We start from the raw sequence: 121,896 nt of genomic DNA, 5'->3' as shown, positions 1-121,896 counted from the left end.
AGCACGGGAAAAAAACCTTTCCCCGCTCAGAAGTTCAAAGAAGGAAATCATACAGGCTTTACTGAGACGTTAATAGCTGAGACACTGCTGCTTTCTCCGAAGACATTCATGCACGGTTTAAAAGCCGTGCCAACAAGTGAGGACTCATCTTAAAGTGTCAGACAGACAATCATACGGTCTGCGGCTCTTCATTAGTTAAAGAGAATACCCTCGCGTCTCAGTCGGCACTGTTATGGCCACGGGCTACAGCCTAATCTCAGCCCTCCGCCAACAAAAAGAGACACATTTTTCACGGTATGCAATGGAGTGATCCCTGGTGATGACTCTTTCGCTCACGCTCTCCCTCCGTCTATCACTTGGTTCTCATCTTCGCCTCCCTCCCTTTGTGTCTGTCAGGCTGCTGTGGGTGAAGGAGTGTTTGTGATGGGTGATGTCTGTGTTCACTGTGCCGTCTCTCTCTTTCTCTTTCTCTGCTTTCAGCATACCTCTTTATTCTGATATCATCTCGTTCTCACTCTGCGGTTGCGGAGGTTGGGGAATATGTGTGTTTGAATAAAACACAAACACACGCACAGCGATCCTTCAAGAGTTCTCTCTCTCTTTCATCACACACACGTTAGTGTTAGAGAGGACGCAGTCGTTTTTATATGAAGATAATGATGTTTACTGTACCTTACCCCTAAACACAACCCTTCTGTAAACTTGTTGACAATATTAGATTTAATGCAAAACCATGATTGGATTTAGGCAAGACATGATTTATGAGTCTTTCGAATAGCAAAAACCACTTCAAAAGTCAGTTTTCAACATCTTTCAGTAGGCCATTTGCACAAATTTGGCACTCACAGATACAGCCAAACCTGTACAAACATAAGCAACACCTCCTCACATCTGCACGGGCTGCTTCTTTCTTTCATTTTGTCTTTCGTCCAGTCTCTCTCTAAATATATCAATCAGGTGTTTTAGCGGTGGACGGAGTTGTTGATTGAGCGGCCTTCTCGCCAACCCGCAGGCCGAGACACAAACACACACTACAGGTACTGACACTAACTCTTTAACCGATCATAAACCAGCCTGCCCTCCCCAACCCAACCATTCACACCTAAACAAACACTGTGACACTTGTTTGTGCTTGTTTATCATCATGGATCAACTTGCATTATCTATCTACTTTTTTAGATAGATAATGCGTGTGTCACTAACGCTTGCATTTTATTTAAATACAGCAAAAACTGTAAATTTGTCAAATATTACAATTTCAAATAACTATATTGTGGAACACGATTTTCCACAAAGTACACGCAAAAACAACAACGCTGATTTAAAATAGAAATCTCGCTGAATAGAAGTACAAATAAGTCACGCTGACACAATTTTCAACAGTAATGTACAGTAAATGTATCAGTCTCTAACATGAATGTGGGTTCTGTGCTTTAGATTATTTGATCTGTGTTTATGATGAGACATATGTGATATTAATAGGATCTCTTTTTCCCACAAGAAAAATCAGAGAGGCAAGAGACTTTCATCTTCATTTGATCTCCGTTTAATCTCATTGCTGTCTAAAAGAAACAACAAGTTATCTCATTTGTGATTTTTCTCTCCTACGGGTATCAATCCCATCACTCCTTCGCTCGCTTTTCTCACCCACACGTATGCGGACTCTCAACACAAATTAACTTGCTTGCCTACTTCTTAAACACACTTTCACACCTATCTCCATCTGCCATCTTACCACCCACTGGCACATACGTATCCACGCTCCATCAAACACACGAACATACACACAACAACACGACTGATCGCTCTGATGGCAGTTTGATTGACCGTAGGGTGCTGTGGCATCCAGTCGGTCATGTGATCCGCATTGGGTACCAGCCCACACGCTAATTCAGCACATGCCTATTTTTCCCACCCTAAACCATGTCCTATTAATTTCAGTGGTCTGTCGACTAAAATAGTGAATGTGATTTTGGTCAGAGCACAAGGGTAAAGACGTTTTCAAAGAAAGCACAAGCTGCGTGAGACAGTGAGAACAGTGTGTATGTGTCTATGTGTGGGCTCCCAGCAGGATGTGGGCACCCCTCCCAATCCTCCTGGCAGTCAGTGTGGGTAAGTGTGTGTCTGCGTGTGTGTGTGTGTAATGTCAAGTGACATGTGTAAGCGGGTGCTGTCAGACCCAGGAACGTCAGTCTGAGTGGCAGTCTCTCTGAGGAACAAGGACAGCCGCACGGCCACGGAAAGAAACACTCCCACACAATCGCTTACTTCCAGGAGACATTATTAGACGATTACAAACTTGTGTTAAATGTAAAGGGGGGGGTTGTACACTCAGTAAAGTTACACTGTGGAAGAAACATCGACAGACGTAGGCCATGTTGGAAAAATGAAAAATGATGTCTGGTATAAAAAGACATTACTTCAAGTTTGCTGCCTATGATATTGTACAGTCCTGGATTTGTGGTGGAAAACCTTACAATTAAAATGTAATAATGCCATTTTTCTTCTGCATCAGAAGCTAGTGAAAAAAAAAAAAAAAAATTATATATTGTAATTGTATAATACATAATTGTTTAGGGATCTGTGTCTTTGCGCATACAGAGATCTGACTGCTAAATACTGTTTATTTGAAAATGTGTATTTCCTATTTATTCATGTTTTTTAAGGTATGTCATATTTTGATACTTAGTTTCTATTATCTTGTTGTTAGCAGTTAAATGTTTGTTGTCAATTGAAAGTGTGTTGGCCTTCTTGCATTATTATGCTGTTATATAATGATCATACATTCAGTGGCATAAAATAGTCTCAAAATGACAATAATATTGCTTATCGCAGTTATTTATGGTGCAATATATCGCACAACAAAAAGTAGTAAAATCATCTATCTTATATTTAGTTGTTTTTATTATTGCCTTTTTTCTATTTTAATAATCTACATATTAATGAGAAGATGAAAAATGAAAAAAAACTTTCATATATTAACCAGAGCACAGGTTATGCTAATATTTGGTAAGGTTTTGGAGGCATTAAAGGCAGTTTTTTTCCCCCAACTGCCAAAAAAAATAAGCATCTTATTTGAAGAATAGTTATCCCAAAAATAAAAATTCTGACATAATTTACTCACCCTTATTATTTACATTCAGCACTATTATCTCTTGCTAAACAAAAATGTTGCCAGTAGTCATTGACAAAAGTATTTTTTTCCATAGCATGGAAGACATTGGCTTATCAGCAACGGTCTGATTGCCATCGTTCTTCTTCAGAAGAAAGAAACTTGTGCAGGTTTGAAACAGTTTAAGGATGAGTAAATGATGACAGAATTTTGGTTTTTGGAGGTTTTTGGAGAACTGCCTTTGGTGCAAGACAGCTGTCTTTGGGTTCGGACATAGTCATAAGCTTCATCCATGATTTTGGCACGACTCCTGTTTCCACTCCTCCTCTGTCATTCTCTTTCTGCTTCTATACAGCCATAAAACTGTCAGCAGTCCCTCTCTTGTGGTGTTGGAGGGGAGAGCTCAAGCACAAAGGCCTGTCAAAGAAGATGCGTTTATTTGGCTCCGTTTGCACATCTCATTTTCCACCGCAAAAAAAAAAAAAAAGTACATAAACAGAGCCTGGCAAAACATCTAGACTCTCAAATTTTGTCTTCGTCTTTCTGACAAGGTGAGGATGACAGAATGCAAATTTTGATCAGCGTGTTGAGGGGGATAAAAGAGAAACAGAACAAGAGAGATTTAGCAGGACACACTCTTCTCTGTCCTCATCTGTGGGAATTCTGGGATAGCCCCAGGCAGCCTTTGACCTACATAGGTGGACTCCGGCGGAGAGTGCTGTATGAGGACAGGTGTGTGTGAGTTATATGGGTCAGGCTCAAAGGCAAACAGCCTCTGTCCCTTCTCTCTCTTCATTTCTCTGTAGTGCTGACAGGTGACTGACTGTTTGACACACCTGTCAGAGCTTAGTCTCCCTCGCGCTGACAGATACAGACATCTCTCTCTCTCTCTCCCTCTCTTCTGCTGTCTGATCCCTGTCTCCTGCTCTTGAGCAATGGGACTAAGTGAACTTCCACGTATTAAAAGGTAAAGAAAACCAGAAGCTAAACTAGATCCGTCTCTGAGGTACTTAAGCGGAAACTCGATCTCTCTTATCGTGATCGTTTTGTGGAAAATCTTCACTCCTGTTTTAGGGACGTGGACATAAATGAAGAAAAGAGGCTCTCGGTTGCCCTATTTTATAGTTCTGTTTTATAGTTCAAAATACATTGATCAATAGGCTCCAAGTGCATTCTGGGAGAACTTGGTGAATATGTAGCTTCACTGATGTGAACATACTTGTTTACTATTTACTAATTTACTATATATACTCATTCTTTACTTCTGTTAATATTTTGTAAATTAATAATTACTAAATATATACATTATAACAAATTCTATTATTTAAAAAATTAATAAATATATATACACCAATACACACTGTGTAAAATAAATCTGTAAAATTTATGGTAAAAAAAACAGCAGCTTTGGTTGCCGGAATTCAGCCGTAAAAAAATATGTTAACAACATTTCAGGTTTTACCGTTTTAAGTTAATGCTAAATAACATATTTTGATGAACTGATATAATGTTAATATACCAACCTATTAATGTACTGAAATCTGTTTTGTACCTTTGAAATACACTGATAACCACCAAATGCAGGTGAAAAACTCACATGATAAACCAAAGTTCATCACAAGTAGCTTTTAAATATGAACAGATATAGAAAGTGCTCAGTGTCATGAACACAAACACTAAACACCATCATGGCGAGGCTCATTAAACTGAAATATGCAATAAACATTAATTTAACAACATTGTATGCAACATACAACCCTAATAAACTAAGAAGAAACAGTTATTTAAAAAATTTATTCAAACTAAGTGTTAAATGCAATGCAGGGAATTCTGGGAATGTTAAAAAATGACTAGGAATGTCAATGTTTTTCCCTGTAAATTTTACAGGAATTTACCATCGACCATTTAGTAGGGTTTTACCGTAGCATTTTCACGTTTTTTTTACTGTTAAATTCATGTCATTTTTTTTTACAGTATATATTATTGCCGTCATTAACCGTTAATCTTGATTAATAGCATTCCAAAATAAAAGGTCTTGCTTACATAATATCAATGAATCAATCACTTTTATTTATATAACGCTTTTAACGATACAGATTGTTTTAAAGCACTAAGCAGTATCGAATAGGAGAATAAATTGATAGTAATGTATAATGACAATATTAAACACTTAATTTTTATTACATGCAGAGACGGTCTGTGTAATCAAATCAATGATAGCTGATAAGCATTCCCAACTAAGCAAGCCACAGGCGACAGCGGCAAGGAACTAAAACCCCATCCATGACAAAAAAAAGTACACACACATTTATTATGTAAAGAAAAACTTTTATTTTAATTGCGATTAATCACAGACCTTAAACCCAGACCTTGGATGGGATGTGGAAGAAATAATCCTACTCATAATAAAGATTTAAGTACAAAAACCGGAGAAATACCTTGAAATATGTCATCCGGTTGATGTCTTGAGGTGTGACAGCCGTAGTATAGACCCTTTTCATCGCTTCTCCATGCAGGGCGCCATAGAGGCGAGTGACTTCCTGTAATGCTTTGAGTTTTCATCTGCTGCCACACTAACAGTAATAAGATAAGGAATAAGGAAGTACTTGTACCAGAAAACCATGCATGGATATGCATGGATTTCAGCACTTTGGTTAAATACTCAGTGTTAAAGAATATAATATAACATAATTATACATATAAGTATACATTATAAATTATATAATAATGATAATAATAATAATATAATAATCTGTTAAAATGTGAATCTAAATGAGAATCTTATCATTCTATGCAGAAAATCTTGTGAACTTTGCCCTGATCGGGGTCTGTTTAACTTTTGTGGGCTTACACTTAATATGGTGTGCTCCACGATTGAAATAAAGTACTTTCTGATGTTCATTTATTTTCATTTCGTGCTTTAAATAAATATGAATAGCTGCTCAGTTCACGTGTTTAAACTGAGGCAATACAGTGATCTGTCACGGCACATTAAAAAGCCGCAAAACGGTATTTATAGTTTTAATTTATTTAAAAATGACACAGTATGAAAGCTGAGTATCATGAGACCTTGTTTAATATCAGAAATAACCTGCTCTTCTCTGTCGGTGTGTTGTCAGTTTTCTCTGTGCACTACGATGTATTTTTTTATTGTGTGAGCACACGTCTAATCATAGATACATATGGATACATCGAACGTTCAGAGCATCCTCCCTACGTGTACGCGCAAAGCATAATGGGTAAAAAAAAGGTCTATAAGTGGAATAATTGACGAAGAGCCATTTAATTATTAAGAAAATTATGCAAAGCTATCATCAGTTATTCCTCAATGGTAATATATATATATATATATTGTGACGGGAGGAGCCAACGACAGACACAGTGGGCGTAGCGTCAGGCCTCGGAGAGGCTTTTATTGACAAAATAATAAAGTGTCCAGGGAAAAGTGTCCAAATAAAGGGGATCTGGTGTCCTCGTCGTGCCGCGGGAAAGTGAAGGTTGAGGCCGTGTTCCAGGGGGGAAGGGTCCAGGTAAGGGGCGGAGTCCGGCGGTCGCACGCGCTCCCCTTTTTTCTGGTCCGGGGCGCGAGGGGCGGCGGCTTCTTCCGCGGCGTCTCCGTCGCTTCGTTGCTCCGGGCGGCAGATGGGATGAGCTCTGTGTTCACGGACGGCGGGGTGAGGTCCATCGCGCACCCTTCCTGGACCCACGAGGGACACCAGCGTGCATGCAGACCTTCAGGTATTTAACGGCGACGGTGACAAGGCTAATCCCTTCAGGTGCGCCTTTCACACGCCGCCAGATTTGATACCACGCCCCTCCTCTCGAACACACCCACTCCGCCGGGAGCCTTGCTATAATAATGATGGTGACAATAAAGAGGAGGGGCAGCCGACTCGTATTTTATATATATATATATATATATATATATATAGCTTTTTAGATTTTCAGGGTGAGATTTATTTTAACATTTATTTTATATATATGCACACACACAAAAACATTTTCATGCTAGACCTTATAGATTTTAAATTTGTATCATATAGTTGCTATAATAATACAAACGTCATATTTTTTAACATAAAGCAAAATGCTGGGCTGAGATAGTAAAGGTTTGTGCTAACCCGACGATGACCGTGTGTCTGCTAGACAGACTGTGTGTGTGTGTGTGTGTGTGTGTGCGTGTGTGTGTGTTCACAGGCATCCTACAGATGGAATGTGTGTGTTCTACAGACAGGGCCATATGGTCTGATAAAACTGTCTTCTCTGAAGACTACTAATGAATCCTTATGCCGCACAATAAATATTACATGTATAAAACAGATATGATGAACAATGTGCCTGGCCTATACAGAGTCACCTGTGAGCTTACTGTGAAAGGTGGAAATTATGGGTTGGAGGTCTATGAAGGGTTAGAGAGAAAGCTTTTGGGCTTCTTTGAATCGCAGGCTCCTAAAAATGGCCATAATAGCACAATAGCATTTGACAGTAAATGTGTCACATGCCACAAACGGCCCTCAAAAGGCAGTAGTTTCTACGGTCCGGTGTAATTCATTGTTTCACCAGCAGAGGGACCCCCAAACTGCAGCAATTAAGAAAAAACAAAAGTTAGAGCGTCAACGTTTTCCTTACAGTCAATGTGACATCCATTAATTTTGTCAGAATGGTAATCAATGGAGAAAAATACATTTGGGAAACAGATGGTGCAGTTATGTCATCTACCAGCAGTCAATCATGCAGTCTAGTTATAAAAGAGCCTAAGTCACTCACAGTCACAGCTGAATTTTCGAGTTTGGTTGATGTGTGCTATAAGAGCGCGAACACAACTGCTGTCTGTCGAGGCGCTAACAAAGGTGTATTTGAACATCTTGTGTACTAGTAAATACGTTTGTCCAAAGCTGACTGTGTGATTGCAGTCTGTGAATGAGAGAGGCCATTTTCAAGTATCAAAGAGCACGCTCTTTCTCTCTCTATGTTTCTGGTTGGAAGTGTGCTTTAATTATAAATTAATTGTATCATTAGGAGTAAGTTGCTGCTGGCGGCCGCATTGAGCCTGTCAAGGTTAATTACTGTAACGTGTTTATTTTGTGTCAGCCTCTGCTGTGAGCTGTCACACACGTGCGGATACAGTCTTTAAACACACGGCTACATGGAGAGGAACCTCCCGGACAGTGGTAACATACATCTCTCTCTATTTAATCTGCTCACTCATATTCTTATCCAATCTCATATCTGTGTTGGGTGTTGGAGGGCTGACTCTTACAGACGACCAAGGCAGGGTAAAACAGTTGACACTGGCAGATTACAACAGGAGAAGACTAAACATCTACAGATACGTGAACCACACTGTGTTTGCTGTTACAGTTAAGCTGTGTTACCAAGGTAAAGTGACAATGTTAACAGTACATAACTGAAATGATGTGTTTGTTTCTCCGTGTATGACTGGCAGTTGTTAGATACTACTAAAATTGTAGCTCTGCCTTGTTTTCTTGGTAAGAAAACAGCTGTACAAGACACTTCTTACAGAAAATACTGTATTTTTACGGCCTGTAACATCCATGATCCACGGCAATGAGTAACTAATTACTAAAATAAAAAATGTAACTATTTGAAAAAAGGGTAGAAAAGAAATAATGACTTCGGATATGAAATTTACCTGCAATTACAGAATCACCATTTTGTAAAAAAAAATGATACCTTTTATTTACAATATTATACATTTAATAACAATATATTGCAATTGTTTCATCGTTATTATTATTATAATTATTATCATTATTATTAATAGTAAAAATACTAATACATGTCTAAGGTACGCCCTCATTCAGATCATTTACATGTGTTTTAGAAGAGGGGTTTGTGTGTGTGTATAACACATAGTGCACACACTTTAAATCCTGCAATCGAGATCCGCTGTAAACAGTATTCAGCTCATTTACCTGGATAGGACAAGAGATCAGTCAAGATCTCTCATACAAATTTTCTCGCTTTTGACTGGTATGATGTATTGCAAGTTTTAGAGCTGACGTTAGAGCGAGCGAGAGAGAAGATGGAGCAAGTCATGGACAGATTTGATTTATGTCAGTTCTGATCTGCTCAGTAACTCATCTGCTGACATTTCTCTCTCTCTCTCTCTCTCTCTCTCTCTCTCTCTCTCTCTCTCTCTCTCTCTCTCTTTCTTTCTCTCTTGCTGTCTGTTTTTAGCAGTGCTGTTGAGAGGAGCTGCCCTCATTTATCAGACTGTCAATCCAGCCCTCTATTCCACACCACTGCTCTGACACACTGACTAATGATGGCTTGCACTAAAGACACCTTGTTCTTAGCAACACACACACCCACACCCACACACACACACACACACACACTCACACTCACACACACACACACACACTACCTTTCTACTGAATCACACTGATAGACTGACAAATGATGTTTCAAAGCAAAGACACCTTGCTGTCTCGCTTTCTCTCTCAGTCATTTATTAGCCCCATCCTGCTAACTACCTTATCAAACATATACGTGATATTCAAATGTTATTGCATTCTTTCTGGCCTTAAACTATTAGAACATGATTAGAGGAAGACAGAGCCTTCCGCAAAACCAATTGACTTGCGACAGAGGCTGTGAACAAATATTTATTGCACAGTATATTCTGCTCACAGTATAATTGAGGAAATATTGATTGTGTTTGTTGTTGTTTTTCCCCCCATGATGATTTTGTCCATTCTTTGAATGTGTTTTCATGCTGAGTACAAGAATATTTTGAACGACGCCATCAAATTGTTGGGTGAGATCCCCATCTAGTGGCCAATTTTGGTGTAACAGCTTGTGTATGAAAAATGGAGGCACATGCTAAGAGCAGAATTTACTTCAAATTAAAAAAAGGAGGGCGTGTAAAAAAAGATACTGTCTTCTTACATTAGCAACTCCTTTTTCCAGCAGAGATACCCTTTGAGAAATCAATGGTACATAGATGTCACAGAGCTTCTCTGTAAAGACAAATAATCAACAGTATAACCACAAGTAAATCATAACACTGCATCTTTTCTTTTTTTTTTTTTTTTTTTTTTTTTACATATCTGCATTATTTAAAAACACCTATTGAAAATTTTAGGCTACAGCATTCCTATTTTGGAAATATATTATGGAAATCATATTGTATAAACTGCAAATATTGTTCTGCTAAATAAATTTCAGTACATCTTCTTCAGTACATTCTATAGTTGGGTCAAGTTTGTATTCAATGCACTCCGTTTCATGCATGGATTTTTTAAGGGTAGTTTCCAGCATTAGAGTCTTGATACTCCTTCCTCTTCTGCTATTTAATGAAAGCTGCGGTAGGGGAGTGCATGAAGTATCTGAAATCCACGCTTTCCTTTTTTTGTGCATCTTCTGGGTACTTGAAATGCTCTGCTTCTTGTATTTTTTCAGTGTCAACACTAGCCACACTATTTATACTATGAAATGGTGTTGAATATCGCCTGTCCTTTTATATGATTCTGTGTAGACTTATTTCACTTGATTTTTTGATCCTGTGTGAGACATTTTTCAAAGTAAAGCATCTTAGCATGAACTAGCATCATTGCTAAAAACAAATTCTTCTGTAGAGTACAGTTAGATAAACCTGTATTTGCATCCTTTATTTCAGGAGACTGAGAAGAAATGACATTGGATATATAGCAACAGACTACTGAAGTCCATGACGCACAATGAAGAAACGAGGCCTACAGCAACAGATCTCCTCCTTCCTAAGCTTAACAGGAAACAGTGTAAGTTTGTTTATTGCTACAAAAAAAAGACATTTTGTGGTCTCTATTGAACGATAGATTAAGTATTCCAGACTGACAGAACCCTTCAGTTGAAAAGCTTTGATTTAAACAAGGTGTTAAGGACCTTATTCATTAATAAATTGGGTTACACTTTAATTTGATAGTACACTTTAGACGTTTTACTAACTATAACTGTGAAATGTTAGGGTTAGTGGAACAAGTTGACATATCCTTGCAAAGTATATTCTTATAATTGTATGTTGGGGCCCCATCAAAATAAAATGCTAAAAGATTAAGCAGACAGTTTACCAATACTCTACTAACTGCTAACTAACATGTAGTTGCAAACTTACTGTTAGTAGAACGTCTAAAGTGTTCTCCTGAAATAAAGTGTTACCATAAACTATATACTATTTTATGGTAAATTGATTCAGAAAGCTATTTACAAATAAAAGCAATAAATTGAATTGTGTGTGTTTAGCATCTTATAAAAGAGAAAGAAGCATCGTTACTGTTTTTTTTTTTTTATTATTATTGTTTGTGTCTGCTAGCAAGCCGAAGAATTATTTGATTGTTATTCTATATTCTGGTATATTGACTACATGACCATAGCAGAAAGGTCATCTTTTACCACAAAGCATCAATTACCACAATTGTAAAGAAATACACGAAAATTGTCTGTCATTGAACACAAGACAACGAAGTAGTTCTGAATGGTTATTATTAAGTGTTTTTACACATGGAATATAGTAAATGGAACAACATTAGATGGAAGCATATAATCGGGGTGTTTCAAAATAACAGTAAACTTCTCTAGCTTTTTACAAATCAAAAAAAAAAAAAAAAAAAAAAAAAAAACTTTGTTAGATAGAAAAAAAAGAAAAGAAAAAGATACATTAAATAACTATGTTGATAAATTTACATGACACAGAAGAAGGAAAAAAGGACAGTTGCTCATTGCTTTAAATTTGATCTACTGAATCATTACTCCGTGTTGGGGCCCAGTAAGAAGAGAAAATGATGGCAAGAAAAAAAAAAAAAAAACACCAGTGCCTGGTAAAGATTTTGGCCGTGTGAGCAACTTGAGAGCGTGTGGCTGAAACCCAGAAGTATCTTGCATTTCTTCACCTTTCCATAATACAGCAAACACTGACATTACAATCACCATCTCAATACAGCAAGGTGGAAGCATGCAAGATCTCGCTTCATTTTTGTCATTGTCTTTGGCTTGTAAATTCAACAGTGACTCTTGGGGAAGAATTATGGGAGGAACATAGAAAAATTGCATCTCAGTAACTCTAATGAACACGTTTTTATGGATTTTACAAGAGATTGTAACAAGAACAGAGCTCAGAATGTCCATGCAACATTACATTACAGATGTTCAACAAACCCTGAATTTACAAGATTTAAAGAAATAATTCACAACCTCATTTTACACAGAATTACAAAAATCTTTACAAAGATGCTACAGCACTGCCATTACTGCTGATTAGCCGCTGTGCTGTCACACCCTCAACTGATCCGAGCAAACATGATTTTGTAAAAACATGAAAGAAAAAAAAAGCTTTAAAAATTGAGCCAACAATTCCATGTTACAAAATGAATAGACTAAGTTTAAATTGAACAAAAAAAGGAAGCATGTTTTCTGCACCTCTGTGTTAATACAACTTGTTAAAAGCTTTAGTAATCGTCCAAAACTTTATCATGAAGTTCCTGAAACCTCAAGTACTCAAGGCCACAGAATAATCTCCCCTATATATGCAAAACACCTTTATCACTAGGCGTCACGAGATAAAATATTTTGTATTCGAATAACGCGATCACACGTCTCAAATTTTGAATTCTTTCTCGTCAAAATAAAATGTAAAGCGTAGTCGTACTGACAAAACAAATATGAAAAGATATTCGTGAACAAATCAGATTTCGAGTCAAGAACTCCATACAAAGAGTGCAGTATATTAGACCTCAAACTTTCTACACCGTTCGAGGTGTGAGCTAAATTGAGCCTGCAGATTCAACACATTGAAGAGACATTCCATCTGTTGCAAAACTAGACAATTAAAGTCCCCGAAATGCAGTACTTTTTAAAAGAAAATCTGACAACAAAAAAAATCCTGGGGCCTAAAAACAAAAACAAAACAAAAAAAAGACAAAAAGACAGGATTCCTTCCAAGTTAATGGTCTGAGTATAATGTACAGTGGGCTGAATGCAGCCCTTTCAACAACCCCTGAACTGGTGTAATGGTGAGTCCCATTGGGCAGATGCCACACTGGAGTGGGGTTTAATGATTGGACTAAGGAATTAGTCAGCCACATCTGTACTTATTTATATCCCTGCTGATTCCAGGCCTGCCCGTAGACACCATAAGTGGGCATCTGCCAGCCGTTGGGCATATACTGACCCATCTGCTGACCATTGCCATACGACTGACCCCACTGTCCGTAAGGCTGGGCCGCGTAGGTGGGTTTATTCTGCTGTGGAAAAGAAGAAACGGTAAGACTTGAGTTTGCAAAGCAGAGTAAATGTTTCTGAGAGGTCAAGAACAAGGTGAAGGGATACCTGGGGCATTTGCATCTGTTGCATGGATCTCATGTCAGCCGTTTCTTTGCCCCAGTAACACTTCACAGTGTGGCCCTCAATGCAAGTCCCATTTACAGACACTATGGCATGGGCGGCACCCTCGTGAGAATCAAACCTAAAAAGAGAGAGAGAAAAAAAAAACCCAAACAAACCACACACTAAATTAGTATATGCATAGGTGAAAAATTTAAAGTCACAGAAGCAGGATGATATACCTCACAAATGAGTAGCCTTTCTCCGGGAAAACCCTGATCTCCATTATCTGCCCGAACGGAGAGAAAGTCTGTCTCATCAGTTGATCTACAGCAAAAGAGGAAAAACAGGAAAAAAGAGGATTTAAACAGGATATTCATATTTTAGATTTTAGGTCATTAAACCCCAGACTACTTTTTCAGAGATTTTGACAGATGTTTGAGTTGCACATAATAGAGGCCAATGATAGGGTCCAATAATTTTAACTGCTGGGAAAAAAAAAAAAAAAAAAAAAGATTGTTTTGCACTATTTTTATATTGTTTTGCACTTATTTTAAAACACTTACCTTTTGAAAATACTTTTTGATTGAAAACTGTTGCATTTCAGTGTAAACTAACCAAAATGGAGACACTTAAATTATGGAGTGGCTGCCCACATTCTCCCTATGTGTCCTTGACGACCGTGTAAACAATATCATGCATATTATTCTACCCATAGGTATGTATCGACAGATGCCCCATTCGACAGCCGTCTAAATAATAGGGAGCCTACCTATACTTATATGTAGATGTACCTGCACGAATGATCATGTGACAACGTATATAGTTGTGTGGATGGAGTTTCTAAAATGCAATAAGTGACAGCGTAGACAAGCTAATTTTCATTTTAAAACCAAAACGTGCTATTGTAAACGGGGCCCAAGACAAACCTGAAAGGCCAGAAGCAATGCCACCACAATACACAGTGCAGTTACTCGGACTCGACTGGTTCAGGACCTCCTCATACGACAAGTGTTTGCTGCTGGCTGTTTTAGATCAAAAACAGAGCATTTTAGAGTAGTATAACACTCATAAATAGCACATGTTAAAAAAGGAACTATCCAGTTCCATAGTAAGTGGTTCATTATGGCTACATGAAAGAAAAAAAATGAGAAACCGAACTGTCAAATTCTATGCCGTCAACTGACTTACCTTCATTGTTTGATTTAGGAGCCGATGGCTTCCTTGTGGCCCAGTTTGTTCTGATCTGTCTGCCTCCCAGCCACTGGCCATTCATTTGCTGAATAGCACTTTCTGCATCCTATCAGTGGCAACAAAACCAATCAAACTGATCAATAACAAAAAAGCCATAAAGACACAATGAGTTATATTCATATTATCCTGCTGCAACAAAGCATAACCAACACTAGCAATAAACAACAAAATCTTACCCATTTATTAATAAAAGAGATGAAACCATATCCTTTAGATTTGCCTGTGGCCAGATCCTTCACCACACGGGCGTCACTGCACCGAACACATGGAATCAGGAAGAATTCAAATGTTTAGACAATCCAGCTCAGATGATGTTTAAATAACACTCGAATTACACAATATTCCACTTACGATATCTTTCCAAACGGAGCAAAGGCTGCTCTGACATCATCTGTGGAGATTTCTGGGCTCAGGTCACCGACAAAGACATGGAAATGATCTAGAATAAAGGTTTGAGGGGAAACAGTTAGACGTTTTATAAACTATAAAGAAAAAGAGAGAAAAAATATATTAATGCTTGACCACACAGGTTCTTACGCGCGCCAATAACACAACGTGCATTTACTAGAAAAACTGAGGTGCACACTTACTGCTTGTGTCTTTCTTTTGACTGCCTGGCATTGAGGCCCAGTTAACCTTCATGTCCTAAGAAAGAAAACAGAGCAGAGACCAGCAGATTAAGACAAGCGGCAGCATTAATCATCTTCATCTTACTAAGACGCATAATATGGCGAGGCTCCAAACGCAGAAGAAATAAGCTGACAACAAAATAAAAACCCTGGTGATCACTCAGGTTCAAAGAAAAAGGGACTATTAAAAAGAAAGAAAGAAAAAAAACTCTGGAATTATTTTCTACATAGGAAGAGAGTCTAAGCAGACTTACAAAGAAGTGACATTATCAACTTGTATTACTCCTCAAATGGTCCTTCATTACCTGTTGAGGATAAAATATTTGCACTGAATATATTTTTCCAACGCGTTGCTAAATTTGAAGGCCTGGTACAGGTGTAGAAGATGATAAAGCAAGGCTAGATGTTGACACAAATGGAAGGGGTGGGGGTAAAAATAAAAATGGTCAACCTGTACCCAAAAGAAGACCAAAAAAAAAAAGATAATAATACACATGCTTTGTGGAGTTTGAAGTAATAAAATAGGCACTTCAATGGCCCAGTAGTTCTGTTGTGTTGCAAGGACTTTCTGGATTAATATTTTGCTTATTTGATTACCTTTTTAAGATACCAATTTAACAGTAGTATTCTCAGACATATTTAAGCCATGTGCAATTAACATCTATTTTTGACTTGTTTACTGTGCATTGTCATATTGCGACTTTTTTTTTTTATTTGTAAAAGCAGCAATATAATTTTTACTTTTAAAAAATGCTTTAAACACCATACATTAAGTAAATCCTTTGTCGATATACTTTAAATTGTATGTTGTTAAACGTTGATGTGATGAAGGTACTTGAAAGAGTTGATGCACAGGTTAAAAGCAACTTACCTGTAAACACACTATAAACATGCTAACTAAAGATATTCAGTGCGTCATCTTAACATATAGCTCTGACAAGACGCTTAAGGGGTGTAACTTCATTTCAAACCATATCCAGTAATACTTTTGAGGGTGTATTTGCAATAATTTACCTTTCCTAAGATCTTCCTGCCATTCATGGCAGCCAAAGCTGCAGCAGCATGTCTGTTCTCATAGAACTCCACAAAGCAGTATGGGTCATTTCCAGCCGTCTGAAAAACAAAATCTAGGTCAAACACTTTGTAAATTACAGGTATCCAGAGTTCCCAGACATTTTTTGATCAATGGATTTTTCCATGACCTTTTTTAAGAATTATTTTAGACCATAGATCATTTTGTTAACCGTTTAAAAATAATCAACTCAATGACAAATGTTCAAAAAGCCCTTTCCTACTTGCAAAGAAATTGATTCTGCACAAAGGCAATAACCAGAAATGCGTTTTGACTACAGAAATTTCCATGCCATTTGATGTTCTACGAACTTCCATGACTTTCCCAGGCCTGAAAAAAATATTTCCAGGTTTTCCTGTCAGTGGAATCCCTGGATTTCAGATGGTTTTTCAACTCACATCAAATATCATTTTACAGCTTTTGCAGGGGCCGATCTGGGAGAACACTTGCAGGATGAGGGCCTCCGTAACGTCCCTGGAGAGGTTCCCGACATACCTAAAAACACAGAAGAGCACAGCAAACTGAGAAACACGGTCAATGCGTCGCGTTTTTCCTCCTTCTCTCACGCTAGCAGCACATTCCGCGAGGTTTCATTTCTGCCACGTTTTCAGCGCACGAGAGCCAATAGCTAACATGATCCAAAAGCTCTATTTATGAAAAAATCACGCATAGTACACAGACTGTCCGTCTGATTCACGATTTTACACCAGATGAAAGTGTAAGAAGGGCCATGTGGGGGAATATAATAACATTTAAGCGCTTTTTGGTAGTTAGCTAATTCGGTAACGGAAACATAGCGCCACAAACGGAACTCATGTGCTGGCGAAAGCCTCTTCTGCACAGTAATTAGCCGTAATGTGGGCAGATTAGTTCATCCATTTGAACATAACCGGATAAATTAAACTACGGTTAAGGGAAACAATTGATTCTTCAACGCTAACTCTGCTAGGTTCGGTTCCGCTGCCCCAGTTTGGCGTTTGTCTATTAGCCGGCTTGTGCTGTCGGGATTGAAAGCATGGACGCCCATAACACATTTCATATGTAACATAAAGAGTAATTAACGGAGTTGTACCCTTGAGTTGATTATCTTCGCTCTGTGTGCTGCGCTTGCGACCTGGGCGCCGCTTTACTAAACGTGTTTAAACACGAGTTTGGCTTCGTAAAGTGGCCGACTAAACTACAGCAGCACTTACAATGTCCTGGGCTGGTCCTCGTCCATCATCATCATGCTGGTGGGAAAGGGTTGACGCTTTGATTAAAAAAACTGCTCTGTTTTTAACGTTCGAGTGGGTAAAGCTTCTATGATTTTAACTTGTTAGTTAACGCGAATTTACTGGAATAACTTCCTCTGACGTTACTCGTGAAACGTCACCAAATGACGTCGCGCGCGCTCTTCTTTAGCTGCTGCTGTTCCTGGAGAAAGAGACCGATTACTGCCCCCTATCTGACCATTCGCTTAGCCTAGACTCATTTCGCCGGATATTCAGTGATTCTTTTACGTTACGACTTGTTGTCATACATGTTAACTCCTCAGTAAAGACAAATGTACATCGATCGAGCTTTATTTTTAAGGACAATTTTTAATTATTATTTCACACGCCCCGGCTAAGTTTGATGAAGACATGGTTCTTCTTACAAAATGAAGGCAATTAGACCAACTAAACCAGTTAAATGTTCATTATTGAATTGGAAACTAAAACTACTCAAACTGATAGCTGATGCTAAACCTCATATTCTTGATGTTTACTCTGGTTTGGAAACACACTGTTCAGTAGAAAGGGAATGACCTTTTGGTTTGGTTGAGTAAAAGCTAAATTATTTCTAGGATATAAAGTAAGAGGAGGCTATCGTGAATTGTGTACGTTAACATGAATGGGGGCGCACAGAGAGGTAACAGATTTCGGTATTGCTATATTGTCTTATCTGATTCAGTGTAATTCTGTGACTGTTCACATAAAAAGCAAAGTGTTTCATATGAAAGAGGAAGGTAGACATCACCAGAATGAATCTTGGCAACGTGAAAGTGGGCAGCGCTTTTTTTTGTTTGAAATACACAGGTAGTTATATAGTACACATAAAAACAAATTGCTGTGTAGAATATAAAATAGAGGAGGCTAAACATAACCAGAGTTCATTAAGTGACATTAAAGCCAATCCGTGTAAAACAGATTAGGGTAACAGATTTCTGTAACATGTTTACACAAACATGTGGGATTTAGTTGTCTCTCTAAAGCCGTTCACATTCAACGGCCATGCAGTTGCATAAATTTAGCTACTACGTTAGGACAAACTAGTGTGTGCAGTGAGAAAAGTGGTAAAGTGTCTCATTATTAAGTTAAGAGTTAACGTTAACCTAGTGTAATTTTTTTTAAGAATAAAATTATTTCATACAGCTCTGTCGCTGTAAAACCATGTACTTGTTTGATCACACGCAGAATGCATGTCAGTAACATCAGAATCTAGATTATCACGATATCTGATCACGTCTGCTAATAATGCTAGCGTATATTTCGCCAAGCCCAGCAACAGAAGTATCTCTTCGAACCTTTCGCGGCTGAAGCAAATTTAAGCAAAAACTGAGTCATGTTGGCCCAATCACACGGACGCAGACACCGGTTGAGAGGCGTGTTCATTCGGATCCTCTGATGCTGCTCTGCAGTGAAGATGGCGGAGAGAGGAGACGGCCATCTGAAACCCATAAACGGAAAAACCCTTTGATTGCATGTGGTCTTGAGTAGAAGATTTGTGTAATAGGTGAGTAAGAGAGAATGGTGTGCAGAAACCGCGCTGAATTTTACTTCTTTCGACGTTTAGCTGGTTCGCGCGTGGTTTGGTTGAAAAGGTTTGTTTGGCGCACACGGCTAAAGCGGGCGAATAAATCGAGGCATGGATCAATTTTTGCTAAGCAAACGCGAACGTGAGAACGAAGTAAAAAAAACAACAACAACCGTGAGACAGTTTTTAATATGTGCGTGATGAAATGTAACGTTAAACACATTGCCTTCCGGTTTTCTTAGCCGACCAATTAGCAGGCCTTTAAGGCTTATGGTTCGTTGTAATACACTATAAATACAGTGTTTATTCGCTGACCTGTATATTTAGCAACAGCACCCAATTTAATCTCGACATGAAACGAACAATTGTGAATCATTTAATCAATTGTGTTACTGCTTTCTGGGGCATAGGCCTGCGTTGTGAGGCAAACATTTTGGGGGAAAAAAAAAGCATCTGCCAACTTTTACTATTTAGATCCACTTCTGTAGTGCGCTTTGAATGCCTCCTGATTTCCACTTTTTTCTTTCTTTCAGCACTTACGGAAGATCTGGCCTCCCAGGATGGACAGTGCTTAGATGTGGGCAACATTTAAGCTGAATGCATTGTGATTTCCAATAATTGAGACAGTGATTTCTAAAAAGCTGTCTACATTAATGAAAAGAACAATGTAGTCAGCTTAGCATATTCAACCATGTACATGAATATTGTTAAATAGGTTTCTAGAGCTGTTTAATCTACTCATGCATGTATCAGGGGCTGCATTTTTTTAGCTAAATTAGGCAGATCCCTTTCCACTTGCATTCTCGTATAGATTTTAAAGTTTTTTTTTGTTGTTGTTATAAAAGAAACTAAACATGGATATGAATGAGATTTTACCTCCCCTCCCATTGGAGCCACCAGATGCAGTATTGGCGGGGAATGATTACAGTAAAGCACCTCCACCACCTCCCCTGCAAACGTCCAGTGACGCAGAGGAAATGGACGTTAGCTCTGGTGGTGATGGACACCAACACACCCCAGCAGTGGACAGGGACGAACAGCTCCTCTTCAACAAACGCACATTGTCCGTTAGCGGTCACTCATCAGGTAGCCCTGACCCCATGGCCACGTGCCCCAGAACCGCTCGCCATGCTCCCCCAGTTACCAAGTTCTTGCCTGATCTCAAACTCCTCAAAGATGTAAAGATTAGCGTCAGTTTCTCAGACAGCAGTAAGAGCAAAGACAGGAAGGTGTTGTACACTGGTTTGGGGCAGGTTAGCCACGAAGAGCAGAGCCTAGAGGGACTGAATGGTGAATTGCATGATTCTTTAGAGCAGAGAAATGTGCCGGGCAGTTCAACCATGAGCACTGCTTCTTTAGGGCTAGTTAGAAACACTGAAGAGCTGGAGACAGAGCAGGAGAACAAGGTTGAGTTTGCCGTGTTGGATGACCTGGAAGATTTCAGTGAGAACTTTCTGAAAGTGGAAGATGGGGAGCCGAGTGGTTTCAGGTCTAAGATGATAGTTCAGCAGGAGCAAGCGCACGAGGAGGACCTGAATTACTCCTATGAGGTAAAATGCATGGTCTTACAATACTTGCTTTGATTTTCGTCATTTTTTTATTTGTTCATTTACACATTACATTGATTTTAAGGAGTATTACTGCTTTCTAAAACTTTAAATGCCATCAAAACTTGAAATGCGCATCTACCACAATGGAGCGTGTGTGTGTTTTACTCATCAGGGAGGATCCTGGACTGTAACAAGGTGGCCCATTTGAAGATTTGAATTACAGCTCACAAAATGGGCTTGATTCAAATCTTGATGTATGTTTAGTTGATGACTTGTCAGTGGCAGCCAGTTACTAACCTGGTTATTCTTCCAGGAGGACTTTGACAATGATGTAGATGCCCTGCTCGAGGAAGGCATGCCCATGCCTAAGAAGAGGCGCCTGGCTGAAGACAAATATGCTGGAGACAGTGATCATCATTCAGATGGGGAGGCCGGAGTTCAGCCTATGATGACCAAAATTAAGACTGTTCTTAAGAGTGAGCCTCATAAACTCTAAAACTTTTAAAGATTAAGATAAGTTATTATTAGAATGCAATATTATTGCATAACTAAACAAAGATGTTTTCAAATCACAAGATGATTAGTTTTATTGTAATTTTTTTTTTAATCTGTTAGTACTCCACAAAACTAGAAAAGTAAATCTACAAACTGTATTCAACTCTGGAATTTAATTTTTAAGTTGTATATTAAACTTATTTTATCATTATGAAGAAAAAAAAAAAGTTATTTACAAAGTATAATTCTAAGTATATAAAGATTTAATCATTCTAATCCACTAATTTGGTGCTCCAGGAAAAAAAACGATTCAGTGTTGAACACTTGCTTCACACTTTTGTGGAAAATTATACATTTCCCAGGATGCTTTATTAAATGGTTTTAAAAGTCCAGCATTTATTTGAAAACAATTTGGTTCCGTTAATGTTTTCATTTAAATTTATCAGTAACGTGTTCATACCAGACAAAACCTACATGGTATTCTAGGTGAATGTAGGTTTTTTTTGTTTGTTTTTTTGAGGGGGGGTTGCTGTTATTGATCTGACTCTTATTTTCAAGGTCGTGGGCGTCCACCAACTGAGCCGTTACCTGATGGGTGGATCATGACATTCCATAACTCTGGCATTCCAGTCTACCTCCACCGGGAAACCAGAGTTGTCACCTGGTCTAGACCTTACTTCCTTGGAACAGGAAGCATTAGGGTAAATGGTTTGGCTCGCATAAAATAAATGAAGTTATTTTGTATTCTCATGTACTCCATATTTGTACTCTGTTTCCTCCTTCAGAAACATGACCCACCAACCAGTAGCATTCCCTGCTTGCACTACAAGAAAATGAAGGAACAAGAAGAAAGGCAACAGAACGGAGAGGTGACTCCGACTGCAGAGGTGTCTCCAGTGAAATCTGGAGAGGAGGGTGTCTCATTGGAGAGAGTTGATGAACCTGACTCTACTGCCACTGAAGAGCTCACTGGCAGACCAACATCAGAAGATCCAGATCTTGACCTCATGGAGCCAGGAGGATCTTCAGAGGGGAAAGAGATCCAAGCCAGTGATACTGCACAGGGAGCCCTGGGCCAGGTTAAAGCCAAGGTGGAGGTGTGCAAAGATGAGTCTGTTGGTAAGAAGATTAGGATTCACTTTCTCCTATTCATCACAAATTAAAATCAAATTAAAATAAAGTTTGTGAACTCCTCTTCTTGTAAAATGCATCCCAGACATCGAGGAGTTTAGAAGCTATCTAGAGAAGTGCTTTGATTTTGAGCAAGTGACGGTTAAGAAGTTTCGCACATGGGCTGAGCGCAGACAGTTCAACAGGGACATGAAGAGGAAGCAGGCAGAGTCTGAGAGGCCCATCCTACCTGCCAATCAGAAGCTCATCACACTGTCTGTACAAGACGCCCCCACAAAGAAAGGTACTTGTCTGCGAGTCATTGCGTTAGTGTAATTTTGCAGTACACAACACGTAGCATTTTAAAAAAACATGTCGTGTTTATATTTCAGAGTTTGTTATCAACCCCAATGGGAAGTCAGAAGTGTGCATTTTGCACGAGTATATGCAAAGAGTGCTCAAAGTGCGACCAGTTTACAACTTTTTTGAATGTGGTAAGTAACATAATACATAAGAATAAAACTGTAATTGAGAAACTGTTTGAAGCTGTGGACAAAAAAACAGTGATAAGCATACATTAATTGTGCACCAAGTCTGCAGAGTCATTTACAGTTGTGCCAATGAGCTTGCTTGGCAGAAAAATGGGTTTTTAATCAATGTACTTTAAAATGTGTTATGCTGTTGTGAAAGCAAGAAATCACTTAAATGGTTTGGTTAACTCATGTCACCATGCACAATCCTGGCCAGTGTCCTGAAGAGCGTAGCTTTATCCCTGCTAAAGCAGCTAATCAAGGTATTACTAGGTATAGTTAAAACTTCCAGGCAGGTGTGTTGAGGCAAGTTGGAGCTAAACTCTGCAGGACACTGCCCCTCCAAGATCAGGTTTGACCCCTGAGTTAGACCTTTTGGGCTTGACGTAACTAACTGCACTCTCTAACCTTGATTAAATCACTTTAAAAATACATGCCTGTTGTGGCATAAAGATTTTACTTTGTGTGTTTGGTTTCTTTTTAAATGTATTAATGATTTGTTTTACCCAGAAAACCCAAGTGAACCCTTCGGAGCGTCAGTCATTATAGATGGTGTTACTTATGGCACAGGAACAGCAAGTAGTAAAAAACTCGCCAAGAATAAAGCTGGTACGTTTTTCTCTCCATTTTCATCAGTCAAATTTTTCACGAATAGATTGCTTCAAACCATATTATTGGGGAACATAAGCATTTATACTGTCATTTATTTTCTGACAGCTCGAGCAACACTGGAGATCCTTATTCCTGACTTTGTAAAGCAGACGTCTGAGGAGAAGCCCGTAGAGGGAGATGAACTGGAGGTACTGCTCTGCTGAAATAACTGATTTTTATCTTTTGATCAGAGTTTTGTTCTTTGTTGTACTTGGAAGATGTCTAATTCATTCTCAAATCCCACAGTATTTTAATCATATCAGTATTGAAGATTCAAGGGTGTATGAGCTGACCAACAAAGCAGGTTTACTCTCACCATATCAGATCCTTCATGAGTGCCTTAAGAGGTATGTTGTGGGAAATTCTGTCACTTTGTATTTCAGAAAATACATGTTTATAACCATGGGCCCTTAAAGTCATGACTGATTGAAAAGCAACTAAAGATCTGCTGTCATCTGTTCTGTAGAAACCATGGCATGGGTGACACCAGCATCAAGTTTGAGGTGATTCCAGGAAAGAACCAAAAGAGTGAATATGTCATGACATGTGGGAAGCACACCGTACGCGGGTGGTGTGAGTGTTCATGCTCCATTAAGAAATACGTTGGTTCCCTCTGCAGGTTGATCTCAAGCCAGAAACCTAATAATGCTACTCTTGTTGACTGCAGGTAAAAATAAGCGGGTTGGAAAGCAGCTGGCATCACAGAAGATTCTTCAGATGCTTCATCCTCATGTAAAGAACTGGGGCTCACTGCTGCGCATGTATGGCAGAGAGAGCAACAAGATGGTTAAAAAGGTTGGTGCTGTCTTTTTCAAAAGCTAATCTGCATTGTAATCTGGAATGTTGTTGGATTGTGCTTTTGGGTTTGTTTTGTGTAACGTTGGATTCCTGTCGTCTTCAGGAGAACTCTGATAAGAGTGTCATTGAGCTTCAGCAGTATGCCAAAAAGAACAAGCCAAATCTTCACATCCTCAACAAACTACGAGAAGAGATGATGAAGCTGGCTCGAGAAAGGGTATACAACTGCAAATATGACCACTTTGAGACAAATCTTACACTTCAGATAAATGGAGTTAGCATACGATTAAAAAAAACAAATGAACAAACAATTGATGCACATAAAGCTTAAACCTTTCTAGCGTTCACTCTTGTCTATTTTTATTTATTATTTTTTTCTCAGGAGGAGGCAAGAAAGAAGCCGAAGATGACTATAATGGAGTCCGCTCAACCTGGCAGTGAACCTCTGTGTACTGTTGACGTTTAACAAACCCTCGTCCAGCATGTTGTGATAGCAGATAGCACTGTCCAGTGGTAATAGTTGTTTAACAAGAGGTCATTGTACCATTACTGACTTATGCATTACTTTGCAGTGCGAAATGGCAATACTAGTTACATTTTTATCAGATTTTTGAGCTCTATTCCCAATTCAATTATTGCCCATGGTGTGTGGGTTTGATAACAGTCATATACATGCACTAAGGGAAGGTAGAATGAGCATTAAATACCTCCTGATGCACTTCTGCACCTGGAAGTGCACAAATATAATGACGGCTGATGACAATATGCCTATATTAAGGAGAATCGTACAAATTATGTATGAAGTATTACAGATGCTTTTAAGTTTGTGGCTTTTAGATGTTAATAAAAAATTGTTTTTCTTTAAATGGCAAATTCATTTCATATTCACTGTAGAACCACAGATTTTTGAGACAGACTGTATCTCGGTACTCCTAACTGATGTTTGAACATACGCCTGTCATTTTACAGGGATTTGTTCCTTTTTATGTCTGCTTTTGTGGCATGCAGAGTTGTTCATTCAGTGCACGTGATCTTTTATCTGGAAAATAGGGTTTATAACGGCTTAAAGTGTGTTGGTTTACTTCAGTGGCCATGTCTAGTTCTTATTGGCATGTGAAGCATTTAATGTTGTATTTCTAAAGCATTTCATGTGCACACTTCCAACTGCTGTAATGAAATGCACTTACGTTGGAACCATTTGCTTGTGTGAAATGATCAAGCTTTTTTTAAGGACTGATGCGTACCAATGGTTGTCTTGACCAGTTGCTCTATTTCAGAAAGCACTGCAGAGAAAATGCAAGCACAAGTGTTTGAGGTACTGTAGTTAATGAAAAAGACATCAGGGAGATGGGATGCTAGTGTGCGCTAGATAAGCTACCTTTTTTTGGTAATTGTTACATTTCATTATGCATTGATTATAATCTAACTCTTGCATTAGAGGCTGGTTGGCAATCTTCAGTAGGAAAAAAAAGTTAGATGTTGCCTTAGTTTTTCCCTTCTTTTCTTGATGGTACCTTGTTTAAAAAGGGAAATGCCTCACTTGAGTCTGCATTTGTGATGCTATACATTATGTATTTGCTGTGGATTGATGCTTGCTTTCTTGCATTGATATTTTAGGATAAAAATGCCTTTTACGCATGTGCTTTTTTGTGTGTGTGTGTGTGTGTGTGTTTGTCTTAAACTTTTTGCTATGGTTTTGTGGTCATTTGCTACAGTGGGTGATTGTGTGCACATTTTGTTCAGATGTTATCACGGTGGTGTATTAAATAGTTTGAAACTCTATTCATTTCATAAGGCAGTCTACCTAAAAACAAAGGTGGTAACTCCATACCTCGAAGAAAATCAGACCATGTCGTTATATTCAATAGCTTGAAGAACAGTGTGAACCAAAGCTTTAAGTCTTATGCATTTTTATAGAATATTGCTGCATAGCTATTCATTAAATATTTATAAACGTATGGAACAAAATATTAAAAAAGGCAATAACTGCTGGATTAAAATATGGTCCCTGTTGGAAGAAAACCACCACTTCCCCTCAAACTATAATGGGAGGAGAGATAAAATTCTGGCCTTAAGATATGACAGGAAGGTCTGACAGGAAGTCTGTTTAACACACTGAGTGAGGGGGAGGAATCAGGTTTTCTTGAGACAGCGACTAAAAAAAAATGCAATGCACTGTCGTTGAGGTTAGTATTTTAGTTTGTGTGCTTCTGAATGTTCCAACGCGTTTGTAAAGGCACTTTCCTGTTTTCCATGAGCACAAGGATGCTGCCATACTGAGGCAGTGCTTAGAGAATATGCTTTCCCAATAAATGTCTGGAGTGTACGCCTTGTCCTGTCAGTCTTGCTACGTGTGTATTAAGTGTGTGAAGAAATGCGTGCTTTTTAGTCACTCATTGAAGGGATAATGTTGGATGATTTAGCTGCAAGTAAAGCATTAAAATTCATTTCATGTGACACATGATCACTGATACGCAGTGATTTGTTTATGCAAATAAATTAATGACCAGAAAACTGATGTCTTGTTTTTTTTTTTATTGGGTGGTTTTTAATGCAAAGAAAAGAGAAAAGCCTATACAAAAAAAAACAGTCATGGTTTGAGCACTTTGATCAAGTCAGTTGAACTATTAAGAAAGTAAGAAAATTGGTGTTTGAAGGGAAGAGAAACAGCCATGATGGGTGGTAAAGCTTCAGCTTTCTGCCGTCTGAGTGTCAGAGCTGTAGTCCACTCTTTCAAACAGCAGGATGGTTTCACAGTGCATGGTCTGGGGGAAGAGGTCAACAGCCATAGCTCTCACTGGACGGAAAGGCTCCTCTTTTGACACGGTTAGAAACAGCTCTGCAGAGACTTCAGGACATAAATATACAACTTTAGAATAGTCAACAGAAAAGGGAACCTGAAATAGTCTAGTATAGTATTTATTTTGCTTTTGAGCTTGGAAAAAAGTTCGTCTTCAGTTTTTTAGCAAAATATAATAAGCCTCTGAGGTCCCTTTTGGCTGACAGCACGCATTTCTTATTTCAACTTTTCATTTAAACCACCACCGTTCAGATGCGTAAAGCCCATCAAAATGCAATCAATTCACAGTAGTTTGGATGGTGTGGGCGAATTTGATGTAATTTATTGTTCACCTTAAATATTGAACTTACTCAATAAAATTATTCATAGCTGCTTTGGCATTGCAGGCGACGTAGATGAGTCTCTTGAGATGCTCTGCTCTTCTAATTGCTAGAATAACTTTGGAATCTGTTAAGAGTGAGAATATTTGGGCAGATCATTTAAAAACACAACTCTACGCATGCAGGTCAAAGTTACATTTGAGAGTGCTGTACATACGTAGCCCTGCTCTCGGAGGGTCAACGATTGCGTGACGTTGGGGACACAACAGCATTAAGAACTGTGGGGAACACATCTTCAGCCTTTCCACAGTGGAATTCCACATTGGTCAAGCCTAAAAATGTACATTTGAAGGGTGAGTACGTCATGGGCGATGGAAAGAGAAAAACAAGGCAATGATATTGCCACAATGGCCTACCGTTAGCTTCAGCGTTAGCCTTGGCATCGTCCACTGCCTCCTGGCACAACTCTATGCCAATCACCTTTTTCACTCTCTGTTAACACACGCAATTGTGTTTGTTGTTGCCTTGTCCATACTCAAATTTTAGAAGCAACTGCTGTACCTTTGCCAGCGAGATGCCGATGGTTCCTGTTCCACAGCACACATCCAGCACAGTGCTGTCCTGGTCCAGCTGTGCCCATTCACCCACAGCAGAGTACAGAACCTCAGCAGCAGGGGTGTTCGTCTGGCAGTATCAAAAAAAAAAAAAAAAAACAATTTCAATAGCACTAATGTAGCATATTAAAACCAAAGGTCAGCATTATTATCTTAGTAATTTTATCACATCATGGCATAAAGGAATCAGCTGCCTGATGACTTATCAGGTATCATATTAATTCTCAAGAAATTAAATAACAATTAAATCACCTGAAAGAATGAGTGTGGAGAGATGCGGAATTTTAGTCCGAGAAGCTCTTCGTGAATCCATTCTTCACCAGTCACATGTTCACACGGCAGGTCCTCTGTACCCGCAGATGTCCTGAGTTGATGCGGATTAATTAAAAAAAAAAGTGTAAAATCATCCAAAATCTCAATTCATCCCAATTAAGGTTTTGGGTTCTAACCTTTGTCCCATTCTCACAAAGTACAATGAAGTGATGGCGCTTTCTTTTCCTTCTCCTTCAGTAAAATACTGACGCAGGTTTCGTTTAAGTTCCTCAATTTCTTTTTCTTGGAGTTTCTAGGTTGTTTAAACAAGTGATATTTAATACAGCAGTAACAACAGTTCCACTGTTTGTACAATACATAACCAGCATCTGAAGGGGACACACAAAAATAACCACTGAATAAATATTTCTTGCCTGGGGGTTGAAGAACACCATGGCCATGGTTTGCTTTATCCTGCTTGTTCGGACTGTAAGCTGCCGCCAATGACCCTCGTAAGTCTCTGGACTGTATACTGCATACGGAGTTGTCCTATTCAGAATATCAATACAAAAAGATTTAATAAACAGAAATAAAAAACACATCTGATTTCAAGTCATAAATGGGTATAATCAACAGTTAACACCATAATTATTTAATTTACCTGATGAACTTCTGGAAACCCTGCACAACCCTCTTGGCCTCAGAAGACACATGGGTGGTTTCTGATGGACTCACTACAGCACAGGATCCTCCTTTATACTTGCCTAAACGAAAGCCCACCGTCTTATCCTCTCCATCTGCTCCCACTCCAATCACAAACTCACACTTATTCCTGTACTCCGTCTGCAAGTACAAATTTGTTATTATACAAAAATCATACTGTTTGCACAAACTGTTTATTTCTTGTTTGCAGCCATTTAATCCCCAAAATGTTCATTCAACCCTACACATACTTTATGAAATTTATATTGTGGGTCAATTTAAGCGTGACTGTGATTAGAATAATTTATGTAAGCGGTTTCAGATAGATGACGTACCTGCACAGGTGATGGTCGTATGGCCTCGAGTGGACAGCACAGTTTGTTGTACTTCTCTTTTTGAACAAACAACCAGGGCAGCATGGCTTTGTTGTTGTTACCGATTTCTCTGAGAACAAGTATTAAGGAGGCTAGTTATAGTGAAGGAAAACCTTACTGACCAGCTTTCGCTATACTACTAGAAGCTTATGTAAGAAATATATGTGACAATGACATGAAATGTATCTATTTTTACCATTTATACAAACAGACTCATTAGAAAATACCTGGTCAGTTTGTGCAAAATGCCTTCAACTTCTCTCTCTTTCCTTTTCAGCTGTTCTTCATAAGGCACATTCCACAACGGTGTCACAGCATTGGCAATCTGGATATCGAGAGGCTCTTCCTCATCCTCCTCTGCCTCCTGGCTTCCGGCTGCACGTTTTGCACCAGGTTGTCCACCTTCTGCTTCCTCCTCTTGTTTCCTCTTCTTGAGGATGGGATCAGCTTTGGGCTTGGCCAGACGAACACTCAGCACTTTACTCTTCCACTGCATGCCGTGCACTGCCTTCATGGCTTTGTCCCTTTCCTCCTGATTCTTAAAAGTCACAAAAGCAAACATCTGTTTGCTAAACAGCTTGATTTTGTGAGGATTGATGCCATGCTTGTTGAGGAACTTCTTCAGGTCGTTAAAGCCAATGTACTTGGGCAAGTTCTGAATCTCAACTTTGAAGATCTCAGAGGTGAAGAGATCTCCTTTAATGTAGCGATACACACCACCTGCTGCACCCTCTCCTTCTGCTGCTGTTGCTGCCGGATTCTCTTCGTTTTTCTCTTCTATTACATCGTCTGGTTCTTTCTCTGTGCTGGGTAATGAACCAGCTGGATCAGTCTTGTCAAGAGCAATATCTGTCATTTTGTCCTGCATCACAGGCCAAAGAAACATATTATTAGATTAAAAAATATATATTTTCTCTTATTTCATTTTCAGAAAATATGTTTCAGCAGTGTTCTGCAATATTTAATAGTGTAATTGTGTACATTTCTACTTCTAATAATTAATTTTCCACAGACCAGGACTATTAAAAAACAACAACAACAACTAGTAGATTAGTGACCAGCACGACAGCATCTAATATCCCTAAAACATACGCATTTACAACTAAGCAACGGCAAAAAAGTGAAATGACATGTTTATATGTTAACTAATGGACACTACAAGGCTCAAATGAAAAACAGACTACATTTTTAAGACAGTGAAACGCCAAACAAATAGCAAGCGAAGTTATTTCTAATTTATCTTTAGACCGTCTGAACAAACCTGCAATGTGAAATAATCCTCTTGTTATTCAGTATTCTTCCCTATGAAACAATAAGGAGCTCTAAAAGCACTGTGAAGTTATGCATGCATGCAAGCTGCCATCTTTAGAAACACGTGTCAAAAGCAGCGTATTGTGGGAAAGCCGGTTAAGGTCTATACCTTTTATTAAAATCTAGTTGTAACACTAATTATTTTAAATATACTGTTTACATTCATAGAGTAAATGGTACTTAAGATGCTTTGCGTCTAATTCTAATTTGATTCCCAAGCAGCGTTTAAATTTCTCTAGCGCAAAAGAGTTGGGACTTTTATTTTGAAACGCACATCCACTGGCGAAAGTAAGTGCCGAGTCTTTACTCTGACGGACCAAGAAGTTTTGGTTGCTGGAAAGGTTCGTGTTCGGAAGAGACAGGACGAGAAAAGCGCAAATGACTAACAAGCGCTGTTAAACATTACGCGAATGTCTCTAAATTTCTGACAGGGGTATGAACTCGCAGATTATTAAAAGAGAGGCCAAGCACCTTCGACAGTAGCTGTCTAGCTCGCTGCTATTTGATACGAGGACAGCGTAAATTGCTGAGGGCACTCGCGCTTCCTCAGGCTCGGTTCTGTGGGACTTCAACCGAACTTTAACCCGGGATGGGCGACCCAGCGGTACTGGAGATTTGGACTGGATCAGAATAACATCTAACATCGGAGTTTTCGGTGCTCAGATGTGGCTGCTGGGACTGGAGACGGGAGACGTGTCACTGATAAAGCGGCTGGAGTTAAGAGCCACGGCGCAGACGTCCGTCCATTCAGCCCGGTCCGCCCCACAGGGCAGTCCATCCAGCCCCAAACCAGGACCTGTAGGATTTTATTCACCCTAAACTTCACCGCCCGGTGAATGTAAGACTATTTAACCGGAAAGACGCGTTTCGTCAGAATGGGTACGTTGTTTCGTAGTGAGGAGATGTGTCTGGCCCAGCTCTTTCTGCAGTCCGGATCCGCTTATGACTGCATCAGTGAACTCGGCGAACTCGGGCTGGCGGAGTTCAGAGACGTAAGTCGGTGTATTGTGTCTTTCTTGCTAGAGATGTTAACTTGGCTTGTGCTGAGCTGACAGCTGCACACATGTTTGCTATGCGACGTGAATGCTGTCGAGTTTTTGTAGACCATTTATCTTCAATTGACGTCGTTCGTTTGTTGGAATAACAAACAAGTGTTTGCTTCTGTCACACACGCACAGAAACTGTTGGTATGCTTCAAAAAGGCATTAATTGTTGGCCCACTTTGCACCAGAGGTCTTTACTCTCATTATGCCATTAACAGACATAGTTTAATGTAATGTTAAACTGTAGATGTTAGAAATGCATATTTAAATTAATACTTATTTCTTAATACTTATTAACGTTATTATTGTTCATAGGTATATTAACTAGTATTAAAGCTATTGTTTTTAATTTATTAGTACAGAATGTTTTGAATGTGTTTATAATATTCCGTCCTATATCTGTTCTGATTATATATTTTCTTTCAATTTTTTTCCAGCTTAACCCTAGTGTGAACTCTTTTCAGCGGAAGTTTGTCAATGAAATCAAGAGATGTGAAGAGATGGAGAGGATTCTGGGTAAAAAAAAATAGTAGTATTAGAATAACTTAAATTATTTATTTAATAAGGGCATACTTCAAATTGATAGTCTGAAGAAAAAGCATGTTCACGATGGTTAAGTTATTATCAAAATATATAGTATATATATATATAAAATTTATTATTATTATTATTTTTTATTATTATTTTTTTTATAATCCTTGTGAATGAGTGATGGGCAGGACTATTAGCTTATTTAATTTTATAGAGCTTATAAACTGTGCCTTCAGGTTATTTCAGTAGATTAAGATTGGCTTGTGATGGCACTTGAGAAGCGGCCAATTACATCATAAAAACAGCTATTTAAAATTTAAAAAAGTAAATCAACAGAATATACTCAAAGTGGACTTGTATAACAGGATATCTTCTGAGGGAAATTAAAAAAGAAGACATCACACTGCCAGAAGGGGAGGTGAACCCAGCTGCACCATTACCCAAACATGTGATGGTCATAATGGTGAGATCAGTTCAACGCTGTTCAACTCTTTAACTCTTTTGATTAGTTGCTCTTCAGCCACATTCAAATGTCTTTTCTGTTCTGTTTTCTCACTAGTTTCTGCTTATGTTGATTTTCTTTTACGGTTGCTTAGCTCAATTTAAGACATATTGCTAAATAATTTAAATCATAGCCAACTGTAAAGATAACCTTTTACAAAATGTTAAGATTTCAGATGTCCGCTGATTGTAAATATAAAATGTTTGCTTATTTAAATGTAGTAGTTTTTTTTTTTTAAGGATCTCAAATAGTAGGTCATGCCTTTTAGTCACATGCCTTTTTTGCACATATTGGATGTCATTTAATCAGTTGAAATCCCTTAAAGGGTTACTCCATCCGAAAATGACATTTTTGTCGTTAATCACAATTTGTTGTCTCTGCATCACCATAGCGCCATTTTGGAGAGTATTCACTCAAAGCAAGCGGCTTGCGCTGTTCTGTGACAGCTGCATTACACAGATACGCTGTTTTCGTTAAAATCAAAATGTAAATATACATAGAAAACATATCCGTGTGGTGCAGCTGACACAGAATAGCATTTTGATACAAAATGGTGCTACGGTGATGCAGAAGAGATTAATTGTTGAATAAAGTTGCTGTTTTTGTTTTCTACGCATACAAAAATCATTCTAGTCCCTTCATAACATTTAGATTGAACCACTGATGGCAGATAGACTATTTTGACAATATATTTCATAGTTTTTTGGGCCTTGACAGTGTTAAGTGCTTGGGGACAGTCACAAGCCTCCCGATTGTTTATCTAAAATATTGGGTTATTACAGGTTTAGAACAACATGGGGGTCATTAATGACAACATTTTTGTAATTTTGGGGTAGATTAACCCTTTAATGTCAGTTACAACATTGCTATATAGCTGCTGATATTTAGTTTTTACCGATTCCTGCGTGTTTTGTTTAGGAGCAGCTTCAGAGACTGGAACTGGAGCTGAGTGAGGTCACCAGAAACAAGGAGAAACTCCAGAAGAATCTTCTGGAACTGACTGAGTACACACACATGCTGCGCATCACACGCAACTTCGTGCACCGCAGTGCCGAGGTAGGTCATGTGATTCTCTGTGAAACGTTTGAAGAATTTGTTTGAGCAAAAGAAACTAGGAACGCTTGATTGGCGGAAAGATTTAACCTGCCTTTCCCCTTTATTATATATTAGTAAGCAAAAAGCTCTTTAAAACTCAGTATGCTGTCTGCAGTCTCCAAAGAAATGGACTGTGAGAATCACGCAGGTGATTTGGAGTCACCTGATTCATACCGACTGCCAGAACTTTGAGAGCAGCCAGCAGAGGCTTTACAAATAGGCTTAACTCTCGACGTCTTCTTGATTACCGAGGCGTTGTGTGAATCTAATCTCTTGCTGTGTTTTTGCTTGTGTGTGCGAGCAGAGGGAGCCATCACAGGTCCAGTATGAAGAGTTTCCTTTCCTAGAGAAAGAACCCATGATGGACTACACCAGCATGCAGAGGCTTGGAGCCAAACTTGGGTGAGCAGTGTTTAAAAAGCAGTCCACCATGTCCTTCTTTGTCTCACCAACAGTTAATGTGACCGAAATGTGCAACATCAGCACAGTTTCCTGTTGCATACCTCCCATGTGCAGACTGATTTTTCTTTTGCAATAATTTATTTATCTAACATCATGTTTTGTGTAAGTTTAGAGTGCAAGACCTGTTTTGGGTTTTTTTTTTATTCACGTTGAGTGTTCTTGTCCCTACTGCACAGGTTCATTTCTGGGCTTATTCAGAGCGTAAAAATCGAGGCGTTTGAGCGCATGCTCTGGAGAGTGTGTAAGGGCTACACCATCCTCAGCTACTCGGAGGTAGACGGCCTTCTCGAGGATCCAGATACGGTGAGACTAGTTGCCATCTTCAACCTGTGTTGTTTTTGGTAACAAAAAATGTATGGAGATTGTTTTTCTGTCCTCAGATTTAAGCTTTTACTGCAATGCTGGATGCTTCATTTAATTTAAAACGTAGGAATATACTGGTTTATTTTGTCTGTTCTCTGTCTTGTTTAACAGGGGGAGCCAACCAGGAGTGTGGTGTTCCTCATCTCTTACTGGGAGATCAGATTGGACAGAAAGTTAAAAAGATTTGTGACTGGTAACTTGGTTCTTAAATCAACTTCTCCTTGAATTTACTCTGTTAATCAGTCTGGTTTAAATAACGTTGTGCCAAGCTACCATATATCTGTGGCAGTTAACCTCAGATTTGAGCCGATTGCGTCACAAAAAGGGTTATACATGAACATTTTAAATAGCTTGTTCCTGTTACATTTAAGGGAAGCTTCATGCTTTCATTTCTTAATCCATTTTAATTCTTTCAGAGCTTTTTTGTTTTTGCATTGTAGTGTTGAAAATATTGTTTTGTTTCCATAGCTACCACTGTCATCTGTACCCATACCCCAACAGTAATGAGGAGAGGACAGATGTGGTGGAGGGCTCTCCACACACGCATTCAGGACTTGCACACGGTGAGTCCAGCTCCTTGTTACAGTTTATGATGCACACACTTTTTTTTTTTTTTTTTTTTGTGTGTAACATGATGGGGTGTAAATATGATCTCACTAGTGTGATTAGTCATTTACTGGCTTTTTAACCTTTATCTTAGTTACTAATAAGCTCAGCTTAATCTTAAAGATTGTATAATTGTACTTTAAACGTTTTTTGAAACTGACTGAAGCGTGCTGTATAACCACAGTTTTTTCAAGGTTGTGAGACACACCAGACACTCTGTCCTAGAAAATGTAACCTGACCTTGTTAAATTCAGCAGATAATTGCAATAAAGTTTTTGCTGCTTGTGTTCAGTAAGTTTAATAAAATTCACACAAACATAATCTCACTTGTTAGTTCAGAGAAACAAAGTATCTCTTTGAATAAAAAGTGCAAATGTATTATTTCAATAGTTCTTGAGTAAAGTGCAAATGCCTCAAAATAACACAGGAGTTATTGTAATGAAATGCATGAAGATTTTGTAGTAAAGTAATGCACTAAGAGTTTGGTGTCATGCAGTCAATGAAAAGTTTGATTGCGTTCTGGCTGTCTTTAGCAGTGGGTACTTTAGATACTACAAACCTAAAGAGCATAAAGTAGTGTACCTAATAGAATCTACATTAGAATTACTTGAGTTTAGTGTTGTCACTAATCTTTCCTAACTAGTTCAAGACAGCCATGCAGCGGAGGAATGTAAGGGGGCAGGTTAGGTTTTGAGGGCATTTAGGTTTGCTTGTGACTGCTCCGTAAAAGAGAGAAAGAAAATTTTGTTAGAGGCCCAACTGAGCACATGATGTTCACGAGGCCTAGGCTGTGGACAAGGTTCTCACAGACTACACAGGCACCAGTTTTTCAATACTTTGTTCTCACTCACTGTTCCTTTCAAAACCTGTGAAATGAGAAAGGCTAACTCATTCATTCGTGGAAAATAAATTGGGTCGTTTCTCTTTCTATAAAATTTTTGATTTTGCTGAAGAGCTCAGCCGAATGCTTTTACTGCATGCTCGGGTTCAGAAAACAGGGCACCAAATGACATATATGATTGACCTTGGGGGGAAAATGCACATTTACCATACGAGTTCCTCATACAGGCAAACATATAAATTTTCTGCTGTAATTATGACAAAAAGCTTGTTTTCAAAATCTTTCCAGACAAACTGAGAAATGTATTAATTTTGTGATTGCAGATATTTCACAAACCGTATGTTCTCCAATAAAGCATTTAATTAATATTATTGCAGAGCCTTATATTAATCGTGTTTAACACTTTATGTGTGAAATGGTTTAGTTTGACGTAGTTTTGAACCTGCTGTTTCTTCGTAGGTTCTTCACCGGACTGAGGATTACCTGAGGCAGGTGTTGATCAAGGCCTCAGAGTCTGTCTACGTTTGGGTGATCCAGGTTAAGAAAATGAAGGCCATATATCACATCCTTAACCTCTGCAGTTTTGATGTCACAAACAAGTGCCTCATTGCGGAGGTGTGGTGTCCCGTAAATGATCTGCCCGCGCTCCGGAGAGCGCTAGAGGATGGATCGGTGAGTACTTGACACTACTTCATTCAGATACACCTGATTAATAAATGTGCACATACTTATTAAAGCGATAGTTCACCCAAAAATATGAATTCTGTCATTAATTACTCGCCCGCCTCATGTTGTTTCATAACTGTAAGACCTTTGTTCATCATCAGAACAGAACACAGAATTCCGAAACAGTTTATTTATTTTTTGGGTGAGCTATGCTTTTAACTTTTTTTTTTTTTTTCCCCAGAGGAAGAGTGGAGCCACAGTTCCCTCATTTGTCAATCGTATCCCAAGCAATGACACTCCACCTACACTCATACGCACCAACAAGTTTACCTCAGGCTTTCAGAATATAGTTGATTCTCACGGCGTAAGCAGCTACAGAGAGGTCAACCCAGGTGAGAGGATATCTTAAGGATAGATAAAAAATATATTAGCTATAAAAGTATCAAAATTGACTTGTTAGCATGTCAGAAGCTTTAACATGGCCTCAAAGCTTCTTTCTTTATCACACCTCCTCGTAGCTCCATATACAATCATTACCTTTCCCTTCCTGTTTGCTGTGATGTTTGGGGACCTCGGGCACGGCATCATCATGGCGCTGTTTGCTCTGTGGATGGTTCTCTATGAGAATGACCGCAAACTGAAGAAAACCAGAAACGAGGTACATGCAGCTTGCTTCGTTAACTTTCTTATAAATTTCAATTAGACTTGGTTCTTTTCTTATAGTTTGATTAACATTGTGGGCTTTTTTTTTTTTAGATCTGGAACATTTTTTTCGAGGGTCGTTACATCATCCTGTTGATGGGTATATTTTCAGTCTACACTGGATTAATATACAATGACTGCTTCTCTAAATCACTCAACCTGTTTGGCTCGGGTGGAACGTCAGCGCTATGTTTGTGCCTGGAGTCTGAGGTGAGTGTCCACAGCACAAAATATTGTGTATGGCATCCTTTTATCTATATAAACTAAAAAAAAATAAACAATGTACTATACAATAGGAAGTGTGTTAAAAATATGTATGCTACATGCTTTAATGGACCTACAGCTATAGAAAAAATTATGACAGATGGTTCAGACAAATGGTTTTACTCGAACGCATGCCTTTAAATCACACATTCAGATAAACTATGCATTTTCATTGGTCTCTTTGTTTTGTCTGTAGCTGTATTTAATAAATATTTTGAGATGTTGGTGCAAGCTTCCCCGTTTCCATAGAGATGAAATCGGGGCTTTAGTAAAGCATGTCATCTCTCAGCCCTTTGTACAGCCAGTTTTTATCCTGGCAGTTCAATCAGAGTTCACACACTAAGGAAAGACGGTTCTAACAATGTGTGTCTCATGATGCTATGTTTGAAGAGGTTTATTATATATACACACCAACTTTTTTCAACTTTCTGAATAACTTTGGGTCATTCATTAGGGACACATTAAAGTCACGCTGAAGACATAAATTGTAGTAATATTTGACAATATTCCTGCAATCAGACAGCTCTTGATTCTGTCAGTTATTTATTAGCATGAAGTTCAAATCCACTTAAAAATAAAATCAAAATAAAAAGCCAGTCCAAAATGCTGATGGAATAATTTAGGAGTTGGAAGATCGTAAACTGGTGGAGATTATGCAGAAGAAGGAACGGCAGCAGGTACAGAGGTTTGTCGTTACACCGCTTGTGGCTCTAATGAGATCTTCATTTTCTCTTTCTCTCAAGTCCAAAGACTCTCCGCTCAAATAGCTTCCTTGCACTGGATCCAAACGTCACAGGAGTCTTTAAAGGGGCCTATCCTCTGGGCATTGACCCGGTAGGTCTCGGACTTCATTTTATTACTGTTATAAACCGCAACCAATTACCTTAGTATCACGTGACCATGAAAACAAGTAACACTGGGTGAAAGTCTAGGGGCGAAAGGTTTCATGGGTGAATGAAAAGCTATGTTTTTTTTTTTTTTTTTTTTTTTAAACCATTACAAAAGAATTATTTCATAATTATAATAATATATTAATATACAAATATTTAATTTGCACTCTGTAGATCTGGAACCTGGCGTCCAACCGTCTCACCTTCCTGAACTCCTATAAGATGAAGATGTCCGTGATCATAGGAATAATCCACATGACGTTTGGAGTCGTGCTTGGAGTTTTTAATCACCTGTGAGACATTTGAAACGGCTCTGTAGAAAATATCTTTTAAAATGTTATGACTTTGATCCTCGTAATACTTCGCATGTTCATCTGTTCAGGCACTTCAGACGGACATTTAATCTGTACCTGATATTTATTCCTGAGCTGCTCTTCCTGCTCTGCCTCTTCGGCTACCTGGTCTTCATGATCATTTATAAGTGGCTGTTTTTCACAGTCAGAGACTCTCAGACAGCTCCCAGCATCCTCATTCACTTTATCAACATGTTCCTGATGCAGGGGGACTCCGGTCAGCCCCTCTACCCAGGACAGGTGGGACTAAAAGAACCACACTCGCACTCATTCCACTTTACATGCACCTCAGTTTTTCTTTACCTGTATTTTCCCTCTTTCCCACAGGCCGGGTTTCAGGTGTTCCTGGTGATTGTGGCTGTGCTCTCAGTGCCTGTGTTACTCTTGGGCAAACCTCTCTACCTCTACTGGCAGCACAAGGGCAGAGACCGCCTGAGCATGTACCGGGTGAGGGTCCTTGTTTTGTTTGTGTGTGTTCTGCAGTTGGCTGAATGCCGTTGGCTGATTTTCTCTGTTTCTCTGTGCAGGGTTATCAGCGTGTACGGCGGAGCAGTGAGGAAGAGCTCTCTCTCATGCATGCTCATGATATGGAGGAGGGCACCAGTCTGGACAGCCACTCCTCCAGCTCTGACAGCCAATCAGAGGAGGTAAGACATCCAGACTAAGGGTGGGTGATATACCAGTGGACCTGATTAACTGGTAGAAACTTGTAGATTTTGGACTATTCTCTTTATTGTGGTTATGCACTCATGTCAAGTTACAGTGCACCGTGATCGGATAAACATTTTTTTTCATTTTCAAGTTTAAAATTGAGTGCTTTTTAAGACATGCAAATGCAAACAACAGCATTACATGAATCCGATGCGCATGAAGCATGCTAGTATTTTTTGCTTTATTGGCCATGGATGGTTAATTGGTATGAATAAACTTTTCCTTGTGAGCCTAACAAAGGTTCCTCTCTTGTACAGTTTGATTTTGCTGATGTCCTCCTCCATCAGTCCATACACACTATAGAGTACTGCCTGGGCTGCATCTCTAACACTGCGTCTTACCTCCGCCTGTGGGCTCTCAGCCTGGCACATGCCCGTGAGTAACATACCCTTTAAGTGTAGTGCAGGGCAAAATAAATGAATGCTAACGCAAAGAATTCAAACGTTTTTATTAAGACCTGCCAAAATAAAAGTTTATCTAATAATATTACTATTGAACAAAAGAACATTTATTAAGGAATAAAAATTCTTAAAAGTACCACAATAATTATGTTTTATACTGCCCAGCACTACTTGTATAAGTGTAATCTATTTTTTGAATGTATTGAAATAAACTAACCAAAATAAACTGAAATATTTCCTAAAAAAACTGTTTTAATATAGTTAAGCGTTACTAAATCTGGTGCATTTTATTAATGTGGTTTAAAAAGTTATAATCTGGTGTATTATTCATGTGCACTGTCCATGATTAAATAAATAAACAAACATATAATTTAATATATTCAGTACATTCAATGTGTGTTAATAAAAGTTCATATATATAATACTGAGTGAAATTTGTATTGTCTGTAAACTATTGTTTTGGTCAATTAGAGGCCTTGAATTGCTTTTAAAATGGCTTTATTTAAATGCTGAGCATGTTTTGTTGTGGTGCAGAGCTCTCTGAAGTGTTGTGGGCCATGGTGATGCGGGTCGGCCTGCGAGTGGACACCAGTGTGGGCATTGTGTTCCTGGTGCCTGTTTTTGGTCTGTTTGCTGTCCTCACCGTGTCCATCCTGCTGGTGATGGAGGGACTTTCAGCCTTCCTTCACGCTCTCAGACTCCACTGGTCAGTACAACACCACCATCACAAAACAGTGTACTTTAGTTTTAATGCAATTCTAACCTCCATATTTAGTGATTGGACGAAAGGGTGCAGCTGAAATCACAGTATGAATTTATACTGAATGATTCAAACTGAGTGATCTCTCTCTCTCTCCTCAGGGTGGAGTTCCAGAATAAGTTCTATAGCGGCGCTGGCGTCAAGTTTATACCGTTTGCCTTCTCTCTCTTGCACACCAGCTTTGAAAACGAGGGGTTATTGTGATCTGTCGCGCTAAACACCAGGCCAGAGCGGATCTGTGAGATTCATTTTAACAGATTTACACATTGCACTACATGCCAAAGTGCTCCAACCAAATACTCTTTATGTGGAGATACCAGATCAGCATTGAAAATACGTAAAACACTCTGAGATAAAGCAACAGCTCTGGACTGTAAATAGGACTAAAAGAGTGCTTTTTTGTGTGTGTCGAATGTATTAGATCTTCACAAGAGCTGTTTGTGAATATCATTTTTCCTGTTGGCTGTGCAGAGATGGTCGACTCTCCATAGCCGAGCACATTCCACGAGTGACTTTGAGGTTGAACTTTTTTTGTGTATTTGCAGTAGAACAAGTGATTTTACTGCTTGTTTAAATTCCAGCATTTTCCTTCTCCGCAGTGTTGCAACACGGTTGTGGCTCGTGTAGTGAACACTACTGTGCTTGGATAACAGATATAATCCAATCAGGAGTACATTCGGGCACAGTATTTGTCAGATGTTGGCAAATAATGATGAACAGTTGCCTAATTGTTGCTCCAAATTAGCCCAGATGTGTTCATTCTTTATGGATCTCTTTTTAGGTGGGTCGTCTTTCTGTTTGAAAGACCTCGTAAAGAACCTTTACTAGCCCACAGGAGGCTTAGATATTTCTAAGTGCCTAACATGCTGAATGTATTCTGGTGGGTGGGTGGTGGACTGAATTTTTCAGATGAAGTCATTTAGAATTTAATTCAGTGAGGAAATGCATCGTATCATTGTGACGACGTCATTTATTTTTAATTGTATCATAAATGAAGATGCTTTTAGTGATTTTTAACTTGCAGATCAAAAAATATGTTCGTTATTCTGTTCTGCTTCTCCAGAATGGAGTGGATTTTTTTTTTTTTTTTTTTTTTTTAACTCTTCAATGTAATGTGAGATTTTGGTGTGTGGATTGTGAGCCACTGAATTCATTCCAGTTTGTTTTTTAATTTATTAACAGTACTTACTTTGATTTCTATCTATTGTTGGTGAGTTGCAGCGTTTAGGTAATTGACATTCCACTTTCTGCATATGCTCTATATTAACATTACACAAAATCAAACCTGTGAAGCTGGGGTAATAAAACTTTGAATAAATGACTCTCAATATCATTGCCATTTTTAAGCAAAGGCTCCAATAGAGTGTCATTAAAAGAGGTTCCAGATGTAAGAGTTTATTGTTTCTTTTCTGAAATTGTAACAACTTTTATTTAATCTTAATTGATTTCACCAAAAAACTGACTTGGCTTTTTTTAACCAAATATTTTAAATTATTTTAGTCCTTCGGTTGCAAAGATTATTTTCTCTATAGTTCTGAACAACTCTGATGCTGAACTTGTGACTCAAAAAAAAAAAAAGATTTTATGTTTTTCTTAAATAATGTTAAGGAAAATGACATGTACATGTATTAGAAATTTAACTCTAAATTGTTTAAGCTTCATTCAGTGTGCCAGGGCTGACATGGAAAATAAGGATATGCCAATATTAACAAATGCTTTGAAAATAAGTAACACATCTGTTTTCTGAGCTCATAAAATCCTAAAAAAAAGCCTTTTAATTCTACACAAATCATCACGCCCCCTTCAGCCATTCTGTATGAGACCAAAACATTCCTAACGAATGCATATGGACACGAAAAGTGCCTGGCGGTATCCAAGTGAGTGAGTTTTAAAATAAAATATTTACATTTATATTCCTACATAGACAGCTTGTCAAATATGAAACGTTGACCAAGTAAACCTCTTGGTTCAAATTCAGGTTTTTACCAAAAACTGCATTTATTAGGATGGCATGGCATCATTACTTTTTCTTCATAATAGTAATAGTAATAATTATGGTTATCACAAAATTCATACGTTAGCGAGAGCAAAATAAGCCCTCCAGCCTAATTCTATATTTTTGACAGCAATCAGAAATAAAGTGAGAACTGATCTGCAGTGATGTCAAGTCTATCCACTGCTTTAGAGCTTGCTAAACATAAAATAAATATTTCAGATTTGAAATATTAAATATTTACAATGTTTGTCTCTATCACCATAACGTAACATGGACTACAGCAATCCCCTTTTAATCCACTTTCTCTACTGCTAATAAATACAAGCATGCTGTGAACACAATGCAAGCCGTTTGCTTGTGTTTTGAGTATCAAACTTTGCATTGCTTTGATTGTTTGCTATGTCCTTTGAGTGAGTAAAGCAGGTGACTTGTTTACTTTTATTAGTTGATCGTTCATTCATTCATTCATTAAGTATCGTGATTGTACAAAAAGGTATTTTTTTAATTGCATTGATATGCATTGTACTGTGGCAGTCACAGTAATATGATAATGACCACTGGGGGCTCCACTGAGCCGATGCAGGAAGCAGCTAATTAATGTGCATGACAATTCATAGGTGTAAAACACGTCTGTGTCCGAATACCTGCACTGTCAAATACAACAGACACAATGCCTGAAGCTCATTTGTTAACTAAAGACATGAGATGAATCTTAACTGTCATTTGCTATGCAAAGTGGGCGGGGCCAGAAAGAAAGTCTTCAGCTGTGTGTCCAATAAAAGAGCCTGATTGTGCTCCTGGGATATACAAATAATTGCCCAAATATGGTAATGCTGATATGAAACTAAAAGAAGTGCAAGCTGAACAATCGGACAATTCACAGAAATGTTGCAGTCGAGTAAGTCTCTCCTTCATGTGTGAGTTTCTTCATGTGCTGTCAAGGCCAGAATGGGACGGGGGTGTAGCATCTTTGATATCATCTCTTTATAAACAAGACTAAGTCTGGTGTACATTGCTGGGCAGAGAGGAAAGTGCATTTGTGATGGGGTTGTACTGAATAAAAAGAACCTGATTTGCTTTGGAAGATAAACTGGGGCGGCACTTGGCTAGAAGAGTTCAACTGCGCATCTCTCCTACACGCTGTCTCTTTGAGGTGACCTTTTTCTGTTCTCCCATTTTAGCAGTCGGGCAAAGATATATGTCACTGGGCTGCAAACACACACTTACACACACACACACACACACACTCTAAGAGATCAAACAGCGCAGGTGTTCGTGACCTGTCTCCACTACCTCTGCAGTCCCAGGGCCCTGATGAGTTATTCGTCTTTTGTCTTTGTCTGCTTGTTTAAAAGATATCGGGACACATATTCCAGTCTTGTCTTTCTTTTGCCTCCCAATAACCCCCTTATAAAACGTAAATGGTCTCTCCTGTCAATTCATCCGTCCTCTGGTGGAACCACAGTGGCATGTAGCCTTCAAAGTCTTGTCCTGTAACGCAAAACAATAAAATCACCAGGGTACACTTCCACCAGCCTTTCGTAAGTTCTTATATTAGAAAGTTTAACCCTTGAGTAGTTTCAGACCTGTATGAAATTGATAGTGTCATAAACAGGCTGTTTTGGGTCACCATTGACTTACTACAGTATTTTTTCTTCCTACTATGAAAGTCAATGCTGACACAAAACTGCCTGGTTATCAAACTTCAAAATATCTTCCTTTGTGTTCAGCAGAACAAAAAAAGTAGTACAGGTTTGGAATTACTCGAGGATGAGCAAATGATGACTGAATTTGCATTTATATGGGTGAACGTTTCTTTTAAAATGCTATGAATTTAAATGTATCCTTAATTGCAATTTCTTTTGCCAGTAAAACTATACATTAATAAATTTAGTCTACAGTAGTCAATATCTGAAGTGTATCAAAAGTTGTCATAAAACCAAAACAAAACTTGTGTTCTTGTATTAGGAAACTTTGAAGATTTTTTTCGACCAAAATTCAGGATATGAGAATATATGCTACCATATGACTTTTGTATTTATATCATATGTATTTATTGACAATGCATTTAGTCATCATAGACTAGTTTTTTTTCTCCAAATGAATGATTACAAATGTGATATTGATTTTATAAAACAGTCCAATAAAGTGAATATCACATGAATTAAATTTTAAGACTCGGTTAGGCTCACCTTCATCGATGGCCTTTGAGGCCTCAGCCTCTCTCCTCCTCCTCGTGGCTCTCTGTTTTTCCTCCAGCCTCTGTTTCTCTACATTGGCCTCATCCCAGCGTCCCGCTTCCATCAGCCGCTGGTCCGGCCTGAGCCTGCTGTCCGTCCAACACACAGCCTCCTCTTCCTCATTCAGGGTCAAAGCCAGAGAGGAGAAACAGTACATGTTCTCAGCATTCTCTCTGAGAGATAGAGAGAAGAAGAGAACGAGAAACAAATGAAAAATGATCAGAGAATCTAAATTAATCATTTGTTCTGCAAGGCCACCTTTAGTTAATTAGGCAACTAGGAAATGAAGAAGGTGGTGTGGTTTAGACTATACAATAATGATATTTCATATCTGCTTTGATAATAGGTTTCCAAACAACCCTAATATGCCTTCTAAGTAAAGAGTAATTGCAGAACTGATCAAGCTTTAAAGGGAATATACTTATTCATGCTGACTACGGTATTTCTGCAGATAGTCTGGCAGGTAAGTAGGTAAGCAGTTACCTACATAATGAGCTACTTACCCAGCACACTAACTACTAGTCTAACTACCTTTAGATTTAGGGTAGGTAATGTCATAGTGCATCTTTTGTTGAGCATTTATTTTAGTAGGTAGTCGAGAGATAGTTGGCTCTGCATGTAGTTAGTTTGGTCTGTTGGTAATGAGTCTATTAGGTTTAGTCTTCAAGTTGTTTGGCAGTTAAGTAGCTACCAATGTAACTACCACATAACTGTAAACTTACTAACTGTAGACTTAGTTTGGAAGGTATTTAGTCTGGTTTTAATGGAGGCAGGCTGCTTATAGCGAGTTAGTCCCATAGGAAGATTAATTTGTTCTGGTAATGGTTTGGTTGACAGATTAGGGTGTCATTCTGCAGGTCATGTGGTTTGGTCGATCAGTAGGAAGGTGGTAAGTTCATTTTGAAATATCAGTAGTTAGTTCACTTAGTATATGGAGGCAGGCCAGTGCTTTATTGTTTGACAATAATGCCGTGTCTTACGGTAGAGGGTATTTCTTCCACAGCAGTTTGGGTGTGAGCGTCTGATAGACAGTCTTCTGTTTGCCCTCAGAGCTGCTACTTCCTCTGCTGCTCTGCACAATCTTGGCGCTCTCCATCTTGTCGTCCCATGTGCCTGACAGGATGTAGTGAGCCTGGCAGTCACTGTCCTTCACCACTCCTGTGACCTTACAGTGGAAGAACAAGGAGAACAAGGGTAACAAGCTCTGGGGTTGAACTACAGAAGCATGAAGAGACAGAGAGAAGGCAGAGCAGGACAGAAAGAGGATTTAGCCATGACAAACATCTGCTGTCAGCGTAACTCGCACATGAATCACAGCGAGAGGGTCAGGAAAAAGGACGGGGACAATTTGTTCAGAACATACCTTTCGTGGGACTTCCTCGAAAAGTAACTGTCTGGAGAGAACTTGAGCTGACAGGTCTCTTTGGTCCTGTGGTTGACTATGTCAATATCTCCTGACTGCAACAAATATGAAAATGTGAATCAGTGGAGGTATGTGTTTTTGATATTGAACAGAAAAAGTGTTTTTTTCATTTACTCACTATCATGTCATTTCAGACCTGTATTCTTCTATATGTTGAACACATTAGAAGAAAATATTATGAAAATATGAAAGAATACAGGTTTGCAGTGACATGAGGGGATGACATTTTTTAATTTTGGGGTGATTTATCCCATTAGCAGTCTTATTGGCTGCATAGTTTAACTGTTTTTTCCCCTCATTTTTAGTGTTTATGTCTGAAGTTCAACCTGATCAATCCACAGTTTGCCCACAATGATGTTGTGCACGGTTGAGGTGACTTTACGCCACACATAGTGGTTTCCACTCGCATGAAACTGTAGGTGGATCGCACCTGATTAGACAGACAGAAAATCAGCGTGTTACTGTGTCATTAGCACATTATGACATACGAATCATGTGGGGCCTCATTTAACTAAACTTGCATTTTTGGAGTATTGCAGGTTTGTGAACAAGTAAACTGCTCTTGCAGTTCGCTGTTCTAAATTATGATGATTGGTGATACTTTGTATGTTAATGATATTAATTAGGAGTCGTTTACAAAGCAGAGGGTCAAAACGATTCATTTGCGCACAAGTTCAAGATCATGTGTGATTCATAGATCTCACATCTGAAAGAGATGCACGCGTATGCACGTTTTCCAGTCGTTCATTCTATGCAACGCGTATCTGAGAAATGATTGTAAGATCGAATTGAACATTTTATAAACGAGGCCCTTGAAGTCAAGAGTGAAATACGGAATGAATCCTCTTTGTGACACTAAATTAAACGAGCATAAATAATGTTTATAGATTGTGTAATGCTTAAAAACGTAGTAAATATGTGCACATTTGTTTATATGAAAAATAGTGAGTTAGTAAGACGGTCAAAAGAAGAGAGGAGACTCACCCAGAGGCATGATGGAGAGGTATTTGCCACGGAACTTGCTAGCGATGGTGATTTCCTGCCACAGGGTCCAGCCTCGCTGTGACATCACATGATGGGCGGCTGCCGGCGGATGATGACTGACCTGAAAGATACAGGCAAATATCAGTCGAGTGCAGAATATAAAACTCGCCACTAAGAGGTGCTGTATCTTTATTCATCCAGACGTGTGCACTTTCTATGTGTGATTTTGACATTCTCACAGTCACCTTCAACCATCATTACCCTCCGATCACCGAACCTTTTATGAGAAGCATTTCAGTGATGGTTGAAGGTGCCTAAAATAAATGTTGTGATGCCGCGTTGCAATAAATGACATTGCTTAATTTCTTCACTCTTGCTAAATTCCTAATTTATATGCTGCTATTTATTTGCTAGCAATTAATTTGGCAGCAAAACTGTTTCTTCATCACCAAATCAGTATACTAGAATAAATGCTGAAGGATCGTGTGGAGTATTGGATGCTGCAAATTCAACTCTATAATCGCATGCGAGAAAACATTGTGGAAAATTGTGCCCTGTGCTAGCTAAACAACCACTACTGAGGTGAATATAAATGCTCTCATATGTTACCGTAGACCTTTTGACTCTGACCTGTTCACAGAGGGAACGGTAGCCGAATTCTTCCAGACGGTCCAGTTCGTAGGTCTCTCCCAGGAGAGGGTTGAAGGGCTTGGCCGTCCGGTGCACTGTGGTGGAGTACGAGGAGACGGAGAAGGCTGCGACCAGGCACATCTGCTCCAGAGAGTTCTCACAGCGTGCCGCCTTATCCAGCAGCTCGTGGTACTCCAAAGTCCTCCGTCAAGCGCTGCAGCATGGACAGGGGCTGGTTGAGTTCACCTGGACACACGGAGAGAGGAAGAGACCTTGCTTGTGTCCCGATTCACATTATTACTGCATATTGTTGAGTATGTGGAGATACTGCAATAGTCTTGTTGACCACAGATCCATTCCGCAAATTAGTTTTGGAATTAAAAGGACAGCATCCAGCTAATTGTGTTACTTTAAAATAGGGCTGGGCAAAAAATCGTATAATATATTAATGTGCATTTCACAGTAAAGCGGGATCCCTGATTAGCGGTAAATCAAAGTTTGGGGTCGATAACATTTTTTTGTGTTTTTAAAAGAAGTCTATTATGCTCACCATTTACATGATCAGTAAAATTGTAGTATTGTAAAATATTATATTAAAATTAAAATAACTAACTGTTTTCATATATTTTAGGTTTAAGTGATTTATTCCTTTGATGGCACATCTTCAAAAGATTTTTAGCAACCATTACTTCAGTTTCAGTGTCACATGATCTAATACGCTGATTTGGTGCTCATGATACATTTATTATCAATGTTGAATGTTTTGTGAGAATGATGATATACTTGTTCAAATTAGGTAAAACAGAAATCTTTTACACATGTATGTCTTTTCTGTAATTTTTATTTACATTTATTGCATGAATAATAAAATATTCATTTCTTTTTAAAACGTACTGACCCCACACTTTTAAAAAGTAATGTACATGCAAATAATATATAATTTGAGCACATTCCGCTTAATGTCCTCAAAGAACATCAATGCACTGATTCTAAGTTTTTTAATCTCCAATGTCACTTACAGGCATTGGAATCTTAGAGAGTTCTTTGCCGATGCAGTTCTTCATTATGCTCCACAGATTGAGCGAATAGTTGGGCTTCTCTGGGATCTGGGTCCGCCTCTTCCTGTGAGGCTGCAGCTCTTTCCCTGAAAAATCATTACTGCTCACGGAACACTAAAAAAGACACAGACAAGAGTGTTTGTATTAAACAAAACATCTGAAAATTTATGAAATGTGTTTATGTTGAAAGACATTATTTGAAGGGCCAGTGCCCTTGAGGAACGCAACGCATAAACATTGACAGACGACTGATGCTCCATCTGTCTCAGAAAGTGAGTCACAGAGAAAAAGATGAAACGAGGGGAGCAGATATCAGTTAATTAAGATTCAGTTAATTGAGATGAACAACAGCTGTGAGAGTCAGTAATGAACACAGACTGCCTGAGGAAACATTCACAGTCACGCTGAGTCTACTGGATCTTCACGCCACAAGAAATACAGCGGGGTCCAAAAAGTCTGAGGCCATTAATGAAAATGCTTCCACTTCACATTAGTTTAATAAAAAAAAGCTTTAAATTTCAGGCCCTTGCATAAAATGATTTTTTTGTATTTTAGAATGCCTTAGCATTGTGTTTGTCGTGCCTTTGTTGCGTAACTTTTGTTTTCAGCTCTTGTTTCATGTCTTACTCACATTGTCTTCCTGGTTCCAGTCACTGGGCTGTCCTCCGCTAGCACCACTGAGATTACTCTGAGAACGTCTGCACAAACAGGAAGAGAGAGACAGTAAGACGATGAGATGCAGACAAATAAAGCGGAATAAAGGTGTGACATTGTGTTTGACATGAAATAAAGGTGAACCAGTGAACAAGAGCCTCTTACTGGCACCAGATAAAAAAACTGAAACTTATTCACAACCGTAATGAATGAATGCATGAATATATCCACACAATACATTTTAAATTAAAAGCATAGTATTTTTAGGGCTATTCAATATAAATGCTTTTTAATAAAATTATATAATGAATATTCTATAAATTCAATTAATTAAAAAAATAGTTATTTCAGACATATAACCACTTATTTTACTAAAAACTATTTTAAAAACTTGCGTTTTAGTGCAAAACTTTCAGTATTTTCACCTCATGCTCATAATTTTTATTGAAATACAAATCATTTGATCAGGTGGTCACGTACGGATGAGTTCTAATATGTAAATGCAATCAAAGCATAAATCAGACCTCAAAATGATGCATATTCACGTGGTCGAAACCCCATGCAGCTCCCTTACTACTCTCTATTGGAAATGAATGATTTTGGCGTACTGTTTGTCAGCAGGTAGTAGAAATTAAATTAAAGACATGTGTTTTGAATTCATTATTAATAGAACGCCTGCATGTTTCTTTACCTGTCCTCAAAAAAAAAACATTCTGTCATAAATGATTTACCGTAATGTTGCTGAAAAATATATGACTTTCATATTTGGGTTAAGTGGAGATGAAGCTGACCTGTGGTGAGAGGGGTCCGTGGCAGTCACTGTTATAAAAGCAGGTGAGTCTTCCATGGCATCAAAGTACTCTGTATCCTCATCTTCATCACTCGCTTCCTCTTTCCTGGGCCTTTCACTCACTCCTGTGTACAAATAAGTAGTCAAAATCATACAATTACAACTGTCATGCTGGTTTACCATCATGCCACGTCTCATAACTGAGCTCATTCACTTCTATGATGTTCATTTATGAATGATCACGCGGCACGTCTCACCCGTGTCGGTGGTGGGTGTATCGGGCGTGTTGACAGGGTGCGTGGGGGCCTCTCTCCAGGCTCGTTCCAGGCTGTTGTGCTGCTTGGCTAGCTGCTCGATGGTCTCCTCCAGGTGTGTGCGCTGCTCTCGCTCATGCTGAAGTACTCGCTGCCATCTGCGGCTGTGGCTCTCTGCCAGGTCCAAGAAATCTCGACACGCCTGCGCAGGGAAGACACAAAACATCAACACATACGCAGAAGCTTCAGGAACAAAATAAAAATGCTATTCGGACCAGGGATGCTTGCTTCTGCTCCTAAAGATCAACCTCAGTCGCAGATGAAACAGAAGAGCATGGTGTTAGGGCATGGGTTCAATTCCCTGGGAGAAATGCATGAAATGATTTAATATACCTTCAATGCAAGTCGCACTGGATAAAGGTGCCAAATGCACAAAGGTTTACTTTATTTACTGATAATATATATCTCAGGGAATAAATAGAAAGATTACTGAAGCGAAAGTGACATTTTTTCACAGAAATATTTTTCTAATCTTATCATAAACAGTGTAGCAATTAGTGAAAACAACTATGAATTCTGCGTAAAGGATTTTTACAAACTGTACACACAATAACAAAAAATATACTGAGTGCAAACGAATAGTGTAAATGATCTTCACAAACTATAAAATAATTATTTACATGGTATAACACCCAAGCCTTCAGCAGTACTCCTCTTCACTGGAACGGGTCTCTCCGTTAGAACTGACTCTACGAGGAAGTTGCCTAAATTCCAGTGACTTATGCCATACTGTTTCGTTCTTGCTTTTGGTTTGTGTTATGACAAAGTTTTGTGTCCTGAGTTCAAAGTGCATCTTGTGAAAACCTGCTGTTTTGGGTTTGTTTTTGTGCACACAAATACTTTCACTTTGTGTTTAAAGAGAAAAAAAAGGGTGAATAAAACTTTCACTTTGCGTTTTGTCAAAGGAGCTTTTTATTGACTGGATAGTGGACAGGTTAAACATCAACAATCATTCCTGTTTGGCTCAGAGGAACAAACCAAGTTCCTTTGATAAATTAAAACTTGATGATGTAACCACATTCACTACAGAGCTTCTAATTGTGAATACTCTTCATGAGACTTTTTTTAACACATTCAGATTGCATCAGTAGTTCAAAAACTGCTTTGGTTTTAAGGATTTAAAATATTTTAATGATTCATTTTCAAAAAACAACAGAAACAGATTTTTTTTTAAACTAAAACTTATTAAATATATATGTTTATAATTTTGTTGTTGACATTATTTGTGACCCTGAACTATAAAACCAGTCTTAACTCTATAAAGGGCTGTATTTATAGGAATAGCCAAACATACATTGTATGGGTCAAAAATTTTGGATTTTTCTTTTATGTCAAAAATCATTAGGACATTAAGTAAAGATCATGCTCCATGAAGATATGTTGTAAATTTCCTTCTGTAAATATATCAAAACTGTCTATATCAAAACTATATCCAAATATTATCCAATGTCAATTTTGAAAATGTATCCTTATAACTGGTTCTGTGGTCTGGAGTCACATTTACTGTATGTAAAATCTTTAAGATTATGTGATTCATGATGTGTGAGATTTACACCTAGATACAGTGTATTGGTAATTTTAAAATATTTTACAGTAATATACTGTATATGGAGTTTAAAGGAATAAAGGAATAACTTAACTAAAAATTAAACTTATACTCCAGCCCAAGCCCAAGCTACTTGAAAGTCATATACACCTAGGATGGTTCAGGGGTGAGTAAAATATGCTGTAAATATTATTTTTGGGTGAACTATTCCTTTAAAACGTTATGTAAATACCATTTGTTTCTGTTGCAAATATATTACCATAAGCTGTAAATAAAAATTTTATTCAAAATGTATTCAGCAAATGCTGCCTCCACGTTCTCATTCTCTCTCAGTTTTCCCTCGCTATCTCCATCACGATAATCCCGGCTCCCAGTTCCCTAGGGATCTTATCTGTCCTCCTGCTGTAGGTACCACAAATGAATTCACCTGTTTCCTCATTACTGCTCTGGTCCAGGAAGAGATAGTGAAAATACCATCCTCTTTCTGTATTCCTCTTTTTTCTGGTTTTCTCTCCTGGCAGACTTTTAGTTTATTGTTAATTAATGTAAATTATATTCGACAAGTGTGCGACAAATGTTGAAAAGATCTGATCATGGGTTGTAGTTCTAGTGGTTCAACTCAAAGCGGAAGTGAAAGAGTAAATCTGATGGCCAGTGCACGTTCAGAAACACGCAAACATACAGACTGTCTATGAGCTGAGTCATGCTTTTTTGTTGAGTCTCAGATTAGCAGCATTGAGTAATACAAGCATCTAAAAGAGGTTACTCTTGGTCAGTAACATGGACACAAAACAGTCACATGCTTGTACCAATAGGAAAATGTTTTTGCTCCTTTTAACCTCATTAGACATATTTGAGTTCACAGCCGTTGTACAGTATAAGATTTGGCTCAGATGATCAATTTTATTTTATTCTCCATTTGCTCTCTATTTCATTTGTTATTGAAGAGAAACAGGTGATATTTTTCCTTTTTATAGTCAAGTAACACTTATTTATGTAGAGCTTTATACAATAAAGATCGCTTTAAAGCAGCTTTTCTGTAATGAACAGAAGAAACAGCTTCAATGCTGCAAAATTATTTAATTAGGTAAGAATACATTTAGTTATAATTGCATTAGACAATACAGTGTCATTATTCATCTCAAATCACGCATACCGTGTTTTAATTCCATAGCACTGAAACCTGAAAATCTAGCAATTTCATTACTACATATGAGTGTAATGTATGACAAATATCACGTTTCTCGCTCATTATTAAGAATAATAAACCACGCCACACATAGGCTTTACTAAAAATAACCACCGCAATCTAACTCAGTTTCTGTGAGGGCATCTTTCTCATCAGAGCTCATCAATCACGTTAATAACTGAGACTCACAGTGCAGCCACAAAATTGCTAAGGCAGCTCGCAGTCACAACCAATCACGCCTTTACACTGTCACTGCCTCTGGGCGCCTGTATTCTCTTTCTTCTTCTCTCTCTTGATCAATGTTTCTTTGTCCATCTCGCTAGTCTCATATGGAGGCACAATGACACGACTCATCTGACTGACCCCCAGTCTGCTAGATTTATCAGGAACCACACTGACAAAGTTAACAGAAGCTAACCCACCTTTACCAAATCCGCCAATGGAAGATAAAATAAAAAAATCCTGTACAATGTCAAAGTCATGGGTTCAATTAAATTTATTTGCCACTTTGCAGGTGCTAATTTCAGACCTTGTACAGAACATAGTTCAAAAGCAACAGTATAGGTCTCTCCATTCTGTGCCCTTAAAGTCCACAAACAAAGCAACAAATCAGCCCTTACCTGACTCGGTCAGCACTAAGTGTCCAGAGCTCTGCTGTGAGAGAGGATCCTCTGTGCTACGCTTAGCATGTGACTGCGGCTTCCTCACACGTTCACGAAACTACAGCTCCCTCACCTTCAACATATGCAAACTTCCACTTTTTTTGCTGAGTGAGGCCCTGGGCCCCAGACTGCTCACGTGACTTCAGGAAGAGCTTAGAGGAAAGAGACGATGTGTGTCGCACATCCACATATCCCAGAAATGCCATTTAAAGTAGCTGAGGGGGAGGGAGAACCATGTGATTCATTTAGTGTGTAAAACTCATTCACTGAATTTAGTGAAATTTAGAGCTAGAGAGATTTTTCACTCTTGGACACTTAAGTAAGTGTCACTGCAAAACAAATTAGGTTTGTTATTTTTTTAATAATGCAAATAGATTCAAAAATTTAAAATGTGGTTTAAGTGTCTTTTACTTTCCTGAATTACTTTTTTCCAGCTATTATACACCTTGATTTAAACAGATGCTTTCTTTTTAAGGTTTAAGGAATACAAGTGAATTGTTTTGTATTAGAAATGCTTGATTTAAAATGTCACAAATTTAATAACAAGCAGTAGGAAAGTGTTCTATTTTCCCAGTATTCACTCTAATCACTAGAGCACGACTGCATTCACATAACATCTCTTCTATCTCCTTGTTTCAAATATGGAAGCATATTATTAAACATATCATCTGTTTTGTCCATCAGACCACACACAAAACATCAGAATGGTTTCCTCTTTGTCTCATTACTAAAAAGTGCTGCGGCTGAGTCTGTTCAAAGTGTTTTAATGAGTTAGACTATCACAGTGCTGTTCAGCACTTTTCATTATGCATGTGTGTTTCTGTTCAGCTAGCTATTAATCATTTTAGAGACAAAAGAAAGAAGACTATAGAAGAGTCCACACAACTAACCCGGGCTTAATGAAAGTGTTATAGCATGTAGATCTAGTGGAGGCATTACATCACTCAAAGGACCTGACTGCTGTCTGCAGGGCTAATGATTCAAGCTAATCTCAAGAAGTTTAGGAAACAGATGGAAAGGTTATTAGGCTATAACACATTGGTGAACTCTTGGATTCTTATAGTGAATATAAATCTAAACACAGATAATTAGGTGTACATGTTGAGATAGTTTGCTCTATATCAGTTGTTTCTAAACTTTTCTTCAGTGCAACCACTTTTATCTACGTGCATTTGTGAAGTAACTTATCAATATTGCACCTAAAAAAATGAACATAATCACATTTTACAGCAAATAAATGTGCATGGACATTTGCAATCTTACTCTGTTTATTAATAAATATTATTTTATTTAAAAATAATGACTACTTTTAAAAGGGTTTCTTGAAAATTTGGTTGCTCATTTTACTTTCTGTCAAAGTGGTCACTGTTTTGCCTGAATAAATTACCTGTAATGTTACCTGGCTGTGAAAGACTAACAAATGTATATTTGTTCAAAATCCTTTCATTGAAATCCACATAAATCCAAATAAACAGCATGAAATTACATCACCTAAGATAGATGAATTCAGTCTGTCAAAGTTGAAATGGAACACACAAGACAAAAATCACCTCTTCAATATTGACTTCCCTTGACTGTGAGTAGTGATACCTATCCAGAATGTGATTTAATTTGATCAAAGACACAGAGGACATCCGTAAAACCGAGAGCTATTCCTAGACCTCTATTGATCATGCTCAGTGGAGGATGTACCTACACTGATTACAGACAAAAAAAAAAAAGAAAAATCATCTTTGATCCAGATATCTGCAAATAACATTTGCCTCTAGAGCGACACTGAACAATCTTTTCAGCCATTATTTCTAAACATTGTTCATTCATATTGACTGTAGCACTAAGAACAGAGGAAAAACACTCAAAAGATGATTAAAGACAATAATACAACCAGATGTTAATTTGAACAAATTCATACAGTGCTGAGACTCATTATTTCATAAAAAGGGATTAAACCCTCCAGCTCCAAGAATGAAATGTTTTTAAAATCAAAGTGATCTTATCAATTGTTACATTGTTATTACACACATTTCAATAACATATACTACTGTTCAACCATTCTATTGTTTTTTTTTAAGTTGTTGTTTTTTTAAATAAGATAATGCATCAGACTTATGCTTGAAGATCAAAATGATTATTCTTTAATTATAATTGAAACCTGATCCAACTCAAATACTGTAAAAACAGAAAATCTGTTCTACTTTACATTGATCATAGCATTGAGTGTGATGCTGAAAGAGGAGTGGCTCTCTCGTTGACAGCTTTGATTTTCTCTCCCTCCTCCAGAGGTACCACGTGGGTCATCGAGTTCACTCCAGAGACTGGCTGCAGCGCTGCTCCGTGCTTGGCTATCAAGTCATTGCATGTGCTCAAGTCATCCAACTTACTGGCCAGAGTCTTGAGAGTGCCCTGGATCTCGCTGTGGTCTGACTGAGAGGTGGGCTCCTCGTCCACGCAGAGTCATCTATACAGAGAGACACAGAACACAAGATTGGGAGTACATGATGCTTTAAAAACTGCTCTTATGTCCCCATTATGTGTTTTCCAGCTGTTTTTGAACCACAGCTCCTCCTAATCTCCCTCATTAATTAATGCTGATTTTACAGACCCTAACAGCAGGCACCTGAGCACATATTAATACCACTTATGCAAACAGAGCACACATGCACAGATGGTGGAGCGCTAATACATAGTGACTACACACAAAATGTTACCTGTTAAGAAAACCTAGAAGTCTCAGATAAAAATGGGCTCCCTAATTAAGCTTTCATGCTACTGGGAGAACACACACTGGCAAGACTCATCTGTTGATATGTAGATTCTGGACTCAAAGAAGCACAAACAAATAGGTCTATCACTTCCACGTTTTACACCAAAGAAATTAGTATTTTGACCAAAAACGTTTTGTCAATTGTTAGTCAACATTTGGGAACCTCTGGTTCCATTGTCCACAATCAATGTTTTTTTACTAAATGTCTAAAAAAAAGGTCTGTGTTTAGCACAAGCTCAGTTTTCTACTACATAAAGGTTGGTGACACTGAAGTGATGGTAGTTTGGTTTATTGCCTAACATCAGACCGTTTTGTCTGCTGATTGCACTCATGCTTCAATTTCACAATAATCGAGCAAAGCCAACTGATAAATCCTAAACGTGAAAAACCAATGTAATACTAACACTGATGGCCTACAAAATGATGCCATCCTCACTACTGGAGAATGCACACAATATTTATTTTACATGCAAAGCTTTCCCCCAAAAATTAAAATGTATTGAGGTCTGAATAGACATACTATCGCAAAACACCTCCATATCTTTTATTCTAAGTTATCTTGAGGAGTGTACACTTTTATCTGATGCTGCATTCATTTCAATAGTTGCCAGTTTAAAAAAAGAGCCAAAAATCAAATAAAGTAATTTTACTTTACTGGTCACTAAAGGCATCACTAGGCTACAATAATTTGATAAATAATTTGAATGCTGAATTGTGTTCCCCTATGCACTGTTCCACAGCTGCACTCTTTAAAGCTCATTACATGTGTGGACACCTCACACACACAATGGCTCCCTTCCAATGACACAAGAGGCATACATTTTTAGGCAAAATGGAGAAAACAGGATCAGAGCCATCGTAGATCTCAATGACACACAGACACACAGACACGCGAGTATTATGATCACAATGTACTAGAAGACAATTTCTCAAAGAAAGAACGGTGTCGCCATCTGTCGCTCAACAAAAGAAAAACTGGGAAAAAAGATGTGGGCATAGAGCGCGTGGTGGGAGAAAAGAGTGGACATGGCATCCTCATTCAGAGCGGCAGAGCAGGGTATGGGTGAGATTGATTGACTGTGTTTGTTCCTCCCTCAGCACAGAGCAGAGCAGCTGTCATGGGAAACTCAGGCCTAGATTGAATATATAATTTTTTCCTGCAAGGACTCGACAACAATAAATATAAAGTAGACATGAAAACATTGGAGGAGGAGTGAAGAGTAAGAGTCCTTTGTGGGCACTTCTTGTAGAAAGTTGAATAGATGCCATTCTAAAATGAATATCTTCTATGACTTAATACTCAGACAATTATTTTGTATTAAAAAGGCCTCTTCTACTTCTTGGTTCATTGTTGTTCATGGATTAGATCAGCACTGGCCTTGAGACAGTTATTGACTATTTTAATTCCAACAGCAACAGAATTGAGTGTGGTCTAAACGAAGACATGGGAAACGCCACCGAATAGTCCATTTCTAGAGCTTCTTTTCTCTAGTTCCATTAGCTACTAACATACAGACACGCTCACACTGGCTGACTCTTCACATACATCACATATTTGTCAGCTGGGTGAATGCTGACAGAAGAATATGCATATTACCATACTAAGTGATTTGCACGCAGTGTATAGGTTTCACTTGCACAGTATGCATGCAAATTCGATTGTGTAGGTGTAATATCTGGATCAGCATACATATATATAGTATATATATATATATATATATATATATATATATATATATATATATATATATATATATACACATATATATATATATATGTGTGTGTGTGTGTGTGTGTGTGTGTATGTGTACTGTAAATAAAATATCCATTACTGTATGTCATTATTTGTATATTATTTTAGATACTAATTTAGCACACTAGTGTTCAGCTTTACATTAAGAGTAGTTTTCACCCTGTCACCTTTCAGCTTTAGAAGAGCTGCTGATGAAGAAGTCTGGGGGTAATGTGCAGCTGGTATAGGGTAAAACTGCTGTGTACTGGAGATTACAGCTAATTTCCACAGCAGCTACTCAGTATGGGAACATTTGACAGAAGGACCACGATTGGCTTGCTGTTTTATAACATACAGGCTTACAACCTGCTGCAAGGCACCAGTCAGTTGAATCTGTTTCTAAATATATATCACAGTCATCATTACTTTTTACACAAAAATCTATTTACAAATAACAATACAGAAAGTAGTAGTAAATATTAAATGAAACACATGCATATTTTCTGCCCTGTCTGACCTGTTTACAATCTAAAATCAGCTTAACATGGATGATAGAATAACTATTACATCAAATCAGACTTGTAAGAACCCATGTATGTTTGCACATCATATTTTTCTACAACCTTTTGACCATACATTTTTCTATGAGCTCAGCTGTAAACCTGAAATAGGAACATTAAACTAAGTATGATGTATAGTGAATATGTCCAGAAGCATAACCTACCAGTGCAATAGTGTGGTCATAAATCTGACAAAGGGAATAACTCACGAATTAATAAATGTATAAGCTGGTTTCATACATCCAAGATTTACTGTAGTAATGCCACACGCCAGCAATGATTCACACATTCATGTAGGATTTAAAACAGTTTTGAGTTTTACTCAAAAGATTAAATAGAATTTATAAGAAGAATTAGGAAATAAACCATGTCCCAGCTCTGTCACTGTAGGGTTACCAAACAAGTTATGGCTAAAATAGTGATAGAGTGTCTCACTATGGTAGCAAAGCTGCATGGCAAGTACATTTTTGTTTGTTTCCCTGCTTATTTTGTCATTATTACACAGTAAGTGATGTGGGAAAGACTATACCTCTATAAATTATAGATTATAATTTACTATAAAAACTGAATGCCACTAGACTCTCGCTCCAATGCATAAAAAAAAAATCATACAGAAGTGCATGTCAAGCAGAATTTCTAACTGCCAAATCTCTTTAGAAAGCACATCAAGTGTATCCAACTTGTATGATTATTTACAGTTATTTATATATGATCTATGGATGCAATCTCACCAGCTTTCATGTCTCTTGAGGATACAAGCTGCAAGGCGAGGAACATCAGCACCTGAGCAGCCAGATCAATTGGACAGATACAGATGAAACATGATGATGCAGATATAGATTATGTAACACTACCAATGAGCAGATGGCACTGTTTAATGCGTCTCTGGCTAAGTCTATCAAGCATATAAAACTAATGCATATCACCTCACAGCATCTTCATTAACTCAGAAATCTAGAGGCTATTTTCCAGTCTGCTTGAAATGAGCAGTTATTAGAAGGTAACAGACAACGACTAAGGCAGTATAATGGCATACAATGAGTGCTAAGTTTCAAAATAGATATATGAATAATAAATGTATAACACTATAAGCCAATAAGGCGTTGGCAAAATAACCTGTCAAGCCATAATACTGTTGAACAGAATGAAAACAACATCTAACATGCACATCTGTTTCTCAGATTGTAGAATAATGACTAGGATGCCCTCTGGTCTTTTAAGAGCGACCAGTCATCTTAAGTCATCTATCTAAATATATGTCATAGATGCTGTGTGCTGTGATGGATCGTCATCATATCACCTTCTGCAGTTCCGTGGCATTAAAATACAGAAGGATTTCTGTAGCAGGCAAGTGATGCAGTTGTTAAGAATACTCTCAATCATGCATCTGGAGAGTTTGTCAGAATCAGTGGTGACAAGCCAATCTTTTCCTCCTCTATGTATCTCTCAGGGAGGCATGCATAGTTTTAATCGTTTGTTTGATAGGCTCTGGAAGTTGGAACAAACGGAACAGCATTCTGCTCATTGCAGTGCTCACGTAATCTACATAATTTTATTGTTTTGGATAAAAGAATCTGCTAAACGCATAAATGCTGCGTTTAAATGTACTAGAAAAACAGGTGCTGGCATGTTTTTTTTTTCTACTTCTGTTCTTCTTAAGACTCAACATCTCTCAAGTGGTATCAGATCATTAAGGATAACCAAAAACTGACACTAGACAGTCTCAGCCATATCTTGATGCGACAAATCAGTAAAGCCTGATTAAGGGCTCTGAATAATCACTGTCATTTCTACTTTCAGTCACCACACAGAATTTACAAATTGAGTCATGTTAGGACACAAATGAAACTAGCAAATCTTGTAATGCGTCTGAAATAAAAAAAAAAAAAAATTAAAAAACAGGGTTTTACCAAGCTAGGTTAGGTAAAGAAAATCCTTGAATGATATGAATGAATGAAAGGTAACTTGATTTAAAAGTGTGGTGATTGATGTGACACTTTATATCAAGGACTGGCACCACTGCTGGAGATCAGCAGTACTTGTTGTCGTATAATGACAAGTCAACAGTTAACTAAATCACAGGCATTCTCATTTGTAAATTACTACTTTTTCACTATAAGATGTCTAAACTGAGTATTAAAGGTGTTAATGGTCACTAACACAGCTATAATTAGAGTTACAATGACTTTTGAGGTTTAATGACACAACAACAATGACATTACATCATGCTTCTAACAGAGAATTTTGATGTTCTAAATAATTTGCGGAGTAAAATGATTTGGTTTTGGTTCGGTTAAACTTACTAAACTCATGAATCACATGCTGAAATGAGTATCATCCCAGCTTGCATGTAAATTCATAAACAACCAAAGTCCTGCGCATTAACTGAAAATAGCTAAATATGGTAAGATATTTTTTGTTACAGTGTAACTGAAATGACTCTTTTTAAAAGCAACTTTTGAAAATACTTAGAATTTTTCAAGTAAGTGCACAAGATGTTTTGATTAGAGTATCGATGCATTTTTTAATCCAATCTAAACACAAACTTGCATAGCTGATTTGTCGCACTGTAAAACTGTCTCCAACATACTGATCTCATTCAACTTACAACAGAGAGAAAAATGAGAATGTATTCATAGCTTAAAAACTGACATGTGGTGTTTTCTAAAACATATGAGGTTATTGACTAAATAAACAGACTGCTGTATAACTGGATTATTGATTTTTGTGTGGAGGAGGACATAGAGGAGACAAGTGCTTCATTTTCAGTTTCAAAATCAAGAGCAAGATCCTTCGCTCTGATAACTGTCAATGAGAAACAAATCACACATTCTCCAGAGCTGTATTTACACTCACAGATAAAAACTTAATTATGCAATAATGTCTTAAGTGGATTTTTAGTTGTGATATCATGATAAACTTTTTCTTTTGTCCGCCAGCGGCCCGTGAACAAAAGTTATGAGTGATCTGAAGTTGGCTAATAGCTGATTTTCATGAAGGGAATTTTGAAAAAATGGGTTTAAATTGAGACAGTTTCACTTTCACAAGTTTTACTTTCACGAAGACGCTATACTGCATCATTACTGGGCTATAACGTTGCCCTAAAAGGACCTTGATTTTCTGCATAGTCTCTGAACTTTTGAACCCATGTTTGTTTATATACCACAAATAGTGTACCTCAAGAAACAACACCTGTGCATATAACAGCCTGTCATCAGACTCCTCCTCTTTAGCAATGTCATCATCTTCTCCTTCATCTCTGTATGTGAAATAGTCCATTATTACATGACATTGCAAGATTGAAGACTAGACTGAGACTCAGTTGTTTTTCTCACACTGACCATTTCACAATATTGAAATAAATAAACAAATAAATAAACTTTGCGATGCCATAGTTTACACACAGGACTAGAAACTTGCATCGGTGCACCTTTTTTATATGTTACATGTTTATTTTGATAGGATAAGTTAACTGTTTTTGTGGTGTTAGAAAGCAGCTCCTCAGCTCGTTCATTCTGCTTGCTGCAATAAATGACCAGAGAGAAAGGTAAAATACTATTTTAAAAGCTACCACTAAAATTTTGACCACTAAAATCAGGAAAAATGGCTTTGAATACTCCCTTTTGTCAAAAGTGTGTCAAAAGTGACAAAATCCCTCCATGAAAAATCTGCTGAATTGTCCATTCGTGAAGAAGGATCGATAAAGGTTATAACAATTCTCTAAATCTCTGATCATATATATATGATGACAAAAGAAGAAAACTTTGAAAGACATTGGTAACCAAACAATACTTACTTTAATTTCTGAAAACACCAGAACCATCCCTTTAAAAGGCTGAGTATCCATTTTCCATTTGAAAACATTTTCTCATACTTTAAAGTTATTTGTAAGTAGATTTTCCTGTTTCCTCAATAGCAGATTGACCTACAGCATATATAGAGACCACTTAACATTGTTATTACTATAGTTTCATCTACATCTCATATCACATTCTGTTGAAGGTCACACCGCTGCTGTATGAGGAGCTCAGGAATTCTTTCATTGATCTCTCTCCTGCAACTAAAGAGTCGTGACACTCCATGCCTGTAACATAAGACCACATCATACCAATCATAATCTATCACATACTAGTACAACCTCACAGTATACCATTTATGAATGCAACAATAAAAACAAAAAAAACCAGATCAGACTCACATTGGTAAAAAACACAGGGACAATGGATATCTGAGAGAGCCAGACAAAAATAAAACAATTGCAGTTGTGGTTCTTTGTAAATCACTTAATAAACTGCTGAATGAAGCATGTAACATCGTGCATACAATGAAGAAGCACAAACTTGCAGCAGGTAGTTGTGAGCCGTACTACTGTTTAAAGAAGGCTTCTACCTAGCAAGGGTTCATTCAAATAATCATAATTTACAGTAAAACCATTTATAATGCTACATTTATAATGAATTACTTTTTAAACTTTCTGTTTGTCGATGTATTCTGCAATGACATTTCATAATATAATTACAATGAAAAAGAAACAAATGTTTTAAATGTTTTAATATAGTTTGGTATTTGTATCAACTTATGTATCTAAGTTTCAAAATTCATGCCTGATATATATTGTAGTCTTTTTGGTACAACACTAACGTGTAATTCCTAGCAATGTTAACCACAAACCGTATTTTTTTGTACATCCTATGCTGGAAACTCCCAAGACAACTAGCTGGGTTATTTTCTAATTTAGCGCCATGACAGAATACCTGTCTGTATGCAGAGAAGAAAGAGCTTATTCACAAGTCCCTGTACTGACAGCAGCATTTAGCAGCACAACTACAATTCGAAGAGCGATTCAGAGAGTCAGCTCCACAGCTATGGCGTTACAGTGTGCAGACTACGTCAATCAACCTCTGGACACCAAAATGGGGCTGGGGAGGGATCTGCTGACCTTACACTTCCTTGCAAGAAGCCAGGGAAGTCTAAAATCCACAGACATTGATCAAAGCAGAACAGCCAGAGTTTTAGCATCAGTCTTATCCTACCTCTGGGGCAGGTGAGGTTCAGGAGATGACAGAGCGAAGAGGCGGTCGGGCCCACGTGCGAGGCGAGAGGAGCAGGAGGCGTGCGATAAAAGATGAAGTGTCATCTCTTCCTCCTCTTCCTCAGAGGCGCACTGACCCTGGCTAGGCGGCTCAGGCAGCCCGAGCTGCAGAAGGCGCTACAGTTCTAGCCCCCAGCATGCTCCACTCTTCATTCCACCATCCCCTCTTTCCCTCCTCTCCAGCTCCTCACGCTCGCATACATACATGACCAACCGCTACACAGGAAGTATGCCGGGCTACTATATCCAGCTGGCTGGTGCAGAGAGCGGCCACACTGCTAGTCTTCTCATCGGCATCACACCTGCGGCGTCGCGCTGTACTGGCGGCATCATGCTGCAAAGGGCAAACACTTCTCTCTAGAGCCAAGCGCGATTATAGACCTTACCGGCCTTGATTTCACATCCTCGCTATCCGCTAACCTTCAGAGCATTAATACGCACACACTCCGATAGCGCAGCATATTGGCATTCTTCTCCTCGTGCAAAGCAATGCAGGGTAAGTAGGACAGAGCGAGGGGAGGGAGAGAGAGGGAGGGATACAGTAGTCTGCCCAGTACACTGCTGTCTTCGACTGGTATAGACCAGCTGAACACACCTTCTTGTCCTTTGCTTTTAACATACACACACACGCACAGCAGCTCTTGCAAAGCTTTATCCTGATTTTAATAATGAAATATGATTCTTCAATTGTAACTTTAAGGCCCCAGGGTTGATTTTTAGTAAACTGAACTAAATTTCAGACTTTCTTTTCTTCTTTTTGTAGCATAAAGGTCATATTAGACTAGCTTTAAACCTGGTTTCATTTTTGCCTACGCTAAATTTCAGTAACACACTGTAACAGTCAATTTTTGAGACGTTGTAAGTATGTGAATCATTCTTTTTAAACTAAAATAATCTAAATAAAAGAATAAAATAATAATTTCTATACAATACTATTGTAAATGTTAATAGTGTAAATATGTTTTGCATATAATTTTCCATGAAATTATGGCTAAATTTGGTGTTATTTTAGTCAAGCCCCCATTTAATAGCGCATTTCGTTTTAAAATGGTGTTTTAGAATTAAAAACAATTCCTGTTTTTCACAGTAGCATTTTTAGTCTCTGTTTTATAGGTTTACACTGAAACACAATCCCGGGTTGCAGCATTTTCAAAATTCTCAATTCTCCACCTCAAGCGCCTAGCAAGTGGTTGGAGAAATGGATGAAGATGCTGTCAGTGTTCCATCAACTTAGTGACTTTTCGATATTTAGCGATATTTAGTAAAATATATATGTGCGACAAGTCAGTGAAATCATCTATCAAACAGTGTTTTGTCTTATCCCAAATCACTACCATACACTTATGCGATGTAATACATTGAGTATATGCCATTGAGATAAACTTAGAGAAGTAGAAGAACTTCTGTTAATTAACTGCTGTGGGCAGTTCTGCACAAAAGTTACATAGTGCTGCTTTACAAAAATGATATTATATTTGCTTCTCTAATTTTGAAGTACAACCGAAAATCCTAGCACTGTACTATTGTCTTTATCTTATGTGTGAGCTATTTGAGATTGAAATTTTCTGCAGATTAACATTTTAAAGTGAGCTTGTGCATTATTCCTAATGGGTCATTGACTATCATGACTATATTTGCTGTTTGACAGAAACAATATCAATGAAAAAATAGCAAATCCAAAGCTGTTTTATTAGGGATTTAGCTGCATCAAAATAGTATGAAATTTTAGAGGAAACAAATGTAACAATAAATAATAAATGTACATTTGAATGGTAAGAGAAGAAATGGCTGCACTGTAGTATGGCAGTAAACAGGCTTGTCTAAGTGCAAATAAAGTGAAGTAATGAGGAACCTGGTATTTCTAAGTTCTTTTTTTATGTGTAGTAGACATGAACAAGTTCTCTGAAAGACATCTATGACATTTGAAACATGTCGAATCTTCATGCTCATGTTAGCTATGGTTTCACTAATAATAAACAGATATCTGTCCATGCCCATGTCAGTTAGGTATTAAATACTTGAAAGAAGTATTTAGAAAGATAATAATTTGTATTAAATTTGCTTGATTAATCACGAGTTAAGTCTTAGTAGATTAAATATTTTAATCGATTGAAAGCCTTATTATTTATATCTGCCATCTGTATATGACTATGATACACCGGTTTGCGACAAGTATTTTTGAATCTGAATTTATTCATTAGCATTAATAGACCATTTTCTGTAAACAATGTTATAATTTTTAATTTATATAATTTGATGATGTTAGGCAGGTGTCAAAAGTAGGTGAAACTAAACATTAATCGAGCTAGAACCAGCATAAATATGTGAAGGCCTAATTTATTATGATTCTTTTTTCTGGTACTGGCTCTCTGTGTCTCAAGTAATCAACAAGACTATTTGGACTTGAGCAACAGATTTAGATTTTCTCCTTAAAAATATTGTAAATTATACTATAATATTCAGAATGAAAGAAACTTACACACACTCTCTCTCTCTCTGCAGTCCCAATGTGCTCTGTGTGTCTGCGCTCTGAATGTTTAAAGCAGGGCAAGGTCACTGGTGTGTTTCTTTCTTAGCACCAGAAAAATTACCTGCCCTCGCAACCTACGATTATATTATTGCTGCACTCCAAGGTCACCTTGAGTAGTGTGTGTGAACATCACGTGGAATCTATCAAGATCCGTTCAGTTTATCTACACTGACAAGTACAAATTAACATGGATGCCAGAGCACACACTAGATACATACTAAAAGCACACACACAATAGTCCAATCCAGGCAATTATAATTGAAAACTTCTGACATGTTTGCGCCTGCTCTTTTTTCTAACCATATTAGCCCCAAATCAAATGATATTTTTTTAATTCCATGCTGAAAAATAGAAGACTTTTCACCTTCCCCTCATGGCGTTTCAAGCAAGCACTTACTGCACTGTGCTGAAGACTACTTGGCGACAGTGACTCAGTCTGATAATTGGCAGCAGAAATAAAAAAATGTACCAGATGAAGAGATGAAGGGCAGAGAGCACACCAGAGATAGGCCTGTGCAATTATTATGATCTTCTGACCACATTTTAGATTCCATCATTAGATTCTTCCATCTAAACAACCAATGTCCAACTTTCGCATGCAATTTGACATTTTGATTACTTAAAGTCTCTTATTCAAGTACCCCACGATTCACGAAGCTCAAGCCAGCCCTCATGTATAGATGAAGCTGAACTATAAATTATCTCATGGAAATTGCATTTTAGCAAAAGGACATCAGAGCAGCACATAGCCAGTACTCTTGCAGGATGTCTCAGGCTGTGTAGCAGATCGATCAGTAAAGCAGCTAAATATGTCCTGCAAATATGCTTTAACACAAAAACCAAGCAAAGCTCAAGCGAGAGAGAGATGGATGGGTACAGAAATTAGTTCCAGAAGGAAATACAGATCTGAAAGATATAAAGGAAGTCTATATTTAAAACCAGGAGAAGGAATCCACTGGAGGACAGGATCGTGCCAGCATGGCTCTCAAATAGTACACAGTGTTTAACAATTAAAAAGAAGTGCTGAGTTAATTGGTGTGCGATGTGGAAGCCTGAAAGCGAACAAATAGGTAGCTAATTGTTTCTGTCACTACTACTTTGCATGATCTTTTCAGAAGTTTAGATCAACAGAAAAAAGCAGATTCAAATGCAAGACTCTGGGTAGAGAGCGTGCGTCTTTATCACCAGAGATACACTTTCTCTCAGAGGTAGGATCACAAAAGTCTAAAGTGGAAAGTCAAAATCACAGGAACATAATCGCAGGTTTAATAACTTACATTCTAAGGAGTGTTTATAGGACCCACATTTAGATATTTAGACTTCACAACCCTATACTCTTCAAATCCAAGAACGATATTGTGAACAGAGATGTGCAATCACATCCTGCAGACTTTTTTGTACACATTAATCGTCCACAAAAACGGAAGAAAAAATGACTGAATAAATATTTCTTTATGATTTTAAAAACCTAAAAGCTTCTGCATTAAGTTTGCTCAATTTTAAAGTATAAAGATATCATAGATTTAGCTTTTATTTAAAAAATAAGTTACTTTTTTATTTTTATTTTAAATTTTACCAGGCTTTCTCTTTTGAATGCTCTTTCATATAACCTCGACATAAATCCATCAAGAGAGCCAATCAGATGCAAGCTTAAAATATGCTGATTGGTCCCTGCTTGTGAAGACTGATATATGCACACATTATGATTCCTCCAATTATAGCCCGACACAACATCTCAGACTTAATCCTAAGCGCCCCCATGCAATTATAGCAGCCTGTCGATAAACACACAAGCGATGAATCATACAGACACGAACACAAACACAGAACCCTAAAATCCTTATAAATGTCGCAGGAGCAATGTTCCTAGAGCAAACCGACCAGGCATTAATCAGCAGAAGCCCATATAAAGAGATACACAAGGCATCAGGAGTGTTTATACACAGATTGCCTGCTTCCAGAACTACATCGGTGGTGAGAAAACATGTCTCAGATCACACACCAGCCTATAAGTCCTCCTCTTTGGGTGACAGAGTCGTCTCGTCTCATTTCCTCTTAACAATTTAGCCCTGGAGACTCTGGCGGTAATCAGCCCTTAGGTAGCGAGTGCCGGCCTCGGACACACAGCACGAATGATCCAGAATACATTACAGTGCATTACTGGCACAAAAGCACTAGGATGACTCTGATCTGCTGGATTATGATGATAGTTAAACCAAATGACTGAGAAGCAGTGAGTCTAAATATGGGAAGAGTGGTGATGTTTACGAGTTACAGCGGCCCAGAGACAATAATCAGATGCAGATGACATCTTATCTAAAGGCCATGAAAACAATCCAATTACAGAGCCCAATATTTTACAACACCTCAAGTACATATAAACATGTTTCTCACAAAAGCGCGTTCAGCTGTTTATTCATTGAGCTATTTGACCGTTTAGTGAACACCTGACAAAACATGCTTTTAAGTTATTTAGAAATCATCATTTACTTCGTGAACATAACAGGTTGTCCATCATGTTCATTACTTTCAATCCTTATGATAGGTTTGTGTGAGAAAAGACTGAAAGTGAAGTTGTTCAATGACATATACAGAGTCTGCAATGGACTACGAAAGATGTATTAAGTCAGTTTTATTTACTGTTAACTATATATATATGAAAAAATTAACAAACAAAAAGAGGAATCAAAGCTAAAAAGAAAATCTAAATAATAAATGACAAAACACAAGTTGACCCTAAGGTGCTATATGTCGTTTTTAATAAAATAATATATTGGATTTTAGTAAACATGTTTATGTTAACATGCAGTTTCTCTGAAAAAAGAATGCTACAGCCAGTAATTCTACTCCACTCTTTTATGTGTCCGGAGACGGAATGCTAGCTGTCAATCTTACATACTACACCTTTGTGATTGGTCACTTTTATGAACTTTTTTCTTTACATATTTACATATACTAAGGAATTTGAACATAAATGCATAAAAATTCATTTATTCTACAACAAATGTTCAATATGGCAGTCATTAAGAAATATGTGTTTGGATAAGCCAGATGGTGCAGTTACAGCATCCTTCTGTAGGCTTCTTCTAGAGGTCAGGGATAACCAGCTAACTAGACCATTTGGGTTTAACAACGGACATATGAACTTGTGATGTCTGAAGCATCTTCCGAAAAGAGAGACATGCTATAAACCAAAACCACCAGGGCAAAAAAGAGATTTGGAGATTTCATTAGAAATGCTGCTGGTTTGATCAGCGTCTGTCTGCAGCAGACAAACCACAGGAGCCGCGTCTAAGCATGGCTGGATCTGCTGTAATCAGAGTGGATCTGGCCCAAGATAGCCCTACAGAGACACAATTTCATATTGCGTTCCTTTCCTTCACAAGCATTTAATATGCCATATGCTCTGCTCCTCTCTCTCTTCTTCACTGTTCCACCCGCCACGTAAAGCGCAGTGCTTATAAGAAAAGGGTGGAGTTTCACTGTTTTCTCTTGTTTATTAGGCACAACAGAATGTTTTTTTTGGTTTACATGAGGCCAGGGGTATGGGCAGTCGCTGAATTAGTGTTTGCTGTTAGGGTTGGGATCAGAGAGGTGGCAGACACGGGCTGATCCTGTGGAGTCGGTGATGTTACAGATCTGTCCGACTGCCTGCCTGATGTTTCCACAACAGACCTGCTCCTGTAGCTCCATCTCCCTCTCGATCTCTCACTTTCCACCTCCGCGCCTGCTATTTTCAAACCAGCGGGCATTCAGCGGGCGGCTACATACATGAGCTACATAGCTGGTTGTAACAATGAGTTTGTGCGTGGTGGAAGTATGGGAGAAACAGCGATGAGCAGGTTTCTGGGAGTTCATGAGTGTCTAGGTGGACTGTTCTAGATCTTAGGGGAGGACTCAGGCTAATGCAGAAGGGCAAAGGCTGCAACAAGAAGAGATGAAAGATGCTAGAGAGGACATCATTGCCAGCACAACAACCATGTAGCGAGAGCAGAGGAAAAATTACTCCCAGAAGCAGCTTGATTAAATAGCAGGGAATGGAACAGATGAGATTTTCAAATGGTTTTATCTCAGACAAAAATTGTCCTAACAAACACACAAACGCTTACATCAATGGACTAGCTTTCTGATGGTATATTAATGTACATTTCCATAAATTGCTACCACGACTGGTTTTGTGTTCATAATTTATTTTTGGAGATAGCAAAGCTCAACTTTAAGCTATGACTAGTCATCATGTCAAATTATCCTTCAAAAAAATCCTTCTTATAATCCAAAATTATCCTTCTTATATATACGGATTTGCTGTCAAGAAACATTTCTTTAAATGTCTGTTCTGCTTAATGAAATGTCATGTAAACATCTAGACAGTTGTTTCTCAAATTCATCACTGATAAGATGGAAATCATCTTATTATTCCCCATATGTTTCTTCTTCTCATACAGCCCAATCAAAACAGCATCTGTTTGTAAATAGATAACAGTGGCATTTTTCACAGTATTTTATAAGGCTTATTATTATATTTAATATAATATTAATTTAGGATCTAAAATCATTTGCCTTGGTAACTGAACCAGAATACATTTATACAGTTATTTATTTATATAATATTAATATTTTATTTAATTTCAATTAATAAAAACTTAGTTTTTAGTTACATTTTGTTTTACTGAACAATAATAGTTTTAGATTACAATACTGGATAAATCTGGGGAATAAAGTAGCAGTTTTGACTGACACAAAGAGAGACTTGTAAAAGACACGCTTGACAGACTTGCCACCTCAATATCACAATACACTGTTCACAAAATAGAACAGCCATACAGAAAAGAATGCAGAAAATAGAAGATAAGAGGAGGAAAAGAAAGGCAGGAAGTCCACATACGAAAGTGTGGTAATCCCATTTGAGACAGTAGTCTGGCAGTGAATGACTGGACGGCTGTACAGATAAACAGCATGAGGATTCGTCTCACATTTGTAAAATCACCAAAGCATGTCTCTCCTTCCTTTTCCTTATCTGTCCTTCTCCTTTCCAGCCAGTTTTATAATCAATTACTGACTGTTGCCCAGAAACCAAAGTGTGTATCCAAGCATACAGAGTCTCTCAACTGTACAGTGAGTCTCCTGTGGGCTAACACACAGACACAAACACACACACACACACACACACACACACACATATATACACAGGCACAAAAGAAGCAAAGGCAAAGACTAATAAACAACCACAATGCAGATCAAATCATGTACTTGAAAAAAAAAGATTAGAACCTGCATACATGTTTCCAGTCTCTCTAACACACACTCACACATACGAACACGCCAAACAACATGCAATCACGCCATAATGCCCAATGGACAGACATTAAAAAAGCAAGGAACGATGGATAACAGGAGGAGAGATTGATGGAGGTATGAGGAGAGAGAGAGATGCACCATCTGTCAGTGTGTAATAAATCAGGTCAGGCTGGAGTGTGTGAGATTACAAAAACACACACAGAGACATAGCACAGCGGTGAGACATATAACACACACCACACAAATAACATGCACACATATACACCCACCCGCCGTTTACAAACACACAAGAAAACTTGCCATTAAACACCCAAAGTCTACTGAGCCACAACAGAAAAATTCTTCACATATCTTAGAAGATATTCAATTAAATATATCACACAGATATATCCAACTCACAGTGGGTATGACTTGATCTATCTAGGCAAAACAAACTCGCCTGGACATGCTATGATATTACTTACACACAGGAGAAAGCCCTCCTCCTCTCTGCTGGCATAGAGATTCCTCCTCAGTTAAGGATCCAGCAAGAGCTCAACTTGAAAGAACAAGAGTGTGCAAGAGAGAGAGAGAAAGAGAAGGAGAGAGCTTGAGCTTGACTCTATGAGCTCACGCTAAAAAAAAAAGAAGAAGAGTCACTTGTGTCAGTTCTCTGCTCTGGTCTATACGCAGAGAAAATGGAATGAGCTTACAGAGAAATAGGAGAGGAGAGAAAGAGTAGGAGGAGGAGAGAGAGCAGCCTGTAATATAGGGTGGGAAAAGATAAGAGAGAGAGAGAGAGAGAGAGAGAGAGAGAGAGAGAGAGAATACCAGGAAACTGTCGCCAGTAATCGCTGACACTTTTCTCAAAGAATAGACTTTCAGCACCATGGACAGAGGAATGGAGTGATAATGAGAATGCAGAGTGAAATATGAAGAGCTAAACAGAGAATGTGTTCCACATGTCAGGTGGGTGTGAAATGATGACAGGGACACGAGGCGCTCCTTTCTTGCCTTGTGATGTGGCCGCTGAGGAATGCTGGGTAATGGCGTACATACCAGAACTGATCATTCAGCTCCACTCTCCTAAGCGTGACAGACAGAAAGCTGAAAAACCACACGCATATCTGCATACCTTCATTAGACTCGAAACAAGCCCAATGTCGTGCTGTTAAACAGCTCCTACTGGAAACAGAAGGAAAGCACAAGAAAGAAACTTGGATGACTAAAAACAGAAAGTGTATAAAAGGCCAGTAAGCATTTTGTCAAAAAGCTAGTGTGAGAATTAAGTAATGTTAACAGCTGAGCCCTAACATTTCCAAACAAATAGTGCCTAAAAGTAAAACAGAAAATAAAACTTTTAGAAGTAAATTGTCTCACACTTTCTGACCTTGCAAAAACTGACTGCAATGCGAGAGTTTTGCTATGCCGTGTAATGAGTGATTTTGAATCTTTATGGTCTACTCACATTTGTTTTCGACGTCCACCTTGAACATAAAACTTTTTTTTTAAAGGGATAGCTCACCCAAAAATTTTCAATCTGTTATTAATTACCCACCCGTGACCCTCATGTCATTTCTGAATTGTAAGATCTTTGAAACACAAATTAAGATTTTTTGTTTAGATTAAGACTTTGTGCTTTGAAAAAGGTAGTTCTGTCACTGTCTATGAAGAGTCAGAAAACACCAGGAATTTATACAAATTTTCTTCATTTGTGTTCCAAACATGAGTGAAGGTCTTGCAGCCTTCAAAAAGAAAAACAAGTCTTTATTTCCGTTGTAGGATGCAATATGTAGTCCGTTTCTGTGGTCCATTTAGTTTCACTTACTTCATCTAATAACTTAAATGATATAGAAACACAGATTAGTCTAATTTAAATCTTATATGTGAGTGTAATTTCCTCTTGATTAACTGCTAGTTGAACAGACAAGTTCTTATGACACATTCGTGACACAGTGACTACGTTTTTACAACCAGCACCTGGTGTCTAGTTAAGAGAATGTTTGGGAAAATGTTTTAGAGAAGTTGTGCGCATGAATAACCAATACTAACAGGGATGCCAACTACTAAAGGCCCACTAAAAGAAATCTAATACACGGGTGGTCAAATCCAGCCCTAAAGGATTTTTAAAATTTGTTCTCCAGAGCAGTGGCTCTCCAGGATCAGAATTGCTTCTCCCTGATCCAACGGCTATTGTGGTCATAAAATTGCGGTCAGGTATGGCCTGCCACCTGCTGGCTTTCTTATGACATCACACTGTAAACCACACGTTTACACAAAGCAGGTGACAATCAGGTTTAGTTGGTGATAACTTATAGATCTGGCAGATGCTTGTATTCAGAAGACACCTACAAAGCCTTCAAGCTACACATTATCATATGTGTTCTCCAGGATTAAATCCCATGACCATGGCATTGGTGAATCGTAATTTTAGTCTATGCAGCATCTCGGTGCAGGATCGCATCACCATGACACCCACTCCCACCATCCTGACAACCAGACACTGGAGCACAGGGTTCAGCCACTGTCAGAGTGACTCAGAGTATGTGTGAAAACAAACAGAGTGAGGTGGGTCTGCTGGGACTGAGGCAGAGACAGAGAGAGACAGACAGGTGGGGATGCAGATAAATAAATACCAGTGCAAAAATAGACACTCTTCTGAGCAGGGCTTTTTAGAGCTTATGGTGTTGATCTAAAAAGCTTGAGATCAATGATGTGAGTCTGACCCACTTCTCTGCGTCTCTCACTTCCTTCAGGAGATCACACTCTGACATCATCAGATTTCAGCACAGCTCGACTGACAAAGCCAACCAAATTTCCCATTGAAAACCTTGTCTAGACCAATTCATGCTTGAAAAAATTCCAGTTTCTGTTTAGTAGTGTCTTATTACTTTAATCTTAATCTTGACTTTCACATGAGCTGTTTTAAGTGCTCCTGCTGCACGGGTTTATATTTTGAAACAACAGGCATGCAAGATTAAAAACTTTCATTTTCTTAAAATATGCATTTATTTTTACCTTATTTGTTTAACGACTCTGAAACATTTCGTTTCAGCGATTTGTTTTGCAAACCTCTGCAGGGATTGGTTGAATATTAAAAGCAGTGTTTGTGAGCTTTTAATGCTCCAAAGATGGCACCTAGTGGCAAAGAATGAATCTGCATATTCATTCAGACCAATGCAAAAAAGACCAACAAGTGGGCAGACAACACGCTAATGTTTCATGTGACATCGACATGAAACAGCATGGGACTTAAAAATGACTCGTTTTAATGACTGAGAGTTGACTCTTACTTGTGAGAGATAATAACGTCATACACGGTGCACTTTCATAATTTTGCATGATGTTTTCATTCACTTAGAGCTGAGTTACACAATGCATAATAGGTCATTTTCAAAAATCCATGATGGAGTCACCTTAAAAGGTCATCCATATTTATAAATCTTTTAATTATATTACATTATATTGCTATCAGAAAAACGTTTAATAGTTTGCATAAAAATATTAAGCAAATATTGTAAAAGTTCTTATAATAGTTCTTGTAATAATATTTCCAAAATTACAGTTTTTTTTCTGACCAAATTAATTTCAGACCCCAAAACTTCTAAAAGGTAGTATATGTACTATATATACACAGAATTTTGTATTATTGATTTATGCAAGATATATAACAATCTAACTTAATTTTGAGGCCATCGTACTTTATACAAATGTAAATGACTAAGTTGTTTTCTTTATTTTTTATAGCTCAATTAATCCAACCACATATTCACTATCACTTAATAACATTCAACAACAAAATAAAAAAAATACAGAGGGCAACACACAGAGTCATGGACAAGGTAAACAATTAAAAGATCTGCTTTTAACCTTTTTGAACATTTGAAAGTGACTTCATTGACCTTACAGAAAAAGGGAAATCATTACAAAGTTTGAGTCTGACACTCTTTTGTTTGCATTTAGTTCTTACAAAGAAAAAATAGTTCAAGCTGGGCAGCTGTGAGTGTGATTTTACTGGTGCTTAGTATTTAAAATATTCCCAACATGATTAAATATTCTCAGCGTAACAGACTTTTTATACGAACACATGGCACACAGACAAAGGGATTGTATCATTTTAGTTTGAGAGAGTTCAGGTGCGCTGACCACAAACACACACAACATCATCAGCGTTCTGTCTGCCATTCAGCTCCACAGAGGAATGAATCTGTCATTTATACTGACACACATACCGCTCGCATAGACAGAATACACAGAATGCAATAGCTCATAAAAATAGAAAGCTTGGGTTTGTTTGTGTGTGAGAGGAAAGAGTGGGTAGCGTCTGGAATGGAATGAAGAGAAGGGGGCTGGAGCACAGCCAGGGTTTCATATGGATGAGAGTCTGACATACAAGAGAGATTAGAGAGAGAAATAAAAAAGAGCTCTGTTGTCACGTGAGTGCTGGCTAGGTTCTCATGAGAACTAAAACCACGTGCCAAAATGAACACACCTGCCCCCTTGTGGTGAACCTATTAAACGCAGAAATCATTTTTCCCCACTTATATGATGAATACTAATTTATGTTATATATCTTTGTTTAAAATATGAAAAAATCTGGGAGGAAAAAATAAATAAAACACAAAACATAAAACGTGTTTTTAGATTGTTTTTGTAACTCTAATAAGTGAATGAAAAGATAAACATTTTCAACACATTCCTGTTCATAAAACATAGCGAAACATTATTTCAGTGTTAAAGTACGTGTACAGTTAACAACCTGAGCTACGATAAAACACAAGTTCTACCCAAAAGCAGAAGCCATCTGCTTCAGGAGCTCACAGAGCAATGACAGCTGTGTGTGTCACAGGAGATGAGCGCTTCAGGTCTCAAATATAGGACAGCGCTGTAACATGGCGAAAGTGCTGACCCACTCTGACCCCGAGTACTGCCAGAGAGCTAACAGACAAACACACTGCATGAGTGATTCATACAGCTTTGTATGACAACATGAGCTTGTCCCAAGAGTTTGATTGAAATATCAGGAAGCACTGAAACGGCAGGGATTTTTTCTTTGCAGATTTTTTATTAAAAGGAAGTGACCGCGTATCTTTAAACACATGCAGCAACAGCTTTGATCAAATAGTGCCTTGTACAGAGAGCTGCAAAATAGCAGGCACTGGCTATATTTACATTGACTGCAATGGTATGAACAAGACCTAATATTCTCTAAATAATTTCATTACATTTGAAATGGTTAATTAATGAATGTTGTCTTTTGCATTGTTTATATCCATCTCTCAGTTTTAAAGTAGTAAATAGTCTTGCAGTCCATGTAAACAGGTCCTCTAGTCTAGTGGTCCCAAAGTTTGAATTGCACTGTTACATAAACATAAGCAATCCAATCATGCTTCATGCAGTCCTGACTCCTGAAACCCAGAAGTGCCATCTCATCTAGCCTGGTTCAGCATTCAGTCAAGGAGAAGCGTGAACACATCGACAGTATGCAGTGATTCAAGCCAAAGATTAATATTATCCGTTCAACAGCTCGCTGTTCAGACATCTTTACTGGAAAGAGAGATGTGATCTATCTGAAGCAATGCAGTCAACCACAGCATTTACCGCAAACTACGCAATCAAAAAACAAACAAAAAAAACACAGCATCTCTGAGTCAGTACAGTCCAAACGCAATCCTTCCAGGGCTCAACAAAAAGGACCGTCTGAACAGTGTGAGATAGCCTCAAGTCTTCATTTAAAAATCAATTCATATTTCTATATCTGTTTTTCTATGATGTATTGAACATTGTTGTTTAATTCTGATCATTTAAATGCATTATCAGGTTGCAAGCGTAGATGACAGCAGCAGGTAGTCTTTTTGTTTTTTACAGACAAAATGTGTCATTCATTATATCTGGTTTCCATTATCATTCCATTACATTCATTCAAATTTTTTTTTGCAAGGCTTTAAAGGGGTCATGAGTTGCCTTTGTTTTATTTATATAATTCAGAAGCAATAGGCTATGTTCTGTCTTGTTTTGACCCCTTTGAATAGGTATGGCAGATTGTACACTTGGAAGTAAATGCTCACTGCTATGACTGGCTAACAGTTGTGTGTGTTTGACAGCTTACTTTCTTCACAGATGGACACTGCAATGATTTAGGTTAAATGCATAATTACTCAGTAAATATTAAACAATCTGTAGACAGACAAACAGACAATAGTGACCATGTGATAAAACAGTTACTCACACTTGTATGTTGCAACATTACTGAGACAGTGTTCATCCACACTATTACGACACAAAGTCAAATATTACACAACCTGTTTTTTTTAAAAATTGGTTTTAATATAAACCATTTTTAGACTAACAAGAAAGTTTTGAGTTCTGAAACTTACAGGACGTTTTTAATAATACAATGATTTAATAATACAAATTCCTCAGTTAACCAATAAAAACACTTAATTTAGTTTTTTTAGCTAATATAGTTAATTAAAAACTTTTTGTAAAAGTAAAAATAGACCATTTTATGGTGTGGCCAGGAAAATCAAATGACATGGCCAGTGTAAATTTGCTCTCCTGACTGGACCGGAAGAAGAAAATTCTTATTGCTGAGCCCTGTGATTTTCTGCAAACACTCTGAACTACACACCAACCCTGCAAACATGATGCAAAGCCTCCGTAAGAAGACCAGTCACCTTACCAGACTGATAACAGTGTGTTAGCGGGGCTGTGGAGCCATTGTCTAAAAGCACAGACATTTTCCATTCAAAACTTTTATGCAGCAACTCAATTAACACAATTAGTTCTAAGCAGAGAGAAAACATGGATCCAGGCGAACATTTCTATACTGTTTAAATTACAAAGTAACAACTTAAACCATATGATTAGATGTCAAAAGGCAAATGAGTGTCAAAGTGACCTTTTGTTGGAAACTTCAGATAAATGTTTGTTGAAGACCTGAAGGACGGATGTGATGTGTTGAATATTGTCAAATCATTGTGCCAGTTTATTATATGGACAATCAATTTACAAGCCCAAATAAAATGTTGGCTAATCAGTGTGGCAATGATCAATTTAATCTTAAAACCTCAAATTCACCAGAATTTTCCGCCTTACCGGACTGATCGTTCATCATTCGGATGGCTTTGGCCTTGGCCAGCTCCAGCGCTGTGACCCATCTCTGCCTCTCCACCTCTGTGCTGGCTTTCAGATGGTAAGTGCGCCCCCCACTGCTCAGAACAATATTGCAGGCGTCTTCGGTGTCGATGTGAGCTGTGGCCAGGTTGATGGTGCCGCGGCACGTATGGGCCATCTCTGCCTGCGTCCTATCAAGAGCGACGAAGTCGGAAGGATCAACCAAAACATGGAGAGCAGGGAGGTGTTAGAAAGAGACAGGGAACAATGAGGAGAAGAAAAGAAAGAAAAAGAAAGTGATTAATACTACTGTTAAACCTTTCATTTAAATGTCCAGTTTGTTAAATGTTGAAGAGAGGTAGCACAAAAGATAGCTGTACTGTGAATTAAACAATACGTAGACTGAATATCACATCCGTCGTATGAAAGTTAAAGAAACACTGAGCACCTATAAGTGTTAACATTACTACACACAGCTGCATACTGAGTGGACAGAGAATAGAAGTTAACATGGCTATTGTGTGTCAGCTGGCCAAACAACAACACTCAAACAAACCAGCCAGTGTCACAGCCAGAGAGACAGGGAACAGAGCGTGATGTAAACCCTGACAGAGAGATCAGGAACAGAACTTACAGTACCCACTATCGAACAGCAAAGAAACTACTGAGGCCTACACTAGTGAAAAATGTATACATTTAAAATAACTTACAGTACAAATCTATTTAATGACATATCGCTCAAGACTTACAAAAGTACAGCTAATTTAAACTTGACTTGTAGTACTGCTTGTGTAAAATGCACATTTCTTAATATTAAGGCTAAAATGTGTTTTTATTGTTGCTATTGATGAAGACGGTATGATCTTTGATTAATATCAGTTTTTAAATGCAAGATATTTAAAGTGTACCTGAAGTAGGGCTGCACGATTATTACCAAAAATCATAATTGTTGATTATTTCTTTGAAATTGTAATTGTAATCATAATTACATTGAATTATAATTATATTCTTAAACAAACAAGAGAAAAAGCATGGGCTGTGTTCCTCAAAAGCACTGTGCGTTAAGATGACTACAGAAACCACTGGTGGCAATGGTTTTACGATCTACTTTGGTGTACAATGCTTTTTGGAAACATGGCCCAGAACAATAAAAGTAAGATTGGCTGTGTTAACCGATCTCTTCTAGCTCTGCTTTCTATAACACATCTTCATAATGATCTCTTTTAGTGACAAACAGATGGATCATTGAAAAAAATCAATCAGTCACCAGCGTGCTATTTTAAGATTATTGGCATCCGCAAACAATTTGATCAAAGAAATAACTTCATTCTTGTTTTTAATTTAATGAACCAGAGTAAAAGGCTAATATTCAGTACATTTAAACCGACATTTTCTTTAATTGTAGTGATCCTGTGATGTTGTTTAGAGTGTGAAATCTGAAAAGATAGCAATGAGTTTGTCGGGCCATTCTAATGAGCTCTAATTTAGCCAAGCCTTGAGTAGAGGCCTAACAAAGACCTAAATCCTCACAAAACAGCCCAAGAAACACAGGAAATAAAGAAAGATTCCTCGCTCAGCTGCTTATGAAACTCTGATTCAAACTCAACTGTGTCACGCTACTGAGGCTTTGGTAACTCAGAAAGAGAAAATGAAAAACAGGTTCAGTGAAAGTGTAAAAAGTGAGGGCAGTAAAAGCCATGAAGGGGAATAGAGGAGGAGTCAAAAAGTGGGGAGACACCCAGAGAGCCAGGACCCTGTCTCTGTGTTACTGCTCTGGTTACCCGGTATCTGTTGCACATCTCTAATGGAATGTCAAAGCTCTGACCTCTCAGAGAAACTGTGAGACACATTCCACTAATTCAGAGCAGGTCAGACATCTCTGACACAGATATATACTGTGTTTGTGGAAATAAATGTGTCTGTATTTTATGTATATATAATGTATATATAACTAATTATTCATATAAACCAGTTATTTATAGTGTATCAAAAACATGATCCATTTTTTTCTACTCAAAACAAATTCGCCCATGGCAAAATCTAAAGATTTCATTGGTCATGTCAATCAAAGTGCTAATTGCCTATACAACGCTGAAACAAATACTCACCCCTGACCTTAACCTTAGTGTTTGGTAGCACATCCTGATAGATAGCATTACTGTTTGTCATGAGATCCATCCTTCTGAACTCTGAACTGAATCCATAAATTTTGAACTTTTCTAGACAGGTGGCTGCTCGAGTTGACCAATGAAATTGGCTGTGAAGTGGGATTTGAGTTTAACTGGTTTGAAAGAAAATACAAATCGCAAACATTATCAGCGTAGTCCAATTAAAGGACAAATGACCCTTTTTAAGGAAAAAATTAAAAAGACTGATGAGTTATCTTTTAAATCTGTCTGATTGATTTATCACTAATTGTGCCTGACTGAATTAGTATGGTTACTGAATTAACATGTGACTCATTTGAACTCATTACAGTCGGTGAAATCAAGCTTTAAATAAAGTTAGTTTTGTGTACTTAAGATTTGTGAAATTTAAATTTGTATAATTACTTACCAGTTGTTCAAAAGACTGCAAAAACGGTTAATTGTGTGTTAAATTATTGTCTTTGCACAAAACCATCATTTAAACCAAGTTTAAAAACCACAAACTTTAAGGCCTATGATGTTCATGGTAATCCCAATAAATGCTAAGAACATTTCTGTCTGTTAGCACCTAGCAAGTTTTTAAATTTTGAATAATAATTTCAGTAATGTTGCCTACTTTGAAACTGAACAATTGGTGTGAGAAATATATATTAAAAATATAATATTTTTAAAATATACCAGCGTAATAGGAAATCTCAATCAGAAAAAAACAATTATCTCCTTCCACATTCAAAACACTATTCTCTATCACACTAGCCTCACTCTTGTGTGTGTGTCCAACGACTGTTGGCTACATTTATCAGGCCTTCTGGGAACTGATGGTCTGACAGTCAAGCAAACCGAGTAATTGGCTGAATCCAAACTCAGGTGACCGAGTCACCAGGGGGAGGGATAGATGCACATTCAGCTCAGAGACCAACCCTCAATTACTATATTCACTCCATCACACAAAAGATTAAAAAAACTCTCTAGAGCTTAGATCGCACACTCAAAACATAGCAAAGCAAAAGCAGACAGGAGAAAGAGAGAGAAAGTTAGGGGGGAGGAGGCGTGGAGGGGTAAAAGCAAAGATCTTAAATTAGCTTCACCCACCCTGCAGGGGACAGAATGGACGCAAATGGCTGTAAGTGGGTCAGAACTGAGAACATGAAGCCAGGGTAAGGAACTACCATGCAGAGCAAAAGAAGAGAGAGAGAAAGAGATATGTCATTAAAACCTGCAGAGAGAGAGAGGCAGACTGAGAAAAGGGTAAGGGAAAGTGAGGAGAAAAAGAAATATCAAAGAGATATATTCAGATTTTTTTCAAAAAGAATACATTCATAAAAGCAGAGGGAAAGAAAAGGGGTTGATATCGATGAGTCTACGAAATTCAGTTATCCTCAGATGTTTTCAATCATGATTTCAGTTAAATATATAAATTATATATATTTAAAAATCTCATTTTAAATGGCTTACAGGACTTTTTAAATGGTTTCTTGTCAGTTAGCAAGGCTGCTGTTAAAACTACAATACTGTGAAGGTTTTTCTATTTTAATATATTTTAAAATGTACTTTATATCTAAAATGTTACTACAGGCTTCACTGTCACATGAACTTGAAGAAATCATTGTAACACACTGATTTGCTGCTCAGGAAACTTATTATTTTATTATCAATATTAAAAGGGCTCAATGTTGAAAACAGCCATTCTGTAAACATCATTTATTTGAAACACAACAATCTTTTGTAACTTTATAAATGCTGCCTTGTGATCAATTTAATGCATATTTGCGGAATAAAATTATACCTTTTAAAATTATTTCCAAAACAGCAGCAACTCTTTCCTTTCTGTAGTTTGGCTTGTTCGAGTGTCATATTATGACATATTAGCACTATCACTTAAGGTCATTAAGAAAAGGTAATTATTTTTATTTCTATAGTCTGTTATCCCTCTATTTACATTTTTGTACTTTTTTCAGTTGCAACAGCACTGCAACACACTCCTGATCTTAAACTATCCCCTGGAGACTATCAACAGAGGTTTTGCTCTGCAGTGGCCAAAACCCATATTATTACATGCAAGAGAAACACACACTCAGCAATGAGTGATGAAATTTACTGTATTTAGAGTCCATAAATAATTACAGGAAATGTGCAGAGTGTCAGTGAAAACATTATGCAAACAGTCACATTCCAAAACACCCTTCTCTCCGTTAACCTCCCATAAACCCTTGAGGGACACACTCCTCTCGGATCATGTGACCACATTCTTCCCAGTAGAATGGAACGTTATCACTCACATTGCAAAAGAAGGTCAAGCATTGTCTGGAAGCGAATGATTTAGAGATGCCCTGAAAACAGAACATTTGGCTAATTGTGATAATACTGATTATTATGTAATATGCAATATGATAGGCAATTTGATTACTGTTTAATTTTCATCTCATGGCCTAAGTCAGAATAATAATTTTGTTTTGCTTGTTTTACAATTAAGAATGTAATGAAAATTTGCCTTGGCTAAAGGCATCTTAATGTCTTATTCAGATCAACTCAATCTTCCAACGAAATGTCAGACTTGTCCCTGGTGATATATGCCCGACTTTTCTAATTATTTAGTCCACTTAAACACAGCTGCTTTGGCTGTATGTCATAATATGGTCATTTTTTTTACTATTTCACTAATGGATTCTTCATGAACTAACTAGAAATGAACTAGAAATGAAATATGCATAAAAGGAAGCAGTGAGAGTGAAAGTGTTTAAGAAGGAAAACACAAGAGGGGAAGATATGTGACTCATCACAAGCAGGAGAAGGAGGAGGGGAGGTGCTGTGACCTGAGTGCAATTTATGCAGCCATTACACTTTTACGTGTTTTAGCACTGCAGATGACAGGATTGTGTGTGTGGTGATGGAGGTGGGGGTTCTACTTCTCTCAGTAAAACTAACACATCAGCAGAACACGTCTGAGGCATGTTCTTTAGGAAGCCTCTGCATTTCCTTCAGCTCCCGTAACAGCACTACAGGAGCTGAGTTCTTCAGAAGTGCACATAAAGAAGAGTGATTGATTAATGTGTCTCTTAGTAATAAAGCGCAAGTCTACATGACGGCAAGATCAGTTCGATCCAGCCCAGAGAGATGAAGAGGTGTGCATGTGAGCAACATCATCTCAACCCAAGGGCCATCGACTCAGTGTGTCAGAAACAGCCTCGCTGGATGCTCGAATGACTCACACGCACATCAGCTCAGTGATCTTCGCTAAAAGCCATGGAAGGAAAAGTACAGGAAGGAAAGGCAAAACAGACTGAATGCATTGTGAATTCGCGATGCACCAAATGATCTTAATTGAATTGACAATTGAAAATAACTTTGCTGTTATAATGTAATAAATGAGTTTTGAAATAGCATTACTGAAATAACATAGCTGTTTCACTTCAGTTAAAGAACAAATATAAAGTAGCAACTGACCAGCTCAAAGAAAAAAGCATGAAAAAGCATGAGCCTTTTTACAGGAGTAGAAATTCTCCTCTGTATTGGGCATATTACAGCAGGGATTTTTCTCCCAGTACTTTCTCTTCCCCACTCAGATTACTATACCAATCTGCTTCTTCACTAATTGAACCGCAGGAAATGATATGAAGTCTGATAACGCATTAAAAAAGAAAACTGGCCAAAACCAACAATTCTGAACATACTGGGGAGAAAACATACAAAAAAAATACAAGCAGGTTTTGTTTGGAAAATATGATTAAAAAAACAATAATGCTTTAATTTGGTTTCATCAAGAATTGATTCATCAAAGAATTCTGAAAAAACAATAATAATGTTTTGTTTCTTGAGCACTAAATTAAAATGTTTTGTGAAGAATCATGTGACACTAAAAAATACAGCAATTGCTGCTGAAAATTTAAAATTGTTGAGTCAACTAAAGTATTTCAAGTTGTTTTTTACAGTGTATTAGAGGTAATGAAAAGTTCTGGTTTTAGGTTGACATGCATGCAAGGTCAAAAAACACTTCCATTGTATTAAAATATTTACTTTTACCTTATTTGCTCAAGGACTCAAACCTTATTTGCTCAAACAGTTCACTCAGTAATTCATTTTCTTAAAACCCTCCATTGCGTGAGATTAATCTGTGGCAATTGGTCCAATTGATCGATTTCATTTTCATTTAATCACACCTGTAATGATTAAGCAGCGTTTGTGAGTGCAGTGATGCTTTGTGTGCAGCGTTACTGAGAAACAGCTATTTTTATGCTCCAAAAGTGGCATTTCCATTTAGACCAAGCAGAAAAGAGCAATAAATACGCTAATGTTTCATGTTGACCTCTACATAAAACAGCTTGAGATTTGTTTTAAAAATGGAGTTGACTGTTTCTTTTGAGAGAAAGAGTTTTCATTCACTTAGAGCTGTGTTGCATGCTGCATGAAAGGTAATTTTATATTTATATAATGACTGCATGGGGATGGTTAGACTGATATCAGCTGAAAATAAGAAAATGCTGATACAGAAGCCACCTAGAGAGTGCGAGTCAGCTGCTCTCTGCTTTTAAGCGCTGTGAGATGTTGTAATTGTGCATATTTAGCAGCATAAAGCAGATTTGCGTGAAAGACTGGTACAAATCTTTCCATTCACTTGACTCACTCAAATATATTGACCACTAATGCACTAATAAAAATGTAAGCATAAAATATTCACTCTAAGTACATCTCCTGTATTTAAACAGTAATGATGTGTAGCGCACTTCCTTAGGCAATAAATACAGGTTCACGTCTAAATCACATCCCATGCTATCTCATTCCCCATGCTGCGTCTAGGAGTCTTTCTTTAACAACAGTTTTCTTCTTTTGTGAAACACAAAGGAAGACATTTTTTTTAAAAATCTTTTCGGTCCAAATAAAAATACCACATACAGTCCGCAACAATACAAGCGTGAATAAATGACGACAGAAATTCAGTTTTCACGTGAGCAACACGTTAAACTAGACTAACAGTTACTTTTCCAGTAATAGCAAGGAATTACAAGAAGCCATTCATAATCTAATGACTGTTATCATACATTGGCTCTAAAAATATTCACACATTTACTGTGGCTCTTTCTGGCTCCCCAACAGTGTATCTGGCAGGTTGATTTGGCAGACATTAGCACGGCACGTTATCCAGACACTCCATTGTATTGGCTACGTGAGCACCGCTGCCAGACCTCTCCGATGACAGAAGATCTAGCTTTACACCACTGCAATCACCTTCCACCATAATAGACTATTAATAGAGAAGAGCGGCAAGAGCCTTGCTTCTTCTCTTTTACAGTCAGCAGAGTGTCGCTTTCCCTTCAGATTCTCCAGAGCAGGGTGGAAACCCTGTGGCACACTGTGTTAAGTGTCAAGAGGCCCACAGGGTCTGCCCAGTAGAGATACGGACTGATGGGCATTGCTTCAGTGCTCTTACAAGATCCTTTGCCCTTATTTCATTAGCCGCTCGACTACAGATGTACTCCATGACACTATCACGATGACCCTCGTGACCATCTGTTAACCATTTGTTCTAGATCACAGTTGGTGCACGATACAGTTCTGATAGCACAATGGCTCTCAGATACACTTTTTGAACGTCTGGAAACTCATATCTCTGATTGAGGAACAGCATTCATTCAATTCAGAAATATAACACAGAAGTAGCCAAAAACAAAAACATCCATATTCAAAAATATTAAAATTATTTCCTTCTGTCACCAATTTACATATCGCATACATCATGCATATATTTGTTATTAACTAAGTTAAAGATTAGTGTGTGGTCTATCGTGTTTTAAACTTGTAAGTAGCTCAGAACTAATCGTGAGATTTCCGACTCCACTTGAAAGGCACATAAAGAAAAAAAGCATAATTGGCGACTATTTGCTCTAAATTTACTTGTAATACCATGTATCACGTCCAGCATGAACTTGTTGGAAATAATGTAGACTGGCAATATTTCCAACTTTTTCAGTATGGGTCAGGAAATTAAAAAAGAAAGTGCTGTGACTGATAATCCCAAGGCCAGTCTTTGCAATATTTTCAGAAACTGCAGAATCACCAGCAGTAGAACACTTTATTACAATTCTAATCTTTATAGCTCAAAGAACATATGAAGAGTTTATTTGCAAAACCAGATAATTTTTGTTAGTTAACACAAAATAACAAAAATAACCCAAACTGCAGTTGACTGAGATCCGCTGGAATGCACAATGAAAAAGACGATTTTTAAAAAAAGCGCCTGACTCTTCATACATTTACCTTTTGCTGTATGCATATCGCCATCCTATTCACATAATGTGCAATCACTTATACATTTCAATGGGCAATCTTTCTGCTTGACTAAATAATTGAAGGCTCTTCTTATGGGACAGACCTGGATGTGGTAATGAAGCAATTAAAACCCAGCAGTAATTAGGATTTTTTTTTTGTGACAGTTACCTCATGTGATCCTTGACATAAGGGGAGAAATGAAACATGATTACCATTGCTGGCTTGAGGGCCTCTTGAACAACAGGTGTTACTGGCCAAACTCACAGGTGACACATGTGAAGGTGGTTTAAAATTTAAAAAGATACTGTATCACTGCATACATAAGCTTCACATCAGATATCTCAGCCTGTCATTCGAGATACTGTCACAAAACAACAACAACACAATAACAAGAGTAGTTTTGCTGTATAAAGCCACATTCATATATAGAAAAGAAAAATAGTATACTTTTTGTGGATCACACAAACACATATATAGATTAATTAATCAGTAACAAAAATAATATAGAAACACTTTCTTTTTCATGTTATTTTAAGGGAAGCTGGTTACCATGGTAATTGTTTGTAAGAGATATTTAAACCGTTGAGCGTTACGCTGGCTAAAGCTAACTCTGGCTAACACATCTGTAGCTGGCCAGAGGCTGAATATGGACCTAAATAAATTATTGTCGGCTGAGTTCGCCATAAAGACAAGCCATGCCATATATATGATGAAACCTAAAGTTGTAAGACACGCCCACATATACAAGCAAAAGTAGGTTGTCGGATATTAAAGTGCAAAGACTCTCATGAGCGTCACACAGCACCGCTAAACGAGAGTAACGTTATCACTTGACGTTAGCATGAGCGCTAGCTGACGCGGTAATAAAAACAGCGTACTGTTGTCATTTAATAAAAGAGACAGCCTCGTAATGATGTTTAAGGGCCTAGTTTAAAAAGAAACAAACGGTGGTAAAGTGGGGCGAGGGTTTTGAGAGGCGGACTAGCATCTGTCCACACAAGAGACGCGCTCATGAAGTGCAATGAGTGTCCGCGTGTGTGTTTGACAGCTCTCATGACCTGCTTTGACATGACAGACCCCTACACTAGTCTACCGCACAAAAGCATACCAACATAGCCCAGTAACGTTATAGCCTAAATACACGCATATATTGCATACTAAATGAATGACATGGACATGTGCATATGGAAGGCGCATTATTTACCTGTAATAGGACAGCAGTCCGTTGCTGAGCACGAACCATCTGCGCTGGTAACCTTTGATGTAGTTAGTCCATTTAAAGAGCCAGCCTTTGTAGGTGTCCGAGCCCGGGGCCGGTGTCCCGCTCGCTGGCGTGGACGCGGCACTCTTGCCCTGCTCGCTCATGCTCACGCTCCTCCTGCCCCGGTCCACTGCCGCAGACTGATGATGCCGCCGCCGCCGCCGCCGCTGCTGTTTGCAGGATAAGCACGGAACTGCGGTGAGAAAGGACACGATCCTGCCGGGGCCGCTGCAGGAGCGGCCACTCTCCCCCATAAAACTCACCGCCGATGCTCTGAGATGGACGGGCTACCAGAGGAGGAGGAGGAGGGTCTGGGGCAGGGAGAGAGACACGGCGCACTCCCCTCTTTCTCCCCGACGGCAGAGAGAAGAAGCGCGTTGGAGAGCAGGAGCGACGACCACTGGCGCGAGAGGAGAGCGAAATCACCCGCGCACTACACACGCTCAAATTTGTCATCACATTTTAATCTACATTATTCACGCGAATAACAAACATATTAGTGATATTACCGAACGATAGAAAACACGCGCTCGATAATAAAGGGTATTTAAAATGCGTACTATTACAGGCGCTTCTTCGTGATATACACAATTCTAGTATTTATTTTATGTATTGCTATGTGAGTTTACGTTAAACAATATTCACGATGCGTTTCAGGCCTTTTTATGTAAATTCTTGTCAGAAGAAATACTATGAAACTAAACCCATTGAACACATTGTAAACATTAAAAATGTATTGGCACGGCGCGAGATAAAGTTCAAATGACTTCAATGGTCTCTTTGTCGCGTCATTACCTTTATTTATTACAGCCTTCCTCACGTTAATCCATATTACCTGTTCTTGCTGTATGGTTTAGTAAACCCAATTAAGCTGATAGGGGGAGCATCCATTTAGGACTGGTTGTAGCAGCGTGGACGGTTGAGGACAGGGTTGCCAGGTTTTAACAGCAAACCGCGACCAATTGCTACTCAATACTAGCCCAAATCTCTTTTCAGGGGAATTATCGGGAAAATTCGCATTCGTAATCAAAGTGTTATTGTTACAATAAAATAATTAATATTTAGGCTATATCCTAGTAGGCTAATCACTGACCTGGGTATTTCATTCGCTTTTTTTTTTTTTACCAATGTGGCTCTTAAGTGTAGTGTACGATTAGTTCAATACTACTTTGGTTATTGTTATTTTGTAGTTTACAACAGTCTTGCATTTTTATTAACAGATTTTTTTAAGGAAGAAAAATACTGTTTTCTTTAATAGCTACTGTCATCATTTTTTGTTCTTTGGCGCATTTATTTGCACATAACCGCTTTTCTTTATTGTGTATTGTGATCATTTTGTGATCAGGTATTTCATAGTATAGGGCGGACATGGAGACTGCGGTCATGTGATGTTTTGTGATCGTTCACCAACTGATGGCGCCACAGCGTTTCAAATGTGGCACAAGCGGTCGGTTTGGGATGCCAGAAGCAAATGAAATATTCAACAAAAGAGAGGAATAGCTCAGAAATGTTTTGAAAGTGTTTATTCATTTTTCATTGATGAAACATTACAACTACTAAAAAGAAAGGTTTGTTTTCGTTTTACAAAAAAGCAGGTAGCCCTTTAAAATCTAGAAGAAGAAGAAAAAAAAAACAGACAATCCTACCAAGACAATCCATATTCAGCAAGTCTGAATGTTCAGTCTAAAGCCTTTAACATTACTAGCACAGGACATATTCCACAAGAACATGACATCTGCTACATTGTCTAGTCCTCAGTCCACAACCATAGCACAACACTGTGTGGCATGCAAATGTATGAGCCCCTCTCTGCTGTTTTATAACACTAGCCTGACTTTTTCTTTATCACTTACATTTAAACTACATGCTGCTTATTTCGCACTAACATCGTACAAAAACACAAATGCTCAAGTACTGTTACGAAGATATGTTTGTACTCACTCATGTAGGTACATCAGTGCAATTTACCCCTGAATGATTTTGGTTTTGCCAATTAAAGCATGCAGCTCCATTAAACAGAAAACTGATACTTTATGATTTAAAAAAGTCTGAAGGATGACCCAAGTTGCTAACTTATTTATTTTTCCCATCTTCTGACGGAAAGTCTTAGCTCTTTTGAGTCATGTAAGATGTGTACAAGTGCATAGATGGCTGTCAGAGTTGCATTTGTGAGGAAGGATGTAGATTTTTCTTCTGTGCACACTCTGAGAATATTATGTCTTATGACCTTTTTCTGTCAAAGGGTTTGGGTGCGTGGTGTCTAGGACCATACATTTTTCTCTGTCTAACGAATTTGCACCTCTGTGCCAATGCTCCACAGTTTATTACCTCAGACCAGAGTATGTGACACAATAGGTGTAGCAGTGCGACAGCTCTAGCTGTGAATCAAGACTTCTGCACAGCCAGCCAATCAATCATGTTTACTATCAGTACATCTACAGGATTAGTTCATCTAAAGCTTGGGCCAAACATCTACCTGTTCTCTATGTTAAAAGAGGAAAAACAGTAGACCCAGATCAACCCAAATCTCACTGCAGACACTAAAGCACTTTAACTTTAATGTATTCAGAAATACTCCAGAGGATCTGGATTGCGCTGTCATCTACTACTATACAGACTGCAGTCCACTGCAGTAAAGGATGTAAGCCTCCTCTGCATCCTGGTTCAGCAGAAATCTTCAGTTTTGGAGAAGCCCCAGAGGACCTGTTGGCTTTATCATCACTTCTCACAGCTTCTAGAGTGCCAGTGATTGTACATGCTTGCTGAAATCTGCACAACACCTCACTATCCTGCTAGAGGAAGACATTATTTTTGTGCCTCATTTCTTCAGTGATCTATATTTAAGGAGGTAGGATGTTTGCCATTTACTTTTATTTGGCAGGGCATATGGTGAAAAATTGCAATGCCGTGGATATGCCTATCTAAGCAAATGTGCTAAGAAGTTTGAAATGAAATAAGTCAGCGTGATTTAACGAAGTCCAAGATAACAGCTAAGGATCTCCAGGTACCTCTTGGCCATGTTCATACATGGAAAGTCATCAGTAAGAATGCTGGTGCATATTTTAAGGATAATCTCCTACATTTCTTAAGTCAGTCGCACAGTGGACAAGAAGTGCAGTGCCGTGTTTAAGGCCCAGTACAATTAGAATAGGTACATACTTCTATTCAAGAATAAAGACAGTGGTGTCAGTGAGTACAAACATTTGCTAAAAATGCACAATACACAATCTTCCTATCTACACAATCTCCTAAATTGTAGCTGATTGGCGCCGCCAAAAAATAACCATATGTTCAAATATTAAAGACATGGCATAACACTTCTTATCCAATGTGTGTGACCCCTTTTAGCCATTATAGACAAAACCACTGCTATTAATAAAGCTGTTCCAACCTCATTGTAGGAATATTATTTTCACTTTTGCAGTGTCTGCGTAAGATGGTCTTGGTCTGGAATTAATACAAATTGAATTGGACAATGGTGAGGTTTCTGTATATGAACCACGGCATATGGTTAATAAGGGTTATGTAGTGAAATGTGACAGGATTTGAAGCCTGCAGCTCCTTCAACATTAAAGTCCTGAAGCAGTTTTGCAAAAGGAAGTTGGTCAATGAGTAACAGGACAGAGGATATTTTAAAGGGTTACTCCACTCCGAAATTAAAATCTGTGTTACATTAATAACAGTTAGTGTTCAAATCAAAGCGTAAATAGAGGTAAACGGCACATCTGTGTAACAGAGCACTCAGAGCACGTTATTTTCTAGACCTTGAAAGTACATTTTACTTGGCGGTCAATGGGACAGTCACAAGCCACTTGGTTTTCATCCAAAATATCTTAAATTATCTTCTGAAGACGAACAAAGCTTTTACGTGTTTGGAACGAAAAGGGTAATTGATCAGTGACAGAATTTATTTTAGGGGTGGAATATCCCTTTAAAGTCAGTGCTTCTGAGAAAGCGCAGCTGAACTGTGTCTCCACTGTTGTTATGTCTTAACTTGATATATAACACCCGGAAAGATTAGCTCTTATTTTAGACCAAATCTGACAAGCACTACAGATAATTCCAACGGGTTCACAAACCTCACTCATAATTATTTCTAAACAATAAGTACATCCTTCATAAAAGCAGTTTCCAAGCAACAGTTAAAAACTGTCACACTTGCACCCACAGCATCTGAATTTAAATCTGAGCAGGAAGGGGAAACAAACTGCGCTCTGTACTGAGTCAGATGCAATATCTTATTCTGACCCTGACAGACTTTGGTATGACGAAAAAAGAAATCCTTATCTGCTTCCGTTTTCCTGTTTGTTAGACTACACTGGAGAAAATGAAATCGGTACCTAAGGTAATCCTTCAGATGAATGCATCGGTTACAGAGGCCCCTAGGTGGTAATATTCCAGCCATTTTGATTAACAGTTTATTCCCAAAGCTCCATCCTCGTGGTACAGCAAAGTTGACGTTCAATACTGACTTAGGACCACTTAAATTCAGATAAATAAGACTCTGAAAAAACAAACTGGTCCTAAATAAGCATAAATTCAAAAAAGGCTACATATCTGTCACATGACATTACAGCGGTTCCTCTGCAATGCCCCTTGGAGACGGATAGACGTGTGGTTCGGACGCAGTCCTCGTGCCACGGCTATTCCCAGGAGCTCTTTGAAGAGCAGAAGCACATGCCAGTTATACTTAGCAGAGCACTCAACATAGCCACACTTCCAGGTTTTTTTCACCAGTACAGACACGGCCCTGCGCTGGGTGAACCGATGCCGCTGAAGGTCCCGCTTACTGCCAACCACCAGGATGGGCACCTCACTACTGCTGCCCACTCTTATGAAGAGACACAGAAAGAGATGAGAGAGGGGAGGCAGGTGAGATGACAGGGGAGAACAGCAATAAAAAAAAAAAGAGGTTTAACAGGAATTAGCATGGAAAACAAAGCGATCCCATGAGTATCAAGCAGTTTCTTACGTGACATTAATGCTGGACATAATATCTTTAGCAAACATGCAAAGACAAACACACACATAAAAAGGCCCCTCAGCTCTTTGACACGCTCTAAAAAAAGGCACTGAGCTCATAATTTGTGTTGGAGAACGCGTGATGTGTGTCCTTTCTCAGCGCTTGGCTGTGCTTGAAGGTCACACACACACAATGACGAATTACAGCGTTTCATGTTCAGGGGCTTCGTGGCAAGTGTGTGTGTGTGTCTGTGCATTTTGCTAATCTGAAAAAAGTGCAATTAATTTAATTGCCAATTCACTGTTGCACAAGGAGCTCAAATTAAAATGCGAGGTTTCATTTATTCGCTTAGAAAATGTCAAGTGTAACATACCCTGGTTGAATATGCAGCTATTAAATAAATGTCTGGCCAATTAATATAGTATCGACTATATTTACATGATAGCAAATTAACAAGGGCTCCATGCATACACAAATGACATATCATAAATATTTAAAACCTCTCTTTTAACAAGTTAAATTTAATTGAGGACCCAAGGGTATTCCACGTTATTCATTTTAATATTAAAAAGCAAACTACTGCTATTATTCTGATTCAACTCATTTCAAATCTGTCAGATGTCGAGGATTTATGCTATTATATATTTGTGCTCAATATACGTATAGAGAGAGAAAGAAAGAAAAGAATGTGCAAGTAATTTCAGCATAAAAGAGGTGAATAATCCGTCAAGGAAACCAATACCATTATGTTTAATAAGCCTATACCAGTCCCTCATTCTTGTGTCTGGGTTCTTGTGTCATGTTTTACACTGATTTATCCCCCTTTCATACAGTTTATCTGTTCTCTCTCAGTATGGCTTCCCCTGTATACCCTCTCACTATCTCTTAAACCTTTCAAGCCCGTGTTTAGTCAAAGAACGTTTTGTAAAACTTTCTTCTACAACAGCTGCCTCTTTTATCTCCCCCTCTGCATGTGTACGCAGTCTACATTCAATATTCCACCACATCAAACATCTCCATGCAATCTGAACTGAATACAGCGATCATTAAAATGAAAGGACTTTTTACACTAAGACCGAGGTGTCCTCAAAGCAGTGAAAACGTGAGATGCATTAAAGCAGAAGTGTGATGTTGTGGGCGGAGAAAAGGGCTAAAGGTGGAGACTGCAGATCATTTTCTGTCATTCGTTCTGTTCACATTAGACCTTTATGCAAATACGTGATGCTGCATGCAATCTATGGTGCGCAAGACCTGCATATGTAAAGGATTTTCTAACTGGCATCTATTATATTCTTATCAGCTGTAGTAAATGGTGACAGTGTCTATGCTCTGTAACTGTCACTCATCCATATTCTCAAATGTCACCTCATTATCTCAGCATCAACCGGGAAAGCAAGGGCCAACTGTTATTAAAAACATCAAAACCAATCAGTAGTTTGTCAGTGCAGCTGATACAGTCACATTAATCAGTGCTGCTGTGCCTTGTGAGCTGGGAACCACAGTTGGTCGCATTCTAACAACAATAGAAGTAATGTTAAACATTTGCTTTTATTTGATCTATTATAGCACAATAATCATTCTCTATTATTCTTTGAGGTGGGTCAGTTCTGAATGAGTGAGCTCTTTCGTACCTGCTATCCACAATTTGCTGTCGGATCATCTTGACGTACTCAAAGCTCTCCACACAGCAGATGTCATAGACCAGAATGTATGCTTTGCGCCATGGACCCTCTGCACCGAGCATCCAGCCACTCCTGATAGAAACGAGCAGACAGACAAAAGCACTTCATCAGATGACCACTGACTGATTATTTGTTTATTTGTGATGAGAGGAGGCCAATGTACAATTAATGTAGGAAAATAACTTCCCATCAGATATAAAACGCTACTGCAATATTTTACAATGTTGCATTTTGGTTGTAATTAAGTTATGTGGCGGTACGAAAACATTTAAAGGTCAAGAAAACATGATTGTGTGCAACCTAGACATAATGTGTACATTGCATTACATATTTTACATTAAAAAAATTATTTTCTATAACACCTACTCAAGTAGGTTTAGCATACATCATATTATATATATATATATATATATATATATATATATATATATATATATATATATATATATATATATATATATATATATCAATCATGTGATTTTTTTAAGTGCCCCTATTATGCCATTTTAAGGCTCCTAATATTGTTTTGGAAGTCTCATTTAATAGGTTTACATGCATGCAAGGTGAACAAACATGCATTTAATATCACCTAATTTTCCAGCAATTTTTTTAAACACATTTAGGTCAAAGCAGTTCTACAATTCAGCCTCTCTAAACCCCTCCTTTCTGTGAGCCTACTCTGCTCTGATTGGTCTATCATCTACAGCAGTCATCAGTAAATTTATGTGTTTGTGGGGTCAAGTTTGGGGATTTACCAATTTGCAGATTGTCTACATTTACATGCAGTTAAATTACACACTAAATGAAAGACAATACTGGAAATGGCATAACAGGCAAAAAAATTCCATAATAATATAATAACTGATGCAGAATTTCTGATTACAAAAAAAGAATAGAATAGAAAAAATAAAGAATGTAGGCTTTTAAAACCTTTAATTAATTATATATACTGGTGACCATAGGTCAATATAACCAAACATATCATTTTAATTAGAGAAAACAAACGAATAAAGAAAATAGCACAATATACTGTATGTGATATCACTTGTCTTTGTAACACAAATTTCTTTCTCCCCAATGTAATTTCTCTACTCCATCCAAGGTACTGAGTACAACACATGCACTTGTTATTTGTATGCTAGTTCAATAGACTGGGGAGAAACATGAGGTTACAGCCCATGAATAGTAATGATTTACCTACAGTAATTACACAACAGCACTGAATGGTGGACATCTGAAAGAGGCAGCGAGCAAATTTTTTCAGCCGTGACACACTGACCTCATCTCCTCTCTCCTCCTCCCCACTCTGCTTTTCTCAGAAGAGCTCATATGATATGAACTGAATATCAATTCCAGCATTCAGATGTGGTATGTCAAGTCATAACACGACATTAAATATTATTGTATTTTTGAAGTTGTGTTTGGTTATATATATATATATATATATATATATATATATATATATATATATATATATATATATATATTTTTTTTTTATTTTTTTTTTTTTTTTACTCAAATAATATGGGAACATGATCGCATTTTCATTTAATGTTGAATTTAAATGCTGCTTTCAATGCCAAAGACTAATAAGTGTAATTTTAACTAATAATATCTTGTAAAAGCACTATGGAAAGTTAAACTTACTACAGTAAGTTCTTATATTATATACAGGGAAAAACTGTAAATCGTTTAACCAGACATTTAAATGTAATTTTACAGTAGAATGTTGTTAACTGTATATTTTTTTATTAAATAAATCAATGTATAATTTACAGTCAAACCTGTAAAATGATATTCCCTGCATGACACTCCACATTTGAAAGTATTTTGCTTGAATAATCATGTTTTTTAACGGGTTTTTGTAATGAGTTACGTACATTTGGACTTAACGCTACATCTTCAGTTGTTTAATGAATGTTCATTGCATTTTTAAGTGTTTTGTTTTTGCATGAATGACTTCTATATATGCATTGTACTTTTGCTTGTGGTGAAGTTAGTAATGAGATTTGATTCTTCATGTGGCTTTCTATTTTACCAGCTGCATTATTATGGTGGTTGCCAGTATGCCAAACAGTGTGCATTTTACAAAATTTTGTTTGTAAAATATAGTTTAATACTATAAAACTGACAGTTTTTGGCCATAAATGTGTTTACGTTTTTTTTTTTTTTTTTTTTTATAAATTATTCTGGCAATCACAGCTGCCAAAATTGTTTTGTAAAAACTACAGTATTTTTAAAAAAAAAAAAATGCTGCAAGTGTGTCTTCACTGGCTTCATAGGACTAACCACAGCACATCCCTAATAACTAAACTATAAATATTCAGTGATTGAACCAGATAGAGCTTGCATGCGGAAAAAATTCCAGTGGATCTTGTTTAACTGCCATATTGATTGTGATCTGCATTTGTGTTGAGGACAGGAGAAAGATGAGAGTGAGAGAAGCAAGTCAAATTGAAGCCATTCGTCACAAGCTGATCTTGCTTGTAAAGAAAATCGATGTCAACTGTAGCAAAGACAGTGGTTACACATTCATCTTGGCAGAGGAATAATTACCTTCATCCTCTAGTGATGTTGAAAAAGCAGTCCGCTGCTGATATTTCACACTCAGAGATGACTACAGTGATTCTGCACGGAGATTCACTCGTGCACGCCGCACATTAGTGTAATAATAAAAAGCAATCAGGTGTGCAGAAAACGCTTTGACATATTGTAGATTATTATAATGTAAACCGATAAGGGAGGAAGGACATTTAAAGGGATAGTTGTTACCTGATCTCATGGGATAAACATACCTACTTTTTAGCGAGACACAAAATACGCACCAATAAGTACATTTTGCTGCAGTTTCCGAAAGAAATGAACACTTTTACTCCCTTTCACACAATTGAACGTTAGCATCCACACGTATCCATCTTCATCTATGGGATTTCATCTGTGTAAAAGGTAGATTAAATGGCACCGCTGCATCAATAAATAAATTTCGGATATTTAGCACAATAAAACACACAGCTTGTACCTATTTTAACGTGATAAAAACATGCCAGGGATCAAGTACTGAACTTTTGTTTTAGTGCAACTCATTGGACATTTCTCTTTGAAACTGCGCGGTTGCTCGCAAGGTGTAACAGTCAGCGCTGCACAAAAAGTGCACAGAGGTACGTATTTTCGAACGAGCCCAGGTTGATAGCTGACTCTTTTGAACACAAAAGAAGGTGTCTGGAATGATGGGTTCAAAACCGACTATTGTTATAAAGACAGAAAACACTAAGGCACATTTTTGGGACAAAATATAGCTTTCTGCATTCCCACCACACTCTCCAAATTCTGACAGATCGGCTATAATAAAAAAAAATAGAAGGGGGTAGAGTCTGTGTGTTTGGGTTTAAACAGTCCTTAGTTGCTGAATAGGAAGTCTTTTTCCCTTTTTCAATTTTCTGCACATCAAAAGCAGACGCTTTTGCCCTCCGCTGGGAAATCTGACGTTTCTCAGACCTTATTAAGCACAAACTCAACATTCTATGAGATTTTATGGAGTTCTAGCTCAGTGATCAGTGGTAGATTGAAGCAATTATCTGCAGCGGTTTTCAGTATTAACTATGGTGCTAGAGCGCAAGACAAATTTCAGTCAATTAAACATGAGCCTCAAAGCTTTGGTCTTTTCTGCTGAGCACTGTTCTTACATAAACGCTCCCTCAGTGTGCCTGTTAGATGTTTCAGATGCTCTGCCATCCCCGTGAAAGCTAAAAATAGAAGCTTTCTCTCTCTCTCTCCTTGTCAAGCCTCAGTTCTGTTCCTCCCTGTGAGTGTGAGTTAGAGAGAGGACACGTTCAGATTCACTTTCATCATAATTCAACATCCTCCTCTGGGCAAGGAAGGTATCCACTTTAAGCAAAAATATCTTTGGAAATGTGGAGGACGTCCACCAGAAATTGCTGAATGGGAAGCTGTGCTGCTGAAAGCTGCCAAGAGTGTTCACAAATAAATGTGATCTGATCCACGCGTATGTTTGATGTTCTGCTGATTGGATGGCGTGGACGGACACTATTGTTAGGCTAAAACAGGAGCAGGAAGGGAACTCCATTTAGCACCACAAAGAGCACCATCACTTGGATAATTCTCTGATAGTTCTTTCTCGAAATGTCTGTCTTTCTATAGTTTTCTCTGACATTTTGAAGGATGTTTGATAAGACAAACTTTAATTCTATTGAATATGATTCAAAATATTTTTTTACACTGAAATTGATCAAATATTAATATATTTCTCAGCTTTAAAATAAAAATACATATTTGTAATATTGTACAGTATATATATATATATATATATATATATATATATATATATATATATATATATATATATATATATATATATATATTCTTTAAATATATAAACATTTAAAAATACAGAAATTTCATATTTTAAAATTTATTCCTTTGATGAAAGCTAAATTTTCAATTGTTACTGCAGGCTTAAGTGTCACTTCATCCTTCATAAATCATTATGCTAATTTATTTTTAGAATTATCAGTGTGGAAAACGGTTGCCAAATATATTGGAACCTGTGAATCTTTTTTTCTAGGTTTCTAATGAATAACAAGTTAGAAAGAAAAGCATTGATTAAAAATAGAAATCCTTTGTTACAATGTACACCTGTTGTTATATTTTTTTCAGTAATTTAAAACATCCTTGGAGAATAAAAGTATTAAATTATTTAAAAAAAACAAAGCATAAAGTTTACAAACCCCAAATCTTTGAACAATAATATATATTATTAACCATTCTAATGTAAATAAATGCTATCCAATTTTAACCTTTTATTGATCTAAGAATCCTGAAAAAAATGTATCACATGTTCCAAAACAATATTAAGCAGCACAACAAAGACAATAAATCAGCATACTGAAATAATTTATGAAGGATCATGTGACACTGAAGACAGGTGTCATGATGCTGAAAATTCAGCTTTGTAAAAAAGGAATAAATGATGTTTTAACATATATTAATATAGAAAACAGTCATTTTAAATTGAAATAATATTTTTTGGTTAAAATAAATGCAGCCTTGACGAGCAGAAACATCTTAATTTTTTTTAAAACCATTATATAACATGACAAAACACATTAATTCAATGAAAATGAATAAAAAAATATATATAAAAAATGTTTGAATAAAGCAGTACACCAAAATGCTTTCTGTCTTGCCTAATGCATTGCATTCGTTTTACATAATACTGCTCAATATTTCTCTCTAAGCCACCTGTTCATTCACGACTAAAGGCAAAACAAAATCATTCTTTCAGCACAGCATTCATTCATCTGTGAAACAGTCAGGTGCTAGAGGTGCCAAATGTAGATGTGGAAATAATCCAGAAAAGCACTAAGTCAAATAACTGCATGTCTCAGTTAAATCATTACACGCCTGCAAACTAAACCGCTTGTTCATTATGCATCATCTTCATTTCTGGCTCGGCCCCTGATAACTGATGGTATAATTACTAAATTATATTTCTTAATTATTCTAAGGTGCACGGCTAGATTTATTGTGTTGGTTTCTTTTTTACTACTAGCTGACAATGTGATGTATGACGATGAATTTCAAATTAGAGACGATACTTTTCAGGCGTGAAAAAAAAAATTATGAGAACATCTGTCCTCGAGACAGCCCGGGTTCTGAATGGCGTTTGTTGTCTAAACGGCATTAGATCAATTTAATGTCATCTCAAAAGCTTGAGAAGGGTCACTCACGGAAATATTTCATTCCAGTTCATGGGATTTTTTGTACGTTTATTGAAAGAACGTAAAAAAAAAAGGCTGTTAAAGCTGTGTGTCTTTGTGACCCTTCACTGGTTGGAACACAGCCACTTTTGCAGCTGATAAGCGTGATAGATTGATCAGTTTATTTAGGTAAGTAACAAACTGATTCTTCACGTAACAACTCGCGCTTGTTGGGTGAAAGCAGAGAACCAGAGCTGATTCCACTGGCTAAAAGAACAACCAAAATCTGCCACAAGCACATTCTCTCCTCAGCTAGCGGTGAGAAACATAGTCGAGGAGGAAGTGCATGGCTCTGGGCAAAGCGAATTCTATCACATTCTGGGGACCATTACATGATCAAGCAACTGCTGTAGACGCGGGGGAACGTGTCACTGAGCCCTCTGTTGTCATAATTGAGAGAGAACAAGAGCGGGAAAGAGAGGCTGGCAGAAACAGGAAATCCTGAATCATGCTGGCTTTTGATCTGCTCCATCTGCCGTGGCATCATGTGAACAAACTGCGACATTCAGTCACCAAAGTTGCCAAGCAGTCAAAGATTATTATTCACAGTTGTCTGTACGACGAGTATCGGTGGGAGCTGAGCGATATTGCTGCATTTTGCATTTTAGTGCACAGAGGTATCCACCATATTTTTCAATGTGGAAGGAAGCTGTTCTCTTCCGGGTCATTAGCCGCCGAAGGGAAATGAAGATAAGAGTAACAAAACCAATGTCATCATGAGATATATGGTAAGACATGCATACACATATCAGGCGGCATATTGCACTGCTAAAAATAGATCGAAGCAGATGACACCGGAAGCGAAGCCTATTCAATTTACAAACGGCTCCTTATGGAAAAATAAGGTGGAGAGAGTACAGGAGACATTCCGTGATGCATTATGGGGAGACGTTGTTATTTAGCAGGTTTAGCATGGAATATGAAATATAAGCAAGAGATGTTGAATGTAGAGTTTGAAATATTAATATCAGTGTTTTTTACACTGATTAGTTATTAGTAATGATTTTCTAAATAAATATTTTTTTTCTGGAAATGAATAAACATAAAATAACATAAAACATAAAATTAAAAGATTTAAAAATGAAAATAGAACAATATAATATAATTGAATAAAAACAACATATTTAACCTGCATTAATAAAATTTATATATAAACTTATTGTTTTATTTTTTTTTTATTCAGACATTATGTTACTTCAGAATTTTCTGATCATTGGGCAAGCGTGCGTTTATCTGCAGAATGTTGTTGGTTGTAAGCAGGAGCAAACCAGCCAAAACGGTCCTAAATCAGAGGAAACTCAAATGTAACTGAATTAAGTTTAATGGTGCACCACTTGCTTTTTATATTTATATAATTTCTAATGAAACTGAACTCTCCTTCCAAACGCTTTTATTAGCATTTGCGCTGCTTTTTGTATCCATGAATTTGCTACACTTTTATCTCTACAGCCATTTAAAATCACGTTTGATTTCGATCACTTTGAACTTTTGGGTTATTTCTTCTTTCATCAGCAAAGTCTGCATGCGACACCAGCGCCTGTCAAAAGAAGCCAGAAGCATTTTAATAAAGACGCATCTACACACACACACACACACCTTCTCCACCATGCGCTCCAGCCAGCCATGCTCTAAAGGGAGCTAAATGGCATTTAGCTGCAGCGTGCTCCGGCTCAATTAGATTGCAGTGTCTCAATGCGCTCCGAGCGCTGAAATATACCCCCCCTTTCCCTCCCTCCGTACCTCAGCACAGCTTCTTCATGATTTTTACATCCCGTTTTGCTGACGTGACATCAGAAACGCTGACACCTCTCTGCGAGGACGTCACGACACCACCGTAACAGAGCAACCCTTACTTATTTCTCCATTCAGTAATAACGTTTGTTTGCGGTGTCAACTCTGTTCGGTAACACACAACCTGGCAACAGTCGACACAATCACTTGTTGCTGAGGCGACCTTGGCGGTCTCTGTCTGGAGTGGGTCTTTAAGCTGCGTGAAGTGGTCACGATGCAGGGAATTCACTCCGAAATGCTGCCGGGGAAAATAAATGCGAGAAAACAGCTCGATTTTTTTTTTTTTTTTTTTTTTTTTACATTCTGAAGCCATGACGGACCTGAAGGGAATTTTGTTGAATTAGATCTCATTCCAGGAAAAGGCAGGGTTCTGGGTTTTCTGCCGTTTGCTCTCACAGGTTCCTGATCGGCCCCCGTCTTGCATGCAAATGCTCCGAGTGTATTAGGAGGTGAGCTGAAATTATTTGTCTGGATTTGTCAGGATTTGCGAGGATCTAGCATTGTGCTGCTCTGGCACAGTGGCACTTCTCGGATTCGTAATTAGTCTTGTAAATGGCTTCGGGATAAATCAAAATGCCTGCAAAACGAATGCGTTTAAGTCTAATGTAATTCTTGAGAGAGCAAATTGATTATGTTTACCTTGTTATAGAATCTACCTTCCTGCGGAGGTGATTTTCTGCTCCAGTGAAACAGCTAATAAAGCCTTTTTGTGTTTGTGTGAATATCACAGACAGACAGTTTGCTAACTAAACAAACTAAACCGGTGACAGAGGTAGATCTCTGCGCAATACATTGCAGGTATTTCATGTAGCGCTTGACTGACAGTATATGGTGGTGGTTTCGACAGGAAACTCATCTGATGCAAGAACACCTGGGGTTGTTGTAGTAAAGTTGCTAACAGCATATGTAGCTACGCCGCTTTCTTAACAGAACCGATGTTTTGGGGTCTTGGGTTATTCCAGAACATTGGAAATTTGAGGAGCTGGCCACAAGAATAATTGGAAAGGTGCTTGAAATGCCAGGACTGTTAGACAGAATAAGAGGAAGAGTAATAGTGTGTGTGACGGAGAGAGAGAGAGAAGAGAGAGAGAGAAGAGAGAGATGAGGGGGAGATACAGAGAAGCGACTGAGAGGTGGGGGAGAGAACGAAATATTTGCTAGAGGGAGGATACAGAAAACAAGCTTACAGATGCTCAGTTCAAGCCATGTCGCCATAGCAACTACTCCAAATGAGATCTTTTTTTTTTCTAGAGGAAAGCCCCTCTCTCCTGAAGCAATGCACTATCATTCCTCGGGAATCTCAGGCTATTAATGGATCTGTTCAAGATTCAGTTCAGCTGCAATGATAAAAGTTCACAAGAACATGCTTTCTTTTTTTTTTCTTTTACCAGGATTGGAAAAGTGTGAATTTGATTAATGACAGTTTGGATGCAAGGTCAAATCGATGGTTTACAAAAAAAAAAAAAAAAAAAAAAAAAAGGTCCTGAACCTACATTACAGCAATCGCTAAGATTATACACATTTGCATAAATGGTGGATGCATTTAACGAGACAATAGTTGAAAACTACTTTAAATATGTATTTGTTTTGGTACAATCACCGTATAACTTATTCAACAACACGTAGCCTACTTTTACAGTAAAATATTTCACTTAGGTTGTTAGATCGGGGTATATACATTCGCGTTTTATCGCTTTACTTTTCATGCGTTTTGTTGTAATGTGGCGCGCGCACTGTGTCACTGTAGCCTGACGTACCTGACTTGGGCTTGAAGGAAAGGAGGAAATTGGCGGGACGTCCAAAACCTTCAGGTCGTACATAACACCGTTAAGAATGACCGAGGGTCTGTACACGTATCGCGTTTGGGTTGGGGTGTAAGCCTCCGAGAAGTCATTGTAAATAAACTGCCGGATGATAGAAGTTTTCCCGACTCCAGGCGCTCCGATGACGGCGATGCTCAGCGTCTCCACCATCCCGCGCCGATCAGGACCGCCGGCGAACACTAGCGAGCAAGAAGACACTTGGAAAACTGCTCAACAAATCAAAACAATAACCCGAATTGCGAGCGTGCGTCTTTTTTTTCGTGCTCAAATCGGGAGGACGCACTTCGCGGACGCTCAAATAAATAAGAGTTCGTTCACAGATCTTCTTTCTTTTGATGCATTTCGTTACCTCTTTTGGTTAAGCGTACTGTTAGCAACGTGCGTTAACGAACCAACTTCATTCACTGCGGCAGTTGCGCTGTCTTTTCTGCATTCCATTGGGGAACCGTCCTCAACGCTCCACAGTCAGCCCACAGTATTCCTACACACGGCTCTTGCGCTCAAAACCCGTCATTTTCCGACAGCACCCATTCGGCAGCCCTCGGCATAACGCGTGCTCATCGATCTCGAGGTTACCGTTGACCCTTTCTCCTCGTAACCTCTCGTAGCTTCCCTCATCGTCTCGGCGGTGCGTGCTGCGCGCTCACCTCGCCGTACGCCAAATGCAGTCTGCGCAAAGGTCCATCGTTAAGCTCCGTGATTATAGGTGGACTGTATCCGCACAGACCCCTCGTTGTCGTTGAAGCCGCTGCACGCGAAGCCGTCTCCTGTCCTTGCTGCGCGGTTTTAAGCGCTGCTCCTCCGCGCGCACTCATGTGGTTCTGCTTGGCGCGCGCGGATTCATGACTGTTTTTATTAGGCTCGCGCTGTTTACCGGCTATAAACAGCTCGAAAAGGTCACCATTATGGGAGGAATACAAGGCGAAAATATAATGGAGCGCTCGTCTATCCATCTCAAGCATTAATGAGGATCGCCGCTTAACAAACAAACGAAAGTATTGATATTTAGTAGGACACCGGCGCACAGATTACGATGCGTACAATTAAAGTAGCCTACAAGATAGCCAGCAGGATAAAGTTTCAAAGAATAAAATTTTTGGTTGCCATAGTCAAGTCAAAAAAAGTCAAGTCAAGTCAAAGATTTCCCATTTCATCATCACTATTGCCATTCCCATTCCATTCTACGCTGTAATTCCACTCCGGGTTTTTCAATCGCCACTCCTCACAGAGAAACCCTCTCCAATTGATTCTCAAGAGTTTCAAAAAGAGCTTCTCAGTATCTTACAAACCCGCTAACCAGAAGAATGAGTGGATCTAGACACAGAACAGTAGGTACTAACTTCTGCTTTTAGATTTAATGGCCATCTGCAGCAATAGTGTCTCTAATCCAGAGCTTTTAATTTCTCCATTCTCATTTGGATAATAGAAGTGCTGTGCTAAATAGCATGGACTGTAATCTTATCTAATGATATCTGGATTACTAACCTGCAATACATTCATCCATTTCGATTTACAAGAAAGATTAATTGCTCTAGGTTTTTGTCCTCTCGGTCCACATCTAATATTATTACATATTTTTAACCTGACAGTCGGGAGGAGACATGTCTTGGATGGTCAGTGCACACACAACTCTACAGTAGTTATTAAACATCAATCATGAATGCTATAGCATTTAAACGTAGCTTTCAATTGCCAGGCCAAGTTCATTACTATGAGCAATAGATTACAACCCAAGCCTCTTGTCTTCTTTGCTTAGATTACTTGCCATCAGTTTCAAAATTGAGCTTCTGGCTTGGCGTATGATTGCACTTCCACTGAATTATATGGTCGGATACACATGCGGCCCCTAGCTCCTTTAATACTCTACTTTACACTGTAATTTCATCATAACAGTACAGTCAACACAGCAGAGAGGAGACTGCGCTTAAACATGAGCTCAGCAAGGATTCATACCGCACTGACCAAAAAGGGATATGTCCCTCATAGCTTCCCGAAAGAACATGCAAAAAAAACCTACCAAGAGCTACTTTACACAACCAATTATGAGAAATCACAGACTTCTGTTTTAGTGAAGGACTGGATGATGCATGCCAGCAAACAATAATAAATGGCATTCCCTGAAACCTTTGCAACACCAGCTTAGGTAAGACAGCTTATTAGTTTCACTCACGAAAACGTCATTAGATGACATACTGGTTCAACTTGTACCTGCCAGGATTTTATTTACTATTAAAAAAAAAAGTGATGAACTGGAAGTCCAGTTTAAATGAGTTAGTTTGCAGCATGGTGCCTGTCTGAGTCATACTGCCTAAGAGTATGAATGAATAAAACAATATTCAAATTGTTAGGACAGTAACTGAAGCAGTCAACAGTGGTCAATAGTCACAAACTATTAAAATATAACTTGCACACATTTTGGTGAGGGATTACGGATTTCAGAAGCACTTTTTAGACTGTCCATGCTATTTAAGTCAAGGGTTTAGCTTTATTTTTAATGGAATAATTACACTTTAAAATCAATGGGTAATATACTTTTTTAATTTCTATAACAGATGCATTCATGACAGAATCCAACAAAAAGTAAAGCAAATTTCTTTGCTGCACATCTCCTTGTAGTCACCCCTATGACTAAACCATAAAGAATTAACAAACATATACAGAATCAACAAACTATGATTAAAAGAAAAACAGTAATCAATATTATTTGGGAACTTCTAAGTGTACACACAGGACATGTGCATGCCACGTCAGCATTGTTTTGTCTGGTGGTATTTTTACGTTAAGCTTGATAGAGGTCTGTCCACCTTGTCAACATTGTTTAAAAGAATTAAACATCACATGGACACATAAAAGGATTAACCACATTTCCCCGTCCTGAAAAGAAGAAGCATCTTCAGTGAACAGGTTTGTTTCGCAAAGCAGGAGACTTCAGGTGCATCGCGTTCAGTGTGATTCGAGAGATATTCATACCATAAAGGGTGTCATTTTCTGTAAGATGATCTTAGGAGTCTCACACACACACACAAAAATGTATAGTCCTTCTGGGGAATAAAGGAGGACAGAGAATATTGCCAGGAGGAGGAACAGAACATGCAGCATGTTACATCTCCAACTCGCGCAACTCTCACACAAACACACACGCACTCACACACACACAGCACACAAAAGACAGTAGTAACTAAAACAAACCCAGCTTAATAGAAAAACATGACTGCAAACTTCACCAAATGCAGAGATAATTTGAAGACGAAAAAAAAAAAAAAAAAAAAAAAAAAAAGTTTACTCAGCAATTGTGTAGTGCTTCTGGATGAACACAGCATTCCCTTAAAAGAAATTGTGGGACACCTACATTTCTGAGGAAAGATCATGGAGAGCTTTAATAAAACAGAACAAAAAATAAATAAAGACTTGAACTGTTTGTGTGAATACAAGCCCAGCGACCCAATTGTCTGATAATTAAGACTAAATTAAAAACAGCAGTGTTGAAAGGTTCCTCTCAACTGCAGTAAACACCTTTCCTACAACTGGATGGATGATGAAAACAGGTTGTGTACGATGCTCGACTTCCACGAGAAGGAAAAACCACGCCAAATAAACAGTGACGCAATGGTTGAGTACAGAATGAAATTTTCTAATCAGAACACCTGCACATAGGAAATAAAGATGATGTCTTTATATTTTGTGTGTCGTTTGTTTTACTGTAAGTGTAATATTTTAAGGACTGCAGGATTGGATATAGAAGGGTGTTGGGAATGGACAAAATAATGGAAGAGAAATTGGTATTCAGTTGATGCTGAAAGCGCAGTCTGAAGGAAATGCTAGACAGCAGGGGTTCTTTGACTGGTCCAATCAAGTTTCAGTCACCCAAACGATGCCTGGGAACTGCTGTTTCCTGTTGTATTCCCCCTCTTCAGTTCTTCAGCACCAACTCATAGCACTGGTACACAAACTGACACACCTCTGACGCTCTGCACTTTATCGACAGCTGTGGAAAAGAAACAGAGATGGAGAGATTCAAATAAAATAAAGACACTGGCAAGTATCAACTTAAATTTGATAAACGTGTTAAGCGAAGGTTTGAGTGCATGCTAAGAAAATTAAGCAGTTACAAAATGGAGAAAAAGAAGGTGAGAGAAAATAAACACTAGTAGGCCTGAAAGTCTGCCAATGCAATAATACAATATAAATCTCCTTCAATGTGCCAAGAGCTCAAAATTACAAACACTGCCATACAGAACATCAAAACAAGCTTACACTTTATGACTAATGCTTCCAATTTTTGCCTTGTTATTAGCTGAAGAAAAGGTTCTAACATCAATTCTAAGCCTCAAAGGCTCAACATTACTTGCATGCATGTATAAAATATGCAAGTAATGTGCTTTAAAACGTGCATATATAAAAATAAATTCTATAAAATGTACAGTAGAGCACTGTTCAAATGTCTGAGGTCAAAAAGAAATGCATACATTACATTAATTAAAAGCGATAATGAATGCATAATGAAGAAAACCTTTAACAAACGCATTGTGATTTCCACAGAAATATTACGGAGCACAACTGTTTACAATACTAATAAGAAATGTTTCTTATTAGACACCAAATGAGCATATTAAAAGGATATAGCACTGAAGACTGGAATAACAGCTAATGAATTAAATTACACTTTAAAATGTTAAAACAGAAAACGTAATATTTTACTGGATTACGGTTTTATTATATTTAATTTTGATCAACTACACGGTGAGTATTAAACAGGCTATTTGCTCAACGGCATTACAAAAAGTCTTGCCAACCACAAACAAAAAAAAAAAAGTTTCTGTCTTTACCCCTTTTTCAGAAACAACTTAACCTAAGCACCTGTAACAAGCTTAAACAAGCTGTGTTTACTTGCTGCGAGCCGTATAAAAAGCTGTTGCTCCTAAATTGACCTCATGTGGCACTAACAGAGTAACAGACAAACAAATGCAGACTAATGTCAGAGGAGCAACTGTGCTGGGAGAGGTCGTCACGAGTGGAGACCTCCATCTACTGCAACACCTGCTTCCTCTTTTGTCAAGTGAGCGCTGCAGAGGACTTGAGGCTTCTCACGGACCAATCATACAGAGGATAATCAGAAAGCCTGTGGGCACTGTGCAACAGGACACCAGACGCGAGAAAGGTAAAGGGATGAGCGTGAGGGAGAGATCAATGGCGCAATTTATCCCTCATAAAACCAAAGAGTTCTCTCTCACCCTGCAGCTTTCCACAGCGGATTTGAGATTGTGAAGCTCCCATTAGCCAACGAAACAACTCAGTGACTACACACACTAAGTTAGAGATAACTAATACTGTGTCCGACAAGGATGAAGGGACATGTTACCAATGACAAGTATAATTGAATAAAAAAAAATCACAGCCAATCAGAATTTGATTCAGGTTGATTGAATTAACTGTTTACATACAGGCAGTAGGCATATGATATGTGTGTGTAAATATATCATTAAAAGTAACGTTTACTGCAGTTTATTACAAAATAAATTCTTCTTTAAAGTTTAGGGTCAGGTTTTTGAAAAAAAGTCTCTTCTGCTCAAGGTGGCAGCATTTATTCAAATATACAGTAATATTAATACTGTGAAATATTATTGCTATAGCATTGCAATGCATTAGGATGCAATATTACTGTAGTAGGAAAGCTGAATTTGTAGCAGTCATAATTCATTTTTAGTGTCACACGATCCTTTACAAATCTCGTTTAACTCCTCTCCAGTAAAATTTAGACAGGTAAATTAATTGAATGAATTTGCTGTGAACATCTAAGAATGAGTGGGCATGCCTTTATCAATAAAACCCAAAACCCCTTCAAGACTGAGGATTTATTTTTGTGCATGAACCACAGAACGAAAGAAGAGTGGATGCTGTGACTCGAAGACTTTGAGATACAGCAGCGTGTTGCGACAATGGGAAGAACGTAATTAAACGAAATGAAATGAAAACAGACGAGATGGTGGGATGACAGGAAGAGTGGAAGCAGCAGGGTGCTGCATGAAGGTTTGCGGAGGAATGCTTTAACAGATCCCTGCCATCAGACGCTCGCAGCGTTTAAAGGGGAACCGGGCCATGCCATTGGTCGCCTGGTTGCCATAGGGACGACGAACGGTGACAAATTGCAGAGCTTTGTAGCTAATGGAAACATGACTAGATATTTAGAGAAAACAACATATCACAACTGTTCACAGTATAGCCACATTTTTCTGTCCTTTCAGACAAATATTGTTTATAGGCGCCAACAACAGCCAGGAACAAAACAACCATGATTCATGGAGCACGTGTCCGAGCTGTGAATAACAGTCCTGCCTCTTAAAGTGGCTGTTAAGACGCAAGGAGAGAGATGGAAGGTTAGCAGACCCATACAGATGTGTTGTGCGTCAGTGTTTCCTTCAGAAATGTGTGGCCCATACAGATGTGCGCGTGTCAAATGTTTCAAAAGATTTACTTTATTCAGTGAAAGCTTTCTCAGAATGTTTGTAAAAATAGGTTTAAATTGATTCTTGAAAAGAAGTGGGTCACATATTAGTGATGCGGACAACTCTGGTCAACTTTGTTTTTGCGTGCAGTTTTCTTGCTATAACTCTGCAGCACTTCTCATCTCATCGAATTTAATTCAGACCGCCAGTTCATATCTCGGATAAAATATCATTCTGCACTGGAGGTGTAGATTTAACAGCGGATTGTTAGATTCAGCTTAAAAGCGCTGTAGGAAACACTGATGTGTATATCGGAGAGTGAGCCTGTGCACATTAAAAGCACATGCGGTGAATTGACGGGTTCCTGCTGAAGAGCAACTCCTTTGACGAATTCGAAAGAATTTATTCCTGGAGTGAAATCTGGAAAACAATTCTATTCACACAACCACTGAATTTTCCTACAATATTATGTTTTCTATCATGACAACGGAATAGAAATTGCAACTAGTTTTCTACACATTTCTACACATGTGGTTTGCTTGATCATTCAAAACAGTTGCTCTTATATGAAGTCACACAGCCGTGACGTTCGCTGTTATTAGACATGCTTTGTTTCAGTGGACTGTTTACTGTTGACAGTAGGAAGTCAAATAAAGAATCATGCTCTTTTAAAAAGGCATAAAGATAAGATAAGATAAGATTATTTTGGGGGGAAAAAAAACACCCAACCTCCATTTCCTGCATTGTGATGTCATCAAAGGTAAGTGCAGATATGAGCAAACAAACAGGGGAAAAGATACAATAAAATCAAACATCACAAATAATAACAGTCGTCACTTAGACAACAAGATGTGATAGACATGGCACAGATTTAGCCTAAATTAAGCACTCAGTTGGGGCTAAATGAATTTAATGCGATTCATTTTGTGTTATGTAATAGTTTATGCAATATATCTATTGTCTTCTTTAAAGAAGATGGGATTTGTATTGCTTTAAAATAAATAATAAATAAAAGGTACACCATGAAAAAGATCTAAAGATGAAAAAGAACTATAATTGTGTAATTTATTAATAATTCAATTCTCCCTGGATGCATATTCTGCTACAAGGAATGAAGCATGCTGGCATACACAATTCTAAGTACACCTGAGATCTGAGAGAATAAATGGTGCCCTACAATTGTGTTTGGAGCATGATTCATATGGGAAATGTAAAAAAGGGGAAACGAGGGAGAAGAAACAAACACTCCACACTGAGCCCAGTGATAATAGGCAAACCACACAGAACTGACTGGAGGATTGACATCTTTTCTTGACAATCTTCTTTACCCACCCAAATACTATTTCTGTCTGAACACAATGGCTGGGTGGCGAACCTAGCGTGCAGCATAGACTAGACAGCATTTTTAGACTCAATAATGCCAATAAAATGCTATCTAGGCATGCAGCTCAGCAGGCTTTAGGAAGGTGTTTGATGCTTTCTCCTTTAACCCGCTTCTTCTCTTACGCGTGCACACAAACACACAGATCTTGCTCCCACATGACTCATTAGGAAATAACAGGAGCGGCGTTCTGTGAAACACACTCTCTCACACGCGGCCGCTACCGTCTCCTCCAGCACATCCTCTTGTCTTATCGATCTATGTGTGTTCGAGTGGTACTTTGCTAGTCTCTTCACATCCACTACAACATCCTCTGTGTCTCTGAGTTGCCATTTACCGTGTAGTTGGGGTTTCCGGTCTGTATGCGCATTTCAGCCAGCACCCAAATGCCGTTGGTGAGTTTTACAGACTGGTACAGCATGTCCTGTCCCTCCACTGTTCTCTTGGCTATGGTGAAGATATTACTGCCTTGCAGCTTGTTGCTGGCCGCGTCTGTGAGAGAGAAGTTACTCATTAACAAAACACAGACAAACATAGCTGGTTTTCTGAAGACAAACGTGAACCTTAGTGAGTCTCTATGGCAACTCTGTAGCAAATGTGTATTTTTACTTACACTCTGACATATGAACAATTCAGTAATTAGTCTGATTAAAATGAAAAGTTAGCTCAAAAACAACCAATTTTCTACTTCAAATTTTTCAATTTTTTTCTGTGATGAAAGAATAAGTTTTTTTTTTCATAGAACAAAAGCATTGATCTGCACTTCAAAACGACATGTTAATTTGATATCCACTTGATATATGACCTCCGTATATATATATATATGATGATGAATTGTTAAATTTCTTTTAAAAGAAGTTCATATGCTTCAATATAATTTATTATTTTATTAACAATGGTTTTTTATAATATTATAAAATTTCTTTACTTCCAGTTTCTTTTAAATTAATTGCTTGCTGAACAAAAGTATTAATTTCTATTACAAAAAAGTTAATTGAGGTACAAAATAAAGTTGTCTTTTTATAATCTACTGTATGTATTTTCTGCTCTGACATTCTTTCTCATTATATTGATATAGTTGCAAGCTCAAATCTTTGCTAACATAAATATTTTGCTTTGGGACGGGAGATTGATATTTGACAATGCAGCAACACCTATATTAAATGCCAAGCCACATGGAGAGAAGAGAGAGTCGAAAAAGAAATAAAAGAGCACTGAAGACACCCACAGTGCATTCATTAGCAATATTAGTGAGAGCGTGTGTGCATGTTCAAGCCAGTGTAATTCACAATTATTTTATGCAAACAGTCATGTGGAAGAGGATTATTCCCCAAAAACCCGCCTCAAGTTAATTACACCCAGACATGGCACCAGATCAGTGCTCTTCAGAGACAGCCTTCAACAGGACAGTGTGTTCTTTTAAAAAAACAGAGCGTGTGCGACAGTCAATAAAATACAAAGCACTGATAAGAGTATAGTACTTCTCTCCATCATATCTTTGCTGATTTGTTTCATTTCCTCCATTTCATTCATTCTTATCTGTCTCCACACACTTAACCCAATTCACTCAAGCACAGCACATATTTATTCCTGTTACCTGAGTTGAGGTGGACGTCTTTGATTTGAAACTGTGCCTCGTTGTCATTTGGAATGTCCTTCCAGGTGGCCAGGAACACCTGACGTTCTGAGAAGCAGAGAGACAAAAGGAGTTCATGTGGGAGAATACCAGAGAGAGAGAGAGAGAGAGAGGGGAGAGGAGAGGAGAAAAAAAAAAGGTGAAGGATCTAAAGATCCTGAAATGGAGCATGTGTGTGTTTGCATCAAGACAGCAACCACACATTTGTGCTGTGTTTTACTTTCTTTTATATTAATTACCCCATTAATTGCTTTAATTTTAATAATTTATTTTATTTTTTAATGTTATTATTTAATAATTTCTGTTTATATTATATTTCATTGTTTAGTCTTATGACTGTGTGGTTTCAAGGGCTGTTTATCTTCATGAATAAGAGATACAAGGAAACGCTCATGGAAACCCATGGTTTATGGGATGTTGTTTTGAAGCAGTTTTGGTATAACAATACTTGTTGAAATTGTGTTCATCAGATGAAGTCTGAGTATTGAAACATACACAACTAAGACTATTCAATAAACTCTGCTCCTTTTTATCATCATAACTTTGTCTCCTGCTTCCGGTCTGTACTGGCTTTTGCCCGAGTCAACTTTCTGGCTTATAGAAGACTTAACAGAGTTTTGGGTATTTTGGGTACCAGGCAAGACCTCATGTTAACAGGGTTTTGAGTATTAGACTATTTTGATGATCAGTTGTTCTGTTACCAGACAAAACTGAAATTTCTGACGGGGATCTAGCAATTTGGCTGTATCTGAAAGGCTACGTTTAGACAGATGTTTTTGAATAAAGGCAGCCCACATCAAATACGCTAAAAGACTGTTTTTTCCCCAGGCACCAAATTATCATATCTGAAAGATGTACAACACAATCTAGCAAGATTTGAATCTTTATTTCTAGATAGAAATTAGGAAAAAGGACCTATATGGATTTAATATTTTTCTAACATTGCATGCTGCCCTGCTTCAGCAGTATCTAAACGTCCATATGGTTAATCCCTACCAGATTTAAGCGTGTCTTGATGACTTACTACCTGTATATTCTGCCTGCAATGGCAGAATTTTTTTCCTTTTTTTTTGCGGACACAGCTACTATGAATCTGTGTGTTATCCCGCAGAGACCTCCAGAAACTCCATTTAAGAGACTCCTGGGGGAAACCATTTATGCATAGGCAGTCTCTCTCAAACTCACACACATTACCACATAAACACCAACATCTTTTCTTCCACATTCATTTGGATCTGGGATGTGCTCACAGTCTTTGTACGGAAGTTAGTTAAAACTTAAAAATGATACCCAAAAAAAACCTAAGAACACACATACACACAAAAACAAAATTGAAGGATTGACGTCACAATCACCCGAAGAGGTCCTGCTCATGTCTAAGGATGCAGGCAGTGATTAACGATACACACAAACACACTCACCCATCTTTCCGTCCTCTACAAAGAGCAGGCTGAGAGGATATTGGCAGCTGAAGTAGAACACGTCGATGTTATTCTTCACAGCTACCTGCAACATCGACAAAGAGAGAAGGAAACACTTTACGACTGTTATTTAAGGCATTGGACATGGACAGTGTGATTTAAGACATTGTGGCTGTGGACAAGGCTCTCAAAAAGGGTTAAGAGCAGAGAGAATTCAGTAAAAGATTTCATCCAAAATGGGCCTCTCTTTCTATAGTACTTTCAAAGAATGGCACATACACACACCACAGAATAGTAGGGAAATACGGTTCTTTTGATCATCTCTTTCTTTGACATTTTGCTTCTCTCTCTCCCTGTGTTCATTCTTTTGTTTAAGACCCTCTGTAGCTCTGAAAAGGTTGGGTTCAGCTCCTGTGCGTGGAGTTCATGTTTGCACGCCAGTATGTGAACTTCAAACATGCATGAATGCCTCAAAGGCAAAGTCACTAAGAGGATAGAAGATGACCACTGACAGTTCGAGAAAACAGAGTGAGTGTATCTGTCCCAGACAATCATACTCAAAAACACCTGTCCTAAATAATCAGATAGAAATACATTCTAGAATGACTGTCTATATTATTGCTCTTTGAGGTCGAGGGTTTCTTTCCATCCTAACGTAATTTTTATTACAAAAAAGACAGTCCAAAAAGTACTTAAGAACTCACTTTAAAAACTACCGATTAATTCTTTGTTTTTCTGTTTTATGAATTAGTAAGTTTGAGCAGAAAAAGAAAAAAAAAAACACCACACACACCAAACTTTCATCTAATTATGGCTGTAAATCTTCTGAGAGCATGAGGGATTGAAAGGCACCCAGGGGAGCATTTATAAAAGCTGACAGCAGGTGCACAGCATCCATCAGAATAGAGACTACGCAGCCTCAGAGAGGGGACAGGCAGCACATAGACATCCAGACGTGCTACACTCCACTTCTGAATAATTCATCCAGCAAAACTGCCCTGAGCTGCACAAACCAGCTTCATTCCTCCACTTGTCTAATTGTGGTTAGAAATACTATATAGGACCAATCACACAACCATCAAGAAAATCTTGTTAAATCAGAAGTTTCAACATTAAATCAATAGTTTCTCTTCTTTACAGATTTTATCTACAGTATTATTAGCCTTGCATATGAAGTCAATGAATCAAGCTAAAGAAAAATAAATAAATAACGTATTTCATTCAGTCTATGAGTAGCATACACTTCCTGTGATCCCACTGCAATGAATAACTGATCTATTATCGGCAGCTGCATGTGAAATTAATAATGCCACAAGCCTCTCTGGGACTGGAAGTATCAACTGTTGTAATCCATGCCTGCAAAGACTGGAAACGCATGGTAAGCCAAAGCACGTCCAGATCGAATGCACATGCTAAAGCTGCCTGATATCCAGACATATTGTTGTTACATCAGACCCACAAAAACGGAGATAAAATTCATGTTGCCTCCTGTGATTCAGTGACAAATCCCATAATTATCATTAATTATTACATACAGCTCTCTTAAACCCCTGCTGATGACTTCAATGATAAACACAGAGCAGAAAGTGAAAGAGAGACCTTTATGATTAACCATTTAATTCCAATCTAACGTGCATCCTGAACACAACGCTCACTAATCTCTCTCCAGGAAAGCTCAATGCATGCATTTTATTCGAAAATGGCATTAGATAAATCCTGAAGGGCTCTATAAAACCTTCAGATTAAAACACTATCTTCTTTTAATCTCCTTTAGGGCTCTGAGAGAGAAGAGAGATCCTATATTTTTGCATTTGCTTCACTCAACCAAAACAGTCCCCGAAGCTCAACACAATCTTCTTTGGTTTAATTACTACCAATTAGTGATCACACTGTCCCATATTGCCTATGCCTTTCTATTGTAGTCTGTGGGATTTGTGGTTTATTTCCCAGTGCAGCCATTGGAGAGCACTGTGAATGATTCCACTGAGAGAGATAATCAGGCAAAGCTAATTTAGGCATACTGCTGAACTGTTGCAGACCTACAACCCTGATCAAAAGATGACAGAAATGGACATGCAGTGAGAGGAAGATGAAGACAGAAAAGAGAGAGCAAACAGTCAAGGGAGAACCACTAATGATGATTTTTTTTTCTGAGAAGTTGCATCCCTTGGTAACCACCCACACTTACCATCCTTACCGTCTCTGAAGTGGCTTTTTTGGGCTGCAGCCTCTACTAATAATGGTCATTGGGGGACTGCTTTATTGCTTAATAGCATAACACTCATTTCATACTGCACATGAATTATGATGCTGCAGAAATGCAATTGATACATTACCTGCAGATTGTTGAGGGGTTCCATTTTCATGACAGGGCCGGTGGTGCTAAGAGGGAGACTAACGTCAATGGTCTGATTGGGGCTCAGAGGAGTCAGAACCTGCAGAGGGCCAGCAGGGGCGAGACCGAAACTATAGAAAACCAGAGAAACACAGTTTAGACTAGTGATGCTATAGGCTCTCTTTATAGCTTGCTCTTATTCTACTTCTATTCTATCTTTTTTTTTATTATATATTATATTTTATTAAATTCCATGCTATGTGTACTCCTTTAAACGATCTGAGACTTACAGCTCTTGTTTATCAAATCTGTTGCACATTGACATGCAGAAAAGCCTTCAAAGAACAAGAATATCACAAAGACGGTCACTTTAACAAACCCGCAGCAACACACTCAACCACTCACAACAGCCTAGCATTGTGGCTTAAGATTTGTGTGAGAATTTGTGTCACCATTCACCATAAATCTCTACATGCAAAAATATCACCTTTTTTATTGCCCTTGTATAAGTCAAAGAATATATTAAAACAAACTGATTCACTAAACAAGCAGTAATTTTCCTCAGTTGACATGAACACATCTCTTTAGAATATCAGCATGTCCTTGAATGATTCCACTGACAATATAAACAATATAAATGAAAGGAATGTCTTCCAGGCAGGCCTCCAAACTGATTAGCAAGCGGAGAAGATACCACAGAGACAAGAACAAAACCTTGACGAGACCTCCAAAACAGTCTCTCGTTTTGCCAGTGGACTCACCTGTTCCTGTTGAACTGAATGGCGAAGTCAGTCATAACGCTCATGGCTTTGTTGGTAAGAGAGATATCCATCTGAATGATCCCACCACGTCGGGCAAATGTCCCAGAAATCTCCAGCCCTTTAGCTTTCATTGCTGGTAACCACACCTGAACCCACAAATAAACATGTTGAGAGTGTAGGGGGAAAGAAAGAGATGTTTCTTTACACATGCATCAGATGGATGTTTTGGCCCCCTGCACCTCTTTTTAAAAACCTTATTCTATGAGAGTTGCATTTTTAAGCATTTTAATATTAAAAATGTGTTGTGCATTCTGTTGGACTCTTTTGAGCATTGAACTCCACAGCACGTTTCATGTACACACTCACTAAGAGTCCAGGATTGATTTATAAAAAGCGGGGAAACTGCTTATAAAAGAATTCTGAAGTCATAACCAAAGTTATTGATCCAAAGTATTGATTGATTCTATACTTACAGTTTTAGGAGCAACGTAGAATCCTGTTGGCATGCCAACACCTCCACCGAGGTCAAAAAGGTCACCCAATCCACCTCCAACAGCAGGAGCACCGCCGAGAGCAGCAGGCATGGCTGCTGGGGCCGCCCCCAAACCGGCACCCATCTGAGCAGAAAGAGACAAGTTTTACAAGCCATTACAACTTTTCTGGACTGTTACAAGACCATCAGTAAAAAGACAAATTAACTAAGATAAAAGACTTGGAGAAGGAATTTAACAGCTCTTTGATTAATGAAGGCAAACCCCTCTGTTATTGCTAATACTCCTCCAATGAAGCTCATTCATCAAAGTCTAAGTGAACTTTGCGAAAAATCTTTCTCTAACTTACCGAAGGGCTTCGGCCGATGTCTCCTCCCAGCTGGGAACAGAGAGAGGACAAGAGTTTAAGGATCAGTAGGCAGGAAAGATGCGGATAATTATGAAGTGGCTGATGAAGGGGGAACTAGCTCAGTGGGAGGAAGTCAATGAGCTGCTAAGAAAGTTGTGAGACATTCTACGGACAGTTTCTTTCATCTTTTTACTCTCAACTAGGGATGGGCAATATGAAATGTCAATTGATAACGGTTTTGTTTATATCTCAACATGTACATATATATGTACAGCACAGGACTGCTTAACGTTATTGAACGATACAGTTGTATCCTACAAACACTGTATCCTGAAGGCGGTGCCGTGTATCAGGATGATAATGCACCAATACACACGCACAGGACCTGATCTAAATATTATTGAGCCACTTTAGGGTGTTTTGGAGGAAACGTTTTCCTCCACCATCACTACGTAGTGAACTAGCCATTATTCTGCAAGAAGAATGGCTCAAAATCCCTCTGGCCACTGTGCAGGACCTGAATGTGTCATTTCCAAAATGAACTGATGCTGTATTGGCCACAAAAGGAGGCCCTACACCATACTAATGACTTATTGTGGTCTAAAACCAGGCATTTCAGTTTCATTGTCCAAGCACTGTACATATAATTATTTGGACAAAAATTACTTATAATGAAAACTTATTTAGTCATATCACCCACCCCTACTTTCAACATTCTAAACATTTTGCCTGAGATGTGACTGCTTCTGTGTGACTGCAACTAAAGCTACAAGCTCAAACACTGAAACAAAAAGGAGGAAAGGTGCTCTTAAGGTTCCTTCATACTGATCTAACAGTTCAGTTTATGATGGGCAACAGGGACTAGTCTAAGATCGGTACAGAAGAACTTTTTAAGGATGAACTCAAAAGGTGAGAACCTCCACACAGACCTCTCTCTCACTATAATCAGAAGATGGCTGGGGAGACTGCACCTCTGTCCTATGGGAAACTCCCGGCTGATAGAGGAATGAGAAATGAATGAAATGGTTCCGTTGGATGAAAGCAGAAGATATGAGGAAAGAGGGGAATGAGATTGGGGGGTTTTAAAACTCTACAAATATTCATGAACTTTACGGTTACTAAAAATATTGGCATAACTTTCAGAAAAATAACATGTGACTGCATTAAGCCCAGGACTGTTCATTTATGACGAAACAAATATCTTGGACATATTTTACTTATGTTGACACCATTTACAAGTGGCAGTAATGTTGGGGCTGTAAATGTACATGGCCCTCTGCTGGTGTGATGAGTACACTGGATACTCATACTAACAGATCCACAATTTAGACTAATGAAATGGCATGATTTGAAAGTGTCTGCTTCCTCTTTCACTTAATTTAATTACCGTATCTGATTCATCACCCATCTGCAAGTGTAGCGTAAGGATAAAAGAGAGAGGGGGAAAAAAACTGTCAAAAAAAGAGAAAGAGAAGACCAGAGGGGAAATACAGGCATGGAAAGTTAACTCTAATTATGCAAGACCATCTGTGATTTCTCAACAGACACAATTACACTGGTTAAGAGACTTTGGATGTGTATTTGAGGAGGAGGGGGTTGATCTGGGATCAGATTATCTCATTTTAGTAAAGTAGGTCTTGATCCTGCTGCTAAGACCAATGGTAACTCAAAATATATGTCCTACAACATGTGTGAACTGAAAATCTGACATAGACATTACCAAAAGGCTTACATGCCTCTGAATATGCACATACATATTGGAACAGATGGGTATATTCTCCAGTAATTTTACTGTTTTTCCTTTTAAATTAATTTAATTTTATCACAAAGGGGTGATTATGTTCGCAGCAGAGCGAGAGGAGGCAGGAGAAGAACATACCAGACTATCCAGACCTCCTCCAAGTAGGTCCATGGCTCCCATCTGCATTGAGGGCTGCACAGAAGGGACCGTG

General features: G+C 38.1%; 8 protein-coding genes across 16 annotated transcripts in view; 2 read left to right on the top strand and 6 right to left on the bottom strand.

Annotated features, from left to right (window-relative positions):
* Positions 1 to 11,582: 11,582 nt before the first annotated feature.
* On the bottom strand, positions 11,583 to 17,775 carry tia1l (cytotoxic granule-associated RNA binding protein 1, like). 3 transcript variants are annotated; one of them, XM_043240168.1, is made up of 11 exons: positions 17,584 to 17,775; positions 16,789 to 16,885; positions 16,333 to 16,431; positions 15,280 to 15,334; positions 15,041 to 15,128; positions 14,866 to 14,941; positions 14,627 to 14,735; positions 14,365 to 14,460; positions 13,678 to 13,762; positions 13,442 to 13,577; positions 11,583 to 13,353 (listed from the first exon to the last, which is right to left on the bottom strand). In XM_043240168.1, the coding sequence occupies exons 1-11, from the start codon at positions 17,616 to 17,618 to the stop codon at positions 13,204 to 13,206; spliced, it is 1,026 nt and encodes a 341-aa protein (XP_043096103.1). In that variant the 5' UTR covers positions 17,619 to 17,775; the 3' UTR covers positions 11,583 to 13,203. The 3 variants fall into 3 exon arrangements, with proteins under 3 accessions (XP_043096103.1, XP_043096102.1, XP_043096104.1); XM_043240167.1 differs by having other exon boundaries at positions 11,583 to 13,356; positions 17,584 to 17,773; XM_043240169.1 differs by having other exon boundaries at positions 11,583 to 13,356; positions 17,463 to 17,598.
* Positions 17,776 to 18,988: 1,213 nt separating this feature from the next.
* On the top strand, positions 18,989 to 26,813 carry dgcr8 (DGCR8 microprocessor complex subunit). Its single transcript, XM_043238725.1, has 14 exons — positions 18,989 to 19,144; positions 19,699 to 20,715; positions 21,029 to 21,191; positions 21,769 to 21,911; positions 21,996 to 22,329; positions 22,427 to 22,624; positions 22,713 to 22,814; positions 23,361 to 23,459; positions 23,568 to 23,650; positions 23,748 to 23,848; positions 23,968 to 24,074; positions 24,169 to 24,296; positions 24,403 to 24,516; positions 24,682 to 26,813. The coding sequence occupies exons 2-14, from the start codon at positions 20,020 to 20,022 to the stop codon at positions 24,763 to 24,765; spliced, it is 2,352 nt and encodes a 783-aa protein (XP_043094660.1). The 5' UTR covers positions 18,989 to 19,144; positions 19,699 to 20,019; the 3' UTR covers positions 24,766 to 26,813.
* Positions 25,950 to 30,813, bottom strand: trmt2a (tRNA methyltransferase 2 homolog A). The gene is given in 14 exon segments (XM_043238726.1): positions 25,950 to 27,118; positions 27,120 to 27,147; positions 27,450 to 27,546; positions 27,637 to 27,676; positions 27,678 to 27,751; positions 27,836 to 27,911; positions 27,981 to 28,103; positions 28,286 to 28,397; positions 28,483 to 28,598; positions 28,720 to 28,834; positions 28,947 to 29,128; positions 29,323 to 29,431; positions 29,589 to 30,223; positions 30,623 to 30,813. Coding segments are annotated over 13 exon segments (1,830 nt in total). The 5' UTR covers positions 30,218 to 30,223; positions 30,623 to 30,813; the 3' UTR covers positions 25,950 to 26,989.
* Positions 30,814 to 30,971: 158 nt separating this feature from the next.
* atp6v0a2b (ATPase H+ transporting V0 subunit a2b) lies at positions 30,972 to 41,245 on the top strand. Its single transcript, XM_043238727.1, is given in 23 exon segments — positions 30,972 to 31,664; positions 32,153 to 32,231; positions 32,612 to 32,709; positions 33,667 to 33,804; positions 34,148 to 34,245; positions 34,482 to 34,608; positions 34,780 to 34,819; positions 34,822 to 34,861; positions 35,137 to 35,197; positions 35,199 to 35,231; positions 36,575 to 36,787; positions 37,023 to 37,173; positions 37,300 to 37,439; positions 37,538 to 37,652; positions 37,655 to 37,686; positions 38,498 to 38,581; positions 38,812 to 38,930; positions 39,020 to 39,230; positions 39,318 to 39,437; positions 39,518 to 39,637; positions 39,959 to 40,076; positions 40,637 to 40,808; positions 40,964 to 41,245. Coding segments are annotated over 23 exon segments (2,529 nt in total). The 5' UTR covers positions 30,972 to 31,547; the 3' UTR covers positions 41,067 to 41,245.
* A 2,909-nt stretch (positions 41,246 to 44,154) lies between these two features.
* osbp2b (oxysterol binding protein 2b) lies at positions 44,155 to 62,683 on the bottom strand. The gene is given in 14 exon segments (XM_043238157.1): positions 44,155 to 44,349; positions 45,051 to 45,271; positions 46,079 to 46,263; positions 46,458 to 46,556; positions 46,848 to 46,951; positions 47,506 to 47,626; positions 48,136 to 48,327; positions 49,155 to 49,307; positions 49,825 to 49,891; positions 50,639 to 50,762; positions 50,895 to 51,093; positions 56,549 to 56,581; positions 56,584 to 56,787; positions 62,582 to 62,683. Coding segments are annotated over 14 exon segments (1,947 nt in total). The 3' UTR covers positions 44,155 to 44,206.
* Positions 62,684 to 78,823: 16,140 nt separating this feature from the next.
* LOC122345984 (oxysterol-binding protein 2) lies at positions 78,824 to 89,435 on the bottom strand. Of its 3 annotated transcripts, XM_043240586.1 has the most exons (4): positions 89,355 to 89,435; positions 89,035 to 89,261; positions 79,402 to 79,610; positions 78,824 to 78,939 (listed from the first exon to the last, which is right to left on the bottom strand). In XM_043240586.1, exons 2-4 carry the CDS (start codon positions 89,193 to 89,195, stop codon positions 78,830 to 78,832), a joined length of 480 nt encoding a protein of 159 aa, XP_043096521.1. In that variant the 5' UTR covers positions 89,196 to 89,261; positions 89,355 to 89,435; the 3' UTR covers positions 78,824 to 78,829. The 3 variants fall into 3 exon arrangements, with proteins under 3 accessions (XP_043096521.1, XP_043096520.1, XP_043096522.1); XM_043240585.1 differs by lacking the exon at positions 89,355 to 89,435 and having other exon boundaries at positions 89,035 to 89,322; XM_043240587.1 differs by lacking the exon at positions 89,355 to 89,435 and having other exon boundaries at positions 78,893 to 79,027; positions 89,035 to 89,322.
* A 3,740-nt stretch (positions 89,436 to 93,175) lies between these two features.
* rasl10a (RAS-like, family 10, member A) lies at positions 93,176 to 106,235 on the bottom strand. The gene is given in 4 exon segments (XM_043238395.1): positions 93,176 to 93,922; positions 95,686 to 95,772; positions 95,774 to 95,808; positions 105,062 to 106,235. Coding segments are annotated over 4 exon segments (609 nt in total). The 5' UTR covers positions 105,278 to 106,235; the 3' UTR covers positions 93,176 to 93,651.
* Positions 106,236 to 107,643: 1,408 nt separating this feature from the next.
* The window catches only part of ap1b1 (adaptor related protein complex 1 subunit beta 1), a 24,978-nt gene continuing 10,725 nt past the window's right edge, over positions 107,644 to 121,896 (bottom strand). For 2 of the 5 annotated variants that reach the window (XM_043239222.1, XM_043239223.1), the window contains exons 14-24: positions 121,824 to 121,896; positions 121,332 to 121,352; positions 119,945 to 119,974; positions 119,578 to 119,721; positions 119,105 to 119,250; positions 118,345 to 118,474; positions 116,009 to 116,093; positions 114,549 to 114,635; positions 113,289 to 113,443; positions 112,300 to 112,308; positions 107,644 to 109,112 (exon numbers count right to left, since the gene is read on the bottom strand). The exon at positions 121,824 to 121,896 is cut by the window's right edge and continues 126 nt beyond it. In XM_043239222.1, the coding sequence (XP_043095157.1) occupies positions 109,038 to 109,112; positions 112,300 to 112,308; positions 113,289 to 113,443; positions 114,549 to 114,635; positions 116,009 to 116,093; positions 118,345 to 118,474; positions 119,105 to 119,250; positions 119,578 to 119,721; positions 119,945 to 119,974; positions 121,332 to 121,352; positions 121,824 to 121,896 (955 nt within the window). In that variant the 3' untranslated portion in view covers positions 107,644 to 109,037. The remainder of the gene's footprint in view (positions 109,113 to 112,299; positions 112,309 to 113,288; positions 113,444 to 114,548; positions 114,636 to 116,008; positions 116,094 to 118,344; positions 118,475 to 119,104; positions 119,251 to 119,577; positions 119,722 to 119,944; positions 119,975 to 121,331; positions 121,353 to 121,823) is intronic. The other 3 variants (XM_043239224.1, XM_043239225.1, XM_043239227.1) reach the window with 3 other exon arrangements.

This window comes from Puntigrus tetrazona, chromosome 5 (genome assembly GCF_018831695.1).
Source record: "Puntigrus tetrazona isolate hp1 chromosome 5, ASM1883169v1, whole genome shotgun sequence".
Taxonomy (NCBI): domain Eukaryota; kingdom Metazoa; phylum Chordata; class Actinopteri; order Cypriniformes; family Cyprinidae; genus Puntigrus; species Puntigrus tetrazona.
Note: the sequence above shows the minus strand (reverse complement) of the source record. Positions and strands in the feature narration are given on the sequence as shown.

Excerpts from the sequence above, each read along its gene's own strand:
- LOC122345984 (XM_043240586.1), bottom strand. The coding sequence starts at position 89,195 with ATGAGCGAGCAGGGCAAGAGTGCCGCGTCCACGCCAGCGAGCGGGACA. Across the intron at positions 79,611-89,034 it reads GGACTGCTGTCCTATTACAG|GACGCAGGCAGAGATGGCCC; the intron begins GTAAATAATGCG and ends CGCTCTTGATAG. Across the intron at positions 78,940-79,401 it reads AATGATGAACGATCAGTCCG|GGTTGGTGTGTAGTTCAGAG; the intron begins GTAAGGCGGAAA and ends TCATGTTTGCAG.
- dgcr8 (XM_043238725.1), top strand. The coding sequence starts at position 20,020 with ATGGATATGAATGAGATTTTACCTCCCCTCCCATTGGAGCCACCAGAT. Across the intron at positions 22,625-22,712 it reads AGACGCCCCCACAAAGAAAG|AGTTTGTTATCAACCCCAAT; the intron begins GTACTTGTCTGC and ends TTTATATTTCAG. Across the intron at positions 23,849-23,967 it reads CTTCATGAGTGCCTTAAGAG|AAACCATGGCATGGGTGACA; the intron begins GTATGTTGTGGG and ends TCTGTTCTGTAG.
- tia1l (XM_043240167.1), bottom strand. The coding sequence starts at position 17,618 with ATGATGATGATGGACGAGGACCAGCCCAGGACATT. Across the intron at positions 15,335-16,332 it reads GCAGGAAGATCTTAGGAAAG|GACATGAAGGTTAACTGGGC; the intron begins GTAAATTATTGC and ends TTTCTTTCTTAG. Across the intron at positions 14,942-15,040 it reads GCTCCGTTTGGAAAGATATC|TGACGCCCGTGTGGTGAAGG; the intron begins GTAAGTGGAATA and ends TGTTCGGTGCAG.